The following is a 136,085-nucleotide window of genomic DNA, read 5'->3' as shown; positions in this document are numbered from 1 at the left end:
CAAATATGTGGGATCACCCTACATTCATTAAAAAGAAATCTGCAGATTTCTAGAGTTGCACATTTGGATCATCCTAGTATTACAATTTGTTGTGATTCATCCCTATCCACACCCAGATAAATCAGAATCTTAAAAACTGTCATTTGCTGTATGTTTATACAGTGCCTGGCACAATGGGGATCTGACCTGGTTGGTCTTTAGGTGTTGCTGCAACTTAAATATTAATGAATAATAATTAAGAATAAATTTGTAAATTACACCGGATATTCCTATGTTATATAGAGAAATAACAAATTCTGTTCTTACCGAGGGTTGAATGCTAAGAAAAAATAGGAAAGTGAAGTGTTAAACTATCAGAAAACCATTTGTATTTAGCAGCATTTTTGGCAAGGTTTCAAAACACTTTTATTGTTAGGCTCTGAAGAAGTGTTTTGCTTTTGCTAACGTTTGCGCTTAGCACTGGCAGTGTTTTGTGCACTTCAATACTTGAAAAAGTCTAGAAACCAGGTGCTTCATTTGTCCCTTGCCAGTTTTGGATGACAAATAGCAATAATGAAGCAGCTAGATGGAGAGAGGCTTTTTAGGGGTTTCCCTAGGAAGCAAATAGCAGCTTTAACAGCTTGTTCTATTCACAGTAGATGATACACTTAACCTCAACAATTATATGAGGCCTGATCCAAGCCTATTGAAATCAAAGGAGGTTTTACTATTGACATCAAGGGGTTTCGGATCCAAGATATAATATATAGTTTAAGCTCTGTGTGTATCTATCTTTTTGACCCTAAAATACGGAGGATGAACATTTTCCTCGATGACCTGTACTTTATATAATGCCATAAATATGTATAGTACTATATGAAAGGAATGAGTCACAAATAAATAATAGACTCAAAACAACTTACAGTTTAAAGGCATGAACAAGTAAAATCCGCTTATTTATACTTCTCTGGCCAAGTTGAGAATCAGTAGCAAAAGGGTGAGTAGTGTCGGAAGAACATGCAAGAATGCATGCAGAAGTGCAGGGAACGTAGCTGAGACTGAACTTGCTCCTTTTGAGATTTTGGACTCGCCCTGCCTCCAGACTGCTCCTGACATACTGAACTAGATTTCCTAACCTTCCCTTCAAAACTCTGAAGGCAAAGTGTTCAAGTGGTGGTGACCTGGGATCTGGTCATTTGCTTATGAACTAGCCAGCTTAAGGATGTCTAGTGTACTTTCCGTTTAAGGAAACAAGTGTATGTCCAAAGCCTCCCCAATGATTTACATTATAGCAAATGTGGAGTGATTGCTGAAGCTCTAGTAACATTGACATCACTGCATAAACACCATAAAGATAAACAAGAGGCCTCCAAAGCATGTCCATTTCAGAGAAACCAGCGGTTCAGAAGTGAGTATTAGCCTAGGTTCTCTATTTACTCCCAGTTTCCGGAAATTTAGATTGTATCCCTATTTGGGAACCCCTTATGAGTTTATACATGGTCTTGTTCACAGGCTTTTCAGTGCTGTAATTAATTTCTCCTTACCACACTTCTATGAGATGGGGAAATATATTTATCCCCATTCTGCAGACGAGGATCTGAGGTACAGAGAGACTGCGACTAGCTTGAAGTCAGTGGAGCTATACCAGTTTACACCAGGAGAGGATCTGACCCATTGATTTCAACAGTGGTGAGGACTTCTTCTGCTGACTGGGAAACTATGCCTTCCCTTCTCTGCTGAGCATCTAGACACTCTGTCTCACCCTCACCATCCCCAGCTTAGATTGTGGGAACTTCATTTACTTTATGCCACAGGGAAGCTACAATTACAGCAGGAAGCAGATTGCTCTTTGAGCAGCAAAGGCAGATGTAAACATAGCTGCAGGTCAGAGGCTTCTTGTTCATTTTCTGACTGGAATCAAAGTTATTGATTTAATCCAGAAGGGCCTAAACAGGCTTGAAGCTGGTTATCTTAAATATCCATAATCCGCTGAGAGAGCTGAGCTTCACAGGGACAATGCCTCAGAGACTCTCAAAGGTATATAGGTGTCTAACTCCTATTGGTTTCAGTGGAAGTTAGGAGCCAAAATACGTCTGAGGATCTGTGCCAAGGTAACTAGGAAATCCCAGGATAAAACTGTCAAGTGTTGGGGCAGAATGCCCTTAATTGTGTGAACCCACTGCTGAGACTGAGCCCTCAACTGACAATATCCAGATCAGAATGCCAGGACTGCCTTTTTGTTGATGCTTCTGCCCAGTAATGACATCCCATGACCAGCCTCTGCAGAAACATTGAGATAAAAGGATATAGAAGAGAAAGAGCGTGATGCATTTACTAGAACTGTGATATATGATCACTATGTTCAGTGATAAATAAGCTCAGCATGTAAAGTAGGTGTGAGGAAAAGAGTAGTGTATAAAAAAGGTTGATACAATTTAGCTGGACTGTCTGCAAGTATATATCTTCTGGCTTTGGTCTCCCAGTTTAGCTAGTGTAATTCTGTGCATGTTCCTGTTCTGAATTCTTTTCCCTCGGTGTTGCTATTTTATTTAAACAGTGATCTCATATTCAGTGTGTGCTTTTATTGCACAAGGTAAATCATGATGAACGATTAGGTATTTCAAACACTAAAACTTGGGTAGATTAGGCATTCAAATATTAAAAGTGAAAAAAAACCCACAACCCAGCACAGGGTACAAGAGTGCAATAATAATTACTTAATTTAAAAACTTCTAAATGTGTTCACCTGTGATTGACTGATTATTCAGAGACACAAAAAGTTTCATTCAAAAACCTCACTTTGCTTGTTGATATGCCTTTTACTCATGTGGTGAATATATTTCTAGTCTCTCTTTACTTCACTTTATGTCTACACTACAATTAGATATCCATGGCTAGCCCATGCCAGCTGATTCAGGCTCGCAGGGCTTAGGTTAAGGAGCTGTTTAATTACAGTGTAGCCATTAGGGCCTGTGCTGAAGCCCAAACTCTGGGACCCTCCCTCTTCACAGGGTCCCAGAGCCTGGGCTCCAGCCTAATCCCAGCTGTCTACACCGCAATTAAACAGCCCTTAGCCCAAGCCCTGTGAGCCTGAGTCAGCTGGCACAGGTCAGCCGCAGGTTTTTAATGGCAGCAGTGTAGAAGTTAGAAGAGAATTAGAGTAAGAGCAGAATCGTGCCATCCATAGGACGGACCGGGGCAACCACCCCGGGCCCTGCACTTTGGGGGTCCCTGCGCTTTGGGACATGGGCTCCAGAGCAGTCTGAGGGGGTTAGTGGTAGGTCTGGTGCCGGCAATAGAGAGTGACCCCACCCCAGCCTGTCCTGCCGGCTCCCAGCGTTGCTTGGGGGAGAGGACGGAAGCAGGAAAGGGGCGGGGGCTTGGGGAAAGGGGTGGAATGGGGGCAGAGATGGGGCAGAGCAGGGGCGGGAAGAGGCAGGGCGGGGCAGAGGCTGGAAGGGGCAGGGGCTTGGGGGAAGTTGTGGAGTGGTGGTGGGGCCTGGGAAAGAGTGGGGGGTGTCCGAAGCCCCGCACTCTCCCAGGGACGGCACTGAGTAAGAGACTCACACATTGAAGGTAAAATTCATCTCAGGGAGAGGGCCCACACAACACCCACTTTTCTGTGTTAAGGTGAAGGGAGGGCTGCACATTCCCACAGCACTCGACTGAGTTTTGTGCACACAGCATATGTGCGAAGAGCTCGGACAGGTCCAGAGAGTACAACACAGGAAAAGTGAGCACACGCTCAAGGTGCCCTGCTGACATCTTGGTAACCCTAAGAGCAAAGCTCTAGCAAACCCTAAGAGCAAAGCTGATGCCACCAGCATATCAGAATGAAAGGTGGCAGCGCTGAGGTCAAGGAGCACCCCATGATACATCTTTAAAGGTGGAAGGAGATTTGTGGACTCCTGGACAAATGGAATCTCTGTCAGCCTGGCTGTGGAGGTGAGGGGGTGGTAGGTTATGCCGGCTATGGGAGTGTTATGCCGACCTGAGTGAGGAGGAAGGCTATAGCGTATCACATCTTAGTCTAAAGGAGTAAAAGAGCTGCCTGTGGGAGAGGGAAAAGGGATTTCTTTAGGTAGGGAAGGTTGGTTAAGGTTTGAATAAGGAAACTTGTGGGTGTGTATCTGGATTGAACTGAAATTCCAAGCCATACAAGAGAACCTCAGCACAAATCTTTACACCTAGAACTAAAAGTCTGGTGTAATATTAGAACAGCGGTAATGGAAATGTTTGAATTTTCAAGGCTTAGTATGTTTACAAGAACTGCAACTGATTTTCAGTGCAAAAATAACCCTATGTACCCAAAAGAGCCCATTGACTCCTTCCTCAAACAACCAACGCTACTGTATGCAGACCCCATTGTAATCTGCTGCGGAAAGATCAGTAAGTGCAGGCACAGTGGACCCTTGGGGCCTGCTTCTCAATTACACTAAGGAACCTTTACACCACTTTGGCAGTGTAAAGGGGCCATAAAGTGAGTGTTCGTTACATTTATGGCCAGTTTAAGACCCCTTCATGCTGCTAGAGTGATGTACATAAGAATGGCCATACTGGGTCAGATCACTGATCCACCTAGCCCAGTATCCTGTCTTCTGACAGTGGCCCATGTCTGGTACTTCAGAGGGAATGAACAGAACAAGGCAGTTTATCGAGTAAGCTGTCTCCTGTTGTCCAGTTTCAACTTCTGACTGCCAAGGGGCCTTAGTGTAAATGAGACTAAGGCCCTTAATGTACTGGTGCCTTTATATTATTTTTATAAACTTGGGAATAGATCCTTGAGAATTACCTTCTCAGAAGGAAGCCCCTGTATACTGGCTATTCTGTTCAGCTAGATTCAATAGGACCAGACTGCAACGAACTATCCCATTGATCCCCTTCCTCCAGGCAGACAGACCTGTTCTATCAGCAAAGTGAGTATTCTTTGACCAAGGGCCAGATCACCCCCCCTCATAGAAAAGCATGTGGAAGGGAAAAAGTTTTCTAGGGAGCTCAGCAAGTTTCCATGGCATCCTCTCACTGGGTAAGAGGGTATTTTTGAGACCAAAGATGGGACAGAGAGCATTATCCTGTGACTATGCATATGTCCCAAGAGCTGGGACATCTTCCCTGCATTCCAGTTCCAAAAGACATGCTGCATGCTCTGTGCATGCTTTAGTATCCTGTCCACCCCCTTGCAGGAGAGGAATGGGGTCTCTGTGAGTTCATGTTTTCAGATATTTTTATTTCTGGTGTATTGAGATGCATGTGAGAGACATCACTTTTGATTCAAAATAAGATGTTTCCTTTTCAAGCCTCCCCCCTTCACCCACCTTGGTAATATTTGTAAAGGGCACTCCCATTAGTTTGCCTGTACACATTTTTGGCTGTTTGAATTTCTTTAACAGGAGCTTCCCCTAATGCCTTAGGCTCCATACCTCATAATGCACCCAGCTTGGGAGAATTTCTTGCTGCATGCATTATTCTTCATTAATACAATTAGCATAATACTGATTAGGATTCATTTATTCTTTGCAAGGGAGTAAAGCCAGTAATACATATCTCAGGATCAAATACCTCAGCTCCTTGTTTTGGGATAGCTTTGTTTTGGAGCTGTTTATCTCTTTGCATCCTTCCACCTTCTGGGGAAAAAAAGTCACTTAATTGTAAATCTGCTTGGATCAAGGGAATGCCTTGTGATTGTCTTTCAAGCATATTAAATAGGTGAATTGATCTATGGAAGACATAGAGCTCAGACATGCTGCTCAACAGTCTAAACTGCCAACTTCATCTTCTTCAAGCACAAAAGCTACTTAGTTTCCCCACATCAAAGCCTTTTTTTATAATAGCAATAAGACAACTCTAGAGAGAACCATCTAATATTAACTCCAGGGAGTAATCATCTAATCACAATCTGGGGGTGATTTGAGGCACTCAGCTGGACCAAATGCCTCACAACACCCCAGGAGTGGTTTTATTGCATGATAGCAGTACCCCATTGAGCCTTATTGCTTAATTAAAAACAAATTCCCAAGTAATTCATTTTTTTTGCCTTCCATAAAAACACAGTAGTACATAGCATGTATAAAACGTCCATTAAATGATGGTAGATGCAAATTTATGTTGTGAGATACAATCCATTTCTTCACCACTTGGGGTTGAAGTTAAATATAAAACCATTTCCTATAATCTGTGTGCTGCTGTGTTTAGAGAGAAATAAATATGGGAAAGTGAGGTTCATTGTAGGATGTCTTGTTTTTATTAAATGATATGTTTGGTCTCCTAACCCAGCGATTTAGGTTACAGACATTAGAGATACACAAAGTCTATGTGCTTCCCTCATTGTCCTGAGAGTTTCCTGAGTTTCCCATCTGTTTTCGCCCATGTCCCTCAAGACACCCCACTGTAATTACCATCCTTTTATTCAGTGCTTTACCATCCCCCCAGTGATTTACAAACCTTAGCTAACTCTCACAACACCCCTGTGAGAATGGCAATTATTATCCCTGTTTTACAGAAGGAGAAAATGAGTCAGAGATTTTAAGTGACTTCCCTTAAACCTCTGAAGGGATTTGTGTGAGAGCTGGGATTACAATCCAGGATTCTCAACTACCAAATCTATAATGAGATGACTAGAAATACCACTCTATTAAAGGAAAAGAAGGACAAGATGAGACTGCCTTGAAAATTTGTCAGTGCTGCTCCTAAACTAGTTGATAGAGATGCTGCCGAAAATGATGAAGCACTACTCTTTAACTGCTCCCTGACAGTTTATTGGTATGAGAATCCAGAATCAGCAACTTTTAACCTGTGTTTTCCACCTACCAAAATCTAGAACTTCCAGGGCATCAATGATTTCTGGATAAAGAAAGACATTGTGACAAAAGCTAACTGGTCAGGGCAATGTTGCACACACATTGACATTTTCATGGATTAAATGCTTGTTCCTCAAGAAGATATTGTCCACAAGAAGTCCATTGGGAAGAAGCTAGGGATGTGGTTATATGACAACATGAAGGCAAGTGTTGCTGAGGAAAAGAGAAAGTCAAAATGGGTAATGATGTTCAGTCTAAAGGGTCAGACAGTTTCAGTCACAAATTTAGATTTCTTCAAAAAAATCTTTCTAAGTTTTATAAGACACTAGACTAGGCCAGAGACTGATAATTCTGTTTCATGGCAACTTTGAAGGTTTGAAATTTGTTTTCTTTCCTCACTGGAACAAAGCCAAAACCTTTCCAATGTTTTCATGAAACAGAATTGTGTCAAAACATCCTTTTTCAAGTAAAAAAGTTAGATTTTTTGTTTCTCTCTCTCTCTCCTTCTCTCTCATTCTCTCTCATCAGATCAGTGACCAGAGTGCCTGAACCTAAGAAAACTTGCCATACAAATATCCCTGAAATTGGTAAGTCTTCATGAAATGTTTCAGCTTCTAACAAACAGCATATTTTGATGAAAACACATTTGGTCATAAATGTTCTGACCAGTTGTACACATCATAATGATAGAATGTTTCCTGACTTAATTTTTAAAAATCTAATTAAAATTAAAATGTTGGACAGATTTAAATATTGCTCTGGAGTATCTGACACCTAAAAAGTCCCCTCATTGGGCTAATGAATGGGAACCAGAAAGTGGGAGTGAGTAGTAAGGAAATGTAAAACTGACCAGTCTATTTTAATTGTCCAAACTGAATGAAATATAAACAAAAAGAATTACTAAAAATGATTTTTAAAAATTCTTTATATGTAATTATCGAGGGTGTTATTTAGGTGAGAACATGTATTCATAGAAAAATGACTTTAGAGAGTGTCCTTTTCAAATAAGCGTTTGTGACTGACAAATATGTACTCAGCTTTATCAGAACTCATATTAATCTAGCTTTCATCTAACTCATTGGGACAGGCTACACATAAAATTCAAAGTTGAGTATCCAATAAATGAAAGTTTTAGTAGGCAGATTTTAAAGAAGATGTTTTAATAAATCAGCTAAATGATTTTCTTTCCCTTCTCTCACAATATTTCAGGCATGTTATGACATTTTACAAGATCCTGTATTAATTTCTCTTGATATACTACAATGATGACCACATGAGGTAAAAAGAGGGCTGAGAAGATACTCTATCAGGTAGTGGGGGGGGATTAAATACACACCATTAGAGGGATTAAATATGCACCATTTCACAACTAAACTTGTCTCGGCCTGTCACGCGTCAGGGAGAAGTTTTTATGAGGGGACACAGGTCAGCTCACCATAAATGCTCCCTGACAGCTTCAGCACAGTAACATGCCTTCATCTCAAAAATCACACAAGGGTGAGTTAGGAGCCTGAGCCGAAGCTCATAGAGGTCAGGGGAAGTCTTTCAGCTGACTGCAGTGAGCTTTAAGTCAGGCCCCCAGGGTGCGGGAGTCATGATTGTGTAGGATTCAGGAGAGAGACTTTGTTTGGCTCCAGTTTGATGGTGCTCTTTGCCTGCCCTTTCTATGTAAGAACTGCCATTGGAAACTTGAAAACTAAATGTATTTGATGGATGTTTAATAGCATTTGTTAAATGACTTGATGGCTCTCGGGCCTATTCCTAGTAGATAAATGTAAAACCCATCATCTCAGCTGATACTAATCGGGCCCTTTGTTTGTAGTCTCAGAGAAGGCCAAGGACTGGATGGGCTGGAAGATTGTATTTCTCTCTCCCCACTAGAAGCAGTCCTGCATCATCAGAGTTGGAGCATAATGGAGAGGTAGCAGGAGGAAGGGGACTGAGGCTGCCCTAGTAGAAAACTTTCTCTTGGTCCAGCTGGGGACCAGGTTTTGAAACAGAGCAGTGGGTCTATTGGCCTACAGTACAGTCAAATGATAGGATCCTACTCTAGGAACAACAAGCCCTGCTGAGATGGGCAATAGTGCACTGTTGGTGCACATCCTGGGTGGTTAAAGGCTCTTGTATCCATTCCATGTATCAATGTCATACCAAAGCACGCCTCATTATGAATGAAATTATTGCTCTAATGCCAATAGTTGTTCAGAACATAAACCTCCCAAGCACTGACAAGAGAATAAATTCCTTGGTTTCTGAGTTTTCTGGTTTTGTTTGTATTTTTAAGCCTGAGAATAAAGAGTAAGCACAATATTATTGTGATACTTCACCCCATATTCTTCATAGTGATATTATTATTATATGATTATAACATAATTATGATATATTTTATGCAAGATGGGTCATGTAAGGAGTCATTGGAAAAGTTATGATTTGCTGAATATGATTATCCTATTTGTATGCATGTATCATTTTTGTATCTGAAGTTAAAAATATTGGCAATGTATCTGTACTTCAATTGTAGTTATACCTGGGTAACAGCACTAGACAAGATGCTTTCAGTATAGATAGCTAGTTGGGAAGGGCCTATTCAGGGCAATGAGCATTAGGGGAAAAAATAGGCCTTAGAAGAAGTTTATCTCCCACCTGGTGAGCCTTCCTGAGAACACTCCAGACAGCCTGTAAGTAATGGCTGCTATGACTCTACAAGGACATGTGACCAGGCCACAGGATTCTGGACTCCATCTTGGGATGTCAGTATTTTTCCACAAACTGGTCTGGGAACCAAGTTTTGAAACAAAGGGTACCCACCATATGCTAAAGCTATATAAGGCAAAGCGTGACATCAGTTAACTGTTGTTCTCACTCCCCACACAAGAAGACTCCTGGAAACACCCAAGGAACAAAGACTGAACTGGGGGAAGTGCTGGATTCAGGCTAAAGGGATTTCTAGTCTGTGTATGAAAGACCTGGGGATTCCAAGCTGTAAAGCCAGTGCAGCTTGTCCCTTAAGAATCTGCAGCCTGCTTCTATCATCAGCCAGGTTGAGAATTTGCTAATTCATATCCTATCTTTCTAGTATCTTAGACTTAGTTTGCTTTTTTGTTTATTTATTAGGTAATCTGCTTTGATCTGTTTGCTATCACTTATAATCACTTTAAATCTATCTTTTGTAATGAATAAACTTGTTTTTGCTTCATCTAAACCAGTGAGTTGGTGTGAAGTGCTTGGGAATATTAGCTCAGAGAGGCTGTTGCATATTCCTCTCCATTGTATGAGGAGACAAACTGTATGAGCTTGTGCTGTACAATTCCCTGTGCAGTGCAAGATGGTACAATTTTGGGTTTATGCTTAGGGGGTGGGAGGGTACATATTTGGGGAGCTGAGAGTTACCTTGGCTTTAGCCTTTCTAATGTTGGTTCATGCCGTGGCTAGGCAAAGAGCCTGCATGTAACTGAAAATGCTTGACTTGGTTTGGCTCTGTATCCAATTTTCATCTTGATGAGGACAGTGATGTAGAATGGGGTTCTCAACCTTTTTCTTTCTGAGGCCCCCCCAACATGCTATAAAAACTCTGTGGCCCACCTGGGCCACAATAACTGGTTTTCTGCATATAAAAGCCAGGAGCAGAGTTAGGGACTAGAAAGCAGGACAGTTGCCGGAGGCTTCATGCCACAGGAGCCCCCACAAAGCTACATTGCTCAGACTTCAACTTCAGCCCCAGGTGGCAGGGCTCGGGCTTCAACCCCATGCAGCAGGGCTTTGGGTTTCTTTCCTGTGACCCAGCGAGTCTAATGCTGGTCCTGCTTGGTGATCCCCCTGAAACCTGCTCGCAGCCCTCTAGAGGGCCTTGGACCCCTGGATGAGAACCATTGATTTAGAAAACGTATTTGCAATAAGAAAAACTCAATTGTGATAGAAACAGTAAAGAAAAGCAACTGGCAGTAGGATATAACATTCACCAGACTGGCCATACATGTAAGTGCAGTAAAGTAGCTAAGTCCATGTAAGATGATGGAACATTTTTCATACACTGCAGCAGTGTCTCTCTTCCTCTGTTAGTCTACCAGCTGGGACCCATTTGGGACACTAAAGGGAAACCCATCAACTGGAAAAATTTCATTGCTACCATATGTTAGACACATAAATGGTAGTCATCCCCAAGGTGGATGTAGATGCTAAAAGTGGTGTAGGGTTTTTTTTTTTAAATATCATGTAATGTTTGACTAAGCTGAAAAAAATCATAAAATCACAGAAAGGGCCATAATTTACAGAAATGTGGTTTAATTTTGACCAAAGTTAGCACAAATCTTCTAAATACAATTGATAATGCAACTGTATACTCAAAATAGGATAATAGGAAAGTTTGGGAAATATATAGCCCTGGGTGATATATGTTATACATGTTCCCACATTTTTGCCTTCAGTTAAAACAAAAGATGCAATCAGATGACACTATGAGCCTGTAACACATTGAAATATTTGCTATTATTTGTAGAATGGAATGATTTGAGAGAAGTTTTTCTGTCTGCTATTTTTATGAAATTGTCCAGCTAATAAGACCCCAACCCCTCATTATAAAACATATAGTTTGATGTTATCTGCTCCACCGGATACATAGGTCAAAAGCACATACAGCACAACTGTAATTATCTTCTTACTATCACTGAATACAATGACAATACCTGTAACCGACTTATATAACAGTAATGACTTTTAGCACAAGGGCTGTAGAATGTCTTGTATGAATATATAGTGTGACTAACAAAGTAGAGCTATGTATTCTTATGTAACCCTACATATAACTATGAGCTACCGAATATCTAATGCAACACACCTTTGAGCTATATGTACTCATAAAAACAGACTGTGTAATTTGCAGCTATTTGAAACATTTCTTCTCCCCCTCAGAATCTGTGTCTAATGTGCTCAACACCCTGTTGCTACACATGCCACTGTCACAGTTGCAAGTATGGGAGCACACCCCCCTCCTCCCTGCACTATTTGCATCTCCTTGTTGCACAGGTTCTCTCACAGCTACAGCGCACCAAGGGGCGAATGGCTTCTGGAGCATGTGACAGCAACATCATTTTAGGAACAAGACATCCTGTGCTATTTGTCACTCATCTGTTATTGATAGATGACACTTGAAGCTACTGATTGGTTGCATAATTGCATATGTATAGCTGATAATGGGCATGTTTCAGGTGGTGCCTGAAGGACGCCATTGTTGGTGGCAGTTTCTCATTTGTTTTGCTCTTCTTAGCAAACAACTCGTAACGCACATTAGCCAGAGATGTTTGCTTTTCACTGTAGGCCTCGTTTGACATGAGTAATTGGACATGGATGAGGCCTCATTTCTAGGGAGACAGGATTAGGGAAGTAAATGGATCAGCAAGCTGGAAACAGAATGTCTCTACTAGCTAAAATAATGGGGAACCCTCAGGGAACCATTTACAATGGACAAGACACAATGGCTAAGAGAAGTCAGGAATGCAAAGATGGCATAAAAAGTAAGTTGTACATGAACAGTGTGTGGACAGAGTATGCTGTACAGTGATTTATTCCTACAAAGTAACCAAACTAATCCCCAAACATGTGGGGCAATGTACAGTAAACGCAATGCAATGTGTATTGCCTTACCAAATTCACAGTCCAGTTTGGTAAATGTCATGGTCATAGGATTTTTAAAATAGTAAATTTAATGATTTCAGCTATTTAAATCTGAAATTTCATGGTGGTGTAATTGTAGGGGTCCTGGCCCAAAAAGGAGTCGTGGAGGGGGTCGCAAGGTTATTGTAGGGGGTTTGCAGTACAGCTACCCTTACTTCTGCACTGTTGCTGGTGGCGGTGCCGCCTTCAGAGCTGAGCAACTGGAGAGAGGCGGCTGCTGGCCAGGAGCCCAGCTCTGAAGGCAGAGCTACTACCAGCAGCAGCGCAGAAGTCAGGATGGCATGGTATGGTATTGCCACCTTTTCTTCTGTGCTGCTTTCTGTAAAGCTGGGCCCTCAGTCAACAGCTGCCACTCTCTGTCTGCCCAGCTCTGAAGGTAGCAGCGCAGAAATGAAGGTGGCATGGTACGGTTTTGCCACCCTTACTGCTACGCTGCTGCTGCTGGCGGGGTGCTGTACCTAGAGCTGGGTGCCCAGCCAACAGCTGCCCCTCTCCTGGCCACCCAGCTCTGAAGCCAGTGCAGAAGTAAGTGTGGCAATACCATAACCCCCCTAAAATAACCTTGCGACCCCCCGCAACTCCCATTTTGGATCAGGACCCCCAATTTGAGAAACGCTGGTTCCCCCCCCCCCCTAAAAATCTGTGTAGTATAGTGTGAAAGCACACAAAAGACCAGATTTCACAGTCCGTGATGCATTTCTGCAACTTTCTGCAATTTCAGGTGGGCCCACAGTAGATGTTGCAATGTTCACAAGTGGCTGTTGTCTGGACTTCTTCCAGGTTCAATGTTAAAAGGCTTTAGCATTCTTTCAGTCACAACTTTTATACTAGCTGGACAGCAATTTCAGCTGCAGCCAGGCACTTTGTTGTTGCTGACACAGCTGCCTTAAAATGTACAGTCAGATAATACTTGGTCAGAGCCTTATCTTTTGTCTTCTCACAGTCTTTGTTGAGAGCTTGCTCGAGATGGCCATATCATGCCATATACCACTGACGTGTCTGGCAGTTCGGTATACTGCTCCCTGACTATCAAGCTTATCCTGTCATGTGACTACAGACTTTTGCTTTAACCAAAGTCGAAAAAAGCACTGGGAAAATACATAAACCATATCACCTGGGCCTAAATATTTCCCAAGCGTTCCCAAACCCTGCCATTTTGAATACATAGTAGCATTATCAATTGTATTTAGACGCTTTATGGTCAAAATTAGACTATGGTTCTTTGAGTTATGGCCTTTTTGGTGATTTTTTTTTAATGACCTTTTTCAGATTGGATGCCCAATAATGTTTAAATATTATGTGATATAGAAACCCTGCACCACATCCAGCAGCTAATTCATGCTGGGCTTGACCATCAGATGTGTGTGTCTACTGTAGTAAAAAGGAACTGTTTTCTACCTAGGGGTTACCCTAACTCATTAATAAGACCCCTTTTTAAATCTGGCCTGAAGATTATGTGTGGTTATTGCTACAGCAAATCACTTTGTGAGGATCTTGCGCCACCTTCTGGTACTAATGCAAGAATGTACCACACTTGTTAAAATATAGATCAGAATAAGCAGAGGTAATAGTTATAATGTATTTTTCTGTTAGCAAAAAGTTAAAAATGGGACTCCACTGAGAAACCCATACAATAGAAAACATGGTTATAAAACTGTTAGTGTGAGACGATTATACACAGATATTCACAGCCTTGCAGCTTGTGTCATCATTTACACAACTGCAAGGTGAGTGCAAATCAAAATGGTAGTGTTATTTGCACATGTACAAATGGCAACACAAGATGAACCAGTGCAGGATGAGGGGCTTATTGCTGACTGAGTCTGTTCTAATACCTTGGTTTAAAAGAGTAGGGTTGAAACTTTCAAATTTGGGTACTAAAGTTGGGCACCTAACATTAGTCACTCGAGTTTGAAAATGTTGGCCCAGGAAGCTGATTGATTCCGATGTCATGTATATCATTATTACACGGCTCCACTAGCTTCTGATTTCCACTATGCAAAACCAAGACCCAAGTTTTGGTTGGTATTTGGGTTTCTTGATGCTGCAACCCAGACTGCTGCATGTAGGGAAAACCGGCTTTGGGAAGATGAGCATAAAGCACTGGACCCACTAGATAACTGAAAAAAAAAAACCAATAGTCTACAAAATCATGTTCTTTGGCCACCTTCAATAGAGTACTACCTGTAAAACCTAATCCCAGTTCAGGGGCTCATAATGTGTCTGTAATGTAGCCACAAACTTCTCAACTACCTTGGCTCTCCCCGCCCCTCATGTCCTTTTCTAGGTGTCTACAGTTCATTATATCAGGTTTCAGAGTAGCAGCCGTGTTAGTCTGTATCCGCAAAAAAACCAGGAGTACTTGTAGCACCTTAGAGACTAACAAATTTATGTCATCACAAGAACATCAGTGGGAAATTGTAGTAGTGGAAGATGTGGATGACTCTGTGAGGCAGACTGGCAGCAATGCAGCTGCCAGACTCCAAAGAAAAAATATATAGCGGTATTCCCTTAAAAAATATTTTAGGACTGTTTCCCTTCACCAGATAATAAATGTCAATCCAGTGTGTATCACTCCTGTTAGTAGCAATTAATCAATATGCTTGATAATTTTGTTCACCTTAGTAATTTATTTTACATTAAGAGTAAGGCAATTCTATCACACAAGCATGAAGAGCTTAAATCTGTCTCTGATGCAGTAGCCTCCTCATTTCATTAAGTGGAGCATTACGTTTATCATCTCTAATAAAAGCTCCAGGTTTTCAATAGGATCCTAAGATCATAAACAATTGGCCTTTAGTACAATTACAACAGTGGAAACAAAACTAGCTGTATTTGATACACAATATTGTAATCCTATTTGCAAGTGATTACCAACAAGAAAAGTCACACTGCAAACTATGTGATGAAAAATGTAGAGCGTCTGCTTTACTTACTGGGGTTTTTTTTTGAAAGACATCTTGTCTGAGTTTTCGCTGGAGATTAGTTTTAGGATATATGGGATCTATTAATTCTAGGATATATGGGATATATACAGAAAAGTAAAAGAACTATGCGAAAGGAGGTGAAGGAACATAAATTTTATGGCTCCAATACTGCTGTCCTTACTTGGGCAAACCACCCTTTGACCAAGATAATGAGTTATTAAAATGCAGAGCTTTTCTATTAGGGTGGCTGTTTGGAGGCCAATGTGAAAAAAGTATGTTTAGTTCAGCTCAGTTGCCAGGGGGACAGGCGTCCATATCACAAAAATCACCTTCATAGAGGGCTCCAAGTGGTACCTTTGTTCACAGTCTCAGCAGAAAGAAAAGGAGTACTTGTGGCACCTTAGAGACTAACAAATTTATTAGATCATAAGCTTTCGTGAGCTACAGCTCACTTCATCGGATGCATTTGGTGGAAAAAATGCACTCAGCAGAGTGGCCATAGACTGAATGAGAATGGAGAGTGAATGACCTTCTTACCCTTTAGTGTAGCCCTACTAAATCAAGGCTGAGGCTCATTAGTGGGGCAGAAGCTTGGTTTTCCTGTGCTGTTATTGTTCTGTGGGGATAAACAGAGGACGAAAGTCTCTAGGTCTTTCATTCTGGCACCTTTCGCTCCCTGCTCTGTTTAATACATTCAGGCAGAGTTCTTCTGGGTGGTGTCCAATGTCTCCTTGACCTCCTTCGCAGAGTGGTGGGCATTCTCTGCTCAATGGCCCCTTCCGGGTCCCTCATTTTCAACCTCCAACCTTTCCCCCAGGTCTATTTAGCCATTTGTTGTGGGAAGCAATTACTTGATTTCTGGGCCTATGGAGGTCTTTAGTGCTTGTGGGCTTCACCAACCCTAGCCCAGAATTCAAATAAGCTGGCACCTTTCACCAACCCTAAAAAATCATTTGGGTTGGAGGAACTCTACTCACATGAGTGTGTTTGATAAAATCAAAAATCACCTGGAGATTTTAATTGAGGAGGTTTTGCAAACCTCCTACCATATTATCTCATGGACATTGCTCCAGCAGATCAGGTTGATGTTCGTAGCGCCAGAACTGTTCTGGCATGTTCCGGCTCCACTGCGCAGCTATGTATGAGCACAAAGTGTCTTTGCTAATGGTGTGCGTGTGGTGCTCTGTGGCCCTCAAATTGGCTGGTCATGCACAGTGGCGCTTTTAAAAATAAACCCTCATTGAACATTTGCTGTTTTGAGATGCAAATATGAAAGAAATTTTCGTACCTGAGATAGCCCTAGTGGTCTAAAAATACCATCCTTAAAAATAAAGTGCTCCAGTATTGCAGTAGTGGGTGCTGCATGAGACACTAAACAGAGAGAGAGTTATTTAGTAACAGAGATCAAAAAAGCATCTAAAATAAGTAAACTTGTATATTTTCAAGCAGGGATTTGTTTTAAGAATGTTAGCTCATGGGCTGAGCACTCATATGCCATGTTTTAATCTCATCTGAATTTTATAGCTGCTATAACCTGTGATATATAACCCTGAAAACAGGGTTTTAGAACAGAAATGCCGAGTCCCTTGACTATAGCCTTGCAAAAAATGTTAAAATAATGAGATGCAATACCAAGACAAAATAGAATGAGGTAAAGATTGCAAGGCCGACTTAACTCTCAATTTCATCACTTTATTTGGGTTAGGCCAGAACTTGAGAAAGAGTGTGTGAGGAAAGAAAGAAACAAGTGATTTTTTTTTGCAGCTGAATATAATGGGTGAGATCCAACACTTCTTACTCATTCAGTTCAATGGGAGTTTTTCCCCAGCAAGGCAGGATGGGGCCCAATATTGTGCACGATAAAGAACAATTTAATCTGGTTTTCTATTTTTCCTCTTCTTCTTCATTTCCATACAGAATAAATGAAAATCTGTTCCTGAGCTCCCCAGCCTACAGAAGGATTCCATGTGCCAATGCCGCTTTCCCCGCTCATTATCATAGAGTTGCAATCAAACTCTAATTTTTGAAATAAAAAACTGTAGAATCCTTTATTGGCACTATTAAACCTTCCATCTTCATTATTTAGGATGGCTACTTACCTTTTACTCAATGAAGCCATAATGCAACTGCTTCTATAAAACCTATTGAAATGGCGACTGTGGCAGTGAGTAGATTTTCCTCTGTGTAAAATAATCCTCTGTGAATGAGGCATAACTATCAATTACATTAATTAAGCAGCCATATAATGGGGTGTTCAATAGCTATTACATCATTTAAATTCTTCAATGGACACCTCAACCACCCGAGAACTATCCAGCTGAACATTTGCAAGCCCATAATTTTAAAATAATCCGTTTGACACAGAACTCACTTAGCAGAGAATGTTGCAGACAATCTTACTGAAAGAAACTCACCATTCATACAGAGTTATGTGGCAGTTTTGACACCCAAGACACGGTAATCCCCTCTCCCCCACCCACGAACAATGCTATTTAATGAACACTGTCAATGGTCTTGGCATTTTACACACCTTAAAAGAAAGTATTATGCCTACCCCAAGAAGCTCACAGGCTAAGGTCCTGAACCTGCAGTTGGATCCATCCAAACATAAGGGCGTCTGCCCATATGCATCCTGTTGCAGGATGTAAGGCCTGGGGCTGGATCTGGAGACACAATTCAAAGGTGTATTCTTTACTCACAAAGTGTTGCTTATAGCATTTCCTGGTGCTTGCCGACTGTCTTACAGTCCCAGCTGCTGCAATGAACAGAACTTGTGAAAATCTCCACTTTCATGTTTTAAAAAAAGTGTGATGTTTTTAGACCGCACGGTTGGGGAAATAATCTCAAAAACATGACCTAAGTCTATTTGAGAGGCTCCACCCAGCAGGCAAATAAAACAAACCCACATTTTATTAGTTTTTTAAAAACTCTCATGTTTTTTTAAGCCAATTATTTGGGGTTGGGGGGGGCTGACTTTAAATGCTTGGGATTGGCAATACTGTCATTTGACTAATAATTTCACTGAGGTCAATGGGATTGACCTGACATGATAAGAATTGTAGGCGCCAGGCAGAGACGGTCCAAAATGTCAAGTGATGTAGCATAGGTAAGATAGACACTAGTTAGAGGAGTAAATCTAGTGTAACAGACCAGGGCGTAGGCAATCTGGCCTAATGGTCATGGCTGGGCTGGGGGTCCACAAGTCGAGGGTGGTCATGAGGCAGTAGTCCGCGAGCTGGGATCAGCGAAATCACTAGCACTAGGCTCAGTAGGCAAGAGGGCCAGAGCCCAGACATAAGAGACAGTTACCAGGCAGGAATCAGAGGGAAGAGGCAGGGTCAGAGCCAGGGTTGGGTCAGAGGTCAGCGATCATTACCAGGCTTGAGTCACACTAGGGTCAGAGCATGGCGATCAGAAGATCAAGGCGTGGGATGGCAGCAAGCACTAAGGGTATAATTTTCAAAGCTGTTAAAGTGGCTTAGGCACATAAGCCTGGCTCCTCAGAGGGTTTTAGGTCCCTAGCTCACATTGAAATCAATGAGAGCGAAGTGTCTAAATACCTTTGAAGATCTAGACCTTAGGTTTTGCAAGGCTGAGCAGATCAATGCCTAAATAGCTGTAAAAATCTGGGCCATAGGCACTTTAGAAAATGTTACCTATGGGCTGCTAAGTCAATCAAGTGCTTTAGAAAATGTTACTCTAAAAGCCGACATTAATGCCTATGGTTAGCCCCTCCACCATATCTATAGACCCCCAACCAAAATACAGAGTAAATATGACTTAAAGCTGGCTATCCAAGCAGTGCTGAGTGATTGTCAGTGGGATTGAATATTTTTTTTTCACTGTAGATAATACTAGGCCAGGAAGGCACATCAGAGGGTGAAGAAAGGAGAAAGGAAAGCAGCTAGCCTTTCTGACTCTCAAGGAGGCAAATCAAGAGGTGAAATTCCTTTGTATTCCTGTGTTGATTGATTTCTGCCTGACTGCATGAATAAAAATCATATTCCTGCTTCTGCGACTGTTCTTCAAGTCACTCTTTAGTTGGCATACATTGGTGCTGGGGGCATATTTTGAGAGTTTAGGGGAACAAGGCTGAGTGCATTACATCACTAAAGACATCCGATGAAGTGAGCTGTAGCTCACGAAAGCTTTAGGTGCCACAAGTACTCCTTTTCTTTTTGCGAATACAGACTAACACGGCTGCTACTCTGAAACCTAAAGACATGAAGAGAGTTATATTAATTGGTAAGGCTGTGAGTCGGTCAGAGAAGTCATGGATTCTGTGACTTTTCAGGACCTCCATGACGTCTGTAGAGGTGGATGTGGCTGGCCCGGGCCAGGGGCGGGGGCGGGGCAGCCTGAGCAGCTTGGGTATTCCCCAGGCCAGCCACAGCGGCCACTGCTGGGGCAGTCACAGACTGCCGTGCTCCCCAGCTCCGCAGCAGCGGTGGGGGTGGGGTCCCTCAGGCTGCCATGCCCATCCCCCTCCACAGCAGCAGAGGGACTCAGGCCGCCACGGCCCCCCCCAGACCCTCCAGCAGCAGCGGGGGTCTTGGGCCAGCCCCCCCACCCCCTCCCAGCTGCATCTGGGGTCCCGGGCCACCCCCTGCCCCATGGCACGCAAGATTTAGTCAGGGATATATAGTACAAGTTATGGACAGGTCACAGGGCTGTGAATTTTTGTTTACTGCCCATGACCTGTCCATAACATTACTAAAACATAGCCTTAATCATCATCAAGATGCACTCTATATAATTTTATGAAAATATGCTAATGAGTGTGTATACTATGTAACTGGAATATGCTTCATGCAAAAGGTCTCTTGTAAGGAATCATTACAAAGCTTATAATCTACTGAGTGTGTAGCTTTGTATGTATGTATCATTCTTGTATCGGAAACTAGAAATATAACTCTGAGGGCCTATTGTAATTATGTGAAGTGTGGACCATTAATGGTGGTTTGGAATCTTGATGGCTCCCATCAGCCAGGACACTTGACTGTGGATAGCTCTGTTCGCTTGCAGCCCTGCCTGTGAGTCAGGCTGGGAGGAATGATGGCTTGGGGCGGGGGGGGGGGTCTCACAGGACATGTGACCATGTTACCTGGCACTGAAATCCATCTTAAATATGGTGCTTTTAGAAATGAGGGGGGGGCAGGAACCCAGAGAGACAAAAGATTCCTGCCTTGTGCCAAAGCTATATAAGGGGGTGGAACAGAACAAAGAGGGCTGTAGTCATGAGAAATCACCTAGCTACCACCTGAGCTGGAACAAGGGCTGGACCCGGGGAAAGGGTTGTGCCCAGACTAGGCAGGCATCCAGTCTGTGAAAGAAACTTATTGAAACATCTCACAGGGTGAGATTTGATCTGTATTCAGTTTTCCTACTGTACTAGGCTTAGACTAGCGTGTTTTATTTTATTTTGCTTGGTAATTCACTTTGTTCTGTCTGTTATTACTTGGAACCACTTAAATCCTACCTTCTGTATTTAATAAAATTACTTTTTACTTATTATTTAGCCCAGAGTATGTATTAATACCTGGAGGTGTGGGGGGGGGGCAAACAGCTTGCATATCTCTCGATCAGTGTTATGGAGGGCAAACAATTTATGAGTTTACCCTGTGTAAGCTTTATACAGGGTAAAAGGGATGGATTTGGACTCCATAGGGAGTTGGGCATCTGAGTGTCAAAGACAGGAACACTTCTTACACTGCTTTCAGTTAAGCCTGCAGTTTGTGGGACGTGGATCAGACCTAGGTCTGTGTTTGTAGCCAGCAAGCTTGTCTGGCACAGTCAGGCAGGGCTCTGGAGTCCCAAGCTGGCAGGGAAAGCAGGGACAGAAGTAGTCTTGGCATATCAGCTGGCAGCCACAAGGGGGGTCTCTGTGATCCAACCCATCACACCCTCTACTGAATATGTTCAGATGAGTCTACTGCTGTTTTTAAAGTAGGTGGAACAAGAGCACAGGCATTGCCCAAGTTGTCTCTCTTGCCCCACAGCAGTAGGGGGCAAACTCTGGGGGAGGGAGGCCCGGGGGCACCAGGGGTGCTCGAGAGCAGGCAGGGGCAATGTGCTGCCTGGAACCCCGGCGGCTGCTGGGGTGGGGTAGGCGGCGGCACCCTGCCTGCGACCCCCCACTGCTGCTGGGGCGGCAGGGTCTGGGCAGTGATGTGTGGCCCGGGATCCCTGCTGATGCTGAGGGGTGGAGAGGGGGTGCAATGGCCTGAGACTGCCCCAGCAGTGGCCGGTGCAGTTGGCCCAGAGGCTGCCCAAGCTGCTCGGTTAGCCCCCGGGCCAGCCGCATGCACTGCGGCAGAAGTCCCTGAGGTCCCAGAAAGTCAAGGAATCTATGACTTCTGTGACCAACTTAATGATGATGTCCTATGTACTCTTGAGTTGATGCACAGCTGAGACAACACTAGAAAGGCCCAGTTGGCCAATCAGAACAGCTCTCTGATCAATCAAGGACCTGCTCCTACAACCATTACGTAAGTGAAATACCATTGAGCTCCAGAGCCAGACACTAATATAATGACAGCTCATGAAAGGGCTTTTCAGGGGAAAGCACTTACCCCCAATACTAATTTTTTCTTTGATTCAGGGGCCTTGGGTCTCCCTCGTTTTCTGTAATCCACGCCCAGCATGTAGACACTTCAGTGCTAGGTGATTTAGAAACAGCTATAGACCTCAGCTACTGTTTGCTTGTTCAGCAGCCAGTGTGGAGTGGGGTGGGGGGGGAGGGAATTGCATTTGCCAGATGTAGTTGCTACACTCAGCAACAGTGACATGGTTGAGCCTACATTTTCCACTTCTGCTAATTAATTTAATTAAATGAGCATACAGAGTAAGATTTTTATCATAACAAAGCAATGCACATTTATCAACTAAGGACCACATAGCTCAGCATAGGGAGTTAGTTAGTGGAGAAGTGATAGGATTTAAATGCATGTGTGTGTGTGTGTGTGTGCTGGGTGACAGACAGCAAGTGTGAAAAACCAGGCCAAACGGTGGAGGGTAATAAGCACCTATATAAGACAAAGCCCAGTATGACAGTTTGGATCACAGAAACCCACTTGGGGTTGCCAACTGATGTGCAAGACTACTTCTGCCCCTGCTTTCCCTGCCAGCTTGGGACTCCAGCACCCTGTCTTGCTGAGCCAGACACGCCCATCCTCTCCAACACAGACCTGAACCACATGCCCCAAAGCCGCAGACTTAACTAAGAGCAACTTAAGAAGTGTTCCCATCTTTAACACTCAGATGCCCAACTCCCAATGGGATCCAAACCCCATAAATAAATAAATCTGTTTTACTCTGTACAAAGCTTATGCAGGGTAAATTCATAAATTGTTTGCCCTCTATAACACTGATAGACAGATATGCACAGCTGTTTGACCACCCCAGGTATTAATACATATTCTGGGTTAATAAGTAAAAAGTGATTTTATTAAATACAAAAGGTAGGATTTAAGTGCTTCCAAGTAGTAACAGACAGAACAAGTGAGTTATCAAGCAAAATAAAATAGAACACGCAAGTCTATGTCTAAGAAAACCGAATACAGATTAAAAACCTCACCCAATAAGCTTCCTTTTACAGACTAGTCTCCTTCTAGTCTGGGTCCAGCAATCACTCATACCCCTTGTAGTTACTGTCCTTTGTTTCAGTTTCTTTCAGGTATCCTTGGGGGTGGAGAGGCTTTCTCTTTAGCCAGCTGAAGACAAAATGGAGGGGTCTCCCACAGGCTTAAACAGATTTTCTTTTGTGGGTGGAGACCCCCTCCTCTCTCCTATGCAAAGTCTAGCTCCAAGATGGAGTTTTGGAGTCACATGGGCAAGTCACATGTCCATGCATGACTCAGTTTTTACACGCCATTGCTCACCTGCTACCTTGAATGTCCTCATGTAGACCTCTTATGTGGAATGGAGGCTTCCAAGAGCCATTGTCCCTTAAGTGCTTCTTAATTGGGCACTTAATTTGCACATTCTTTTCTCAAGAAGCTGACCCAATGCTTTACAAAGGCTACTTAAAAATCAAGCCAGTACACAGCCAATATTCATAACTTTGAATACAAAAATGATACATGCATACAAATAGGATTAATAGATTCAGTAGATCATAACCTTTACAGAGACATGTTATATGGCATATATAGCATAAAACATTCTAGTTATGTCATATATACACTCATAAGCATATTTCCATAAAGCCTTATTGGGGGCACCGTCACACCCCGCATATTGGGATTGTCGCTATACAATTGGCACATCTGGTCACCCTTTGTGTGTGGTGGTGGGGCAGTGTAGCTCACCTCACACATCATATGAGGTATTGCCTTTACTGGGATTATAATAAGAGTTATATATTAGTCTCAGCAGCAGTCAGCGATTGCACTCGGAGACCATATTTTCTGTGGGAAGCGAACACTTCTATTCATTTTATTCACATCCCCAGGACTATGTTATAGTATTTTGTAGTGATTCCTACAACTATTAAAGTGTAGCTTTATGTTTTTATATAAACAAACAAAAGAGAAGTAAAAATGCAAATAAAAACATGTGATGCAATTCTCTACCCAAATCAGGGTTTTTGGCACAGGTAGATATGACTTTTCTTGTGGGGTTTTCCGCATGAGAGACCTAGCAATGACACTAATGGCAGAACAAAAGCTAAGCTAGGCCACTTTTTCAGCTACCAAACCACATTAATATGCCAAGGATGCTTTTCCATCATGCTCCCAGCACCTTTGCTGTGATAAGCGGGCAGTGACTTTTTCTACATACCAGGGCTGGGTGAACTCAGGTAAAACTTTTTGTTAGGTTTGCAAAACTTCTTTGTGTCCACAAATCTCTTCTCCTGTACTTTAAACCAACATGGGGATTTGACAATATCGTTCTAGTAAAGAGAAGCTTGTGGCTCACAGCTAGATGAACTCCCAAAATCTAGGCTAACACAAATGGATGTCCTATACTCTCTATTTAGTTCTTCTGCTGTTTTTTCCCTCTCTTGCCCTCGCTATGCCTTCTTCTCCACCACCTCACTCTTTATTTATCACTCTATTCCATTTTTTTCTTTGCCCCATTACACCCTTTTTTTCAGTCTTGCTGAATCAGCTGAGCCCAGTAGTGTGCACAAGTCAAACTTTTCAGCCTACAGCGGTCAGCTGGGCTTGACATTAGGCAAAAACTGGTCTGCCCAGCTCATGTGTATACACTCCTTTTTAATGTGCCACCACATTCCTAACTCTTTGTTGCTCCAACCCGGGATGTACAGTAGCCTTTGCCTTTGTAACACAAGAGAAGCCTAAAACAGCCTAAAAACAGTCTGCTTCCTTTTATACAGAGGATCTCCTGTAACAATATGAAGCAAATGGTAGGCTTCCTACTTTGTCCAGCAACCTGCAATAACAGACTACATATAGGGCTATATAGTACCTAGTCAACTTGCAATTATAACATGTGTAATGTTTTCTTAGCCAGTGTAATTGAAGAGCTTGCTTAGAGGCTGTGACACAAATATTCTCTGACAGCCGGAACTCCTGAGAATAAAATGTTCCCAGTGACAGGCATGTACATTGGATGAGCTTTTCCAATGCTGCAGCCTTCTTCTTAAAGACAAGTCTGATCAAGATACGTGTCCATATGTTTGGGGCTGGAGGGAGGATTGGCTTATGCTTTTGTCAAGCTTTCTGTGAGGTTGGTTGACTTAGACCCATAAACACATCATCATAACTTCCTTCTCTATGTAACCCTGTACTTTATAGCAAGATGAAAGTGTGAATGGGCAATGCAGAAGAATTATGGGTAGGAGTCATATGAGCTGTACATCTCCGGGGACAACAGGTGAAAACAAGGAGTGGCATATTTTAGAAAACAGCATAGATCTCATCTGCTATTCACCTGCAGGTTTGTATAAAATATTTGCAGCAAAATCCAAACTTCTTATTTTGACTTTGCAAGAATGGGCCGGTTCAACAAACCTCCCATTTTCATCCTTATGATGCCAGCTTTGCGCATAAGCACATTTCAAATCTGAAATTTTGTTTCAACAAAGACATCTTCCTCAACAATACATGCAAAAAATACACTACATGTTTCAGTGTGAAATCAGCTGGCTCTTCTGACTTTCTGAGCACCAAAATGTCTCAGATTGACATTGGGGTGAAATTTAATTTTAAAAAATCCGTTGTATATACCCTTATATGTAACCAGACTGAGTTCCCCAAGTCAAGAGAAGTTAGCCCCATTGTCCCACAATTTTAAGACCTCCAATGTCACTGAAGCTGGCCTAGTGCCATCATTTTCTGTCTTATGACTACAACAAACACTGTTCAAGCCCCAGCAGAACACCCACAGTGGGTCTCTTACTAAAAGAGTTGCTGAAGAATGTAGCATTGATGATTCAGTGTATGTGACTCTGCCTGCCAAATCAATGACTCAATAGTCTAGCAGGACAAGCACAGTGCTGCTGGAGGTGTCTCCTTTTGGATGAAATGTAAAGCCACTTTAGTCATCAACTATCTTGTGCCAGCAAGTAAAACTCTTGTGTCCCACCTGGTTCATTTGGGGGTATGGCCTACCTCAAATTACACTGGCATTTCAAATGGAGATAGCTCTCTTCTTCCCCTACTGTCTTTAACTGTTGTTCACAGGTCAATAGCTACCAAGTTCTGCTGCAGAGGTAGTTATGTTACAGCCGTAGCTGAAGGGATTCCAGAGTATATAATTAAGAAGCTGGTTTGAAATGTATATATATTATTATTAATGGGAACGTGGAAATTTATAAGCAATCTGGAAAAAAAACCATGGGTTGCTGCTAAGCAAGCCCATTCATTGGCTGACAGATAACAGTCCTCAAGAGAGACTGGGTGTAAAAACCTTTAAGAAAAATGTGTTCCTGCCCCATGCAAGTTTGTTTTCCACATGTGACAGGGTAGCTGTCTCCGGGGCAGCTGTGATTAATTTTCCTATATTATAGTATTAAATCCATTAAGCATTAAATATCTCAACTAATGAAGGGAAAGAAAATAGTCATGAATCAGCAGAGGAGCATTAGTGGGTGATCACGTCTTTCAACAGTACGTAGCATCTCCTCTTTCACAAATAGTAGGGGGAAGTTTACTGTGCTTTTGCTCTAGAAGCCCAGATAGGAGTTCAGTTCAAGGAGCTTATTGGTAGACAAGGATGGCTGCTACTGTACAATAGTTTGTTGTTGCTTAAGTGATTTATGAAAGCTGTTTGGAACGCCTCAAAGAGTCATTAAAAAAGGACTCTCTCTAGGTGATTTACCAACTGCAGTAAAGGCTTCGAGTGCTTTAGCTGCTCAGATCCCTTATTATGCTTCATTTGTCATCTGTCTTTATGTGCTACTAGCATGTGATTACCTTGAAGAGTCCTTTGAACATCTCTTCAGCACACACCATTGTAAATAATGAAACACCTCGCTATTATTTATCGAAAGGAGCCTGCTATGTGTTTTTCATTTTTGAGTGCTGAAATATAGCTTGAAAAAGAATGGAGCTTGTGTTACAGATAGTAAATGGTATTTTGTTCCTGTGGTGTGTGCACATACAATAGAGGATGTGTCCTTCACAGCACAATGAAACATGATTGGGCCAAATTCTAATTTGTACAGCATTCTCATTAATGATGTCTATTTAAGACATCCATTAAAGACCCTTAATATTAATGAACTGGACTGTGCCAATAAAGTTCTATTAACTTCCCCTCATTAAATTATTATAGACAATTAACAGATGTCTTAATTAGATACTACATCAAGGAATATGAGCTACATTAAAATCAGGCCGTTGAAAGTTTGTGTGAGATTTATGTTTTCATATAATTTTGTTTACTGTTCTACCATCTTAAAGGGAACAAAATGATTTACATTTCCAGAGACCCTTGAGAGAAGTACAGGATTTTTCCTGCTTTTTTATCATGTTGGCTTTTAACAGCAAGTCACGCACCCTGCGGCACAGCTCTATATGAAATCAAAGACCTTCCAGTATTTTATTTTCTGAAACGTTTTCTGGTTTTAATATCTTTCCAATTATTTACACCTCACTAATAGTGACATTATTTTAAAGTGATTCTTGTTTTTTTCCTGTACCTTTCTTCCCATAAACCACACTTTAAATTCCCCCTCTTGCTGGTGAGGCATCCCCATGGTGGTGCTTTAACTTACTGAGATGAAAGCTAATACCACATGGCCTCACCTTAAAAGAAACAAAACAACTAGTTAATTCTCTTGAGAAATGATTGAGCCACTGGTGGTGTGCTTGTTAATAACTGAGTCCAGGGGGGCATCTGGGGGATAATTGAGGCTGAAGCTGGTTTGGTCAGGAGGAGCCTGCTCAATAGAAGTAAGGGCTGCTGTTGCATTCAGTGAGTCCATGAGCTGCTGTGGCCACGTGATGGGTCTGGAGAGGTGGCTGGATGATGCCCAGCACAGCTCTAGCCTTGACCTTAGAGGATTTTCTGCTCATTGTGGTGCCCTCAGTGCAGGTGGCTTGTGTATGGGGGCTATGTACTCCGGTTCTCTCTCCCACCTTGACCCCTCCACTAGATCTGCTGCAGCCACTCCCAGCTGTTCCCAGTACAGCGTGCGCTGCTGTGGCAATGGTGCAGGCATGGCTCTTGGGAATATTTGTGTATAGTTATGATTGACATGCTGCCACCATTTTCCTGAGGAACAAAGGTGAAAGAAGGGAAATGGCAATTTTCAACAGTTTGTAACTCAGCTAAGTGTGAATGGAATTGCAAGTGAAAGACATCTAAGGTCCAGCCCTCGACTTTCAAAGGCCTGGTGCCAACAAGCTTCTTAAAAAGAAAAAGAAAAGAAAGAAAAATGGTAGGGATGGGACAATCTTTTTAAAGGACAATGCTAGGCAACCTATCTATGGGGTCACTACCAGCTCTCTCTAGAATAAAATCCAACTTACACCACAGAAGGATGTTCTGAAGAGAGAGATATGAAGAGGCAGAGACTGGAGTCTAGGTGATCAAGTAGCGAGTGGAAGAAGAAAGGAGTCGTCGCAGGAAGAGGTGACAATGGGGCCTAAGCATTGTACAGCAAGCGGAGGACAACAATTATAAGTGAACTCACTGAAAATTCAATTACATTCAAATGGGAAATTATTGTAGACTTAGGCTTTTCCATTACAAATGTTGCTGTGGACTGCTCTCAAAAACAAATATTTATAAAAGATTTGAATGGTAGAAGCCTTTTAAAAAGCAGTACAGGTATAAAAGGCCAGTAATCTGAGGGTTATTTACAAAAGGACGCTACCTAACATTTTGCAAGCTTTAATGACATAGGGCCATGAAAGACAGCACTTAGGCAGTGCAAACTGCAAATAATGTAGGATAAAAGATTTTTATTCTACGTTTATGAAAGAGTATATTAGTTATTAAAATCTTATTTATTTTAGGACATACTGGATATTCAGATAAAGGCAGGGCAACGCAAAGAAGGGTTATACATTGTTAGCCATATTATATACAAATGCAGGAGAGAAGATACAAACATGATACTGAGACAGACAATCTAAAAGCTTTTATTGACATGAATGTAAGAAAAACACCAAAACCACAAGCAAGTTTTGCAGGTCCTCCCAAACTGAAGGCTAGTAAAGCTTCAAATGATGCCACTTCTTATGTCAACGAACTTTGACCAAAACTTTTAGAAACATTGCTTACAAATAGATATTTTTTCATACCTTTTACCTCCAAAGCCAGAGGCTCTTAATAACATAACTCCAATTGTACAGGCCTCAGAAGTGGAAAAAGTATCTCTCTAATTATTGTTGTAGTATCAGACTACCTGCCCAAAAAGAAGCACACAGGGCCATGAAATAGAAATCAAGTCATCTCATTAGGCCCCATCTTATGCTAGTTCTTTACAGACAGGACTAAGAGACAATGCTGATGGGCATCAGATAAACTAAATGATACACCAATGTTTGACGGCTGTTCCTTATTGGAAAACTGGGATTATTCCCTTCTGATGAAACATCTACATTAGATGCTAAATTGGTACTGCCAGAAGTTGAGGACTATGAGTGTTTTATTTTTTGGGGGGAGGAGGGGAGGGAGACAAGCAGTGGAAAGGGGAAGAATTCATCATTTGGGGTATAAAGAAAATATTTTTTCTGATAGGCGCCATTTAAAAAATTAAAAGAAAAAAAAAACAAACAAACCCACGTCTCTGAAACTAGTCAATTATACCCAAGACAGAGAAAGAGGAAATAAAGTAAGGTCAAGGTGGCTAACAGTCCATGAAAGTACAATTTATTACAATATTACTGCAAACTATGAATAAATATATTAAATCAACATTCTTAAAGTGAATTTTGTGCTCATTAAAAAGTACCAGATAGCACTGTAGTCCAAACTTCTTGATAACAGTTCTATTAGAATTTACAGGGCCTGGTAGGTATTCATGCTCCACTCCCATGCATTAAATACTGAACTAAAATTGCCATTGATACTCAAATCAAAGTGCAGTAGTTTTATATATACAGTAGCTTAAGCTTTGCATATTTCAGACCAGCTTTCAAACGCAGTCTGGTTTTCTAGTAACAAAACCAGCTTTAATAATGAAAATAAGTAAATAGTGTTTGTCTTAACTAATTTTATAAATAAATTTATACTGTGGGATACTTTTAAATCATGATATTACTAGTTTAAACTTCAAGTGGTTTATTAGTAAAAACCCAAGGTAGTCTTGCTTCATGAAAACACAGTTCACAGGTTACAGCGTGTATGCAAATCAAACTTAGAACAACACAGACAGAGGAGGAGTAACAATTACTTTGTGTATATTTTTTTAAGAAGCCTATGGTATGCATTAGTTGTGAATGTTAAAAAGCTCCTTGTGAAGACTGTGGGAGCTATTAATATAATTTTATGAATGCTGTGCATCTCTCTACTTGTTTGAGTATTGTGATGGGGCTGGCTCTATGGAACCCTCGGCTTAAATTGTGGCTGGACTCTGATCTGATCTTCAGGAACCCAGCAATTACTCTAATTCAATTGCCTAGCACTCATATGGACAATACAGTGAATCTACTATTAGGAGACTACTTTTGACCCTCCTCAAGAAACATTTAAATCAGTTTTCACCAACGCAGCAGCCCTGCTGGAAACGCCAATTTACTGCTAAAAATCAATAGTATAGCACAGGAAGGAGTTACTATGTTACTGATCCTTCCAGGAAGCTGTTTCTAGCAGTAAGTCAGTTTGCCACACATAAGTGCGCTTCCCAAAATACACCCCCAAACCCACTTCTATAGCACAGTTGCTTACAAGTTAGAAAGCACTTTATAAGATCCAACCTACCATTCCCTTAACTTGTTGTTCTGTACCTTTTCTTATCTGTTTTGGATACATTTTAAATAAGTTGCCTGTGAAGGAACCTGTACTGAGACACAGAGCAAACGTATCTTGTCTTTAGACAGAATTTATATTTGCTAATGTCAAAAGCTACGTTTTGCTGTGCAAGAGGGTTGTGAGATATATAATCTCTCGACATAAGTGAGCAATGTGGACAGAACTGTGGAAAAGACATAATATAAATTTGGTTAACATAACTGCCCACATGCTGGGTATAATACGATATTCATATGGTATGCCCTATGCCTAATCTGTATGTACTGGCTAACAAGATCTGCAAGCAGGAATTCTGAAACAAAGAAATTTTGAAATAAGTAAGCATATGACCTGAGGGATAGACTCACAGTGGTGGGTGGGGGCAGATTGTCCAAGAGGCAGAAGTTGTAGGATGCAGCCTGTCTCATAGGCCCAGTGATAGGGGATGGGGAACCAAAGCCCAGTCAGACTGGAACAGGTTCAAAGGGTTACTATGATTATCAGGGGAATGGAGACCCTATTTATGAGAGAAGACTAGGAGCTTTGCTAGGCTAAACAAGCCAGGAAGGCTGAGTGTGGATATGACTGCTCTCTATAAATACATGAGGGGTTAAGCACTAGGGAAGCAGAGAGCTATTTAAGCTAAAGGACAATGTAGCACAAGAAGAAATGAGTAAAAACTGGCTCTGAATAAATTCAGACTAGAAATTAGGCTTCTAATGACCAGAGAACTGAGGTTGTGGAAGAGTCTTCCAGTAGGAGCAATGGGGGACAAAGCACCTAACTCGTTTTAAAGTAGAGCATGATAAAGTTTATGAATGGGATTATCTGACAGGGTTTCCTGCACCCAGGAAGCCCTTGCCAGTGATATGTCCTATGTTCCAGACCGACAAAACTGGCAAGGAAGGGCTAAATTTAGCTTAGCCAATATGTTTTTACGCTTTTGTTATTTTAAACCCTTTTCTCTGTTATGTTCCCATGGCCAAATAACACTTATTCTGAAAGGAAAGATTTTATGCATTGAGAATTCTACCTACAAGGATATTTTCTGTTTTCAGACATGCTACCTTTATAATCCTGACCAAATTAATGCCTTCTTCCTTTTTACTACAACATAAGCCTGCATTTGAAATTTTTTTTATTTCAGCACAGTAATCTTTGAAACACATTTTGCCCAAGAATTGCAGTTTCTATAAAAGATATTCCCTTAATTTCCTCAACATAGTCAGGGTGCAATGATAAAGAACCTTTGCATTACACAGCTTAATATGAGACTTCTTTTCAGGAATGTTAAAAGCATTTCCCGCCCTCTGTTTAATATTCTTTGAACAACCTTAAAAGGCACTCAGGAGCAACCACGGACTAGGCCTTCTTGTTTGCCACACTAGAATACTAGTATTTAAATGCTCTTCCCTCTCAGCCTGCCTTGATCTAATAATTGTCAGAGTTTCAAAACAGAGGGATCTCCATATAATATGCAAATAATTAAAAAAAAAAAGTCAGAAAGATTGGAGGAAAGTGGAAAGGATTGAGCAAACCTCTCCCCTGTGAAGATACTATTTTCTGTTCCACAGTGAAATCTACAAGTGTCCTATTATTTTAAAGGGATCATTGCAGAGTTAGCCCTTCCAATGCAAGACAGCCAGAATGGGTGATCTGGCAGAGTAGACAAGAAATTTAATGAAGTGACAAGTCACACCACAGTGAGAAGTCACAAGCTATAGTGATATCCTTGGCAGCTAGAAAGACTGTGCTAAACTTATCTATGCATTTATACTTCCCTCATTTGTATATTGTTTGTAAGCACTGGTATGTGTCACAGATAGGTCAAAATAAAACTGATCAGATGAAACAGTCGCTCCTGCTTCTAGGAGAAAATAGTTTACACAAAGCAAGTGTATAAATTTTAAGTCATAAAAAATTATATTGCATTTACACCACCAAATGGTGATTATACTGTAAAAGCCTTACGTCTTTTACAGTCTTCTTACAAGCTCTATAATATGTATGGAAACCAAAACACAGAATTTAAAAACAAGTTGTAAAGAAGATTTAATTCATTTTCAGTATGGTAAATTCCTCCATATAACCCTGTCTGTCCATGAAACACATCATAGAGAGACAACTTTTAACATCACGAATTGGAATTCATACATGTTCCACAGTGTGATTTACTTGAAAAATACGTACAATGAGACATCTATTATATACACTAACCCAACACAATTAAAGTCAAAAAATAATTGGGAAAAGGATTTTATTTTTAAAAACAAAGTGATGTGAATCACAAATATTAGTTTACTATTAAAAAAGACCAAAATGTTATACACTATATTTTCAGGAAATGAAATATTGACATATTACTGCAATCTGAGGATTCTGGGAGACCACCTAGTACATAAAAACAGATGCAACTTAAAATGTGTCTTGTAACTCATACTTCTGTATAAAGAGACACTTTAGAAGATGTAGAATTCCATATGTTCTTGTTTTTTAACTTGATTTTCAGTTTATGAACGAAGCCCCAATATCTTTGAATTTCCTTAAAATCATAGGTCAATAGTTCCTTTTGCTTTGAACTTCTTTGCAGAACGCTCACTTGCTCTAAGCTGGAACTTGCTACCATAGATGTGGGAAATAAAGCCATCAACCTCCAGGCTAAATACATTGTTAAGCTTGGGAATAACTGAAAGAGAAGTTGAAGAAGAGGAAAAAACCTCAAAACTATCAGTAATGTACTAGTGTAAATCTCTGTCCTTCAAGGTTCTGGTACTTTGGCATTGACTAAGTCATAAAAGGCCTTTCTTCTTCAAGAATTCTAATGTTTAAAAGCATCCGATGTTTTGAAACATCCTATTAGTATGTCACAAAGAGCATCAAAAATGACAATTAGATCAACACAAACAATCTGATTCTGGCATATCTTTTGCTGTTTTCCATGAAGCCAATCTGTCCATGGATGTTCTGCTCTGGTGAGAATTCTGTTCAACAAGAACATGGCTGCATGATTTTTATTAATAAAGTACTATGCAGCCTGCATTGCCACTTGGGCTTACAAAGAATGCATCAGATGAATAATGTGCAAAAGTAATATTTTGACTACTCAAAACGTGAAAGAAACAGAAAACTTGTAGTACATACCTTTTAATTTATCTTCTTTAGTGATAATTTTGAAAATATGCTTCATTTCCTGCAGAATAATTCCCGTGATCCCAACATAAGAGGGACATTTTGATTTAGTTACTAAAAAAACCCAAAAAACAACAAACAAACAAAACAGATGCATCAGTGGAAGAATTTGCAAATGATCTATATTGTAGCTTCATAATTTTAAAAGGTATCTTGTTGTAATTCAGAATAAATATACCTAATTCTACTATGAACTCATACTAATACTAGTAGCAATCACATAGCTATTGGTGGCTGTGCATATTAACAAAGAATTCTAATAAAGGAGGGTTTCCACAAGTACTTAAATGAAGTACCAGGGTGAGTCTGGACATGGGAGTAGGTCAAATAATAATTTGGTCTCAATATGTGACCCCAAAGTAAGTAACATTTGGAGAGTTCACACAAGTACTAAGACTACAGAAATAACAGTTAAATGTGTTTGTGGCAGTAGTTAAGGGAAAGGAACATGTGGGTTTAGAAACAGAAAGTGTAGGGTGACTGTCACCCCTTTGGGTGGACTTTGAAAGAAGCCCTCAAAAAAAACAAACCCAACCAAACAAAAAACAACAACAACAACAACAACAACCAGAAAAAGTAATACCTGTAACAATAGCTCCATGGAGATCAGCTTTTAGCAATCTGGCCTGAATCATCTGTGGTTGTCTTAAAAAACAAAAACAAAAAAAAAAAACCATTAAAAAAATCTATATTTACAATAAATGTTGTCTGTGGTGTTAAAGTCAGTACACTTTTGTATTTACAAAAATATAGAAATACATGCTTGTTTAAAAACATTATGCAAAATGTTTATACTTATGGTAATATGATGATAGTCTTTGAAAGATCAATCTAAACCCTACATATTTTTAAATAAACTGAACTTACGCATCTGGTCTGAGTCCATTACACAGATCCCTGATGTATTGTTTCCAGAGTTCATGTAATGGTAGAAACAACTCATATCTTCAATAGTCAGCAAGAGACAAAAAAGATTATACAGTGTCTTTTCAGAAGGCTGTATGATACAAAATAACCTATAATTTACATAGAAAGTTACATACAAACTTGTTTCTTTGAGTATCTCATGAAGTCATTAGCTATAAAATACAACATTCCAAGCTGTAAGATTACTTACTCTAAAAAGAGGTTTCTAATGTATATCACATAAGATGTTGCATTTTATGTGCTTAGAAACTCCTACTCTTGTATTTGCTCTGTCTACTTCATTTTCCAGCTATGGTTGCAAAGAGGATGCATTTTAATAAAATCATTTAATGCACTGTGAGATATTAAGTCTGGTCACTATCATTCTAACCTTTTAAACTAGGGACCTGTGGCTTCATATAGTAATTTGATATGGACTTCTCACCATATTTAGATTTACAAGCACAAAAAGAAGGCAATGTAAGTGATGTTCACAATATACACCTATAAAATAAAAAAAATAAAGAACTGTCCTTACATGGCCAAATGTTATGAGCAGCACAGAACTGACCTAACTCAACAAAAGATTAAGAGTACTAATTAATAACTGTTAGCACCAATAAATACATGCTGCTGCATGTACACTGCTTTCAACAAGCTTTCAACTTTTACTAGATAAGTCACAAAAAGAAAGCCTTTTAAGTTCTTACTTTTGCTGTTCTGGTTTAATTTCAAAGAGACGCATTTCTCTCCTCTGCTTGGCAGAAAACCCTTTTGTTTTCTTCCTTTTTTCCTTTTTCCTTCTTTTAGGACAATGCTCAAGAACTACAGCTTTTCGGGTTAGCTTATCCTGGATGGCTTCATCTTTCAGTCGTGGCATACTACGCTTCAGAAAGGCATTTACAAAAGCTTCAGCCCCTTTTGATCCTTGAGGCTCCAAAATAAAAGTTGTTAAAGTTAAGAATATCCACTGATTAGTAGTCTCATCAGTGGTTGGTACCACTGATATTAAATACATGCTAATGTACCATGAAAAACTGATAATATTTTAGATACTTAAGTTACTTATATTTCCATGAACCATTTCCACACTGACCCATCAAAGTGCCTCGAAATCCTTAACTGAGGGGACTAACTTTAGAGATATGATGGTAGTTTAGGTTCCATGGCCATTCCATCATCCTTTTATCTGTGAAGGCTGAACGGGTGCCAACTTTGACTCTCTTTTTTTGTGATGTGGAAGTCTATTAATTAGACATTAGCTATGAGAAGAAAATGATTGCAGAGAGGCTTGTTTACAACAGATAACTTAAAGAAGTGAAGCCAGACTCAGTTCAAATAAGTAGGGACCTTCCAAATTCACGGTCATGAAAAACGCGTCATGGACCGTGAAACCTGGTCTTTTGTGTGCTTTTTTACCCTACACTATACAGATTTCATAGGGGAGACCAGCGTTTCTCAAATTGGGGGTCCTGACCCAGAAGGGAGTTATGAGGGGGAGGGGGTCAAAAGGTTATTTTGAGAGGTTGGGTAATGATATTGCCACCCTTACTGCTGAGCTGCCTTCAGAGCTGGGTGGCCCAGCTCTGAAGGCAGCGCCCCGCCAGCAACAGCGCAGAAATAAGGGTGGCAAAACCACACCATGCCACCCTTACTTCTGCACTGCTGCTTTCAGAGCTGGGTAGCCAAAGAGTGGCCCAGCTCTGCAGGCAGCAGTGCAAAATTAAGGGTGGCAATACCATACCGTGCCATCGTTACTTCTGTGCTGCTGCTGGCGGCGGCTCTGCCTTCAGACCTGGGCTCCCGGCCAGCAGCCACCTCTCTCCAGCTGCCCAGCTCTAAAGGCAGCACTGCCACCAGCAGCAGGGCAGAAGTAATAGTAGCAATACTGCAATTCCCCCTACAATAACCTTGTGAACCCCTCCCTCCCCCAACCAACAACTCCTTTTTGGGTCTGGGCCCCTTCAATGGAAGCACTGTGAAATTTCAGATTTAAATAGCTGAAATCATGAAATTTACAGTTTTTAAAATCCTATAATCATGATATTGACCAAAATGGACTGTGAATTTGGTAGGGACCTACAAATAAGCCATCTATCAGTTATCAGACAAATCTGACTTTGTTACTGACTTTAAACAGGTGACAAAGCAAAAGAGTTCATATTCCATTAAAAATTCAGGGCTATCTAGTTCCAAACTCACTCTTAAGAGCCAACATTTCCATTTTCATGCAAACATCCTAATAATTGTAAAAAGAAAAATACAGATAAGACAGCAATTTGTGCAGGAAGAGTGTTGTCTAAGTTTCTCCCCTGAAGTCACCACAGATTTTTAAGAATCTGTTTCGAACAGAAACCGTTATTTTCAGGGTTATGTAAAACAGCTGTTTCAAGCTATATCCCAGGGGTTCTCAAACAAAGGGTTGGGACCCCTCAGAGGGTTGCAAGTTTATTTACATGGAGGGGTCATGAGCTACCAGCCTCCACCCCAAATCCTCCTTTCCTCCAGCATTTATAATGGTGTAAAATATATTAAAATATGTTTTTAATTTATATGGGGGGCTCGCACTCAGAGGCTTGCTGTGTGACAGGTGTCAGTCACCACTACAAAAGTTTGAGAACCACTGCTATATCCACTTGAAAGTTTCCATGTAAAACATAAAACACCAGCTATTGTTATGAAAAAAGATAAACCAGTTTAGCCAACATTGCTATGATACATTATTTGCTAAGACTTTATGAAGTTTAAGAGGCTCCAAATTTGAGTCTTAGGAAACAGATAGGGGAAAAACAGTGACAGTCAAAACATTCAAGCAAAATTATTCAGGACCCTACTACACACACAGAGTATATGTATAGAAAAGAAAAAAAATTAGGCCCTGCACCTGTGTTGAGAACCATTGTCTCTGATCAGGCTCCACATAGGTGCAGGGTCCTGTCTGCACAGATCAAGTTGGAGCACTGAGTCCTTGAGAACGAACAAGTTGTTGGAAAAACTTTATGGAAAAATAGTTTAAAAAATTCTAAATACCATCTTGAGTCACATGTAGTCAGGTTTCTGAACCCGTGTTTTTAAAAAGAAAAAGGAATACTTGTGGCACCTTAGAGACTAACGAATTTATTAGAGCATAAGCTTTCGTGAGCTACAGCTCACTTCCTCGGATGCATTTGGTGGAAAATGCATAAATGCGTAAAGCTTATGCTCTAATAAATGAGTTAGTCTCTAAGGTGCCACAAGTACTCCTTTTCTTTTTGCAAATACAGACCAACACGGCTGCTACTCTGAAACCTGTGTTTTTAAACTGGCTCATAACTCTAAAATGATCAAAATGACCTCTGCTAAGCTAAAGTGGAAACAATATTTAGTGCTTGCTGAATGACTCTGACCAAAATGCCAAGATTAGAATTCAATTCTAACATTATCTTGATTAACCTCCCTGTACCAGATGAAAATGATCATGACCCAGGTTTTAGATAAAAAAGACAATTTGAATAAGAAGCAAACAGCATTAACTCACATTACCAGCTACAAAAGAGGAGAGGATTGTATATGCACAGTCCAGCTCACACAATTTTCTTTATCAGAACAGCAACTAAAGTAGCGGATACCTGGAGATCCAATAGCTTTGCAGCCTGCGGCGGTAGCGTGCTATAAATCACACCTGGAACACACATTAACACAATTCCCTGTTATCAGGGGCATCGCCTTTCCCCACACGACTTTAGCTAGCCTGCTTCCCGCCTGGGGGCCAGCAGCTGACACTTCCGAGGAAGGCGCAGGCCGCCGCCGCCTCCTGCCCCGCACGCTGTAACTCACCAGCCCCCTGTACAAGCCCCGGGCACCTCGGCGGGGCCGGAACGGCGGGGTCTGACCGGGCTGCGCCCCGCCCCGGCGCCAGGGCGGCAGAGAGCGCGCTCCGGGGAGCAGGGACACCCACCGCGAGCAGGGCCGGGGCCACGCGCCGAGGAGCGCGGGAGAGCACGACGAGACATGCCGCTCGCCCCTCAGCGGTCCGGGCTGCCGGCAAGCGCGGGGGGTGACCCCACCCCAGCAGGGGGAGGCGCTGCCTGTGACCCGTAGGAGCCGGGAGGAGGGGGGGGACACCGACCCACGTAATTGGGGGGGAAGGGCGAGAACGGGGCTATAGAAACCTCTCAACGGACCAGCCCCACCCCCGCAGCCACTTACTCTCCATCTTGGTAACTAGGCAGCGCTTCCGGCTCCCACCAATGAGGTCAAGACGCTGCGACTTGGCACGAGGCGCCTCAAAGCCAGTCTCCGAAAGGAACGCGCATGCGTAGCAGCGGGGGGACGGGCCGCACAGCCATCCGCGAGGAGTTCGCCCCCTGCAGCGCAACAGCCTCCGGGGGCTTTGTCCCCTCAGTCAACAAAAGCCAAGCGCATGCGCCCGCGTAACTCGACCCATCTCCACCCCCATGGAACGCACGCGCTGCAACCTAGGAGCGCTTGTCCGCCAACCAGTACAGAAGGAGGACGCATGCGCATTGATCTGCGCTGAACGGGCTTTCGGAGAAGGGCGCATGCGCAACAGCCCCGCCCCGAAAGGGCCGAAGCAAAAGGAGGTGGTGAGGGGGGGCCCTACCGCCTCGGCCGCCGTCACTCTGCGCCCAGCCATCCCCGCTGCCGCCCACCCAGGAGCCGGGGTAGCGCCGGACTGGCGGGCAGAACCCGCGAGATGTCAGTTACCAGGGAGGTTGCCCTGCCGGCGCCGCAGGAGGGCTGGATTAATGCAGGGGCTTTAGGGGCTGCAGCCCAGAGGCTCGGGCTGAAGGGCGCCTGCAAAAATAAATCCATAATTATATACAATTCAGTTTTCAGACTAGCAGCCGTGTTAGTCTGTATTCGCAAAAAGAAAAGGAGGACTTGTGGCACCTTAGAGACTAACAAATTTATTAGAGCATAAGCTTTGGTGAGCTACAGCTCACTTCATTGGATGCATCCGATGAAGTGAGCTGTAGCTCACCAAAGCTTATGCTCTAATAAATTTGTTAGTCTCTAAGGTGCCACAAGTCCTCCTTTTCTTTATACAATTCAGTGGTCACCAACCCATCAGTCGCCATTGACTGGTCGCTCCTGGAGCCTCTGCCAGTCGACTGCGACCTCCGGGCTGCTCAGAGTCCAGCCGCGCAGCAAGGCTCAGGCAGGCTGCCTACCATGGCCCGACGCCGCTCCCGCTGCCGGCAGGTCTCTGTGGCCCCTGGTGGGGAGAGGAGGTGGCTCCACACGCTGCCCCAGCACCGTCCCCGCAGCTCCCATTGGCCTTCCCGGCACTTGCAGGTGTGGGCAGCGCACAGAGACACGCTGTCCCCCTCCGCCTCGGGGCGTGCCGGCAGCTGGCCACTTCCGGGAGCGGTGGGGGGGGCGATGCTTGAACCCTGCTTCACCGCTGGCCCCGAGCCACCTGTGGTAAGCGCTTCCTGGCCGGAGCCTACCCTGCACCCCCTCCTGCACCTCAACCCCACCCCCCCAGGTCAGAACCCCCTCCTGCACCAAACTCCCTCCCTCCCAGAGCCTGCACCCCTCACCCGCTCCTGCACCAAACTCCCTCCCTCCCAGAGCCTGCACCCCTCACCCCCTCCTGCACCAAACTCCCTCCCTCCCAGAGCCTGCACCCCTCACCCGCTCCTGCACCAAACTCCCTCCCTCCCAGAGCCTGCACCCCTCACCCCCTCCTGCACCAAACTCCCTCCCTCCCAGAGCCTGCACCCCTCACCCCCTCCTGCACCCAAATTCCCTCCCAGAAAGAAACTAATTTAATAGCTGTTCTAAGGTAAGAAGTAGGCTATTTTGAATTAACATAACTATATTCTACATGTTTTAAGTCTAAAATGTAACCACAAGAACGGCTTTATGTTAATTAAAAGGCAAGTTTAGTATAGCGTTAATAGCCTATAATTGTGACAATTTTGTTTTAAATTAGGAAAAGACTTGTATACAGGAGCCTCACAAAATCTAATAGTCCTGGGCCCACAGGAGAACTAATCTGGTCCTCCTGCAGGGGCTTTGAGAACAACGTCCAACAGCAACAGCGTGGCAATACAGTCAGGACAGAAGGCAACCCCCAATCTCCGCCAAGACACCCAGTCTCATCCCCACCCCACCAACGCACCACTAGCACCACCTTTATGTCCACTGGCACCCAGGCCCTCACCAATACACCCAGTGTCACCCAGCCCTCTGCCAACATGCCCAGTTAGTCAGCCCCTCACCAATACACCCAGTGTCACCAAACCTCACATCCGCTCTCACTAACCCCCACCAATATATCCACTGTCACCCATAAACACACTCAGTGTCAGACCCACCACTCACCCATACATCCCGTGCCAGCCTAGCTTCTCACCAATACACCTACTGCCAGCCCCTGCACTCACCAATACAGACACTGTTCACCAACCCACTCACTAGTATAGCAACTGTCAGCCCACTTACCAGGTTTCAGAGTAGCAGCCGTGTTAGTCTGTATTCGCAAAAAAGAAAAGGAGTACTTGTGGCACCTTAGAGACTAACAAATTTATTTGAGCATAAGCTTTCGTGAGCTACAGCTCACGAAATGCATCCGATGAAGTGAGCTGTAGCTCACGAAAGCTTATGCTCAAATAAATTAGTCTTTAAGGTGCCACAAGTACTCCTTTTCTTTTTTAGCCCACTTGCCAGTTCAGCTACTGATAGCCCCCCCAATACCTCCCTCCTATCCCTACTCCAGACCTTAACCTCCCAGTGTTACCCTGTCCCAATAAGTTAACCTTTCTCATACCAACCCTCCCTGATACCACCTTTTCCCAGTACTACTCACTCCATGATACTACCCCCTTGCCATATCACCAGTACCCTTCCTGCCTGATACTTCTCTGATATCAGCCTTTTGTAATACCCCACACTTATCATTGCCTCCTTGATGCTTCCCAGTTCCAATCTCCCTCATTTCACTCACTCCTGATATTACTCCCTGCTTGATACTATCCCCTTCCCAATACCACCCTGAAAGCACTCCGCTCCGGTACTATCCCTTTGTCGCTACCACATGCTTTTCAATACCTCCCTGATAAGTCCCAATCCTGACCCTTTCCTGATTTCACTCACTCCCTGATTCTAACTCCTCCCAATACTTTCATCACTTTGTCCCTACAGTACCATGATGTCCCTAATACTGTCTTGCTGCTGCTATCGTCTCCCCGATATCTTCCCAATACCAACTGCTCACCAAATACTTCCTTGATTTCAGCCATTTGCCCATATGACCCTGATACCATCCTCTCCTCAGTACTTCACCAATACCATCCCTTCATTCATACCACTCACTCCCTAATACCATTCCCTTACTGATACCTCCGTCATACCACCCTCTGATAAACTTTTGATATCAGCCACCTACCAGTGCCACTGCAATACCATCCATTCTCTATAGTACCCGCTCTATGTTATGTTTTTAACGCAGTTCTCTCCACACTAGCAACCCATTACCACTTCAAAAGTTATTTTTCCTCCCTTGGTATCCTGCTGTCAAATGAATTGTCTCGTTAGACTAACCTCACACTTGGTAAGGCAATTCACATCTTTTCATGTATTTATACCCACTCCTGTATTTTCCACTCCATGCATCTGATGAAGTGGGTTCTAGCCCACAAAAGCTTATGCCCAAATAATTTTTTTAGTCTTTAAGGTGCCACAAGGACTCCTCGTTGTTTTTTCTGTGTCTTGATACCACAGGAGATACTATTCCTATCCTGATATCTCCCTGATACTATCCAGTCCCCAGTACTATTCCTTGGTATCACCACCCTGATACCATCCAAATCAGCCAGATACTAATAACTCCCCAGTATCCTCCCGATACTCCATACACCCTGATGCCACAGCTACCATCCTGGTACATATTCCCTAAACCCTAAAATTCTAAATCTACAAAGATTTACAAAAAGAAAAGGAGTACTTGTGGCACCTTAGAGACTAACAAATTTATTTTAGCATAAGCTTTCGTGAGCTACAGCTCACTTCATCGGATGCATGCAGTGGAAAATACAGTAGGGAGATTTATATACACAGACAACATGAAACAATGGGTGTTACCATATGCACTGTAACGAGACTGATCAGGTAAGGTGAGCTATTACCAGCAGGAGAGCGGGGGGGCGGGGGAAAACCTTTTGTAGTGATAATCAAGGTGGGCCATTTCCAGCAGTTGACAAGAACATGTGTGGAACAGTAGGGGGGAAAAATAAACATGGGGAAATAGTTTTACTTTGTGTAATGACCCATCTGCTCCTAGTCTTTATTTAAGCCTAAATTAATTGTATCCAGTTTGCAAATTAATTCCAAATCAGCTGTCTTTCATTGGAGTCTGTTTTTGAAGTTTTTTTGTTGAAGAATTGCCACTTTTAGGTCTGTAATCGAGTGACCAAAGAGACTGAAGTGTTCTCCGACTGGGTTTTGAATGTTAATTCTTGACGATTTAGGTTCACTAAAAGAAGAGGATTTAGGTTCACTAAAGGAAGAAGAATGCTAAAGTCATGTCACAGGGATAGATATGGAGTTGGTGCATAATGAATTGCTCTTTGGTAGAGGAACAGATAGTTAGAGAGAGTTACTTAGTGAGGCAGTGTATAAAAAAGATGACTACTCTGTTGAGTGCTATTGTGGAGTTGTAAAGCACTGGCTCGGTACCTGATAGCAGTGAATGCAACTGTAAGTTTATGAGTGAAAGCAAGAAATGGGCTGGTGGCAAATTCAAATCTCTGTGGATGTAAATATGGGTATCCACTGAATCATCCTAAATATCTTCCCAGGATTCAGCACCAACACAACAGCAAGCAGATCTCTCTATTTTAAAAAGATTTAACTCTTTGAATTGTCACCGCTATTAAGAAAAACTCAGTTTTCCTGAATGGGAATATCAGGATAAGCCCTATAGGTCTTTAGAGCCATATGAGTGCTCCTTCACTAGATTTATGCTGCAGTTCCTGAGGCACTTAAGGGATTAATAGTCAAATCAGAGTTGGCTGTGCTGGTGTTGTAAATCCAATGATCCAGGCTAAACTAGTGCCTGGGGAAGCCAGTCTCTTCCAGCAGTTCCATGTCTTCTTCATCCTCCAGTTTACCTTTAAGTCTAATGTAGTAGTGAGGGAGGAATGCATATATGAGTGTGCATGTCCCAGCAAAAAAAATTTTGAGAAGCAGGAGTTGAAATTTTAGTCCAATAAATATGAGGAAGAATAAGAAAAGAAACAAAGTATACAAAGAAAGTGCAAGTGAGATTATGGAAATGAAAACATAAGTGAAATGTAGACAGAAAAAAATCGAAGTGAAACAATGTGGACATAATTACAATACATTTCCATCAATATCTAGAACCATCAAATGGGTTTCACAATGCATTTGAAGGGATGAAGTAATTTAGGGGTTGAGAAACAGATATAGTGATACAACCCCCACCGTTATATGGTATAAAGGTGCTTATATTGGTTTAATTTATTCCCCTAAATGTAAGTATATATTTATTATCCTCCCTAAATTTAGGGGAGTAAACTATACCGATAAAAGCACCTTTATACCAGTATAACTTTATACAGTAGGTGGTTGTATTACTTTAATAGTATCTGTTTCTAAACCAATATACTTAAAGTAGTACAAAAACTATGTGTAGTACAAGTTTAGGGGGTCTTCTGGGGAAATTGCATATAGATGTGGAAGCAATGAAAGGATGACCTAACTGTGGAGAGTCATAAAAAGGGGAGAGAGTGGCTTCTTCTCTTTTCCATTTCAAAGGGCTAAAATTAGAGGAGCAAAGTGAACAAGTACAATAGTAGGTTATGAGGTCAGAGTAGCAGGGAACAACATTTTGAAAAATAGGAGGGAAATTATCAATTGAATTTGGAGGTGGATGGGGTGCAAATTAAGTTGATGGCTATGTGTAAAACTAGCCTAGGTTATATCAAAGTGTCCCCTACACTTGTGCTAATAGAAGCTATTACCAGCAATAAATATAAATAATACATAGAGGGAACATATCCAGCTATTTTAATCTCTCATGACTGATACCTTTCTGTTCCTCTAGGCCAAATTATATTAGGGGTATTGTGTTTAGGGTACTTTGGTCTGGTGAAAACAATTTTTTCTGAAATTCTCGTGATCTGATTTCCTCCATCTAAATGCCAGTCCTTCTGGCAAATACTCCACCCAACCTTGTTCACTACCATACCATCAGCATCAGTAACACTTCTTGGATAAATCAATGGCGTTCTTCTTACCTAGAAGAAATCATTTGGGGATGGATGCATGGCCCAATCCCCTTCTTCATATCCCTTCCACTTCTCAACTTTCTCAAGTATTTTCCTCCTAGGACCTTCTATCCCTTATTCCTTCTCCTGACATTTTCCCTCAGACTCTCCTCCCTGGAACAGGAAGTCATCTCTGCGTTTAGTGCACATGTTGGTTTTGTGCCTGTATTTCTGGAGCACTTAGGCTGATGATATTATGAACTCTGACTCTCAGCCTAGCACATGCATGGAGTACATTAATAGGAAGCCTGCAGATGTTCACCTGTTTTGTGCAGAAGTCCACCACAATTGCTGTAATGTTATTTTTTGTATAATTCACCTGTAGCGTGCCAGGCTCTGCCTTTGACCCTAATATCCTATTAATATTTCTTACCAATTTGGTTTCAGATTGTCTCATTTTGCCTTTAAAGCACAGAATATTAAACAGGAATACATATGGTTAAAAAAACAATGTTGCTATCTCTCCCCATTTTATTGTGACACTTACAGTTTGATTGGTTTCTTAAAACCCCAAGTCCTGAAATCCTCTGAATACATCAGAATCTAAACTTTCATTCAAAAGAAAAAGTAAGTTACTGGCCCTCATGGTTTTGAAGAAAAGTTTGAACACATGACTCAAGTCAACCTAAAGAAAAAAAAGATAAGGCAAATATCCAAAGTGCATTTTTTAAAAAATTGCTAGATTTTAAAGCCAATATGATTATTTGCAGGGTCTGACTCATGATTTTTGAAAGCTTGTGTTTAGAAATACTGAAAAAATAAAAACTTAGCATGAGCCAAATGCACAGTGTAACGAGTAACTTATTCACTAGATGGCAGCCTAAGATAAGAATTAAAGTGAAAAAGTCTCAGATACCAATTACTGTGGTTCTACTGAAGAGAGTCTTTTTATCATGTCTTGCAGGCACCTTTGTTCAAGTCTGGCAGCAATACCTACCTGCTATTGAAACATATAGTGCACCTCATAAAAGGATTTTGCGTATTGCACATTTGCAGCTTCTCTCAACACATAGGGGCCAGATTCTCATTTACACTCAGGTCCCTTTGCACCACTCCAGCTCTGTAAAAGGACAGTAATAAATAACTTACCCAGAGCAGTGTAAAGAAGCCTTAGTATAAATGGGAATTGGGCACATAAAAAGCATTTAATTAGTAACAGCTAAGAACCAATAAAATTCCCATCAAATACCTTAGAGTAGGTTTTAATAAAATATAGGCAGAAAAAAAATCTGAAAAAAAAATAAAATATCGGCAGAAAAAAAATCTGTTAACCACATTTACAGTATTGAAAATTGTTTGTGTGGAGAAGTGTGCTGGACAGTCCTATTTGAGGAAAAGGGTTTTGGAGGGAGATAAATTTGCCTATTTTTCAAGGAAACCAGTCATAAGAGCAGTGTTGCAATTGTGAACCCCGATATCCTGTCCCAATTCAAGTGTGAATAATTGGATTTTGTTATTTGAATTCTTCCTGCAGTTTCATTCAGAAAAGGTCATCTTTATTTTCTGTGCCAAATTGTTGTGTAGCATTTCTGTTTGCTGTTAAATAGTCATTCCTATAGAACGGATTAAGTTTTGAGATCCTCTTTACTATATACAGGAACATCGCTACCACTCTAGTTTGGTTTTTCGCTCAGCTTTTGATGCTGTCAGATGACAACTTCTCAGCTGTCTCCTTTGCTATCAGTGGTGATTTGTTCTCTACATGGCCAATTCCCATCCTATTTGAATTTCCATTCGTTCTCTTGATGAATAACCTGATATGCTGTGACTGCTATAGACTGGTAGACTAGGAACCAATAATTATGGTGGTTGTTACCTGCAGGTGCATGAAGAATCAGAGTTGTGGTCACATCTGTGTCTTTTGGGGTATTCTCTGTTGATATTACAGGTATACAGAGATGGTGTACAATCAGTGCTTCTCTGTAGAATTCTACACAGCCCATTTCCAACCAGGAGTTAATGTTATTTGGCCACCTTTTGTTCTAGCATTACAGGTTTCCTATAGATCTTGATAGTGATAATTAACCTAACAGCAGTACAGTACCTTCCACATGAATAGCAGAAATTGGAACAAGAAAAGGAGAATTAAAAGCAGTACTGTGTTACTAGGATGACCATAATTCCCAAAGTGAGAAATAGGGCCATGTGTTGTAGATGATGGTGGTAGGGGTGGAGTTCATGGAATAGTTTTGGTCAGGGTTGGGATGTGTGCACAGAAGGGCCCGGATAGGTGAGGAAGGAAGGAAAAAGCACGTCCAGGTCTCCCTTTCCCACTCTTCAGTTAAGATAACACCCTTCCCCTTCTCCCCTTTTGGAATAAAACCCTAGACATGCCATAGTAAAGGGCAGAATAGGGGAAAATAGTATTGACACTTGTGTTCCCTTTCCTCTGAGGTCCAGCTCCTTTACTCTATTTTTACGTTATGTCTGCAGGCACAATCCTTCCCCCTTCCCAAATTTCTCCTTCTTTTATTGACTCTATATTCTGCTCCTCCTGGCTTTTTTCCCCTCTGCTCATTCCTTTTTTCTTCCTCCCTCCCTGTTTTAATCTACTCCTTTATTCTTTCCTCCCTATCTCGCTGCTGCACTCCTGTTTCCCTCTCTCTTTTTCTACCAGATTTGTTTTGTCAGTTTTTTGTCTTTTCTATTACTCCCTAGAAACAGATACCTTTTTCACTTCATACCCTACATACCCATACAATCCAGGGCAGGGCTAATGAATAGGAGGGCAGATATCTACCAGGCTGTATCAGTAGCCACTTTTTGGTGGTTGCATGGCTGAGCTCCCTGGAGCCTTGTTACTTCCAAGGTTACCCAGTCACAGTGAGTCTGACTCTCAAGGACTCATGAAGAGTGAAGACTTACCAAGAGGTCTGTTTTGGGCGATGTCAGGGCAGCAACAAAAAACAAGCCTGGTGGTACTGTTTGTCCTTGAGCACACATGCTGTCAACGAGCATGCTGTCAGTTTAATCGGCTTAGCTGGCCCCTTGCTTCTCAGGTGGAACCAGGTGCCAGTTTTATAAAACTCATAGATACTAGAAGAATCCCTGAAAATAGGGACAGTCCCATTTGCCAGGCACACATGATCAGCTGTGTGTCAGCGCATTTAGATAAGTGAGCATAAATAGTCCCTTTGTAGGAAATGTGTATCTCCTCTGTAGGCACCTCTGCACAGTCATTGTAACAAGATTGAGTTGTTTCCATACAGAAAGGTTACAGTGGGATTTTATGTTTGGGGTGGATGCATCTTTTTCCTGCTAGACAATGTAAACTACTTTCAGAGACCAAGGGCCAGAATTTTAAAGAACTTGAGGCATATAAATACCTTTCAAAATCTGGCCCCTACTCTCTAAGCACTGTGCCTCTAACCAACATAAACCTACTTGTAGCCTTCCAAGGTAGCAAGACATGGCAGTTTGGCACAGATCCTCAAAAGGTCTTCAGGTTCCTAACTTCCATCGATTTCAATGAAAGGTAGGGACCTAAATACCTTTGAGGATTTGGGCCTGGGTGCTTGGGTTAAGGCACATCCATGTACCTTCGGCTGAGTTTCCCTGAAACTGCCTGAAACACTTAGCAGAATCCAATGAGAAAAACCTCCAGCCTAGAGCTGATCACCACGGGCTCCAACACCTTCCTCTTGAGACCAAGTGCAGTGTACGTGGATAAAGGTAGCCTCAGTCATTCTCATACCTCATAGGTCTTCTGGAAAGGGAAATGGGAGAGGTGAGAAGCTGTCTGGCTTTTGGAGATGAGATGAATGGCAGATTTGTGGGGGTTTTTTTTGTTTACATGGATGCTCATTACCTACCAAAAAGTCTGCACTGGCTCCATCCATAATGTTCAGAATGACTACGAAATAGATTTTTATTTTAATGGATCCATGTGTGTTACCAACATCATTTAAAAGGAATTCATGAGTTTACATATAATGTTGCTACACAGATTTCATCACAGTTATTATTGTTCAGTGATCAAATGATAGTGACAAGGCACATTTTGTACAAAGATTATTACAATAGTGTGTAGTGTGTGAATACAGGGGTGTATTCAGTCACAAACATCTTTACAGTTTTGTTCAACAATAGTATGTACAACATCCCTTGTATTCTCACAGCATTTTTCCAGGGCCCAAAAGAAGAAGAGGTTTCCCATCCCGGAGACCTTTCTGACTCTGGGCTCAGCTAGCCCTGCTCCTCAATCTTGCATGTCCTCTTCCTGTGCCTTTCTTATAATTCTGGAGCGGATGGGCTAATTTGCTCTTTAGCTCACCTAGCCCACCCTCCCCCTACACCTAACTCATTACCTCAATCAGCCTTGGCTGGGGAACCAATTGGTGTGAGAGTGATCAGAGTGCAGGCTCATCTGTTAACTTCCTGCACTCTGTCACCGTCACACTTAATTAATTGTTATAGATCTCTAAAGAGTTCAATAGATTGCTTATAACCATCTGCAATACTTTCTACTGATGTGAGTATAATTATGTTACACTTATACTCATGTCTGCAACGTTTGTAGCAGCAATTAATCATGTATTAACCCATTATAAATGGACCCTTAATAATATGAAGTGCGACATAAAACTTCAAGAGAAGTCCAGGTAGACTCCAGTAATAGAAAAAAAAAATGAGCCAACTTGCCCATGGACAGAAGGACTCTATTGCATTGAGATTTTACCATGAGACTGTCATACACAAGGAAATGAAAACAATTGAGAAGGTCTAAGTTTTGATTCCTGCAAGAAGCTGGGCTCTCAATTCCCACTGTAGTCAATGGGAGTTGAGAGTGCTCAGCATTTTATCAGAGATGATCACATAAAGATATGTAACTAATTAAAGGCATTTGATCAGACTATACACAATATAGTTTATCATGAGCTGCAGAATTCTGGCTGGGGTCAGTGCTATTGTATTGCATTTTAAATAAAAACTCTGGGGTCAACACCATTGTAATACATTAAAAAACCCTGCCCTGTTCATGACAAGATATTCCTTCAATCTCTGCAACAAAAAGGTGATAAAATATAAAGAGATTAATGTCTAAAGAGATCAAAAGTAATAAGTAGAGCTGCAGCTCTGGAGTGAGCTAGCTTGTCAGGTTGTTAATTAAATGAACCCTAATCTCAAGAAATGCTGGAAGCTGATAGCATTGCCACATTCATCTAGTTCATTTGCCTCATCACTATGTTAATTTTATCATGAGATTAATTTATACATTTTGTAATGGAACAAAGAAAGAAAACCTTTTAGCCTGCCACAGATTACTCCAGGAGAGAGTGACATTTCAGTTCTTTACACTTCTTAAAATAAAAGAGTAGCAGATTTTGGGCTCCTGTAATTGTGTACATCTTAAAATATTTAATTTGAACAATCTTGCGAACAGAGTTAACCATTCACTGACTTGTGGCTGAAGCCGAACTGTGTTTGCAGACAGCTGTGTAGGGACCATGGTGCTCTTTTGAAGGGGAGTGAGCATAGAGCTCTATTCAACAAACATCTTGGGTCGGATTTGTTGCCTGATTTAGGAGGTTAATATAATTAATTTGGATAGTATGGGTTATAGGCTTGCCAGTTAATCTGATCAGAAGATAAGGTTCTTGGCCCAGAATCAGGCTACACAGAATGTGCACAGAACCCTGGGGGGTATGACAGGACTCTCACACTGAGATCAAAATAGTCTTAAAGACTTTTATTGAAATAAAAAGGAATTATAATCAAATGGTAAAATCAAAGTTACAAATACAATACTATTATTTTAGATACATATTATATTATGTACTATAAAGCTTTTGATTAATATACTGTACTCACACCCTTCCTTGATGACCTGGTTATAAGAGATCAAGGACCAGCCTTGCCTCATGTTCCTCAATTCTTGAGTGAGAGGTGCAGAGCTTAGAAGAAGCTAGAGCTAAGAGCTATTGAAGCTGACTTAGAATTTCATGTAACTAACTGACTTAAAACTTAAAATTAAACTAACAGTAACAAACTAAGAAAGACGCTTGGAGCTTATGATTAGATTAGATTTCTTGGCAGGGTGGGTCACTCCTCTTATAGGGAATAGGTGCTTGAGCCCTCCTATGTCCAAACCTAGTTTCCTTACTCACCAAAGCGTTGGGGTTCACTTATTCCATAGGCTGGTATGTTTGTACGTATTGATGACATATACATACATATTACTGACCTTAGATCATTCACACATTTATTATTTTTGTTCTTCCGGATACTCTGGTTCTTTTCTTGTGGCATACCTGTTTACAGAGGGCATGAACTTCGGAAAGCTTCTATGCCCTCCTGCTTCAATGCATCCTTTATCTATCTAAGTTAAAGGTCACTGCCATATGTGGTCCTTATGCTTTTAACTTATCACTAACTATCTAGGTAAAAGGTCCCAGACATATGTATGCTAACTTTGCCTTAGCTTAACATACAGAGTATGGCCTGTAGGTCTCTTGTGTTACACCAAAACTATTTTAATATAAAATTGTAAACCTTTTACAATAAAATAAACAATCAAAACCATAAAAAAAATAAACCTATAAGAAAAAATATATAGGCAAGCTAGCCTTATAGGCTACAGATTCACCACTGTTACACTCCAGTGTTATGAGGTTTTATGAGCATCAGCATACAGTTGGGAACACCCCACTGGGAAATCAGGGCCACCATTATTAGACAGCTATTATGACATAATATTTGTGAGATTGATGATCCTCTGATCAGTCTCTATCTGAACCATCTGTTCATAGGAGCTATCACAAAGAATTTACTTGTGGTTCAAATGACACTTAAGAAATAATCAGGTAAATATAATTTCATGTGCGATACATTCCCTCATGAGGACTACTTGATGTTCATATTTTTGGAGCATGTCTCTTTTAGCAATTTGCCATTTATTTTATTGAGCTGGCCTGCTTTTGGTTTGGGAGTGTTCCATTTTGGAAAATAATTTATTGAAAATTTTCAAAGTCAAACTGGGGCCAAGATTTTTTTTAAATGGGTGCCTATTGCTAGGGTTCTAAGTCCATAGTTCATCCCCTAAATAGGGAGTCCAGTTTTCAACAGTGCAGAGAACCAAGCAGTTGCAGGGATGCTGCTAGCTGCTCACCTCTATTGAAAATTAGGCCTCTTATTTAGTGTCTGAATATGAATATGCAAACCTAATTATAGGTATTTAAAATAAAAACACTGACAATTACACTTCAGTATGGCAGGCTCTTTCTAAAAAAAACACCACTGGTCTGTGAAAGTAGTGGTGGTCAGGGAGCAGAAGAAAAAGCAGTTGTTTTATCTTTTTTCCCCCCCACCTTTGAGGTAGAATATTCACTTGTCCTTCAGCTTGATTACATCCATTTGCTAATACTTTTTTGAATTTCTGACCTAGATTTGCTACAGCTGTGGCAAGAAGTGTTTTTTCTTAGTGCCTGGAGCAATCAGTTCAAAAATAAACTTTATTTAATAAAACAATTAGTTCCAGCTGAATTCACTTTGTAGAATAATGATCCATTTGAAGCAAAATGGAAATGGTGGCAGGTTAAGGTCAAGAAAGAACATAATGATGTCTGTTTCAAAGTGCATCCAACAAAACATCTTAAAAATTTAATGTTTCCACAAGGGCATTTTCCTCTTCTTAGTATAATTTCCTCCCCACCATGTTACACACATGAATAAAGCCAAAACAATGTACAATAATAAAGCTAAGCTTGTGGCTTACTTTAGGCATAGTACATACGTATATTCAAAGTAAATATACTACAGTATATATCCTAAAATGTAATTGGTTTCACAATTATTGCTGAATTTAGCTACCCACCGAGCTGAGGTCAAGGCCATGGGCCCCCATCCTTCTTTCAGAATTATTGTGGAATCTATTCTGTCTATGGTATGAGGAGGTTTACTTTTGTAACTCCCATTAGTGGTTCTGGCTGTTACCAGCATGAATCCTCATTGCATTGCTGTCCGAAGAGTCCCTCCCCCATATGGTCCATCCTTTGCCCTCCACAATATACTGCACGATCAGGACTTTAGCCAGTAGAAATTATTTTAAACACATTTTCTGTCAACCTGTAAATTAGCATAAGATGTAGGCCTTACAGTAAACAATGCTGCTCTTGGTTTCTCATCAATGCACCTTGAATACAATTTGCTATCTCAAATCTGGCTGAAGAGGCTTCTCTCCCCCCACCCCCAAATTCTGTCCCCACCACCTCAGTGATTTTATTATCCATGCTACTAGAAGAAGCAAATCCAACTAATGTTCATGCTCATTGTTGCTGCTGCATAGTGTAATCCCAGCTAACAGGAGCTGGTGTATGGCGTAAGTACAGCCATAAGGGGGAAGTTTTCTAAGAACTCCTGAAAACTTTTCTTGGTTTTAACCAGTATCATTACACCAGTACAGCCATGAGTACTAAACAACGATAGTCAACCTTTTACTAAAAATGCCTTTCCCACAAACTAGAGAGCAAACTCTACTCCCATTTATACCAGTGTCCATCTGGCATAACTCCACTGATGCAAGGTTATATCAGTGCAAATCAGGACTAATTCCATTGATGCCAAGGGCAAGTGATTCCAGAAGGGCACTGGTGCAAGGAGAACAGAATCTGACCTTATATTTTCATGGAGGCCCTACACATGAGTAAGCATTTTGACTATGGGTGCACTGACTTCCATAAACTTTTTTCCCCTCAAAAAAAGGAAATACAGCTCTAGTCCTAGCCCTTGTAGGTGCCAATATGTGAGCATTTAAAAATATCTGAGCCTTTCACAGTGCAATATGATTTACTGAGACACTGGGCCAACCTTATAAATCATTTTAATTATTTCATTTAAATAGACTGTGGTAATAGATCAATAGAAATCACAGCATTTAGTCTCACAATACTGTGCATTCACTATGGGAAAGAAATTACATTAACTGATTTAATAAACTTATTTAGTAAATTTATTAACTGCTAGTAAATGAAAAACAAGCAATTTAACGGAATCTTTCCAATTTTGAAGTTTGCTTTTCTAGAAAAGAAAGGATACAGGTATACAAAGCCAATTTTTGACCCTAAAAGAAAACAAACATCTAGGTAAGATACCTACGACTTAAAACTTTCAGCATGCCATACATTACATTTTAAAAAACTCCAACAACCCATCCTTAAATAAATTAAGGGTAAGGTCATCATCAGGGCTCCATTGTAAATCAGCTGATATTACTGAATTGAGCTACTCTTATACAAATTTTAATTTTAGTAAGAAAACACGTAATAGCACTGTATATAATAAATTCAGGTAAGAATAACATCTTCAAAACAGCCTCTTAATTTGTGACTGCAGTTTTGCAAATTTAAATGTACCTGTGTGACAACTCTGTGTGAAAATGGGGCCACTATCTAATGGCCTACTTTGCACGAGCAATTTCCATGAGAAAATTCTGGGGTTTATGCTGGCAAATTTGGAGGCTGTTCAGAACCCCATCAAAAATTGGCCTTCTGGTCTCAAATACATTGATTCTTTTTTTAAAAACATGAAAGTTAAACAGAGAAAATGAAAATCTGATCTCATTTAAACTGAGAGTGTAAACTGAGGGAGAGACCACTGAATGCATGAATTCAAAATAGGTGGCCTGTGTTTTTTGCATGTGTGATGTTAATCCATATTATTAAAAGTATTTTCCCCTGATCTGAGCTGTTATGTTTTAAATACTTAAGGTATTGATAAAATAATACTGTACATTTGACTACTGTGGGTTTCACAGGTGTAACTGGGCAGGAATTGGCCCACAATAGCAAACCATCATGTATTACACCAATGCTGTACCTATGCAACGTGCTCTTTTACGAGCCTGAAATTCTATTGATAGCTAGTATGACAACTGCCTGCTATCTCAGTTAAACCTCTCTTTAGGCCCTCAAGCTCCATGGCATTTGAATTATGCACTTCATTACACCCCAATTAGGTAGAGCTGCACAGTGAAAATGATCATCAGTGGGATTCATTTATGAAAACACCACATTATTATATATGGTTCAGTGCATATGAAAATATAAATATTTGTAACATTATTATTGAAGAGTCTGTTTCAGAACAGCTGAGATGTTCAGACTCCTCAAACCTGCCAAATTTCAGTCCCAATTTTTCAGATATCTCCTTGACCTTTCAGATACTGTACTTTGGAATTATTGTTCAAATTAAGATAAAGGGATTGAACTTAATCACATAACTAATTTCAAGTGCAGAATTATATACATTATTGGTCTCTTCCAGTTTATAAATATAGCAGCTAGCACATTTTGCACTGTATTTCGGTAAACGCCATCCTGAAGCTTTCAAACTCCCCTTTCCATAAATTTATTGGACTTTCAGATATAGGCAACAAATCAGACTAATGTTTTCCTCCAATCCTTTATATGCCAGCAGCAATAGAGGAACACTGAATCAAGTGAAATACACAGTGTGAAACACATGGTGTTTTCATGGCAATGAGCACAAGTAGTGTTTTTTCTGGCACTGTTCTCCTAGAAAAGACTGCAGTGGCAAGGTTTAAATTACCACTGGGTAATGATCCTAACCTTGGTTGACTTTTTCCATGTACGTTTATGACCATGTTGACAGATACTTTCCTGTGACTAGAAAAACTAGATATTCTCTTCACAGATGCTTTGCTTTAGTGAAATAGAGTAATCTGGCTATAACACAAGTTGTCCTACCAAAATAGGTCTCATAATAAAATCGTTAATTTCTTGCATGCATGAAATCACTGATAAATTTTAGTTCCCCACTCTTGTATTTTGTACTTGGAATTTTTTTCTATTTATGCAGTCATACATTTTGTTTGTTATTATAATGTGGTAATAAATGCCGACTTTGACACATACTCATCATGCATTTTTATATTACTGTTTGTCTGGGCCTGATTTTGACAGGTGCTGAGCACCCAAAATTCCAGAAGCAAAAAAGACAGCACATTGTTCTCTGATTCCATATATTTCTGAGAAATATGACCAGGAAAAAAAACAGTGAAACTGAAAAACTCAGTTTTGGTTTATGCCTTACACACCAAGGTATACCAGATTTTATTTTTCTGTCTTGTGTACCCCTACCCATTACCCCGTAGTTTGCAGTACTGCATATTATTAATTATTGCTATAAGCCATTTAAGAGATTCTACTATACAAGGAGTTTTGGCATTGACTTCAATGGCACTGGAATCTGGCTCTGAATGAAATTGTTTGTTCAACCAGCAACTTAACTGAGAGTCACAGAGGTTTCAGCGTATAACCAGAGTTGCAGTTAGCACCTTGTAGTCCATTTAACCAACTGAAGACTTTCATTCCACTACTATAAGTTTAAATTGTATCCAAGGCACTATAAATGGATTACACTGTATGCAGCATTATTTGTAATCCCAAATTATTAATTTTTTACTATTATATTGAACAAATGCATTGCAGATGTGAAATTTGGTAAAGGTTGTAGAGTATTTGATGTTTCCTCAATCAAATAATAAGTTTTCATTGTCTTATTTGATTTTGTTGTCTTTAACTTGCATTGCACATATTCTTGAGAGCTGCAGTTCCAAGCTAGTGATCAATATCAGCGACAGACATAGCTCAGTCTGGATCATCACTCAGTACAGTTATTCCTCTGCCTGACTCAGATTTAGACATGCACACTATGTCACAATCCTTATCCAATGATTTATCAGCATTCCCAAGTGAACACAACTCCCACGCGCACACACACTGTTTGGCTCATTCACAGCATGACACACTAACTATATATTTCTAGCTTTCCAAACCTTGGAGCAACATATGTTGATATGCAATAAATGACAATTTGGAATGTTTCAGTTACAGCCTATGATGGATTAAGTCCTAGTACTTGTCAGAGATACAAGATTAGTTACAACGTAACAGGAAAGCAGTATTTTAAGTTGTGAACAATTTATGGAACTCTTCAAAGATGCAGCTTTTCTTGGAGTTCCCTAGATCCAGTCCGACTGGGCTTGCTCAGTCAAAGCTCTTATTAAAGTCATTGATAGTTTTACCTGAATAAAGGTTGCAAGATTGGATTCTGTATAGGGTATGCTGTAGAATACTACTGATTTTCTGATCAATTTCATAAACTCATCTCTGTGGTGATTTCACAGTCTCACCACTGAGTCTAATTTACTCTACAGGTATGCACACACAATTAAGGAAGGTTCCAACTTGTCTCCTTCCGGCCTGTCACCATCAGTGCAACTGTATATATTTGTGTGTTTAAGTCCCTTTCATAAGACTGATCTATAAGGTTGAGGCTATGAATCCCTTGCAGTGGTGAGCAATTACTTACAGAACTAACCTATGAGTAACCGATCACCATTGTGACTAAAGAGTTCATTATCTGGCCCTTCATGTGGCTCTAATTTTAGTGCCAAGGTATCAGAGAAAGCAGAGAAGAAGAAAATAAACCCCTACTAGTCCATTCCCTAGAGGCTATAATAGGATTGCTCCTCAGTTTTTTCCTAATGCTTTATCCAATCTATTGTAGCCTTAAATATCTTGGGTGATAGGGCTTCCACCAGTTGCTTTGGAAGGCTATTCCACACTCTAATGTGGTATCCACATGAGGACCTGTTCCCTGATAGCCTAAATTTTACTTTTTTCATAATTGTATCCACTTCCTCTTTATTCTACACCCTGAATAAAAAATGATCACTTTGGGGCATGGTTTGGACTTTCAGCACAGCCCTGAAAAAAGGGTAGTGCAAAAGCTACATCACCCCAAAAGCCAGCCCAGGAGTCTCCATGACACACCTGAGTCACAAAGCTCACACTTGCTCCCTCTTTGCTTAGGGCAATGGTAATTTGCTCTAGGTTTACAAAAGGTATAAATTACAAGCCCAGTGCTGACAAGTGACTAAAGGGTTAAGCTAGTTCCCCACTGCTCTCCACCCAGGGAAAGAGTAAATATGCACATAGCTCCGCTTACACCTATATACCTGGAGAGGGGAGAAAGGGATTCATATTCCCCCTTTTACTTCGTTGTGTGGGCACACAATCCAAGTAATAATCTAGCCCATGGAATTTCCATCATGTTAAGTGCCTCCCCTTACTCTTTAGCCAAGATATTCATGCTTGGTGCATCGTTTACCTGAGGGGGTTGGTCACAGGGAGTAAATTTCAGAGTAACAAAACAATTACCTTCCAGCGAGTACAACCAAGTGGAAGTATAAATTACCTTTCTGTACAGCAGATGATGCATATTTAAAAAATGCAAAAGCTGCTTGGTTAATGACACACTGATAGATATCCATCACTCGGAGCAATTCTGACAACCCAGGAAGTACTGAAATGGAACTATCCAGTGCAAACTAAAAGTGAATGAATACATTACATAAATTAAGAAATTCAAAATGCAATACTACATCCAACACTTTATACACACTGTGTAAATATATATTTTCTGTGGCTTATAATATGCTCTTTGAATAAGAGCAACATTTACAAAAAGATATTGAGTGTATGGAACTCAGAAGTATAGTACTAGGATTTTGCCAAAGCAGTTGTGGATTATTTGAGACATCCAGCATCAGCATGCTGACAGGTCGGTATGGGGAAGCTGGTGTGACTGCAGTAGTATGGTTAAACTGAGAAGACTTTTTGGATTGGAGGGCTGTCATTTCACAAATAAATCATTTAAAAAATAAGTTATCAAAAGGTTTTGACCAGAAGTGTTTGAATATTACTTTGCTCTAGATACAAGTACAATTCTGCTTTTATGATTATTCACAAAGACAATGGTCAACTCTATCTAGGGTGATCAGATAGCAAGTGTGAAAAATCTGGAAGGGGGTGGGGGGTATTAGGAGCTCATATAAAAAAAATCCCCAAATATTGTTACTGTCCCTGTAAAAATCGAGACATCTGGTCACCCTAACTCTATCTAAATAACAATTTTTGAGGGATTGGTTTCTTTTTGCTAGTGATTACATGCACCTTTTTTTTTGTTCTAGTAGTAGTTTGAACTTCTACTTCTTCAGATAAAAAAGAATACTAATTGAAAAAGGATGCTCTTATACTGTCCCGTACATCAAGTTTTGAAAACACTACAATCTGTCTTTGCTAAAAGCATTAAGACTAACATTTTTGATCCCATCAATTTTCTGTCCTTTTTTTATTAAATAGAAGTACTGAGGGAGTTTGAATAATAACTGCCCAAAGATTCGGGATGATGAATAATGAACTTAGCCAGCCTCTGGCTAAGCACAAAATTTATTGTTTAGTAAAAGATGCTATGGAAGCAGCACTTTTGTTTTTGACATACAAGTTCTCCACAATGAAGTAGTTTATTTATTTACTAAATTTCAACTTAAATAAATCTCACAACCTGATTTCATGTTAGAAGTGAAAATGTTCTCAAATGTCTTTTTACATTCTGAACGGAAGGCCTAAACTTGCTATCCTTCCTTATTGAGTGGAATCCTGGGTCTACTGAAGTCCATGAGGTTTTTGCCATTGACTTCAATAGAGGGAGGATTTCATCCACTGCCTTCTTTGATAGTTTTGCCTGATGTAGGCTTGGAAGACATTAAAAAAATGTAAGTGCATCAGGTAGATACTCTAACACTATACTAACAGCTTGTAGGCTATATTTCTTTGATCTTTAAAGATTACATATGTAGGGGTCTACCAAATTCATGGCTACAAAAATTGCATCATGGACTGTGAAATCTGGTCTCCCCATAAAATATGGTCTCTCTGTGAAATCTGGTCTCCAGCTTCCCAGATCTGAAGGCAAAGTGGACAGCAGTGGCTGCTGGCTGGATGCCCAGTCCTGAAGGCAACACCACCACCAGCAGAAGCGGAGAAGTAAGGGTGTAACTACCACGATCCCTTAATAGGCTTGTGACCCCCTTTTGGGTTGGGGCTCCCAGTTTGAAAAATGCTGCAGAGAAGCCTCACATTTTTCGTGTGTTGGTCATGGCAAAAATAGCAAATTTTGCAGATGTGTAACATGATTTAAAAAGATCCCTACACATATGTATTGCAAAAGCTAATTTGTCCTGTGCATTTTGAGTACACACAGGGCCAGATCTGATCTGTAACACTGGTGTAAGTCTGGAGTTAACTCCATTTATGTCAGTGGATTGACACTAGTGTAAGTGCAACCAGACGGACGATGCAGCCTGGAGCCATTAGGATGAAAAGTGCAAAGTTCCATTAATTTTTCAGTGAAACTCTGTACTGGGTTATTAGCTTTGGTACATAAAAATCATTGCTTACTCTTAACTCGCATTAGCACTGCAGTAGCCCAAGAGTTATGTGTACTGTCCCATGATATTAGAAGTAATGTACAAAAAACCCCCACAGCACTTGGATTTGATGTATCATGTCAAAGATTCAATTAACCTAGTGTTGGGTTCTGAAGGTCTTCTGACTTATTATGGTAGGCAATTGGAAGAAACGAAACTCCCTGAAAGCTGTATAGTACATAGTACCTATCCCTAATGGACACTGAATCTTTTGAAAAAGCAAAAGTTGCTGCAAGGCTTTGGCCATTAAAACTAAAGCAGAAACTGTAGAGGTATGTTGCCCTTTGTGAATATGATCAGGAGAAGCGAAGCCATTTCTCTTTTCAGGAAAGTAGCGCTCTCAAAGGAAAGATGTTTTAGTAAAAATCCCCAACACACTCAGAAGCAATAAAGCTGTAAAACCTCCTCCCAACATACATTCATTTTAAGTTTGTCAGGTATTAGGGCCATTTTCCTTCTGAATATTTCTTATGGTTACATTTAGTTTTAAGCCTACAAATGTATTATGAGCAGTGCTGCCTCCATGTTTTTCAGCCAACGCTCCCCTGTACTACTCTCAAAATATTGGGCCAACTCCACATTGCTTCTTCTATGTATGTGTATTTGGGAAAAGAGTTGGCCAAGTGAAATAGAACTGCTGCACTTTTCTCTAGGAGTAGCATGACCATATGTCCTGTTTTGGCCAGGGTAGTTCCTTTTTTAAGCCCTGTCCCAACTTTTTTTTGCCAAAACTGTGCATTTGTCCCATTTGCTCTTACCAACTGAGGAATGTGCAGGGAGGGGGCTGGGTGAGCGGCAATGCCAGCCCTCCATGGGAGGGAGGGCTCGAGCTAGTCATGTTAGAATACAAATACTGAAGATGCTGTGGTAGAATACAGTCATGTCTCATAGAATGGAAAAAGTCCTGAATTTGGCCCAATAGATTTAACTGTATTTAAAATTCATACTTTTCTAATAAAACTTTTTCACCAAATCATCTGGTGACGGTTTCACTTTTCAAATTGAGGTCTGAAACGCTTCTTAATTTTCTAAAAAAAATTTGTTAGTCTCCAAGGTGCCACAAGTCCTCCTTTTCTTTTTGCGAATACAGACTAACACGGCTGCTACTCTGAAACTTATTTTCTACATTAGTCTAATTTAATTCTCATCTCAGTAATGATAAAGAAGTTATTAAAGTCTGAAACATTAAAAATCTTGGTAATTTCATTTTTTCCCAGTAGACTAATAGATACCAATGGTCAGAAGGGACCATTATGATCATCTAGTCTGACCTCCTGCACAATGCAGGCCACAGAATCTCACCCATCCACTCCTGCGATAAACCTCTCACCTATGTCTGAGCTATTGAAGTCCTCAAATCATGGTTTAAAGACTTCAGGAACACAAAGCTTTTAATTGATGTCAAAAGTCCTCTGCAGGTACACGTTCTGTGACCAAAATATAAATTGGGCAATTGTTATGAGATGTATTGCATTCCTAGCTCCTGAAAATCATGTTATATGATCAGTTACTATGCTGATGAGTGTAGTCTAAGAACTGGACTAGAACATTCCACCACTTTATGCTTCAACTATTTACCCTTTTCTTGCCCCCTTCTACTTCTTCCTCCTCTGAGAAGTTTTTTGCCATCCTCACCAGCATATTGTTGAACTCATTTAAGGAACTCAGTTATAATCCATTCAGGTTTCACTTACATGACCAAAACTTAATCCAGAGGTGGGCAAACTATGGCCTGCAGGACCGTCCTACCCGGCCCTTGAGCTCCTGGCGGGAGGCTAGTCCCCGGCTCCTTCCCTGCAGCCTCAGCTCACCGTGCCGCCAGCGCTCTGGGCAGCGTGGCTGCAAAAGCTGCCAGGTGTAGTGTATTAAATTGCTCCCTGTAGGAATATGCTACTTATGGAGCACCAGGACTGGCAGCCATAAGTAGTACACCGTAAGTAGCACATTCCTGTGGGGAGCAATTTAATACACTACACCAGCCCTCCATATAGTTTTGGAACCCCGATGTGGCCCTCAGGCCAAAAAGTTTGCCCACCCCTGAATTAATCAGTAGATTACCAAAGCTCTTGTTAACATTAGCAAACCCACAAAGTATTTCAGCTGCAATAACTGTCCGTGAACTATTTTCTGATTGTGAATTAAATACTAGTATTAATTTAGGCAGCATCTAGCATTCACCTCTTTTCTTTTCACCCCTCCTTTTCTTCCCCACTGTAAAGGAGAATCCCACTCACCTTCACTTTCTGAAAGCAGGAATATCCCTTTTCCACCATCTTAGAACAGTGATGACGTATAGGATGTTCCAGGCTCCAGAACCTCAGAGTGACAGTTTCCACCACACGCTCTTCCAAAGTTCTGCTTTTTGTATAGATGTATCTACTGCATACCCACGAAAGACTGAATGGATTTAAAGGAATTAGTACTGTGATATGGACTCACCAGCCTGAGTTTAGCACAATGTGGTAGTGACTCAGAGTTACCACCACATGGTGGTATATATGAAATGAGCTGCTGTTTCAATCCAATGGCTAGTTGAGACGTTTACATCACAAATCCATCACTATGATTGGCAGTCTTGTCAGAGAAGCCACATTCCTCATATGTAGGGAGACTGAACAACCCTCTCATTCTCTGGTAGTCCCTCCAGAAGAGGATTCAGGTAGATAGTCTGAGGAAGCTTGCAAAAATTACTGCCTTTGCTGTACCTGTTCTGTTGACAGAAGCTTCTTGTCTCCATCGTGGTAAATATAGCACCTATCATGAGCACTAAATTAATTTATTTTTAAATATGTAAACAAAAGCAAGAAATAAAACCATAGCCAGTCCCCATGAACTCTCAGAAGCACTCTGCCAGATAAGAGAGTGTGTTTATTTACCAGTTTAACACATTAGGAAGAGTCCATTAAAATTTGCATCTTAGAATACAACAAATATTTGAATTAGTATATTTGCTGTTGACCAGAGTGGAGCACAGAATTGTTTCAAAGGAACAGAGTCTGGAAGAAGATTCACATCTAAGTGTTTAGGTATAGTAAATACTCTAATTTCCACTATAATGTTAAAACACTAAAGCTGAATGAGCTAGAGTTATACAGAATCCTTCATTGTTTGAGTCAAACATCAAGAGCTGCATCTCCATGTACATGGTTGGCAGAGGACTGCACAGAGGCTAAAGAACTTTAAAAGCCTCATTGGTTTCCTGCTAATCAAAACACCTAAAAAGTCAATCGCAAGGAACTGAACATCCTCAACACCTGCTGAAGTCATTGAACCTACCACCATTTTTGCCCGCTGCCATCTGGTTATTTCTTTTTTTAGGATTCAGTCTTGTAGATACAGCCGTCTTCTCTTTGTTAGAGATATTCGGAAATAGTGCAGCAGCAACCTTAACTGGACCTTAATGAATTACTTTAAGTGAATATTGTACATCTGCTTCCTCAGGCAAATCTTTCTGGAAATAAAACACATCTGTAGGAAATGTAGCTCTTGAAATATCAACTCGGGGTGTTTCTTTTGCAAGCAATATCCCTTTCTCAGAAAAATGAAACAGACACAGATTTTGCTGTTTCACTGTCCAGCCCTTCTGGTCCCCTAGATAACAATAATAGCTAACTCTTTAAACTGACATTAGCACAGTGCAGTATTGAATGAACTATTTAAAAAATCATATATCCTTCTGGTCAGATTCCCTTTATCTCCAAAAAACAAGATTACATTTACAATTAGATTACTGATCAATATGAATGAAATCTGAAACAGCTTAATGTATTGACAAAATATGAGCCATGTGTATCTGGCATTTAGCAGGCAACTCCTTATTTATGTTGTGAGTTGGTTTTCTTCATATCGGTAAGAATATTTTCCTCTTTTTAAAAATCAAACTCAATTTGATCATTAGTGAAGCCTTTGACATTCATCACACTAGGGGTTTAAGATAAATGAACACATTGTTCAAATGTAAAAAGATTAACCTATTTTGTTTCTAAATATTTGCCCCCAAAATTCCATAACTGTAAGCATATTAAATATAAATTCCCTACTCTTTTCAGAAATTCAAACATATAAATGGAAATATTACATAATGATGTAAACATAAACTGAATCAGTTACAGACACCAGACAATTAAGCAGTAACAGTTTAAAAAAAATGGGAGGCCCTACAATACATATTTAGGGGTGTTGTCGAAACCCCCAGTATAGATGCAGTGCACCAATGTAAAGGAAGGCTTGCATAGGCAAACTTTATCCCAGTTTCAAACCAATCTCAGTGTTTGAAGTTGACCTCTCCCCCACATAACCATTTTTCAGTAAAGATGAAGTTTCAATAACCATTCTATTTTTAAGAGATGACATTTTTGTTAATGAAAATGTACTCAAACCATTTTTTTGTGAAAAAAAATTGTTGCAAAAAGTCCATCTTTGGGCGGGGCGGGGGGGAGGAGAGAAACTCTTTTCATTCAAAAAAAAGTCAGTCAACCAGCTCTATTTGGTATTTGTCAACAGAAATCTAAGAGCCTGATCCAGAACCCATTGCAGTCAATGGATGTTGGTTCAGGCCCTACTTATATCACAGAATCATAGGATTGGAAGGGACCTCGAGAGGTCATCTAGTCCAGTCCCCTGCACTCCTGGCAGGACTAAGTATTATCTATGTCACACAATACATTATTAGTTTTTAGTTTATTAATATCGCACATTTGAGAATGTAATTAATTTTTTTCATTCCACTGTTTTTGCAAGGATATTGTAAAAATGGATACACCCAAAATTTAACCTACCTTCAAAATTCCATATTGTTTAATGGTCCTTCTGACTTTGCATAATATAGCAGCTTCCCCAGACTGAGGTTATCAGCATAGTGAAATAAATCTCTGCTTTGTGACCAGATATTAACACACCTGGCGCTAGATTCCTTTTTGATATAGATTTAATATACAGTTACATGTTGCATCATCATTCCTTTGCCCTGCTTGTTGTGAACAGGCAGGAGATAGCAAGATTCTTGGATGTTCTGAGTGCTTCAGAAAGCAGGCAAACAGCCATGAATTGTGACTGAAGGAGGAACACACAATACATGTCGCAGTTCAGTGCTGTCTATGTATAAAGGCATTAAAACTCATACACAGTTGCAGAAACATTATTTCAAAATCTTTTTATTCAACTGTTATTCAGCAATATACAATACAGTTTATAAACAAATGTCTTACCTTGCTTCCAATCTTTATTTAAAAATAAATATTATTGGACAGTGAATATTAATTATGGTAAGATGTGCCTTTTTTAATCAAAATGTCTCAAAAAGAAATAATTTACTTTAATTAAAAAACAGAAAAAGGAAATCCAAGAAAACCTAAACACAATAATCTACTAAAAATATTTCCCTTCTTTAGAAGGGCTTTGACTCAACATCTTTACATATTATCATAAAGATAACTGCTCAACAGTTCGTGCAAAATGAATAGTCAGAGGGAAGGTTTAGAAAAGAAAAAAAATATTACATTAAAATAGAGAAATCATAGGTGCCATGCACAGAGCATGGCTTTACACCATATAATCTGGAAACTAGATTCATTATTTTAGGTGGTTTATTTTGTGTAACGTCCCCAAAAATATGTTCCCCCCTCCCCATGTACAATTTGTCATGCTTCTTTCAGTCTCTGTCCATCTTTAAAACTACAGTTCTTATCAAGGGTTTGTTTTGTTTTTAAATAGGTTCCTTTTTGTTTGGTTTAGGAATATTGGATAAAATAGTCCATCAGTGGTTTACTAATAAGTGTACAAGCTTATGCAGTATTAACAGGAACATATATAGAAGTGGGTCTGTAGCATAAATAGGTCCTGTACCTAGAAAAGAAAAAGACAAGGGGAGAGAGGGAGCAATTAATATCCTGTCTTTAAAAAAGTGTTACAACATAGCTTCTTAATATAGAAGAATATAGGAGGATTTATTTTCATCATTTCAGTCAGAGGCCAGAAGCTTAATTTTAATAGTAAGATCACATACTAGAGCTATGCAGCTCAAATGCCTTTATTCCCCAAAGCCTGCCTCTCACTTAGGTCATTTCATTATGCATTACTAATGGTATGGCCTAAACTTGGCATCTGGTATAGCAGCTATCGAGACTTCTATAAATATACCTTAATCCGTTATACCATTTCCTGACAGATGACAGGTATCAACCACCCATCACTTTAAAAGAAAATGACAAATGCTGTGGCTGTACTCTGCAATATTCCTTGATCAACAAGACATGTACCAGTTTTGTTTGGAATTGAGGCAGCAAGACCGTAGCATTTTGTTTACTTTCTACATATAAAGAGCAATATCTAGAAAAGTCAGATGTAGAAGAGATCTATTAAAGTCATCTAGTCCAAATCCCAGGAAGGGCAAGATTGTTTTATTCAGTATTGTCTCAAAGGCTTTATCCAGATTAGTTTTAAATGACGGAACAAGTGATGGAACTTTCATCCTACTCTTGGGACTTCTTCACAGTGTAGTAGATCTCATAGTTAAGAAGAATTTTCTCATATACCGATAAAATGTCTTATATCTATTACCTTGTGCTACCTTAAATAATTCTTCTCCCTGTGATGTTTACAAATATTCAAAAGGTGTAAACAGTTATGTTCCCAGGTAATTGTCCCTTAGCCAAGTATATTTAATTCTTTTAAATCATTCCTTGCAAGTCAGATTTTAACCCCTGACTCTTTTTTATTGCTCTTCTCTAAATTCCCCCCCATTTGTCTAAATCATTCCAGTAACAAAGTGCCCAGAGCTCAAAATGGCTGGGATTCTCAAACTGGAGCCTGTGAACCACTTGCTGGTGACCTGTGGAAAGCTGGCTGGTTGCATGGTGCTGGCTCCCCTCCTGGTTTCCATCTGCTCAATCACATTAAGATAGTGATAAAAATGCATTACCTACTTTCCTATATGACTTTTTCATGTAAGAAATTGCTTTAGATGCCACAAGGATGTTATACAGACTGCAAGTGATCTGTGATAGTGAATGGGAGGGGAGGTGTTTCTGCAATTAGCACCAAGATTCTTACACTAGAGAGAACCCATACAGAGGCATATTCTGCTGCCCTTATGTGAAGTAGTGCCTCTTTCCACCAGTGTTCTCATTGATGTGAGCAAGACTGATCCAGGGGCTATCACTGTAGGGATCACTGTATTAGAATCTGGTCCACAGAGAGGATAAAACCCTGGAATTAGTGCACAAGGTATTTTCTCACCAGAGTCAGAGAGAGAGTACTGGAGTACTGCTGTCAGCTGGGTTGCCAACTTTCTGCTTGCAGAAAACAGAACACCCTTGCCCCGCCCCCACTCACTCCATCCCCCCTCCCTCCGTCGCTCACTCGCTCATTTTCACTGGGCTGGGACAGGGGGTTGGGGTGTAGGAGGGGGTGAAGGCTCTGGCTGGGGGTGCGGGCTCTGGGTTGGGGCCAAGGATGAGGGATGGAGGAGGGGGCTTTGGGCTGGGGCAGGAGTGTGGGAGGGGGTTTGGGATCTGGGGGTGCGGGCTCCGGGGTGGGGCCAGAAATGAGGGGTTCAGGGTGCTGGAGGGGGCTCTGGGCTGAGGCCAAGGAGTTTGGAGTGCAGGAGGGAGCTCAGGGATGGGGCAGGGGGTTGGGATGTGGGAGGGGGTGCAGTTTCTGGGAGGGAGCTTGGATACAGGAGAGGGCTCAGTGCTGGAGTAGGGAGTTGGCATGCGGGAAGAGGTTCGGGGTGCAGGCTTCGCTTACCTCAGGCAGCTCCCAGAAGTGGACGGCATGTCCCTCTAGCTCCTAGGCACAGAGGCCGCCAGGGGGCTCCATGTGCTGCCCCCATCTGCAGGCGCTGCCCCTGCAGCTCCCATTGGCCATAGGTCCCAGTCAATGAGAGCTGCAGAGCCAGTGCTCAGGGTTGCACCGGTGCTGCAGACAGGGTAGTGCGTGGAATCCCCCGGCCATCTATGTGCCTAGGAGCCGAAGGGACATGCTGGCCGCTTCTGGGAGCTGCGTGGAGCCAGCTGCTGCGGCCAACTGGACTTTCAGTGGTCCTGTCAGCTGTGCTGACTGGAGCCGCCAGGGTCCCTTTTCGACCAGGCATTCTAGTCAAAAACCGGACACCTGGCAACTCTATTGTCAGCAGAGGCACCAAGGAGTATAACTGCCCAGCTACAGGTTGTTATGTTGTAGATCAAAACTGGGTTCTCCCTACTATTTTATCATATTTCCAACTCATATCTAGTTTGCTGTCCACTATCAGCTTTAGGCATTACTGCTTCTTAAGTGTGTTCCTCTGCCTTAATAGCTGCTGGATGCACTATTAAGTGCTGGAGCTTCTAATATAGGGAGTCTACAAGTTAAATGTTTAACTTTATAACAATGTAGAGAGGTTGCAAATGATTCTTCCCATAGCCAACTCCTTTCCATGCATCATAACAAAGAGTTTGCGCAGAAATATTTCTAAAAATGTGATAAAATACAAGTTTATTTTCTATTCATTAGCTACCGGCATTAAAAAGAAAGAAGTTTACACTGTGCCACAAGACCCAATCCCCTATTAAGGGTAGCGTAGAGGTGCCCTGCTCTAGAAGAAGCTTCTAGACACACTGTGACTGGGGACCAATACCTCCTAGAGCTGTGCGGGGACCATGGTTGTTTCCACACCCTTTACAGCTCAGTTCTTCTCTGAGAAGTGAATGTGAAAAATGGTACCTTCTTCCTCAGCAGATCTGCTTCTTTTGTTTATTCAGAATCCTATCTGCTTCAGAGCCAACATAACTGAGACTATGTGAGCTGGATTTGTCTGCATCATCAATTGCCTGTGTACTAACTGCCAATCAGTTACAGATATGCAAGCCTACTGAAGGCAATGGGCTTGCACAGGTGTCACGGAGGCCATAACTGGAAGGCAATGGGGGTTGCACAAGTGTAGCTGAAGTCCTAGTTTACTCTGTGGAAGCTTTATTACTGGAGATAATGCAAGAGATAGAAAGAGCCCAGCTTGACCCTCAGATCCCAGGTTGAGTTTGCAGGGCTGGCGGAAGAAACAACTTTACACTTGTAAACCACCAAGCGTATTAGTTATGGAGTCATTGAGAGACAAACAGGGAACTATCCAGCGCTGTATTTACAGTCACTTTGCAGAGAGGAAACCTTCAAATGGGACCTGTAGGCACTCAGTATCTCTGAAAAAAATCAGTCCACTTAATTTAGGAGCCAAGCTTCATATAACCTATTATGAAAATGTTAGTCTGGGTTTATTCCACAGGTTTGCATGCACTGTGAGTCTCTCCATGTGCGTTCTGTGGCTCAATTAAAGGGAATACTTGGAAATGTTCTTCTGTAAACAAGGCACCACTGCTCAAATTATATTTGCCTATATTTGCCTCACCAGCAGAGATATATTACTATTCAATAGCAAAATAGTCAATCACAAATCTGCCAGCATGTTATTAAGAATTAATTTTCATACCATCTAGGTTCCAGACTCCAATGAGTTTATGAGAAGCCACCTTGCATGAATGCTGCTTGCCTTCAGTTACTGGCATTTTAATTTAAGTCTTCCATGTACATTTGTATATGGGACCATCAACTAAGTAATAGCTGAGCATTAAAAGGAATTTTTTACAGAAAATTATTAACAAATGCAATTAACTAAGGCAGAAAAAGAAGCAATTAATAAAGTTGTTTTTAAAGGGCATTAGAGATGTGTGTGAAAGGAGGGAAGACAGCAAGCATGGCATAGCTGTATAAACTCAAGATCTAAAAGGTATTTCCTGGTCAACTTCTGTCCTATAATTGTGTGTTGCTGCGAGGGAGGCGGAAGGTACAAGTGGGAAAAAACAGCTCACAAAAAGAGAAAAGGGTCACACTGTGTATCTAAACCAACTAAACTTCATGAGACAGAGAATGAGCCTAATATAGGAAACATGTAACTCAGTTCTCCAAGGGTCAGCATATGACAGTCCTGTGGAAACGCAAAGGGCTATGTGACGGTCAGGTGCAAGGAATCTGTGCCTTTCTGTCCCTTTGGAGGGGCTGGGTACATTCCCAGTCCTTGCACTCAGAAAGCACAAGGACTCTTAAGTGTTGTCTATGCAAATCTTTCCAGACTCCCCTAAAATGGGCAAGGAGGAGGTGGGATGATACCCACCCCCAAATTCTTGCACGCGCCAATGGCGCTACCTCCATGCAGGGGAGAGTGCATAGTTAACACTTTTGAAGGCTGTATCAGCAGACACTCTCTTTGTACTGCCTCAAGGAGCTTCTGTTAAGGCAGTGGGCCTCTTCATCACCCCCTCCCTCCCAGTCATAATCCTGCTCCAACTGTCTGGTCAATGAAGGCCTGTGACAAGCCAGCCAGAGTAACAGTACCTGGGACAAATGGAACCGGTATACAGGAATGGCTTTGGACACCCGATATGTCCCTATAACAGACTCCAAAGGCTGCTCTGACAGTTGGGACTGGGATTACCTGGTGTAAGAGCCTCTCTTCTTCCCTCCCCCTTTAGAGCGACCTTTCTCATGCTTGTTCTTTGCCCTAAGAAAAATAATTTTGGGGAAGGTGGAAAAGTTATTTAAAATTCTATTTGGCCTTTTGGTCATTCAAGAAGAGGGGCAAACGTAAGGAAGTTTTTATATCAATATGTTTTCCAGATTTGTGTCTATGCTTATATAAAACTCACAAATGTTCTGTTTAGAGAAGCCCGGGGCAGGTCTAGGGACAAGGGTCTTTGGCATGTAGAAAGGAATATAGTTCAGAAATAACTACGGGGAAGAGTTCCCACTCCAGACATTCTTTTCATGTCGGTATGTCTGGAGCTCTGTGCATTTCACATAAACAGGGCTCAGTTTACGTCTACGTATGAGCCTGTAGACATACAGGAACACTGAAGTCAACAGAGGGACCAAGTACAGTTAAAACTCAGTCAAATAAATGCAGACTATCATATTGCAGTTGCTGGCACTAATATATTGTGCACATTGAAATAAAGGCACAGTGACCCCAATCCTCTGAGGTGCTGAAGGGCTCCTATAACTTCCAAGTGTCTTTGAAACGCACTGATCCAAATGGGAACTGAGTGTGTTCAGTACTTGGCAGGTCTGGATCCTAAGGGCCCAAGCCTGCATATTACACACATTCTAAATTCTCATTTATAGCAACAGGAGATTTGAATGCCAGTGGTTATAGGATCAGCCCCATGTATAATGTGTTTACTGATGTATATGATCAATAGCCGTTCTCCTAATTTTTCCTTAAAAAAAGAGTCCGTGCACAAATATGTATATGCTAATACATAGTGATGTCTGAAGACATAAATGCATCAAGGTCAGAAAACGCAAAGTTAAAATTGACCAGAGAAGCTGTTAAGTCGACCACATCCTTTACTGCCACTCTATTTGCTATTTTTTTTGTTCTTATTGCTATCATACCAACAGATGTAACTAGTTAAATGTTTGATGTTTTAAAAAAATCTGTTTAATTTTTTGTGGTTTAGAGAGCAAGTATAATATAGCCAATATATATGTAAAAACATGACCACTTCAACATCTCTACACTTATTATATGCATCTAAATCACTGGTACCATGAATTCCAGCTGACAGCACCATTTCCAAACTGTCAGCCTCATCTCGTGCCTGGACCACTCTAACAGCTTTGGAGGGGCCAGCCCTTGAACTAGGGCATATAGGATTCATCATCTCTCACAGAAGAGCCACAGTTACTGTATATGACCATCTGCAATGAAGCCTAAGACTCTGCCTCTGAAGCAGGTGGCTGCTCTTGATGGCTATGCAAAGCTTGCCAGGGCACAGGTGCTCAGCCAGCTCCACACCTGCATAGCACTAAGGTGAGGATTTGGCCCTGGTACATTTTGTATGTTATTAAAATCTAAGATTGGGTAAAGGAGCACTGCTGCTGCTGGCATCAAACCTGTTCAGTGAATAAACAGGACTTTGATTTCTAGGGTAGCTACAGTTCATTTAAGGAAAAAGAAAAAGGAGAATTTTAATAAATGAAAAAATCCCCTTGAAACAGCAGCTAAGAATTGATCGTCTATAAATTTGGTCTTTTAACAGGTATTCTGAAGTGGGGCCAATAGCATCTGGTTAGGATTTCTCTTATTATGCCATGCAACCATCATCTGTAACTATATATAATAAACTTTAAATTTACAAGATCCGCTATAGCAAATTGTTCAGCTTGGCCAACACTCCTTACTGCTTTTAACAATTATTACAGGCTACTTGAATTCAGTGAGCCAAACTTTGCTTTCAGTTGCATCAGTGTAAGTCTAAGTATCTCCCTTGAAGTCAGTGGGATGACCCTTAATTTACTTCCACAAGTTACTTGACAAGCCTAGGTGTAACTGAGCAGTACCTGGACCCAGATTTTCAGGATTTAGTCATGAGAAAGAACTGTGGGATTGAATCCAGATTTGAAAGTAGCAAACTACTGTACCGATGATCCTGACCGGGGTATCTGTCTCTATGCAGTTACTTCTGTAGTGCAGACACTTGGAAGATGAAATTTAATTTTATTTTTAGATATATATTTGCTATTTTTATGTTATTGCTATCATACAAACATATGTAACTAAATATTTAAAAGTTTGATGTTTTAAAAATCTATTTAATTACTTGTGGTTTAAAGAGAAAGCATAATATAGCAAATGTACATGTAAGAACATGACATACTCTATACTACAACTATTGTTGCGTCATGAAATAATGTAAAAATAAAAAATATCAAATATTTTATTTAAATGAAATAGTTTAAAAAATTCAATTTTGTTTTGAAACAAGCTTTCAAAACATTTCTTCTTCTTCTTCTGAATTTCTGTTTTGCTGGAAATTTTCAAAATATTCCAATTTGGAATGAAAACAAATTTCAAAATGTCAAAGTTTCCTGCAAAACAGAAATGTGAAATTTCAAAAGACCAGTACTAAGCAATAATCCTAGCAAAATTAAGAGCTGATGTTGTGAGACGAAGAAACACTTCACACTTGGGTACGGAGGTGTACCTGAGATGAGCCAAGCAGAGTTTCTACTGGCCAGACATGAATGCCCATTTGAGAGAGCACATTGAAGCAAAGCAAGATGTGCAAAGAAAGCACAGCGACTGACAACTGGAGGAGACTCTACAATTTAATGAAATCTCAGCCTGATGCTGGGAAAAGGTCAGAACACACCTGTCCACTTTTAAATGAAAGGAACTACAAGGTCACAGTAGGTCACTCCAATTTTTGTGTGTTGGACAATCTGGAGAACTGTGATCAGGCAACGGAACATGCATTTTGCAACATCTGGCATACCTGACATGCTATGCTCAGACAAATAGGCCACAGTACACTGCAACAGGATTCAAATGATTCAGCACAAAATGTCTTCCCCTGGGTACACACAAAGCAATGGGAAGGCAGAGTGGGTAGTAAAGGCAGCAAAGAGACCAATGGTAAAAGCAAAACAGATCAGAAAGGGTCGTTACCTGGCAATATTGGGCCATCAGTTGCCAAGCACAGGGACCGAAGACCAAGACCAAGATAGGGCTTCCTGTGAGGGGCAGCCCAGCAGAGGAACAACTGCCAGGACAAGAAGCTCTTAAGAGAATGCCAAGCTAAGCAGCAGCCTGCTACAACAACAGAACCAAGGATCTGAGCCATTACACACAGACAATCAGGGCTGGGTCCAACCATCAAAGAGCTACACAAGGCAATGGCAAAAGATAATAGTGGGATATGCATCATATGAGGTAGCTACAGATTCAGTTCAGCAGTGGAGATGAAACCCAAGACAACTACAGAGTAGCAGCAGACAGCTGGCACACCCAGACAGGGCCAAGACGAAGACCAGGTGGATTTATAACGAGCCTCAGACATGTGCTGGCATGACAGAAATACAGCGGACCAACAGAATAAAAGCAGCAACAGGGTAGAAACAAGTCCCCCACCAACAAAAACAAAAACAAAAAAGAAGATGACTGGTTCAAAGACCACTATACTGGAAGAACTATGAGGCCTAACAGGCCTCATAGTGGGCTGCCAGTAAAGGCTATTTCCCATGGGTGGGCTACATACTGGAAACCGCTGGTCCCAGCAAGTCAGCAAATGCTTGCACAGAAGAGGCAACAAACATTACTGAATGGAAAGATGCAGCAAACTGCATGTAATTTGTAGGGAGGAGCACGGATTGCAGGAGGCACCAGGAAGTTAGTCTGTGTGCACATATTGAATGCTAGCTGCAGTTGCAGCATCTCTGTAAAAAGTTCTCTCTAATTTCACAAGCATGGAGTCCTCTCGTGTTATTACACTGCACACAGTACATGTAAACAGCACTCACTGTTGAAGAGGTCAAGGACTGAATGGATTGTGGAGACGGAATTATTCTTTCACCCCAGAAGCAGCCACTGTAGGCCACACTTGACACACATTAGTACGGAACTTGCATCTCAGTCACTTATGTACCTATGCTGTAGACTCAGAAATAGAGGCCTTTATTTTCCAGGATGTCAGTCCAACACCACTACAAGCACTCTCACAAACAAAACAAAGTCAAAAAATTCAGAACCAAATAGCCTTCCTCTCATCCTTCCTCTTTTCTTTTTTGGGCTGGGTCTGTCTTATTTAAGGATTGTCATTACCAGAACAGTGAGGTTCTGACCCTGTAGGTGCTATTGTAATTAATACAGATAAATTATTATAAGTTATTAACTATCAGTGTTAATTATTTTTAAACGGCAGCATGGAGGGTTTTATTTAGGAGTCTGAATATTCCATTGAAATGCTGGAAACAGATATAGCATTAGAATCAAAAAATTAAATTGTTCAGTCTAGTTTCAGTGTCCAAGTTGAGTGAAATGCAGAAGTTAGATGAACAGAATCAATGAGGAAAGTGAACTAGTTATGAACAATTTTTTCACTTTGATGATTTAAAATGTTATTAGTAACAAAACCAAATACAATGGGTCTGATTTTATTTTCTTACTCTAATATAAATCTGGAGTAAGTCTACTGAAATGACTGGAATTACTCCAGTTTCACACCAGTGTAAATGAAAAGAAAAATGAAGCCCATACATTTTAACTTGACATGATCCCTTTAATTAAATTATTACACCACACAGTAATGGGCTACACTACATTTGAATGACTTTGCAGTTTGAGAAGTAATTCTGTAAGCTGAATACACTCTAATTCCATCTTTATATATGTACATTGACATCAGCACAATATTGCTTTACTATCACTGAGTCTTTGAAAGTTCCAACCCCACAGCTGGTATCCCAGCTTCACTATTGCTTGGGAAGCACTACATTTTCAGTGTGGTGCCAAGGGATTTATCTGTATCACTCATTAACTTAATGCAATCTTCCAGCAAAATCCTCGTACACCACTAGTTAAAAGCAGATGCTCCATTGTCACAAAATTATTCCCAGCCTTTGGTAACATGAAGCTTCATGCAAGGCTACTAAACTCTCTGCACTCCACTGGTTTAAAGTCCTGACTTCCAACTGGCTCTGCACAGTTGGACCCTGCACATCCTAGATAAGAGCCACTGTACAGCCAGAAGCAGAATCAGGGCCTAGATTTGGCTGATAGAATGCTGTTCTCCCACATGTTCTTAAACCACTGAATGGTATGAATTCACATTGAGCCACCTGGGATGAAGCATGAAGTAGTGATGGTAATGAGTCTCTCACCCGTTGCACACTTCTGCTTATGACTTAGAATTTTTAAATCTCCTTCCATGACTATGGTGTCTTGAGAAAGCTACTTCACATCAGACTGGATTTACAATACTATGCAGCTGTGAAAGAGGATGCGAGTGGTGGTCCTTCTCTCTCCCGTCTTCTGCCTATTGCTGTGGTTTCCCAGGTCACTGACAGACCCTCAGATATGTTTGAGTGAAGGATATTCTTATTTTCTGTTTTTGTGGGTTACTGAAAGAGTAAAAAGTCCATCCCCCACCCATGCCCCTCCCAGCTGCCCACACATTTATGCCTCAAACTCCTTGAAGAAATGGAAGTTAGTTTTATTTGCCAACAGTCCTGGGAGATCTTGCAAAATTCCATCATCCTCTTAAGTCTCTTCAATCACACCCAGATCCCCTCTCAACTTACTCCAAATCCATTTGAGAATGTCAGCATAGCCTTACTGTACTTATCAATCATGTCAATACTCTAGTTATAATGGAAAAATACAAGAAGTACAAAAATGGCCTAAGAAAAATTATTCTAATGATATTTCCAGCCAATTGCACAGACCCAAAGATTCTGGCAGGTCAGATAAGGTTTGAAATAGCATCTGGACTATTCAGTATTTATCTAAAAAAAACATTTTGAGATTCATCCGTCACAGTACTATGGTGCTGGCTTAGGGAAAAACATGGGGGGGTGAGGTTGATTAGAGAGGATACAGAGTGTTTTGCAGAGATTGTGTATAGGGATGAACAAGGTATATGTTCAACACTGGTGAGAAATCCTATTTTTGTAAAAAAAAAAAAAAAAAAAAAAAAAAAAAAAGTTAGATCTGTGAAGCAGTTACCTTTTTATTTTGTTTGCTCCTTCAGAGGTGGAAGATGTTGGTGTCTTGATGAATGCTCTGCTTTTATATGAAATATGGATACGGCTACATTTTAGTCACAGCTATTTTTAGTAGGTCTATTGATTAATTACAGTTAACTCATGGATTAATTCAAAAAAATTAATCGTGATTAAAAAAATTAATCGCGATTAATCACACTGTTAAACAATAGAATACCAACTGAAATTTATTAAATATTTTGGATGTTTTTCTATATTTTCAAATATATTTCAATTACAACACACAATACAAAGTTTAAAGTGCTCACTTTATATTATTTTTATTACAAATATTTGCACTGTAAAATGATAAAAGAAATAATATTTTTCAATTCACCTCATACAAGTACTATAGTGCAATTTCTTTATCATGAAAGTGCAAGTTACAAATGCAGGGGTTTTTGTTACTGCACTCAAAAACAAAACGATGTAAAACTTTAGAGCCTACAAGTCCACTCAGTCCTACTTCTTGTTCAACCAATCGCTAAGAGAAATATGTTTGTTTACATTTATGGGAGATAAGGCTGCCCACTTCTTAATTACAATGTCACCTGAAAGTGAGAAGAGGCATTCACATGACACTGTTGTCGTTGGCATCACAAGATATTTATGTGCCAGATGCACTAAAGATTCATATGCCTCACATGCTTCGGCCATTGTTCCAGAGAACATGCTTCCATGCTGATGATGCTTGTTAAAAAAAATGCATTGATTAAATTTGTGCCTGAACTCCTTGGGGAAGAATTGTATGTCTCCTGCTCTGTTTTACCCACATTCTGCCATATATTTCATGTTATAGCAGTCTCGGATAATGACCCAGCAAATGTTCATTTTAAGAACATTTTCACTGCAAATCTGACAAAATGAAAAGAAGATACCAATGTGAAATTTCTAAATATAGCTCCAGCACTCGACCCAAGATTTAAGAATCTGAAGTGCCTTCCAAAATCTGAGAGGGACGAGGTATGGAGCATGCTTTCAGAAGTCTTAAGAGAGCAACACTCTGATGTGGAAACTACAAAACCCAAACCATCAAAAAAGAAAATCAACCTTCTGCTGGTGGCATCTGACTCAGGATGATGAAAAGGAACAAGTGTCGGTCTACACTGCTTTGGATGGTTATCAAGCAAAATCCGTCATCAGCATGGATGTGTGTCCCCTGGAAGGGTGGCTGAAGTATTAAGGGACAATATGAATCTTTAGTACATCTGGAATGTAAATATCTTGCGACACTAGCTACAAGAGTGCCAGGCAAACACCTGTTCTCACTTTCAAGTGGCATTGTAAACAAGAAGCCGGCAGCATTATCTTCTGTAAATGTAAACAAACTTGTTTGTTTGAGCAATCGGCTGAACAAGAAGTAGGACTGAGTGGATTTGTAGGCTCTAAAGTTTTACATTGTTTTATTTTTGAATGCAGGTTTTTTTTGTACATAGTTCTACATTTGTAAGTTCATCTTTCATGATAAAAGACTAGTGCTGCGGGAGGGAGGGTTGGCGAGATCCCTATCCGGCTTTGCATTTCTGCAGCTTCTAGGTGGAGAAGGCAGGGGTCCTACGCTGCTCCCGCCACAAGCGCTGGCTGTTATAGCTCCTTCCATTGGCCTGGAACCGCAGCCAATGGGAGCTGCGGGGGGCGGAGCCTGCAGGTGCCAGCAGCACACGGCACAGAGACCCTCTCCCCCACCTAGGAGCTGCAGGGAGGCCTCCAACCCCCGGTAAGCGCCCCCTCCCCCAATCCCCTGCCCCTAGCCCTGAGTCCCTTCCCACACACCTAAACACCAGCTGCTGCAGAAGTCAGGGAAAATCATGGAATCCATGACCTCTGTGACAGACTCACAGCCTTAAATATGGGGCATCACTATGAGCTAAATACTACCGTTATGGATGCATTAGAAGTATATAAACAGATTAGGCAGGGAGGAGAGGAGAGAGGCAATGGGGGAAATCTGTGAGCTTGTGCCATGAAGCAATGTTAGGCTGCTCCTTCAATGTTTATTTTCTAAAGCATTACAATGTTTTGCTGGCAGAGAATTTGTTTGCACGCCTGTGGGGCTACATAGGACAGATTGAGGAACTGATGGAGAAATAAAGTATAATATATCTTCTGTAAGCCACCACAATTATCAAAAGTGGATGGATCTCTGATTACAGTTGAGCTCATTACAACCAAAATTTATTAGGACCAAATACAATATTTTCAAAAGCTTAGGACTGACAATCCCTTCCAAACATATATATGGTACAGAGGCCCATCAAGCATCCTTTTAGGAGATTTTTACAGTTTCTGCTGGATCATCTGGTTTTGGACACTTTTTAAGAGGTTATAGGAGTAAATAGCTCAGTAGCATGATCCAGTAGGACAACTGCTATGTTCCTATGTAGCACATTGTTTCTATTGTTTAATTACTGTTAATGGTTATATTTAATAGAGGGAAGTTACACTAATGCGTTTGGTAAATTTGCTGGAATGCACATAAGGAAGAGAGCAGAAAATCAAGACAGCATTTCTGTTCTTCCATGGCAGGATGGATACCTACAAATCATAAACTTGGGAGAGCCGAGCTCCTAGGGAAAGTCTCAAGAAGGATCAGAAGAGCATGTTTAAAGGAATCAGTGTGCTCTTATTCCCAAAAACCACTTGCACCACTTAGGACAGGAATTGTCACACAGAGCAGTCTTAAGGAAAGTCTAATTCTGCCTCTCATAAATACCAACATTTGATTATGGAAACTGTTGAATCAGGTCTGAGCTCTGCACCCACAAAGCCCAGCAGAGAAATGTCTGTCTACACATAAACTATGGTAATTTGTTCTTTCTAGCTTATACAGCCAGAATACTATTATACCAGTCTGAATTTAAATAAACTAATACAGTTCCGCTTCCGGGGTCTGCAGTCAGGATCTTCGTCATGGTAAATTAATATAATAGATTGCTGCTCTGGTCCGTGAGCAAGTCTCCATGATGTGGAACCAAGACACCAAAAATCAGATAAGAATATATTGCTGTGGATGTGCGCCAGTTATAGAATTTCCTATAGCAGTATGCCTAAGATGCTAACAGAACAATAATGTCCCCCTGGAGCTTTGATAATGTGGGATAAACTATGCTATCTTTTTAAAAGGAAAGACTAGTGAGATTAGTGAAAGATTGATCTTCAACTAATAAGCTTTAAAAGATATAAAAGAGAATAAATTACCACATTAGCAGTTGTTAAAATGTTAAGAAATTAGGACCCAGTCTTTACTACTAGGCTTAGTGCTTCCTTCTGTGAATAGTCACATTGCTATAGCGCCAACTCCAAACATCCAAAAATAATGAGTCAGCATCCCAAAATTAAGAGATTGACTTAAAAATGAGATTTTGTATCAACAGTACATTTGGGGGGTTTTACTTGCCTTCTGGTTTTTAAGAGTGCACTCGGGCCACATTTTCAAACTTTTCTCTGCAACCATGACAGCTAGAAACTATTTTAAAGTGAAAGTTGGGATATTTATGTATTCAGATGACTCCAGGAGCTGGACTTCAAGAGAAACACCAACTATTGTAAGGCTTACAACAAAACTGCAAAAGATGACAATTTAACTTCACTGTAGTAAGCTAGTAGTAAACGCTATGCCCTGTATTAAGTGTTCAGTGGAGTGGGGCCTTAGGTAGCAAACAAGGTTTTACCATTCATGGGTCCAACACTTGTCAGTGAAGTAGCTTTGACTTCACAGGAGAAATCCCTATATGTTGTTAATTAGCATTTAAATCTGGAAGTTTCTGAATTACTGAAGTCAATGTACTTTTACTTTGGGATTTTCCAGAGAATAAATCTCTCCCTTTCATAGGTCAAAGAATAAGTATTAGGTGTGTTAGCCGAGTACTTTACATGAATAAGACAGAGCGAAGTTCAGGAGCAGTCTTGAAATCTCAGGCCCCAGTCTAAATGGGAAAAGTAAATATTTTAAGAGCTGCAACCTCAGTCTCTATGCAGAAGAGATCACTCTCCCTCTGTCTATACATATATATTCATAAATGTTTGTGTGTGCACGTGTGCAAGCACACACACTTTCCATTGGTGAATCTGACAAAAAGGACAGCCACCATCCTCTTCTGGATTAAAAGAAAGTTGCTGTAACACTTTCCATTGAGAACTATGAAATATAATTTTTATAGAAACAGCCAACAAGACACTTGCTAGGGAAAAAGTGTGGGCAGAGGGATAACAGTGAATGCCATCTTTTTATGTGAAATGGAAAAAAGTAAAAACAAAAAACAAAAAAAAACACATTAGAATTCAGATTAGAAGCACTTGGAAGCATAAGATATGGATAGACATAAAATAGCATCAAATTAATTGTTAATCCTATCCTAATCATGATTAGTCTTGAGGTTAACACCTGTCATTAGCACATTCAAAAAGAACATTCTGCTTCATACCACTAATCTATGCAAATATATGGGCAGGCCTCGGCAAGTTATTGTAACCACTTGACATCATAACTAAATTTCTTCTCTCTGACTGGGTCACAATAAGCTCTGTATTGCAAACACACCAGCTTTTCCACAGAACACAGTTGCTGTTCTGCCAAACTGCTCTACTTTCCTGTTAATACAATTGCCTCCCAACTGATGACAGCCTACCAACACAAAATACTTGGTTGTTAACTGCTGTTGTGACAAATAATACTATTTTGCTGACACCCCCATTTTATTATTGGCACATAGAATTGCTTTGCCATTATCTAATTTTAACAACACATAGTAAATAGCAATTGTGAACCTGTCACAATACTCACTGCTTTAACAGAGCTAAATTAAAACCTATAATGAAGCCATCTTATTACTAACACAGTCCTGCCAGACTGGTAAGTAAAGACAAACTACTGTCTTTATAGGAGTATTATCAGACTCATTTTCTAGCAGATGCTGTCATACTTTCGCTTTTCAACTACAAACCCCACTATAATAATCTTCTTTATAACTAGGTTTGCTTATTACATTCTTGGCTCCCAATGCTGGTGTTATAAAGTATTTTAAGTGTACGACTTTAAAGATTAGGAGAATACAATATTAAATATTACAATACAATCCACCCCCCAAAAATGAATACATTAACGCTATACCAATATACTGGAGTCCTCAACTATCTATTACCAGCTTCTCTTGCAAGAAGTACTGACTGTGAACAAGTTCTACACATTAGAGACTGATTTTGCAAAACAACCACCGGACATGTACCTTCAAAATTTGCAAAGTGTACTTGTTTGCATGCACAGAAGCCATGCAACTTATATGCTTGGGTACACAGATGGACATTTAGGCACATAGTTTTCGACTTCCAAATGACCATTTTTCACTCATAAATGGATACATGGGCAATTATTGTTGATGCAAATGGAATTTAGAAAGCTCTTTGAAAATGTAGTCCACAATAGATAAGGCTCTCCAAACATTTAAAAAGAAAATGGAGCCCAGTTTCCATTACTTTTTTAATACTTTAAAATAGATAAATAAACATCTAGCTTTCTTTGTTCTAGTCTGGCATAGGCTAGTATACTTTTGCATTGCTTGTGAGAGCTAATCAAATAAATAATATTTTTCACAATAATTAGCCTGGCCTAACTCATTTGTGCTGAAGACATTGCAACAGAGTTCTTACTTTTGTCCAGTCTATGAACTAATCAATATCACATTACAAAAAAGCACTTGACCTCACTTGTCCTAACTGGAAACCAAGAGAATCCTTAGTATGCCTAGCTTTTAAAACATTAGCGATGTGTATTTAATGAGAAATTCCTTTTGCACTTTTATCTCTCAGTGACATTTAGGAGCTTATTCTGATTTAATTTATGACCAATGTATCTTGGTATCGTACTTCATGTATATGAAAAAGGCGATATGACCAAGATTTCATTTACATTGTGCAATGGCAATAGTCAGCCTCTTGGAATGCGGTGTGTGATCTCACTGAAAGCACCAGGTGCAGATATTGGAGAGCTGGGAAACTAAGCCATATAAAAAGTTACAAGGTTTTGCCTTTCCAAGTTACTGTATGAAAAACTGATGCATAAAGGTAAATTAGCTCCACTGGAAACTCTTTGGACTGACATGCATCAGACCAGCCCGAGCCTGACTAGACTCAGCAGAGCTTTAGACCCAAGCTGTAGTTTGTGTCCCCAATTCCAGTCTCAAACTGAGCCCAAATCCAATCAGAACAAAGGGCTTCCAACAAACCACAACAAAGGGCTACCACAATAAATCTAAGTGCTTATAGCACTCTAACTTCCCTGTTCTGACAACACGCCTTCTGCTTCCCAGTCCCCATAGCAGGCCCTAATATCCTCTCACATCATCTTCCTCACCTCAGTGGATTCTCTGATCCAAACTTTGTGGCTCCACGGCCCAACCCAGCTCAAGGCCTGTCTACATATATGCACTCCCCTCCAATGGAGCTGGTAGTTCTGCATGCACAACGACTACAGAATTAGGTGCTTTCATTGGCTATATTATCTCAGAACATATGCTCCAACAGAGAAGGCACAAACGGGGATTACTTTAGCATCAGCCAGAAAAGGCTTTTTTTTTTTTTGCACTCATTTGCTTCCCTACTATGATCAATCCATCTCTGCATTCAGGCTTGAGTTTTGCACTATACTTCCGAGCATTTCAAGCATAATGGAGAATAGCTTTTTGTTCCACATTCTTATCTTTGTTTATTTTATTTAAAAGCTTCTTCTTCAGAACTTTGTGACTAGAGATCAAGCAAATAAAAGGGAATTCTGAAGCTCCTATTTGTAATCTACGTTCAAAGCACAGGTTCGTCTAAAATCGGCCCCAAAGCCAGTACATAGGCACGTATTTGGGGCAATCCATAAATTATGGGACACATTTTTGGTGATTACCCCCTTGTAACACTGAAACATGCAAAACGAAGGACCCACCTACCCCATAATGTGTTACATAGCTTACGGGCAGCCCCTTTTAGACATTCTTTACAAGACTGTTGTGCAAACAATGCAGCCGACTTGTCTTTCAGGAGATAAATACGTAGATTATATGCATCTGTCACTTAATCAGAGAGTAAGGTTTGTCTTGTTAAGGCAGTGGACTGAAATTCAGGAGGCATTTCTAGCTATGCCACAGCTTGGGCAAATCACTTGATCTTTTCTCCCTTCAACCCTTTGTCTGCCTTGTCTATTTAGACTGTACACTCTTTGGGGCATGGACTTTCTTGTACTGTACAGTTTTATAGACAAATGTAGAATCCCTAGATAATGGGGCCCTGATACACATAGGGCCACTAAATGCTACTTCAGTGCAATAAAGTCAAACATAGATGCACTTCTGAAAATATTAATGCTCTGTATGTTGTTATACTTGTTTAGCCTGATTTTATTTTACAGTTCTAATTTAACTTTTATTTTTTAAATTGAGTTGATTTTTGGTCTTCTTTGTATTTTGGGGCTCATACAGATGACCCCAAGTATTACAACACGACTATTATCAAAGATTATCTTAGTAGTATGGCTTGCCTTACTTGCAGCCTAAGTAACAATTTCCATATTGATTTAAATACTTTAGATAATCCACCTTTATGGCCGGAAAGCAATAATCTCTCTAAATCTCATTAGATCACAGCTCTGTTGTTTTATATATTAGTTTAAATATTGCAGATAATCTTCTATTTGACATGCTAATATTTGATATATTATGCAACAATTTTACAACAACGTTGGATTTGTTCTCTTCTATCTTTACAAAGCTGATCAGAAGTTTGCACTACATGCTATTTTTAACTACAGGCCAGTGATGCTGGAACTAGGGAAACTTGGGGTGCTACCACACCCCTCTTGCTTGAAGTAGTAATACCAAATACATGGTTTCCATCATCAGCACCCCCACTCTAAACATTGTTCCAGCACCCCTGCTACAGCCTACAGGCCCCATATTATGGATTTCCCATTTAGATCTGAGTCTGTCAAATGGAACTACTTATCCTTTAGAAAATGTCTATAAACAGCCACATTTAATCCACTTTAAAATCAATTAGAAGATAAAAAGGACCACATTTTTGTCCTTGAATGCATGAGTGGGACTCCCACTGAAGAGCTCTGCAAGCACATTTGAAGGCAGCAATTGACTCTATAATTAAAACTGTTGAAGTATAGTACACAGGAAGCCCTATACCACTACACTGAAACTATTGGGAAAACTCCTTTTGCACTGGGAACAGGGGTCGTCCCAAATTATCCAGCATACAGTAGCCCATATCATGTCATTAACTTTTACACTGAACAGCCCATTGAAATAAATAGGAGCTCATCTTAAAAACTGATAGCAACTATATACCCTGTGTTTGGGACCATTTCTGCTTTTATTCAATGACAAAACCCCACATCATATATGAGAAGTAGGATTAGGTCTTTTATAACTAAAAATGTTTTGGGGCGTATGGCATTACAAACATTCTACTAATGATGTTGTGCACATTTTTAAAGTGCAAATAACTGGACATACATTATTTATATAGTGCCATTAATGTGTTTTACAAAACCCAGAACATCATAAGAAGATGTGTGTAATTTTGCTAAACGGAATAGGTATGTGGGACAGATAGTTAATGCTACAGTGGAAAGACTGACTTCTGCCACTCATCTGTCACACTTTGCATTTCCTTTAATAAAGGGCAATATTCCCACAGAGCCAACCATGAACACGCATGTTTTTCTTGTTTTAAAATATTTTCTACAATAGATACTGTATTATTTATGGTAAATGGACTACTTTCCATCAAAATCCACTCAGTATGTTTGGTCAATAATATTTTAAGAAACATATATTGATAATTAATTACTGCTTTACAGGTTATTAATATGGGCCCAGTAATGGGAACCCTTATTTAGATGAGTAGTTGCATTAAAGCCCCTGGATCCACTCAGGCAATAGGGTTTGCAAGGCAGTGACCTATATTAACACTTTTAACAGATGTCTTATTGAGTTCATATTTAGTGGGATTTGCTCCCTTTCCTGTGCAGTTTCCTTTTATTCAGTTCACACCTTTCTTGATGGTCTGTAAACTTCCTCTACTGCCTGTTGATGCTTCTACCATGTTATGCCATATCCTCACATGCTGTTTTACCCATTACGGGTCCCAATCTTGCATTTTCCAATAAATTGGGATTAGTACTATGCTAACAAGATATCCCACAGCACAGTGAATGCTGAACAGACTGAAGAGCCAGAAAGGCAAGTGTGTAGTTGGACAAGAAGGTAGTAGGGGCACAGTGAGAAGGCTTCCCAAACAAAAAGATATGCACACCCCTTCTGGGTGCATTGCCTATTGCATCACTCACCAGCTTCAGATCTAGAGCTGTGTAGCAATGAGGTGGCATGGTCATAGTGTAAAACTTTACATACCCTCTCACTAACTTTGGGTTTAGCTATTCATTTTGGAATTTAGCTCAGACAGGAATGCAGGCAAATAGATCTCCAGTTACTGCTGCTCAGCTACTACATCAGCAACCAATGGTACCTGGAGCATTTGTACTTCTGCATATGGAACAGCCCTTCTTAGTGGGACACATACTCACTTTCCTCTTCTAGTTTTCCTTGTGAAAAGCTACTACATACCCTCGGACAAATCTGCAATGTGCATGGGGAGTTAGAGCCTAGCAACGTGGGTTGTCAGATGCTTTTCCCACTGGTGCTACAGATACCCTGTATTTCCACAGCTGTTGACTTATAGTGAGCCTCTGTAAGCCAGCACAGGATTTCGTGTCTTATGGGCTCATTCACCTCTGATTGTAGAGGTTTGACTTGGACTGTCAGCCCTATTCAGTGAAGAGCTAAACCAGAAGCTGCCATGAGTGGGTCAACTCAAAATAAGGCTTCTTTTCTGAGAGCAAGACAAAGAAAGAGAAGCCATTATTTATGAAAAAAGCCTAATTACCTCAGTCAAAATATCTCCTAAACACCAGCCATTAAAATATTAATTATTAGACACCTTGCAGGGTGATGCTGATTGTTTCTTTAAACACATTTAAAGAGATGTCAGTGTTTGTGCAAGCACATGTCCAAGTAAGAGCCCTAGAGTGAAGACTTTTCTATTTTTCCACAAAAATGGGCAAAACACTAGTAGTGGTAATGCCACCTTCCCCTAAAGCACCTTGCCCCTGTGCCTTAGTTCTGAGAAGGAGGGACCGCTCCATTCAAATCTGTGTCTCTCTACAGCAAAAATGGCATCAACTGCAACTGTGGTTTTTAGGATGCGGACACCAGTTCACTAGAGTCTGGACAGCAACCACCAATTTGTTTCAAAAAGGCCACCAAATAGCCATCTGATGGCAATACCTTTCAGTCACTATCAATCTGGAATGCATTAGAAAGAGCAACTTGGTGGTCCAAGACTTCACGTTACTAATCCCTTGAGCAGTATAGTGGATCTCCTTCCCATACCGACATTTTATTATCAGAATAATTCTACGCTGATCCTACCTGTGCAAAACTATGGAAACGATAACAGACCAAAGTAAAATGTTGTTGTTTGGTGACTCTTGAGTCAAGTGGAGGAAAAGCACATTATCGTCACAAGACACAAGCACAGAATATAAAACACAATGTGTTATCTGCAGGTAGACAAGTAATGGCTCCTGCACACCTTATTAAATAAGCACTATGACAACTAGCAACTACCCAAGCTCTGCAGAACCACCTCAACTTTCTTCCTGAAAGGTAACCAACTTGTATGCCATTGTGCGGCAGTGTTCATTGACGCTAGCCTGTGCAAAGAGGATGTCACAACAGCAAATCTTGGTTTAGCCTATTTTGTAAGGGTGTCCAAATGGAGACTCTCCCTGACAGGACTACAAGATGCTTTTCTGCATTCCACCATCTTTCACTTGATTTAAATGAGCCCAGTATCTCCATGTCTGGCTGCAACAGTTGTGTTTTATTTTTGGAAATTAATCCAGTCTAGGAATGATGTAACAGTGACACATCCCCTAACAACAGGCATGTAAAAATCAGGCTAGATAGCAATTTAGATAATCTAGGCAGCAGATCTTGCCCTAACAGACACTGCTAACGTGCTCTCTTGGCTGCACACACTCATACACATCTGTTAAGGTGGCACTGTGCCAATTACAATTTGAGCAGACTCTTATCAGGGCATATGCACTATGCAAGTGTTGAGTTAGATGGGCAGGTTGCATAACAGTACATATCCTAAATGAGACCTCTTTTATATAGCAAGACCCTTCCTTGTGTCAGTAATGAAATACTGGCATCACAAGACTTTTTAATCCTCCACATATCCGTTAAATTTAGATCAACAGGGGGAAGGGGAAGACATGAAAATAACATGAAAGCCAATTCTGGCTGCTAAAATGACAATCTACATGTTTAATGGAAAATAATGGCTCACAGATATTCTATTGTTCTAGTTTAATTCCCTGGTGTCACTGTCAGCCATGGGAGTATCTACAACCAATAGTGCACACAGAAAGGTTTAAGACAGAACTTTTTCATTTGTCTTGAAAAGTCACTATTAGACAGATGGCATGCCATCCTCACTAGCCCAAGTGACTAATCAACAAAAAAGTACACAATAATCTTTCATATGGTACAAAACAAAACCCAAATTTCACAGGATGATGTTTGACTGTGCAAAGAACAGAGACAGGTAAAAATCACAGAAGACAGTTCACCTGTGAGCTACATACAATTCCTGGATAGTAATAGCCGACATGCTTGGTTTCAATTATCTGATCCAAAGCCTGTAAATATTTGATGCAAGAGTGTAAATGGGAATAAAGAAAGTTGTATATTTCCATTTAAAGATGAGTCTCGCTCCAAGAGCCCTCTCCTGTGAGGTAACCTCAATTCTTTTTTTGAGCATGCTCAACTATCCATATGTCATCTTCCATATATACCGGCATGATTATTTGCTCTACATTATGTAAAAGATAGTGGCCAACACATGAACCAAACACAGCCAGAATAATGCTGAATGTCTTGACAGTCTTCACTATGCAGAAAAAAAGGGCCAGATCCTGCCACCACTAAAGTAAATGGAATTTTACAACTGACCTCAATGGGAGCAGGATTGAGCCATAATACAGTAATAATTACTCTGATGAAAGAAATTAACTTATCTTAGAAAGGCTTCTCAGTGTTTGCATTTGCAAGTTTTGTTACAAGAAATGGTAATATAATCACTTTGAATGCTAAAAGCTAAAATATAGAATCATTGTACAGCAGTTGACATTTAGCTTTATTCTGTCCTAATTCTGCATACTGTTCTATGTGGGATCAAGGGCCTGCCCATACAGGTCAACATGTAGCATTGAGGCTTTAAGATCTCTATAGAAAAATTGTAACATTTTACTTTATGAATGTTGTTACCATTCAAAACCAAATCAAAACAAAAAGCACAGATGTAGAAAATGACTTTGAAAACGTAGCACTGTATAGTTTATACCTCCATAAAAAGCTCTGGTTTCTATCCTACTCCCAGTGGAGTTCCCCACAAAACTCTCCCTGACTTTAAAATAGTGCAGGATTGAGTCTTAAAACTTGCTCCTTTCAACACTTAAATATATAAATAAATTTACTCACATACTTAACTATTTGCAGAATTGGAACCTTAGTTTTTACTACCTTAATTACATTTCTTTCTACTGCTGGTCTGCACTAATATATTTTAATAAAGGCAACAATTTTAAACTATTTATAATGTTGCCATGACAGAGAATCTGAAGTGCTTTATTGCCACTTGGTCCATTCTACCGCTCCCCCATGTAAAGCTTGTATTAGGATTTTAAATGGTCTGTCCTTCAATTCAGACACCATTGCCACGCCCATTTCAATCCATTACTTTCAATACAATTTATGTCTACTTTTATCTATGGAAAGATAAATCCATGATAAGCCTTTAAAGACAACTGAAACATCCATTGAAGTAAAAGGTAAATGTTTATTACATGTGCAATCGGAAAACAAAAACAAAAACCATCCATAGTGGAGGCCAGGAAACTCTCTGGTAGCTACAATGACTAGGCTGAAATAATTGGCAATACTGGGGCCAGTAATGGACTTTTTTCTCTTTACTAGCAGACATAATTTCCCGATACCAGTTGGAAAGGAAACCTATGGAGTCCACAAACAAACAAACAAACCCCAATCCTCAAAAGCCCGCATTTGCAACCCATTCCTCTAGGGCTCCCCACTAGAGGCCTGTTCTCTTAGCTCCCGAATCCCTTTTGCTTAGACGATTTTGGCTCGGAAGGGGCTGAGCCCTAAGAGCCTCCCAATACTACTGACACCTTCGGGCTCACTGTATGGCAGGCCAGTTTTACGGCCCGTGGCTCCTCTCTGCAGAATAGGGAGCGTCCCTCGGCTCCGTGCGCTTCCCCCCGCGCCCCGCTAGGGGTCGCTGCGCTCCCACCGCGCCCCCCGAGCCCGCAGGGCACCTACCCGATCCGTGCTGCTGGCGGAGGATGGCGGCCTTGCCGGGAGGGGGCGAGGCCGAGGAGGACGCCGCGGGGGTGGAAGCGGCGGGCGAGGCGGCGGCCCCGGCCCCGGCCCCGGCCCCCTGGGGCGGCAGCAGGCGCTTCTCCAGGCCGGGCTCGGCGGTGGCCCTGCTGGCCGGGCTGTAGCGGCGCGGCCCGCTGCTCTGCATGTGCGACACCGCCTCGGCCGCCTGCATGTCGGGCGGGGCGAAGCGCGACAGGACCCGCAGCAGCGCCTGGGCTTTGTGCTCCTGGGTCTCGTCGTCGCTGTAGTCCGACACCCGGCACTCGTACACGCCCCCGTCCTGCCGCCGCACGCCGGACAGCCGCAGCCGGTGCGAGATGTCGTTGCCCTGGACCCGCACCGTCTGCAAGAGACCACAGCCCGCGGCCCGTCACTGCCCCGCGCAGCCCCTCCCGAGCCGGCCCCGGCCCCCGGGCGCCTCCCCCGCGAGCCCCTCCCGAGCCGGCCCCGGCCCCCTCCCCTCCGATCTCCTCCCCGAGCCTGCCCCAATGCACGCCCCACCCCCCAGCCTACCTCAATCCATCTCCCCCAATCTCCTCCTGGAGCCTGCCCCAATGCACTTCCCCCCTTATCGCCTCCCTGAGTCTGCCCCAGTGCACCTCCCTCTGCCCCCAAACCTGCCCCAATGCACCTCCTCCCAGTCTCCTCCCCGAGCCTGCCCAATGCACCTGCCCCCGAGCACCTCCCCCAATCCCTTTCCCGAGCCTTCCCCAATCCACCTCCCATCTCATCTCCTCTCCTCCTGGAGTCTGCCCCAGTGTACCTCCCTCTGCCCCTGAGTCTACCCCAATGCACCTTCCTGATCTCCTCCCCCAGCCTGCTCCAATGCACCTTCCAGTCCCCCGAAGCCTGCCCCAATGCACCTTTCCCTCTTGTCCCAGCCCCAAGCCTGCTCCTCCCAGAAATTAATGCACCTCCCCTCCAGCCTGCTTCACCACCTCTAAGAATTTAGAGGATCTCCCCTCCAATAAGCAAACAGGTAGCATCTGAGACCACCCCAGCTGCTCGCCAAAATCAAATCTCTCTCATTCTGTAATCCAACCTTCCAGCTCCTCCTCGAAATAAATGACCCCTCCCCCAAATTACCAAATCACTGAACCTATCCCAGCCCTTCCAAAATTAAATGCAGTAAGTGATGCATACTCTAGTCAAGCACCAAGCTACCAAATCCACCACTTTGGAACAAGGTACTCAACAGTGCACCCACCCATGGCACTCATACAACCTCGGCTCCAAAAGTAAATGCATCTCTTTCCTTCCCTCCCAGAAATCAAACACAGAAACACACAACCACTGCTGCTACCCCATTATCTTCCATAAATACTGTAAGCACTGCATCTCCCCATCAAAGTCCAAAACCCAGCCACCAATTCCAGTTCTTCCTTTCCAAACTGAATGCACCTTTTCACAGCACTCAAATAACCAGCCACTAATCCTGTCCCTCCCTCTTCCCAAAGTTAATACATTAAACATGCCATCTTCTTTCTACATTTATTTTTTAAAAGCCACTAATCCTGCCCTCATCCCCTTCCAAAACTAAACCAACTTCCCATCTAAAACCAACAGTCAGCCACTAATTCTCCAATTGCCTTTCTAAAAATAAATCTGAGTAGTTATCTTCCCCCAAAATGAAACACAGCCACTTAATCCTCACAACTCCAACACCTCGCCTGCTAAAAATAATGCATTTCCTCTCTCTTACCCCCTACAAAGTGGAACATAAACCACCCAGACATTAACCTTCCCCTCCCTTCTAAAAATACATGCCTTAACTGATGCGTCTCTCCCTACCCCCAATACAACACAAAATACCCAAATACCTTCATATGTAATGGCCAGACTGCACACACCATCCCCAAGTCTGACACCCTAGCCATTACCTAGTGCTGTGTACCCTCAGATATCCCCATTATAAACAAAGGATGAAGGATCAAATTCTGCTGGTTTTACTGATTGCCTTTAATTTCCGTGGGACAATTAGCCTGAGTGAATTAAAGATCTCATCCTGTCTCTACTCCCAACTGCAGTGTTTAATCTCTGCAAGGTTCTCCCTACCTTCCCTAGCCTGCACAAATGGAAATAGAAAAGTGAAAGTGATGGGATTAAAACCAGCCAAATAAATGGGCCTGCCCATGCTCCCAGTGAAATCAGTGACTGGATCCAGCCCAAAATCAACAACATTTGGATCTAATGTGCTATAAAGAAATTTGACATTGCTGGGGGGAGTGGGTTTTCAGTAATGGAGACAGCCAAATGAAAAGCAGAATTATCACTTGACCTGACCTCCAGTACTTTCCAGGTGAGATCAAAGAAGAGGAGAAAAAACAAATACCTCTTGCCTGGATTTGTAAAAAGTAACAAACTCCACAGTTAAAATAGCAACAGATAGTAACATTTTGATGGAAATATGGCACACCAAGGAGAGGAAAATATGCACATGCCCGCTATGCTCCACCATTTCTGTTGCTCTAGAGAGTTAAACTGGCTGAAATCGTGTGGGGTGTTACAAAACCAGCATGTACATACAGAAATTGTGCATCACTCTGTTTGATCTGCACTTACGCTGATTTTAGTTGCATCCTTATTTGTTACCTAAAAAAGCAGAGAAGGAAACATGTTAGACTAGACTCCTAAAGCATATTAACATTATTATAAGCACCCAAGTCCCCAGCTAAACAGAGGTTAGGCAGACAGATCTTCAGTGCAACTTTCATAACTTGAACTGATTGTGTGTGACTATTGGGAGAATTTGGATTTGATTTAATCAATTGGCGCTTAAGGAACAGGATTGCTTTGGAAAAATGTAACTGGGCTTATTGGATGCCTGCAGTAAAAGTTTTGCCGTTGCTAAGGGATATATGTCTGCAGAAGAATATTTGTTCCTTGTATAAACAGAGCAATGGTAATTGTAAAAAGACCAATTACATTTGAAATAGCTATTTTAGACAGGGGTGGTTGTTTTCTATGGTAGTGCAGAGCTGTGCCTGGAAATGACTCGGGGAAGCCAGATTCTGAATTGCTTTAGTGCAGGGATGAGGTCCCTAAGCAACACAAGATCAGAGGCAGATCATCAGTTTTGGGGTCTGATTATTTCCTTCTTACAATCAACTTTACTGCAAAAGGAAATGATGCCTCTGATCTCTCTAATGCGCCTCCCAAGGAGATAGTCATTTTCTGGGCATTCCCTGTCACCATTTATTGTAAAAGCAGCTCGCAGTTTTATAGAAGGTTAAAGACGACTTTTAAATCCAAGCGATTTATTTCCCTCTCTGACAACAAACTTTACATTACAGCTAGACGGCATCACATTAGTTCGGAGTCTTTATGCTTTGCATCTATATTTGAGCCTTGCAGGAAAACAAGCCTGCCATATAGATAGGACCTGGTGTAGGCATGAGGAGGCTCCTCAGGGAGTATCATCAGGCTTAATGGCTCTGTGGTAGGAAAAGGGCAGATGCTGTATACTTTAGAAAGACACATCTTGGAAGCCTGCTCAAGACTTCTTCTCTGATGTTTAACCTTGTTTATATACTTGGCAGCATTATGCTGCCAAGACAGGGTGTTGCGCCAAGATCTGGGCTGCAGAATAAACTGGGTGTCAGGGAAATGTAGCCTAGACATTAAGACTAGAGCCTATATTGAAACCAAGAGGCCTTCTGTGGGTTGAGAAAGAATACACAAGATTTACCCTGCTTTCCTTAACGCACGTTAATCACTTCATTTGAGTATGTAAATAGATTACCCAACTGGAGAATTGTCCTGCAGGATCTCCAGCTAGGAGCATATCCCTCTCTCCTCCATCTGCTCTTGTTAATTATCTACAGAGAGGAGCTCATCTTGTTTCATCAACCTCTCCCACGATTTACAGCTCGGTTCAGACTAGCACAGTTTCGCAGTTGCCTCCTGTTTATCCCCGCTTTGTAATGTAATACCATAAACCGGTTTAAAGCTTAACGATGGGGCTTGCAGTGAGACAGATATTTATCATTCTTGAACAACATGTTTACAATCCCCAACGTGCTGTCGGATTTTTGGGGGCGCATGACCACCAATTTCTAGTCTCTCCTCCACTCCCCCATTCCACGGGAGAGTTTAGGATACCAGGGGGTTCCTACCTACTTCACGGGATGTAACAGGGGACGCTCCTGTCACCGGCAGCGTCCGTTAGCTTTATTTTAACCACTCTCTGAGCATGTTGCACTTAATGAACATGTATGTTTCCGTGGCACTTTGTTACCTTGCTTCTGCTGCCAGGGGCACTGATGGCTAATTCATGGGCAAGTTCTCTGGCTGGTTCTTTAAGGTACCACCACTGGATTTCCAAGGAGTAAGAGGTGGATCCGCTGGCCCGAAAAGCACAAGGCATCTCAATATCATCTCCCTCCCTAACAGTCACATCTTTGGGAACTTCAGTAAATGTAGCTGGGAGGAGAAGATAGAATTACAAGGGCTGGTTAACAGGAGAGATTAAGAGACAAAATCAGTCCGGTCCGTCGTAATCTGATCTGCTTCCACTCGAGGGCTAAACGCTGTCGGGTAAAAGAGCGTGTCGCGTTTCAGGGCTGAAGCCCGAGCTCCGCCGCCCAGTGAGAACACAGGCGAGCTCGGTTCTCCTGCCCCCGCAGCCTGGGCACCTACTGGTGCATCCACGCCCGTGCCAGCGGAGCCAAGTCTGGGGAGCGTTTGCAGAAAAGCGCCTCTCCGAAAAGGAGGAAACGGATGTTCAGATTCCCTGGGCCGAAAATCTGTCACACAAATCGACCGCCAACACCCCTGCGCGTTTCAGATCGCTCTCCTCCAAAGAGCCCGCCCGCGCTTGCAGCCGAGCGCAGGCCGGCTGCAGTCCCGCAGACCCTGCCGGGTGCCCTGTGCCTCCTGGCCTCAGAGAACTACCCCCCCCCGGTGACCGCCTGAAATTGCCCTAGCGACACCTTGTTTTCCTCTTCGGTATAACTCCCCCCGCCCCCCACGTACGCTGCACAAACAGTAAAGTTCTTACAACACAAAGGTGCAAGCCAGTTACGTCTATTGCGCTCAATAGTGATCGGTGACAGGAACAAGGATTTGATTGATCGGATCTGATAATATAACACAGGTTGTTATCTGCTGGGAACGGATTTTCGAAGTAGAACAAGGTTTTACCGAGTCAAACACACGGTCCCCCTAGCTCTTCCCAACCACCTTAGACTTCGCCCCGCACTGTGCTACCGGCTTCCTTTCCAACAAGCTGTGTTGGGGGGGGGGGGGCGATTTGCTCTAGGAAGATTGCGAAAGTTTGCGACTTACCGTTTACTACGAGCAGCAGGGGTGCATTGAACATCAGGTAACAAAGGGCGCCGAACAGCCCTCGATTTTCCATTTCATATATGGAAACTTCAGGGTGGAGGGCAAGTCGAGAATTTAGCGTGACCGCAACACAGCTAAGAAATCTGCAATCCCATTGCAAAGGGAAGCCGCGACTCCGACCCTAGTCCAGGGGTACGACTCTTTCCAAAAAAAGCAAGCAAGCAGCCACCAAGCTAACTTTAAAAAAAAAACCAAGTAAATCTGGAAGCAAGTATAAAATCCACAGCCGGCTGATCAAAGGTGCTGCCGGGAGGAAGTGTAGTCCCTGAGGATGAAATGATCAGTCCGGTCTCGGGTATCTGCCCCCGCTGGATTCTACCCAACTCTAAGCGCGATTCAACTTCCTTGCGTTGAATAGGATTTTTTGCCGCCCAGAAGCAGGGGAAGGATCCCGAGCTCCGCTCCAAGACCCATCACAATGGCAAGTCTGCTCTCGGACTCTCAAGCAAGGTCTAAGGAGGCGGCAGGGGATTATTCGCTTCCCTGGAAATCTGGGGAGCAATCGATACTTTCCTGTTTGTGGCCCGGGGTGTCTCTGCCGGCGATGGTGATGGCTGCAGCCAGGAGGCGCCTTGGCAGGTCCAGATCCGCCGTTTGCTTGTGGTGCGACGTGCGGTCCGGCCCGGGGACCAAACCACAGACTTCCCCCCCGCCACACTCCCACCAACACGCGCTTCGACCTATGAGAGGGAACTTCGGGAGCTGACGTCCCCGCGTAATGCAGCCCCGAAACCACAAAGAGAATCAGACCGCTTGGGTTGGGCTCCCATCCCTGCAATCAAGCAGCGCAGCAAAAAGCGCCCTCAGCTTGTGTCGACCATTTCCCCAGCAAGGCAGGACAAAGCCCGGATCCCTTTGCCCGGCCCCCCACCCCTCCTCCCCCGAGTCTTCGGATCGGCTCCCGCGGTTGGGGCGCTCGGGCTGGGGGCTGCAGGATTCCGTCCGCCTCCCCCCTTGACTCCCACAGCGGCGCGCTCCCGATCGGCGGCGGCGACGGGAGCCCCCCCCCAGGGCGGAGCGACCCGAGCCGAGCAGCTCGCCCGTGACTCGGCGCGGCTGGGCCCCCAGAACAGCTGGACTGGAAGTTAGCAGCATCTGGATGGCTGTTCCCCAGGCCGGCCAAGCTCCCTGCCCGGCCAGGACGCCGATTAAGACCCAGCCCGCCGGGAACTGTCGTTGGCAGGAATCGCCCTCCGCCCCGGCGCGCAGCCGGTCTCTCTCCCCGGGCACTGCTGCTGGGCAGCCCGCAGCCTCCGCAACCCCCCGTCTCCCCCGCCTTACCTGGGGCTCCCGCCGCCTCGCCCACGGCCGGCGCGGCGCGGCGCGGCTGCTGCCCCATGGCGGGGAAGGCTCGGCGGGGCGAACGAGCAGCCGAAGCGCCCGGCGGAGCCAGCCACGCCCGGGGAGCAGGTGCCGCGCTCGGGGCCGGGGGCCGGGGAGACACAGCCTCGTTGATTCCGAGCAAGGCAGGTTTCCGGTTGGGCCCCCGGGCGGGAGGGGGCGTTTCCCGCCCGCATCTAGGGCGACAGACCCTCCCCGCGTCCTCCCCCTCCGGCGGCTGGCCGGGGCAGAGCTGCCGCCGGGGGTCCCGGGCGCCCCTCGCCCCCTGCAGCCGCTGGGCCACGATGCCAACAGCGAGCCGAGCCTCCTCGGCCAGCCGCCCGGGACGGGGCAGAGAAACGCCCCTGCCGCAAACCCCGCTGGGGGGTTACCCCCCGGGAAGTGAAATAACGATGGAGGGGCAAGGGACTGACCCGGAGACCCAGATCGGTGCGGGCGCCTCATTAACTCCGGGGCTGGCCGGGCAGCTCGCAGGGAACTAGTCCCAGCTGCTCTTCCCACGGCGCCGACACACCGGCGTGTCCCAAGTGTGCAAGTCTGCAGAGCCCAGCCCGTGGTCTAGCCGCTGCAGAGTCAGAGTCTCGGGCTCTCGGCAACGCCTGATACTCATAATAAAGTGCAGGGCCAGAGTTTCTCTGGATTTAGTCGTTAGTGAATTAGTGGTTCATGCCATTCCCCGAGGAACTAGGAGGAGCGGGGGATGTGTTTGGAAGAGGGGTGAGTGATGGAAGACAAGGAATTCCACCCTCTACCTCTTCCCAGGCAGAGACTATATTTGTCCCCTCCTCCTCTTCTTTGTAGTGCTTGTATAATTATTTTGCTAAAGCAGTTACAACACACACCACTTACCTCAATCTGCAGCATTTTCCAGTGCTAGTCAATGTTATATGGTCATCCCTACAAGTGCTATCATGCACAATCTTCATTGGAAAGCGCACTTCCAGGGAGCTTTTCAATTGGCACTGAAAATTTGCTACAAACTGAAATAGAAGGGGTTGGTAAAGCTATCACAGGAAAGATTATTTCTTAGAGACATTAAACTTAAATGATGTAATCCTTCATTTTTTATGAACTGAATAGATGACTATCCATCTATTGAGTTAATAAAAGTTACCTTAAATATTTTTATTTTGTATTTGCAGCATCACATTTTCTGCATTGGTTCTAATCAATAAACTTCCATTTCCATGAAATGTTGGGAGACTGTGGCAAATAGCCTCCCAGTGCTCTCTCAACTCAGCCACAACCATATCTTTGGATAATAAACACCTGGGGCCTGGAGTTTTTTACTTGAGGAGCCAGTTATAATTACCGAGTTAATGGGACCATCCCCATGTTAATATTATACTGATATTTCTGATTAAATATTTGTCAGCCAGAAGTTTTCCCTCTGCTACGTGGATGATAAGAGAAGGTGAGGTGGCTACAGTTGCTTTATGTGTGTGAGTGGAGAGTTGTGAGGACAGTAGTCAACCAGTGCAAGGAACGATATATAGGACACACTACTTACTCATAACTAACCAGTAGGGTTTTTTTTAAGGATGAAGCATCTTTGTACCTCTGTGATTGGCAGAGACCATAATGGTTTGAATACAGTTTAGTACCGCTCACTCTCTAATCTTTCATGGTGGGTTTGATCAGAATGGGAAACTCCCAAGGAATATCTAGTTTCAAAGTAGCAGCCGTGTTAGTCTGTATCCATAAAAAGAAAAGGAGTACTTGTGGCACCTTAGAGACTAACAAATTTATTAGAGCATAAGCTTTCGTGAGCTACAGCTCACTTCATCGGATGCATAATATCTAGATGCTGCAGAAAGCTGCTTTGGGAATTCAGCAGGTGGCACCCTTCCTTTTGTGATAGTGATTAATCAATACTCAATAGTGGTTTGGTGCACTGTGCTGCTGAAGGTGTTGTCTTTCATATGAGAGGTGAAACTGATTATCTGGGCACCTGTACTCATTACAGTTGCCATGACTTTTTTTTGAAAGAGCAAGGATCCACTCAAACTGTACCTCAGAAATTGCATTCTGTGTACTCAAATTTGCCTTGCATTTCCAGCTGGAAAGAATAATTTAAAAGCTGTGTGAAGTGACCACAAAAGGAACTGAAAAAACCCTGGTCATCACTTTTAATAAAGGTGGAACAAGTTCTTTCAATATATAAAAACAACAAGGAGTCCTTGTGGCACCACTAAATAACAAATTTATTTGGTCTCTAAGGTGCCACAAGGACTTTGTTGTTTTTGCTGATACAGACTAACACGGCTACCACTCTGAAATCTTTCAATATATAGGCTCTTTTAAGACAGAAGTTTGTCTGAAAAAGGTGATGCACACAAGGCTTTTTTTTTTTTTTTTTTTTTTTTTTTTTGCCAAAATTCCCACTGGTGCTACAGCTAGTTAATCTTCAACCTTGATAGCATGAGTGGGAGAGCTGCTTAGACAGGACTCCATGGCTGGGACGGTTTCAATCATGGTGTCATCTAACCCTGCTCAGAGCAGATCTTGAAGATACAAAAAGAAAAGGAGTAATTGTGGCACCTTAGAGACTAACAAATTTATCTGAGCATAAGCTTTCGTGAGCTACAGCTCACTTCATCGGAAGCTTATGCTCAAATAAATTTGTTAGTCTCTAAGGTGCCACAAGTACTCCTTTTCTTTTTGCGAATACAGACTAACACGGCTGCTACTCTGAAGCTTGAAGATACAGTAGCTGACACCAGCAGTGGCAGCCACCAGAGCTTTGTGTACACTAGCTTCTACATTGTTGGTATCACTGATTCAATCATAGCAACTCTGAGAAAGTTGTTAGTACAAAAGCTTAGTGTATAGGAAGCTTTCTGCAGGCTTCACTGTATTCAGTTTCACTTCCTATTTTGTATCCTGTGTTCCACCTCAGCAGTGACTGCATTTCCATGAGAGGGAATGTGACCTTTCAATAGCCTTTGGTCACCTCAGAGTGGATAGTGAGAAACTTATTAGACATTAAGTGTTGTGATGCTTGTAAGTTAACATAAAGCATCCTGAGATCCTTTGATATCAGATAATATATTATTTTTATTTTATTATGCTTCATATATGCATATTGGCATGAGAGAAACACCAAATCATTAGTTTAACTGATCCTTCCCAGTGAATTCGAAGTGTGACTCTATAGCTTCATACATTTACAGCCCTGCAAATTGAATTTGTTTGGCTGGAGAATATCGATTTTACAGGTAACATCAACATTTTTCATGCAATGTAGTTTCCTTGGCACTCTAACTATTACCACAGCTTTTTAAAGATTTTAGTCACTGACTAAAAGTAACTTTAAAATTACTTCATTGGAACAGCAATAAATTAATTTTGCACTGTTAGCACATTGTTCAACGTCCAAGCATTTTCTTGGAGTGCTTGCTCCATGAGCAGAGTTGATTTCCCAGTTATCACCAGCTTTTCCATATTCAACAGATTTGTCCCTTCTTTAATAACACTGTTTTTAGTCATAGAATCATAGAATCTTAGGGTTGGAAGGGACCTCAGGAGGTCATCTAATCCAACCCCCTGCTCAAAGCAGGACCAATCCCCAACTAAATCATCCCAGCCTGGGCTTTGTCAAGCCTCACCTTAAAAACCTCTAAGGAAGGTAGTGGTAGGTCCTTTCAGTGCTTCACCACCCTCCTAGTGAAAAAGTTTTTCCTAATATCCAACCTAAACCTCCCCCACTGCAACTTGAGACCACTACTCCTTGTTCTGTCATCTGGTACCACTGAGAACAGTCTAGATCCATCAAGTCAATGCATTTTCATTTAAAATACAGATCATTTGTATCATAGAGAGAAAAAGGTTCACAGGATTGGAACCTCTTTCTGGCAGACTTCAAAATGAAAACAAAAAGTTTCCATGAGTAAAGGCTGCAGGGTTAGGTGTACACTGTGTGTTATAATCACATGGTAGTTTGGTATTTGTCTAAGCTATGTGGAGAGAGACATGTTTAAATAAGTGTGAGATGCACTTCCAAAATCTAATCTAATCTTGTTCTGAATTTCATTCAGTGACATCACTGTCCATCCATGTCTTCATTTAATCACTAGAGCAGTGCAGAAACTGGAATGTCTGTCCTGTGGGCTATTTCAGATTTCTGAAACTTCTTCCTTTCTGAATTGGTACAAAAAGTCAGATATACAAAATTTTCTGTGGAATGGACAATTTTTAAAAAATTCATTTTGGAAAAACTGAAATGAAATTTTTGGAAAATTTCTGAGCTGGCAAGTCAGCTTCCTGGCTGGTGTCAGCAAATTGGCTGGGTGGCTGGTGAACAGGTAGCCTGCCTGGCCACTGGATGGACAGTCCTGGGAACTGGACTGCCCATCAGTCTGCCTTTCCTTCAGCTGGCTGGCTGGTGGGCAGGATGGCAGGAAATCAAATCTGCCTGTCTGGTTTGTGCTGGAAGATTTGATGGACTCAACATGATCGCACAGACTGTTTAGATTCATTGGACATTTTTTAACCTACTCAGTTAATCACATACCAGTGTAAATCTTAGCTATTTACAAAGTTTGTAGAACACCTCTAACAGCAGGCAGCATCTAAGATCCTGTATATTATTACAATAGTAATACAGGGCCACCCTTTGTAGTCATCCTGTTCATCAGGTGCTTGAACCATTCCTGTAGGTACAACTGAATCATACTAGCAGGTGGAGTCAGTTAGCTCCAACCATGATATAAGAGCCCATCTAATAAATAATGCAATAATCTTGCACAACACTTTTCTTCCATTGATCTCAAAGATCATTGTGAAGGAGGTAAGCATTATTCCCCATTTTAAAGATAGATGAGGGATGTGAAATGACTTGTTCAAAGTCACCCAGCAATCCAGTGGCACTGCTGGGAATAGACCCCCCCCTCCTCCCCCGGCTCTTGGGAGTCCTAGTTTGGTCCGAGGAGCCACTAAGCCATATTGCTTCTCTTAGGAAAAAAGATAACTACGGTTTAGGACAGATAGATCCTGCAAGGAAAATCTAGGACCAAGTAAATTTGGAGAGAAAGTTTATGTTGTTGTTACTTAGGTTACTAATAAAACCAAATCCTAGGAAGGGGGTAGGTTGGACTTTATAGTATATGCATCAAATCCTTAGCAGTAATAGATTGGTGTAACTCCATGACTTGCTTTATCACTTATCAACAAGCGTGGTGATTAGAAAACACCTAGCAAGATAACACAGTGTCAGGTCAGATTATAATTCAGATTCAAAATAAATATCTTCCAGAACTTGGAAGAAGTTACTTACTTGAATTCCTTGCAGAACTGAGAAAGATGCAACATTTTGTAGCTGATGACCTTGACTTTACAATCAACTTCTTCTGCTTTCTTATCCTCAGTACTTAGCCAAGGAAGCTCCAGTGGCTTGCAGATCCAGATGTCTTCAGATTTTATTTGTATTTTTACATATCAAGCTGCCAAAAGCATTAATGAAAAAATGGCAAACATTTCATATTTATAATGGACATTTATAAAGTAGTTTTACCCAAAATTTAGATTTTTATTAAAATATATATTTAAAGTATTCCTCAAAATATTTACAATTCAAACACTGCAGCATTGAATTAACTCTAAACAGGCTATATTAATTTAGTTTCACTCCTTAGACAGACAAAAAATAAGAATATGAAAAGTGAAAAAGCAATGTAAATTTTAAAAGAATCTTTTATTTGCAATAAATCTAACTTTATTAATAGCAGACACAATTTGCAATGTCTTTTTGTATTGGTAGTGTCCCTTAGACTAAAAACAGTCCTCCAGGGATATCCTGTTTGTATCCCACCTGGCCAATCTGATTTTATATGTAACAACTGAGTGCTCTAGTTATGTTATCAATCCATACAATTAGAACAGAAAACGTGGACTCAAGTATCATTTTTCACAATTATTAATCTAGGGTAGGATAAATCTCTTTATGCTTTGGTCTAATACTAAACAATAACAATACTCAGGTTTCAGAGTAGCAGCCGTGTTAGTCTGTATTCGCAAAAAGAAAAGGAGTACTTGTGGCACCTTAGAGACTAACAAATTTATTAGAGCATAAGCTTTCGTGAGCTACAGCTCACTTTGAAGTGAGCTGTAGCTCACGAAAGCTTATGCTCTAATAAATTTGTTAATCTCTAAGGTGCCACAAGTACTCCTTTTCTTTTTAATAACAATACTATTATATACTTATCTGAGGAGCAAACATTTTATTGCACATCACTGTGCTTCTATGGTGTCAACAAGTTTTGGCATTAGCTATTAATTGGGCCCTGCCACAAAATGGATTACAGGTCCTGCCAAACCTATCATTTACCTGCTTATGTCTACAACACGCAGGCAATGAAAGCCTAGAATGCCATTCCTTGAAACAAGAAGCCACAAACATATACTGCACATTTAGTCACAGATTCTTCAGTGGGATCCACTCGAACAAATCCCAGTGAAAGCCTCTTACATGCTTAAAGTGAAGCATGTGTTTAGATATTTTGCTAGATCAGGGCCCCATAGTAGGCCCCATGCAAGGAATCACTTCACAATTATTAGTTGAACCTCACAGTGCTCTTGAGTGGTAGGTGAATATTAATATAAAGGTGACTATAATATAACTATTTTACCGCTAGGTAAATGGAAATGACTTGCTTTTATAGAAACGTCCTATAGCATTTCCATAAGATTTTATTTTTTCTGAATCAACCATTAGATTTTAATAGAAAATTACATCACTGCTGTATAATTCTACAAGTGGTTCAAAAACATATAGAAAACAATTTTTAGAATAATTTCTATAGGACCATATTAGACTTCAATTGAACCCCAGCGCTTTCATCCTTATTCTATGCTGATTAACACAAGCTGAGTATCTGGCCCTTTAAAAAGACAGTCAGAATTATGAAGATGATTAATGTGAATTATTCGCCTTTGCTGATGCTGGACCATGTTTTATAGAAACCTAAGAAATCCAATAAAAGACAGCAGTAATCTGTAGCTGATGACATTTAAGGTCATTTCTCCTCCCCCCACCCCAATTTTTAATAGCCAGCAACTCCATTATCTAAATATTCAAAATACTTTCAAATGACTGGCTCAGGAGGCTTGTGGTTTAACAGATCATTCTGCTGTTTGAGGTTAACTCACTAAAGAAAAAAAAACATTGTAGGCCACCCTTTAAAAAAGGATAAAACTGTAAAGTTTTCCCCAGTTATTGCCCATGCCCAGAGCATATATGGTGAGTCACTTTTTTTGTCTTAATGTGAAATCGCAGATCCGTCTGTCTCTGGGTTTGCCCATCCCTGTAATATCTCATCTAATCTAATCCATCCTCACCCATCACTCTCCCAAAAGTCAGAAATAGGTCATGTTCCTTGGAGTCCCTTTCCTTTCTTAGATTTGTATTACGGGCTTTTTCTCATTAGAGACTCAAGTCTCTCCCTCCCCCAATCAAGGGACCTATTTTGCTGTTACTAGAGAGATTAGTTTTCCACCCCCTGATGTGAGAAAGACACTTGCAGACTACTCAGTCTAGCACCACTGTAGCTTAGACGCAGGTTTCATAGGACACGTTAGTGCTTGATGTTTGTCCTCAGGAATATGAATACTCTGATAGTGTATTTTAACAAGTTTCTGCAGGCTGTTATCTTTAGAAAATAGGTGAGGAGCAAAAAATAAGTATTGGATACAAACATCACCACCAAAAAAAGTGATGCTAAAATGTTCACATCTTTGCTTCCAGCACTGTGACCTTCACTGTGGAGTTTCTGCTTCACTGTAGCTCATAACAATAGACTGGCAACTGCCAGCATGGTTCTTTTTAAAATGTCAGTGGTTTAACATCAATTCAGGAGACTTTATTGCATTTTTCCTTCCCCCTCCCCACCAATGAGATTTCAATTCCAATCAAGCCAAAACCAAAGTGACAGAATATTTGTATTCCCATAAGAAGTTTGTAAAAGGTCATAAATGCAGCAAGTTCAAAGGGTCCACATGGTTTTCAATATACATGATAATTTTCTTATTTCCCATTAGCAAACAGTGGGCCGCATTGTCTTGAAGCATTTTCAGTATTTAGAAAATAGGTGGAAATCTAACAAATTCTCCTAGCTACAATTGATTAGTCCTGTTTTGGCACAATGGGGTTAAAACAATGAGAAAACCATGCATTTCTTAGTGGGTTTATTTATGAAGCATCTTCTCACTTTAGACAAATAAAATGTTCAGTGATAGGTTTTGTTTTACTTTACAAGGTGCTTAAGATAGAGCTTTCCTGCAGTTTGATGAGATACATTTTTGCTTTATACAGTAAATGTATTTTTTTATTGGCTTTCATTTCCATCTCATTCAGCTTTCTTATCTGCTTTTTGCTAATAAATATAAGATCTAAAGCTATAAGAGAAGATGTACACTTTAAGAGCTTGTGGAAGAAGGAGGCAACATATGCTTATCATGAGGTAATAGTAATGTGTCTTATAGTGCACCATGCTTTGCAAAAATATGCTAAATGCATAGAGATAGCCAGATTTTAATGCTACTGTGGGACACATTGCCTGCATGAGGTACTGTAACCTATATAACTAATAGGGAGATATCTCTGTAAGAGATCTATTGGTAGGGGAGTGATAGGAATGAGTTGTGGCTGGGTCAGTGTTGCTAGGCAGATGCACAATTAGCACTCATAGCCAGACGTTTCTGCAATTGGATGTGGTAGTTTTGGGTATACTGAACAAGTTCCGTGATGCTGGACTCAGAAACCATGAGGGCAAGTAGTCAGTGCAGCTGCTTTACTAATGGCCATGTGCCCTGTGTGGGTTGGGAGCAGATGAGAAAAAGCAGGCTGTTTCTCCTAACTCTGAAGCATTTTGCAGCAGTTTTTTAAATCTATTTACACTTAAACTGAGTGGTTGGTTAATTAGGTAGCTGACTAGCTAACTGAGCGATTTCAGCAGAAGAGGAAGAGTCTGCATGGATTCCAGATGAAGGTTTCTGCGAGCAAGAGGAGAGAAGTATAGTTGCAGAGCTCTTGACTCAACAGACTGTATAGATTTTGGGGATCAAAGACTGTAACGGAGACTCAGATGAACTCAACCTAAGCTTTTAGGAACTCTGACTTACTTCTCACTCTGTTTCTATGGGGACTGACCTGTTTAGATTTAATTTGTCTTCTTTGTTTATGTATGTTTAACTGTGAATATAATGTATGTGGATTATAAAGTAGCCATGTTATGCTGTAGAAAGTAAGTTATTGATATTTATTATGTTTCTTTATCATTAGAAGATCTTATAAAGTTGGTACTTAAGGATTAAGTTCATTCCTTTTGTTCTTTTGGACTTGACTGTGAGGAGGTTGACCATGGGCAACCCTTGCTGAAAATCCTTAATGACTGAGTATTAGTTCAGTAATAGTCCCACTAAACACTAAGCGAGAGAAAAATACCGCTAAAATTGCAGAGCTTGAGGAGAACATCTCTACAGGAGTTTAAAAGTCACCTGCAACTGAAAACAAATTTATTTTCTGCCCCTTTTGTTTGTTTTCTCTGATGCGTGAAGATGCACAAAAGTACGTTTTGTTTGGTTTTTAAAAAACAAATGTTTGGCTTGTTTTATTACTATTGTTGGGACCCCTTTGTGCTAGGTGCTGTACCAAGAGAACAGAAAGATGGTTCCTGCTCCAAATGCAATAGAAATTCACGTCCTGCCTTCTCTTTTTGCCAGGAAGATGCTATGGATGATGGGAGAACTAGTGTAATTACCGGAACATCGCACATACCATGCAAATGTACCCTCCCCTCCCCTTGGAGTTTGCCAGCTCCGGTATTCTGGACTGAGCCTCTAGGGCAGAGGTGGGGAAACTACGGCCTGCAGGCCACATCTGGCCCGTGGGACCCTCCTGCCCTGCCCCGCCCTGAGCTCCTGGCCAGGGAGGCTAATCCCGGCCTCTCCCCCGCTGCCCCTCCCCCGCAGCCTCAGCGTGCTGCTGTTGCAGAGCCGCAGCCTGACCCGCTGCTCTGGGCGGCGCAGCTGTAGCGCCGCCAGCCATCGGTGCTCCAGGCAGCATGGTAAGGGGACAGGGGGATGGATAGAAGGCAGGGGAGTTTGGGGGTGTGGTCAGGGGGTCGGGAGTATGGATAGGGGTCGGGGCGATCGGCAGGGGAAGGGGGATTGGATGGGGCAGGGGTCCCGGGGGGGATGGGATGGCAGGGGGCAGTCAGGGGTGGGAGATCCGGGGGTGGTCAGGAGACAGGGAGCAGGGGGTGGTGGATGGGGCAGGAGTCCTGGGGGAGCCATCAGGGGCAAGAAGTGGGGGGGTCGGATAGGAGGTGGTGGCCGGGCTACCCCTGGCTGTTTGGGGAGACACAGCCCCTCCTAACTGGCCCTCCATACAATTTTGGAAACCTGATGTGAGCAGGTGAACTCTACAAGAAGAAATCAAAATAGAACATTGATCAGAGATTTCTGACTAAAATGAATGTTTGTGTTACAGCTGCAGATGCATTCAAGTTCTGTACTCAGCGCATTGACCTTCTACCATTTTCTGTGGCAGCTCAGTATATTATGCCTTAGAATATTTCTATTCATGAAAGATTATGTGCAAGACTGAGAGTCTGTCATGGAGGTCACGTAAGTCACGAATTCCGTGACTCTTCATGACCTCTGTGACTTCTGTAGCCCGTCGGGGTGCCTGTCTCCAGGGCTGCCTGGCAGCTTGGGTGGCCCTGGGGCCAGCTGCACTGGTCCCCCCAGCAGCAGTGGTGGTCCCAGGCTGCCCCTCACCAGCAGCAACGGCGGCAGCGGACCCATGCGGTTCTGGGCCCCCCCTCCCCGAGCACCAGCAGGCGCCCTGGAGTGGTGCCCCTCTCCCCAGAGTACCAATGGGTGCCCCGGAGTGGTGCCCCTGCAGAACACCCAAGATTTAGCCAGGATATACAGTACAAGTCATGGACAGGTCACAGGGCTGTGAATTTTTGTTTATTGCCCATGACCTGTCCATGAATTTTACTAAAAATACCCATGACTAAAGCTAAGCCTTAACAATGGCACTTCTCTGATTAACTATCTGTATTGCATAGTAGTGACAAGGCCACTTTTAACTGGGCTTTAGGCCTTTGTCTAGCCAGATGTGGCTATTGCAAATGGGGTGAGGCATCACAAGGGTCTTTGCTTGCCTGAACAGGGAGCAGCAACAGTATCATTCCTTGTACTTTAAAGGATGGGCACAGTTGGGGCCATCAATAGCTCACAGGGCCAGGGTGTTGCATGGTCTTTTCTCTTTCAGCACTGGATCGTGGACTGTTAAATAAGGGTGCTACATCGCCAGCAAGAAGGTGGAATAACTGGACAGCACTTCATCCTGCCCCACGTGAGGCAGTCTGCTAGGCTGTGCCTCTAGGAACCGCCCTCTAAATTCCCCTTCCACCCCAATCTGTGCTCTGGACAAAGCATGATAGGACCTGTCACAGGGTAGTCCCCGAGAGTCCTTGCAGGTCTTAACCACAGACCACCACCAGGCTTTATTATATACGACAGTCAATGGCCAGCTACTCCCCTTACTGTTAGGGAAGGGTACAATCACAACAGCTAGTCCAGCTTACTTTTGCCTTGCTTCAGGCTCCCAGCTCTCCTCCCAGCACTTTCTTCCTGGCTATAGTGCAGGAAGTTGGAGTACCAGGGGTGCTGCTGTTCCCCCTGGCTTGAAGTAATAACAACAAACCCCAAATACATGATTTCCATCATCAGCACCCTTACTATAACATTGTTCCAGCACCACTGCTTCCTGTTTGCTTATATAGCCCTAGCTGCTGGCAACACTTCCACCCGATTAGCCCCTTAGCTGTATCTCCACTCAGTTAATTGGTCTCCTCTGCCAACTGCCTGTCTTTCAGTCAGTGCCCAATTGATATAAATTGGTGGGGATTTGAGTGACAGGGCACTGAGTTAGCTCCTGAGTCCGTACACCCTGTTACCGGGACCTAGAATATTTTCTTGCTGAATTGCACACTGTGCTACTGATGTCAACTCTGTGGTAGAGATTTTCAAATCAACTAGGGGATTTAGCCACACAACTCCCATTCATTTCAGAGTGATTAAATCCCCTAGTTGGCTTTGAAATCTCAGCCATGCATAACCCTCCCTATCTTACCTAGAGTGATTTTTGTTTGCTTGTTTAAGTCTAATAAAGGGAGAGCAGCAGTGGGGAGAAAAAGGGACATGTTGGAGTCATCTGTGTTTTTGTATATGCGCAAAGAATAGAGCTGGGAACACAACTATAAGCACTCAGAGCTACCCCGAAGAGAGAATGGTGGTAAAGCATGTTGTTAATAAAAGTAATAATAGTAATAAAACCATAATTTTGAACTTGTTTTCATTTTGCAGGATTTTGTGGGGTTTTTTTTGGTGGTGGTGGGGAGGCAAATGTTGCCCCATTCTTTTCCAGATTGAACCTGTTAGCCTTTTTTTTTGTTTACCACAATGTGGGTTTCTTGTGGTACCACAATGTGGTAGCAAACAAAAAATGGTGATTAAAAACTTTTCAGTACAAAATTAGTATAATTTTGATTTAAAAACACTGCAAGAAACAATGAAAAATGATGAGAAAAGTCAACAGTTTTATGTGAAATGTTTTCATTTTAGAAAAAAGGCAATTTCTCAAGAAGAAAAATTGTCTGGAAAATTTAAACCAGCTGTAGTTATTGCTAATTACCAAGCAGGCTCAGCAACTGCCTGGAACCAGTGTAGTCCTAGCTGCCCCACTGGTGTTCATGGGGAAAGAACAATATCCCATTAAGTGGGAGCCCAACAGCAGTTCACTTTTGGGAAAATTCTGGCACTGCTAGGGGTAGTTTAAAACGTCCTGGGCAACAATCAGAAGACAGCAATCCAAAGAAGGCAGTGCATGTAATGGTGCAGTATGAAAGACCCAAAGTAGTAGCCTGTGGTTTACTTCAGCTAGTTTTCCTCTTGTGAGTATTGTGGAATTGTACCGCTACCATTGTGACTCTAGTTCTGAGTAGTATCACTGGAGGGGCTGATCCACCTCTTAATTTTAATGAGAGCAGAATGCAGTCCATAGAGTATTACCAAAGTGGATAGATTTTCCCCCACACCTCCAAATATCTCTACCTTAAAAAAAATCATTCTTATTTCTTTTTTTCCCCAAAGCTTTTTTTGTTTTTGGCTGCACTTGGATTGACCTTCACATTCAGCAACAATGAATTCAGGCTTTTTGGCGCTTTTATTCTTGACCTTTTCTTATGTAACAGCTGATGATTTTCCAAACTGTTGTCTCATGGCTGAAGTTAAGATGAGACCAAAATGTTCACTTGACTGTACTTAGCTGGTGGTTTCAGTTGGTAAAAAGAGCTGCACTTTTTACACTGATCCACTTACAAACACATTGAACAAGTGCTGGGATTATAATTTCATATGTTATTAAATTGTACTGTGAACAAAGTTTTTCTTCAGTGCTCCACCCAGACAGAAAATTGCCTTTGGTATTAGATTTCATCAATCACATATCATGAATTTATGTAAATGCATAATTAGAAATGATAGCCTGGGAAAATTCACTCATTTATAAAATTAGACTTGTTAAATTAAAATTGCAGCTAATGACTTGTATTTTACTCTTTAAACATGTCAGATCTCTGTGTTTTTACAAATACGGCAATGTAATTGATGGGTTTTAGTATATTACTGATAATATGCAAAAGCACATTACATGAGTGAATGTTTTTGGATGTAATGAGTCCAACTGTTAATTATAGAAAGGCCTTCTTACAAATCTAGGATACAATCTGTCCTAAAGCTATCTTTTAGATAGCATTATGCTTGCTTTCTGTGCATCTGTACTTTGCCATTATGCTAAAAAATAAGTAAAGAGAATGTTACAGTATAAGTTAATGAATAAATGACAAATTACTAAAACTGTCTAACCAGATTATTCACAATTGATTCACTGTGAGTTAGAAATTCAACTTATTTTTCTTCATTATCTGTGTTTGTGCATGCTCACTCAAACCATGCATTTTTGTTATTGTTATTACACATTTTAATGATTAGTTAGATTCATCAGACTTCTGTAAATTCATTTAAATACCAGACAGTGAAAATAAACCAAAAGCAGGGCTGGTTGTAGTCATGAATTATCATCATTTCAGTATCTGACTTGTGCCAGTGTTGAGAAATGGGGAAAGAATTTTTTTGCCCTGTGACTGCAGTACATTACGATAGGGAACACTTGACAGTTGAATGGAGGTATGTATGATTTTTTTCCTGAAATAAGAGAGCCATTTTGAAGGAGCTTGTGTTTTTCAAAACAACAGTATGTGATGTGTCTCACTCTCCTACTAGGTGACAATATTGTTATTAATATTAACCAACTGATTACTACAATATTTATTGATACAACACTTTTGATATAAATAGATGGAGCTGTTTAGATAAATTCCCAGTTAAATCAAAACCACAAATTCTAGCTGATAACTGAATTGTACAATATTTTCATAAATTCAGACCCACATTTTATCATCCCAACTATAGAAAGTATAATCCAAACAGCACCTGGTGACTCCATGTGTATCTATGATTATGGGTTTTTTATAATTCCATTATTGCATAACACACACCCTCTTCCTATTACTGCTAAAATTTGATGGGGATTGAATTTGGTAGTGTGATGATACCTGATTGTTTCTATGTATATTATTAAATTTTACACAGATTTTTGTTCTGAAGCCTATCCGACATTTGCTTATATTGGCCGTGAAACAGCCTCCCAGCCAACACCGTGTAAAATGGTGTGCAGCATAATACAATAGGACAGTGGTTCTCAAACTTGAGCAACCCGAGGAACCCCACTTTGATTTAAAAATTTTCATGGACCCCCCAAGGCCCCCTGCTTAGCTCTTGCTCCGCCCTCTTCCCTGAGGGGATGCCCCTGGCCCTTCTCCAAAGCCCCGGCTCCCCTCTCCCACTTTCACCAGGCTTGGGCAGGGAGTTGGGGTGCTTGAGGGAGTTCATGCTCTGGGAGAGGGTTTGGGTGCAGGAAGGGGTGCAGGGTGCATGCTCTGGGAGAGAGATTGGGTGTGGGAGGGGGTGTGGGCTCTGCGGGGGAGTTTGGGTGCAGGAGGGGTTGAGGGGTGCAGGCTCTGGGAGGGAGTTTGGGTGCAGGAGGGGGTGCAGGGTCCACACTCTGGGAAGGAGATTGGGTGTGGGGTGCGGGCTTTGGGCTGGGGCAGGAGTTTAGGGTGCAGAAAGGGGTCAGAGAGGTGACACTTCCCTCTGGCAGCGGCTCCTAGGCGGGGGGGGGGGGGGGCGGGGAACGACAGGATGTCTCTGCATGGTGCCCCTGTCTGCAGACACCACCCCTGCAGTTCCCATTGGGTGCAGTTCCTGGACCAATGGGAGCTGCGAAGTCAGCACTCAGGGCAGAGGCAGCGTGTGGAGACCCCCCTGCCCCCACCCTCTGGGGCTGTAGGGACTTGCCGGCTGTTTCTGGGAGTGACGCAGAGCCAGGGCAGGTAGGAAGCCTGTTCCCCGGTGTGCTGGGAGGGAGGGGGAGGAGTTTCTCAGCGGGGTCTGCAGACCTCCTGGAGTATGCTTGGGGACCTCCAGGGGTCCGCAGACCCCCATTTGAGAAATACTGCAACAGGATGTATCAGAAATATTCAGGCTTGTGGCATCAGAAGAACTGGGAACAACCAACTCTAGGAGTTCTTCCAATGATCAGTCTACACTAGCTCTCTGGTGCTCATCACCTTACAAAGTTGCATACAGTGCACTGGTGATCTATGTACAGACCCAGAAATGCTTCCTCTTTCCCAGGAACAGGAAGATGCTTTTCTCCCCTCCTCTATCTTGTAGATCTAGCTGCCTCTTTTGGGTGTCTTGCTGTCATAATAAACTCATTACCTCTGAAACTGAACTCCTTGTCTTTCCTCCTAAATCCTCTCCTCTAGTTTCTTCTCTATCCCCATTGACAACTCCACTTCTCTTAATAAACCTGAGTGCATCTTTCTCTTTAAACCCCAAACCCACCCTTCCTAACTATCTCCTCAGCTAAAGCCCCTGTACATGCTATGGCCATTTCTTGTTTTGACTATTGTAACCTTTTCCTCTATGTCCTTCTTGCTTCTTCCTTTCTCCATTATATGAAAAAGCTCTACTGCTAAAACCTTTCAGGCATTCCAACCACACAACCTCTCCTCGGATCCCCTCTACTACTCTGCTACTGTGTAAAATTCAAGATCCTTGTCCCCACTTTTATGGCTATACAAAATCTCATCTCCTCCTAGTCCATTTCATGTTCTCTACCCATCCCCTCTCATTACTGTTCCCTTCACCTCCCTTCTTGGCTTCATACCTTCATTCATGCCACCCCCTGTGGATGAAACAGTCTCCCACTTTCTCTCCATATCCATCTCCTCTGAACGCAACCTTAAGATCCACTTCTTCCATATCACTTTATACTCAGCAACAATTTCTCTGTTCCTTCCTTTGAACTGATGTCTCATTTCTGATCTTTGTTTGTCCTTAGATGTAAATTCTTTGGAGCAAGCACAGTTGTCTTAGTGTACATGGGCAAAGTACCATGTAAATCTCTGGCACTGTACAAACTATTAAACATAATGGTTGGAAATTTAAACCAAGTCAGACTGGGTACTTAAGACTTTACAGAGAGGAAAGAAAATCATAACTGTGAAAGCAGCATGAAGAGTAATGAGTCTGTTGTTTACCCAGATGGACATCACTGTGATTCATCCCTTATGCACCAGTTGGTTATGGTTTGGCACATCTTAAAGGGATGCTAGCATGTCAGCTTAAAAATTATTGGGTCTTGCTTTTTATTCTTTGATAAGACTCTCTAGAACATAGAGAACAATTTTTCGCAAAGTCTATTTCCTCCTTATCCCTGTAGCTAACACTGATTTTTTAAACCCATTTTTAATGATTAGGTCAATGATTAAGGCCCCAAGTCCTGCGAAGGAAGCTGCACTTCATTCCCTTTGCAGGAAGAGGCCTTTAGAGCTGAAGCCTGCTCCTGTTCCAGTCCACAGGAATTTTGTTATTGATTTTCAGTGGAATCAAGAGGGGGCCTTGAATCACAGAGATATTTAGGAATTCTGAAGCCACGGGCTGCAGCAAGGCTGTGAGGCGAACCAATGTGGCATGTCCAACTGGAACTCCTGATGTCTGGATGCTGGAGCAGAGGAGGTTGGGTTGCTCAGGTCACGTAGCTGAAAAGGTTGGGTGATTATTTCTAAATTTTCCTATAGAAGAAGAATGGATTATTTATTTATTTTAAATGTACATTTAGACTCTTATCAGATGATCTACAATACTAACATTATAGGCAGGTCAAGTTTTGGGCCCAAACTACTCAGCGGTGTCTTTAATGAATTGACATCTATCTTTGGTACTTATGTAGTCCTCATTGTTGTAGTTTCTGAGTATGTCACAATTTTAATGTATTTAATCTCACAGCCTGTTGGACAGTGCTCATCCCCGAAGAGCTGGGGAAAAAAGGACCCGAGAGACTAGCTGACTTGCCCAAGGTCACACATGAAGTCTGTGGCAGAACAGGGAACTGAACCCAGATCGTCAGCATCCCAAGCTCAACTGTCTCACTTCCTTTCACCTCATATCCAACCTGAAGAACTCGTATCACTGCATATGTGGATCAAGGGCTCTATGTGCCTCTTGATTGTAGCTCTCCTGTCACTAAGCCTGCGCTCAGGATCATCATATTCTATATTCTTTGACCCTTTGTAGATCAATAAGGCAGCGACAATTAGCTGGAGGACGACTGAAATGCACTGGAATGTTATAGTAATATTGTTACAAACACGCAGCAAACATTCATTGTACTATAATCATATGCTTGTTTTTGATTTCTATGGCCATCAGCTGAGTGCATTTTTAGTCTTGATTGAAATGCATAAAAATATACTGTCTAATTTCACAGAATTTCTAAGTAATTATAAAGAACTTTTTTCAATTTCCCACGTAATATCCTTTCAAAGTTATCCTGTTTTCTTTCCCTCTGAATGCATATTCAGAGCATGCAGATTTGTAGGCACACAATAAGGAGCTGATTTTGAAAAGAGGTAAATAAATTGCACTGGCTGGAAAAGGGCTTCTTGCTGCCCTTTTATTATGATGTGCACATAACTCACTACAAATCTGTGACTTTGCATTTCTATCACGAAGACAAATGATATGGGCAATCCTGTTCACATTTCCTTTTGGTGGTTATATAAAAGGAATAGTCAGGGTGCCCCAAAAGCAGCTTTAATTAATTCTTCTATTTATTAAGGTGAAAGGACGACTTTTTTTGTGTGTGCAAACAAAAAGGGATAAATAGACTGAGGAAAATGTGTGCTCTTGTCCATAAGAACGTATCTTATGCTGCTTTCTGACTTTAGGGTGCCTACCAACAAGCTCCTCAGAGAGATGTGTAAATGTACAGGATCTTATTATTAGACCTCTCAAAAACTGAAGAGGACAAGTGAGGCCAGCGTGCAGTAATGCTGGAGCACAAACTATGGAGTCTGCGTGACTCAAAAGGTGAGAGAGAAAAAACACATGATGTATGATGGACTCAATGGTGATGTGTGGCACATAAACCTGTCAACTTTGCTTATGTGTATCGGAGTAGATACGGGAGTCATTTCCCTGGCACTACAAAGCTGACTGGGGTAGAGAAGCTCTTTCTGCAAATAGCCCATATCTGGGAGTAGTTTGGAGCTGGACAGGCCCTGGGCATAGTCAAGTGCCGAACACAGAATCCGTTGAGGCCTGTTCTTCCTCAGTTCTCCATGGCACCAAAATGAAATGAGTTCCAGCTGAGCAAAGGACATAGCACATCTCATGCTGCTAGTAAGACTGGGGAGGAGAATGGTAGGCAGGTGTCTGCCATCATAACTACTGCTATGCGGGAAAGGTGAAGAGATTATTCTGGACAGAGAAACATACCTGCCCTAGAGCACAGTAATGGGTAGAGGAGTACCAAGGAATTTCACAATTCTCTGAATTTGTGTTCTTTATCCATGCTGAGGATTGTGGTGCACTCACTGCATTATTTAGCAATACTCCTGCTTTAGGCTTTTCATAGGGGAGGTAGCTACCAGCAGTAGCTTCAACTCAGCTCTCCTCAGGAGGAAGGAGTGTGAACCCCATACTGAGGAGGAAAAGGATGAGAACAAAGAGGATGGGTCAAAGGGAAAGAGGCAAAGGATGGAGAAACCCTACAATGAGAGAGCAAGGAAGACCCATCAAAAGTAGTAGAAGGGGAAGTGGGTGAAGACATCACAGGGAGGAAGTGGAAGGGGGGAAGCTTAGAACTAGAGTAGAGAAGAGGGGCAAAGTGCAACATGAAGGAATGAGCAGGTCACAGTCTGTAGTGGATGGAGTAGCAAGCCACTAAGCTTATCCCCTAGATAGGAGGAGAGTCAGGGCCCTTAAGGGATAGGTAGTTTTAAGCAGGAGGAGTCAGAGTGTAGCTTTATGTGGGAGAGTTCTGGAGCCTCTCCAGGTCTGAATAAGGACTGACATTTTAGGATGTTTATCCAGATGTCATACCTTTTGGGTTTTCCCCCTCACCGGGTTTTACATGTTGTTTTACTGCATTGATAGAAGGCTTTATTGCCCTTGTATACTTTACAGCGTTGTATCATTGTGATGAAACATCAGCTAGGGATACAAAGGTGAAGGCAATACATGAGGCAGAGGATAAAGATTTAGTGGATTTGGGGCCTGACAGGAAAGCAGACCTGAGATGAGTGTCAGTTTGGGGACTCTGATAATTGAGATAGAAATATTTTTAAATCCCCTAAAATTCACTAGAATGGCAGGTGATTGTGGTGGTCCCCAGGCTCCTGGCTCATTTGGAAAATTGTCTCTGCCAGCAATTCTCAAATGTTGGTAATTATGTGCATGGTGAAAAAGCCTAACCTTTTGAAGGAGAGGTGGGTGTACCCCAGACCATTGTTGGTGTGATCCTGTACCCAGAGAAATGAGTGGACAATTTGCCATTGAACTCTATGAGTGCGGGATTGAGTTTAAGGTACCAGATTGAGATCCTCCTAATTTGTTATCCACCAGGGATGCAGGAACTCTTAGAACAGATAGTTCTGTGCCTATCATGGCTTCACTGTGGAGTTTAAAACCCTTAGACTTTCATCCAATCTGCTTAGTTGTGCGCTCATTGTTCAGATGGCAATTAAAAATGAGAGGCAGTGCTCTGTGTTTGGCAGAATAATAATACAGTACTTTATTTTATTTTCCTAGCTAGGTCGGGCCAACACTGCTCTGCTTTTCCTTTCTTCTTGCATTTGTACCTAAAAATACCTCCTCCTTTTTCATATCTTCAGAGTCATTTTTTACAATAGCTCTTATTAGCATGGAATAAATAAGACATTCTCAAAAGGTCTGAGCTTTCAGAGTACAAATTTTCTTTGTCATTTTAGATTTGGTTCACACTCATTTAAACATGTCCACAAGGCATTCGTATTTAGCCCCACGTTGGTCCACAAGTCAGATTGCTGCATCTACCAGTGTGTGGTGTATTATTCACAGCCAAAGTCCCCAAATATTTTTCTACTCTACTCTACTCTACTCTACTCTACTCTACTCTACTCTAAGGGAATAATTCTCTTTATCAGTGAAGAATGCCACCCATTTGTCTGCAACAACTGCTGGAAAAATCTCCCATCAACTGCAATACAAACATCAGTGATGGGAGACAAATAATGCAGTGTCTGCTGATGCAATTAATTAATAGTCCATTTTAAAATCTCTGGATGTGAGCATAATTTGGTAGAAAAATAAAAGCTTAGATCTAAAATCCATGAAAAACACCCATCCACTACAGGTAAAAAACGCATACCCTTCTCAACCAGCAAAGGATTTAGCAATTATGAGTGAGAGATGTTTTTAAAACAATTTTTAGTCTATCTATAAATTATTTCTGATTCTGTATGAAATCCAGATCCAGACAAAGACTTTGAGGAAAGCACACCGGGAAGAAAAGCTTGAGTTTTTGTTTGAAAAGTAAAGACATTTTAAAGTGTCAATTTCCTTAATAATGCCACACTTCAAATACCAACTTTATCTGGAGCAGAGAAATGCAAGTAAAAAAAAAACCCCAAACAAAAAACCCCCACCCAACCCCAAACTCCCCTCCCCCTCACAAAACCCTGCTGGGCATTGTGTGTCAGAGAAGCTGTCTGTAAGGTTAAAGTTACTCTCTCTGGTACTTTTGCACTGTGGGTCTGATGCAGACACTAGGCCAAATTAGTGCTCTGTGGAAATCGAGATTCCCGGAGTCCCCACTAGTGACAATCAACAGAGTTATCAGATGTGAAAAAATACATTGGCCAGCAGCGAGTTACTTAAACTGTAAACTCTCTGAGCAGAGACCATCTTCTACGGGATTGTTTATTCCTTAAAGCAATAAGAATGTCACCCTGACAGGGGTCTTTAGGAGTTAGCACAATACAAATAAAGAATAGATAGATAGAAAAGGACAAGTTCTTCTGCCCTGCAAGACTAGCCACCATACTGTGGAAGACTCACTGCTACTGAGCCATCCATGCAACAGGACTGATGGGCCTGTGGATGCCTCTGCCATGCCTACAATAGGAGCCCACCACCAGAAGACCACTACATGATGCCTTAATGTGCCTGCATTTTGGCAAAAGGTTCCCCTGGTGAAAATGCCTGCAAGTGAGAAATCAGCCTTTGAAGCATGCAAAATTAGCTTCTCCCCCTACCCCCTGCCTTTTCTGGCAATTTCAGATGCTTCCTCTTGTCCCCAAGTTGTTTAAAAAAGGGGCAGCACATAAAAAATGATTCATACAGCTAGACCAGATTCTCCCCACCTTTTTGTAATATTATGAAACAACTGAGATGTCTGCATTTAAAAACTGTTACAGATGATGCTCACCAGCTACTTTCTGAATGCTCTTTGCTGTGCAAAGTCTGTGTAATATTTTTAGTAGTTCAATATAATGTCAGCTTTCAGGCTGTGATAAGGTATCTCAGCTATTTCATATTGCAAGTGGAAATCCAGCATACAAATTACTGGCTTAGATAGGAATATTTTACACAGAATTATTTAAATTGGTTAAGCTGTTTCCAATGTTACAGGGGAAGGTGGAGTGGGTTCTTTTGGTTTCACAGACATTTTGGAGGAAGATTTTATTTTTCTGGTGAAAGGAGGCCACCACATTCTGGGGTGTAATCCAGACCAGTGAGGGGCTGAGTCATCTCTTTAAACAAGGAAATTTTACATTTAAGAGAGTTTTTACCTTTGTTGAAAACTACATTCCTTCCCCAAGAGGAGATTAGGTTACATACCTGCCAATATACACTAGATACGTTCAGTACTATGGCACTATCCAGATTATATAATTGTCATCATGCCACAAAAACTGTCCTTTGTCCATAGAGTGGTCCCATATCATATATGCAATCGTTACACTAATTAATGGACATTAAGGAATGGCTCTATCTATATAGTAGTTTCTTGTCTATAAATACAATGAGTATCTTTGCAAACTGCGTGAGTGCATAGAAAGTCAGTTAAAAGCATAACTGGTAATTTGCAGATCTAAATACCTCTATTGCATATATGAATTAGCATACAGTTGTGCACGTGCATTTACACAAGTCAAACTCTAGAGGTCCAACACACACACACACACACAAAAGGAAATTCAGAGTTACTGATGACCAACTGTAGTAAAAGGATATTAGAACAGCGAGAGGATGATCATATCAGAATATCGCATGAGCTGCAGTATGTTGGCACAAAGGATAAATTAAGGATGGAGTAAGATTTGCCACAAACATTTTGTGACCACTCCCCACAAAAGTAATGCTAATCCTGTCAGACCTCCCAGACTTCACTAGGAATTTTGCCTAAATATTCAGGATCAAGCTCATTTGGTAACTGTATGTTTATTGCATTTGTGGGCTTTGGTTATACGCTATTAAAGGGACTTGCTCAAGGTGCTAACTTTAGCTATTGCTAGAGGATAAGCTAAGGTGTTATGACATAGTGAAGCAACGTACGCATCGTTAAAATCAGCCTTGTTCATATCATGCCATTTCAAAAAGGGAAGAAGGCAGGGGCTCTGCTGATACATGGCACTATAGGACACCCCCCCATCCAGAATAGGGCACCTTCGGGTGCTACCATAATATAAATGATTAGTAACAGCGCAATAACAAAACATTGTTTACCAGGTGAAAAAATAAAGTTGTTTGCCAAAGGTGGTGAAGGTACACTACTACCATTCCTGCCAATTTCTGCTGTCCATACTCAAGCAAACATTCAGGCTTTATCTAATCTGGGGAACTGCCCTGTTTACAGCAGGGGTAAGCAGCACTGGTGCCCATGGTTGTTTATAGCAGCTCGTCCTGTCTGCTTTAGGGGGTTGCACTGATGTAGCAAACAAACAACTGTAGTAACCATTTTTAAATTGTTCACTAATGGCTGAAATCCTCAGTGTAGACAAGGCCTACGCATAAGAAGAGCAGGATTTGACTCTCAGGACATCAGCTCCAACCCTGTACATTTTACTCATCAATAGCATTTTCATGTTATTTAGTTTATATTTAATAATATTTATTTTCACATTAAAACACTTGGCTGATGCATTTTTGCCTAAGAGGACAGGAATACAGCTAATTGCTTCTTAGTCAGCTAGTAGTTGCCACAAGTTCTCCTTTTCTTTTTGCGAATACAGACTAACACGGCTGCTACTTTGAAACCTGTCATTATGCAAGGCACTGAATTTAGGTGTATAGAGTGAAAATATGTCAACTTCATGAAAAAACTCATACAGATACAGACAGACATCATCTTCCTCTCCAAATGCAAACAGATGGACATCATACCAAAAGGACTGAAGGTAAAAAATCCATTACAATCTACATATCACACAGACTATGCTGACAGCTTGTGCCATACACTCTCAAAGAAACTGTGGAATCACCTGATCAACATCCTCTACAGCAAACAGGGAAAGATGAAGAATGAGCTCTCAAAACTGGATACTCTCATAAAGAACCAACCTTCCACACAAACTTCCTCGTGGCTGGACTTTACAAAAACTAGACAAGCCATTTACAACACACACTTTGCTTCTCTACAAAAGAAAAAGGACACTAAGCTATCTAAACTACTACATGCCACAAGGGGCCACAACAGTGGTTCCCGTAACCCACCCAGCAATATTGTTAATCTCTCCACTATACTCTTAAACCAGCAGAAGAATCTGTCCTATCTCGGGGCCTCTCCTTTTGCCCCTCCACCCCCACAAACATGATACAGTTCTGTGGTGACCTAGAATCCTATTTTCGACGTCTCTGTCTCAAGGAATATTTCCAACACACCTCTGACCAAAATATTAACCCACAGAGACCTTCCTACCAACACTACAAAAAGAAGGATTCTGGGGGGACTCCTACTGAAGGTCGAAACAGCAGACTGGACTTCTACATAGAGTGCTTCCGCCAACATGCACGGGCTGAAATTGTGGAAAAGCAGCATTACTTGCCCCATAACCTCAGCCGTGCAGAACACAATTACCATCCACAGCCTCAGAAACAAGTCTGACATCATAATCAAAAAGGCTGACAAAGGAGCTGCTGTCGTCATCATGAATAGGTCGGAATATGAACAAAAGGCTACTAGGCAGCTCTCCAACACCACTTTCTACAAGCCATTACCCTCTGATCCCACTGAGAGTTACCAAAAGAAACTACAGCATTTGCTTAAGAAACTCCCTGAAAAAGCACAAGAACAAATCCGCACAGACACACCCCTAGAACCCCGACCTGGGGTATTCTATCTGCTACCCAAGATCCATAAACCTGGAAATCCTGGACGCCCCATCATCTCAGGCATTGGCACCCTGACAGCAGGATTGTCTGGCTATGTAGACTCCCTCCTCAGGCCCTTCATTACCAGCACTCCCAGCTATCTTCGAGACACCACTGACTTCCTGAGGAAACTACAATCCATTGGTGATCTTCCTAAAAACACCATCCTAGCCACTATGGATGTAGAAGCCCTCAACACCAACATTCCACACAAAGATGGACTACAAGCCGTCAGGAACAGTATCCCCGATAATGTCACGGCTAATCTGGTGGCTGAACTTTGTGACTTTGTCCTCACCCATAACTATTTCACATTTGGGGACAATGTATACCTTCAAATCAGTGGCACTGCGATGGGTACCCGCATGGCCCCACAGTATGCCAACATTTTTATGGCGGACTTAGAACAACGCTTCCTCAGCTCTCGTCTCCTAATGCCCCTACTCTACTTGCGCTACATTGATGACATCTTCATCATCTGGACCCATGGAAAAGAAGCCCTTGAAGAATTCCACCATGATTTCAATAATTTCCATCCCACCATCAACCTCAGCCTGGACCAGTCCACACAAGAGATCCACTTCCTGGACACTACGGTGCTAATACGCGATGGTCACATAAACACCACCCTATATCAGAAACCTACTGACCGCTATTCCTACCTACATGCCTCTAGCTTTCATCCAGATCATACCACACGATCCATTGTCTACAGCCAAGCTCTACGATATAATCACATTTGCTCCATCCCCTCAGACAGAGACAAACACCTACAAGATCTCTATCATGCATTCTTACAACTACAGTACCCACCTGCTGAAGTGAAGAGACAGATTGACAGAGCCAGAAGAGTATCCAGAAGTCACCTACTACAGGACAGGCCCAACAAAGAAAACAACATAACGCCACTAGCCATCACCTTCAGCCCCCAACTCAAACCTCTCCAACACATCATCAAGGATCTACAACCTATCCTGAAGGACGAGCCATCACTCTCACAGATCTTGGGAGACAGACCAGTCCTTGCTTACAGACAGCCCCCCAACCTGAAGCAAATACTCACCAGCAACCACACATCACACAACAGAACTACTAACCCAGGAACCTATCCTTGCAACAAAGCCCGTTGCCAACTCTGTCCACATATCTATTCAGGGGACACCATCATAGGGCCTAATCACATCAGCCACACTATCAGAGGCTCATTCACCTGTGCATCTACCAATGTGATATATGCCATCATGTGCCACCAATGCCCCTCTGCCATGTACATTGGTCAAACTGGACAGTCTCTACGTAAAAGAATAAATGGACACAAATCAGACGTCAAGAATTATAACATTCAAAAACCAGTTGGAGAACACTTCAATCTCTCCGGTCACTCGATTACAGACCTGAGGGTGGCTATCCTTCAACAAAAAAAACTTCAAAAACAGACTCCAACGAGAGACTGCTGAATTGGAATTAATTTGCAAACTGGATACAATTAACTTAGGCTTGAATAGAGACTGGGAATGGATGAGTCATTACACAAAGTAAAACTATTTCCCTATGTTATTTCTCCCCCCGCAGCCCACCCCACCCCCCACTGTTCCTCAGATATTCTTGTTAACTGCTGAAAATAGCCTACCTTGCTTGTCATCATGAAAGGTTTTCCTCCTTTCCCCCCACTGCTGCTGGTGATGGCTCATCTTAAGTGATCACTCTCCTTACAGTGTGTATGATAAAACCCATTGTTTCATGTTCTCTGTGTGTGTATATACATCTTCCCACTGTATTTTCCACCAAATGCATCCGATGAAGTGAGCTGTAGCTCACGAAAGCTTATGCTCAAATAAATTTGTTAGTCTCTAAGGTGCCACAAGTTCTCCTTTTCTTTTTGCGAATACAGACTAACACGGCTGCTACTCTGAAACCTAGTTTTCTTTGTAACTAATAACTGTGTGTAAGATCTTCTAGCAGATTCACAGGGATATTACTGATTAAAGGTCATTGTCTTCAGGTGTTTCATCTCCCATTGGGTCAATTTCTGCACTTGGCGAGTTCAGTAGGGATGCACTTGGGTGGATCAGCAGAGAACTTAGCCTATTGATAAGAATTCTGCATGCAAATCCAGGGAGAGAGCATCAGCTAGAGAGATCGGCCCCTAAAACTCAGGTTGATTTATCTCCTTTTGCAGGTCTGACAGTGTGAGAGAAAGGAATTTTTAAATTGTTCACATAAATTTTCTTTATTTTTATGGTTTGATTAAAACATCTTCTTTTGTCTGCTTTTAGGCCGGTTATTACTAATGGCCGTGGAGGCTTATTAAAGAGCATTAATAACAGTAGATATGGTCTTAAAATTAAAATTGGTCATTTCTGTACTCTTGCCTATTAATTGGAATTTTAAATCCAACACCATTCAGCTCATTAAATATAATAGTGGGAAGGGAAAGCTCTGTTATTTTTTAAACTATTCTTTTTCTTAATATGTTCCTTTTAAGAAGCTAAGATAATTGTTATTATACAGACAAGAGGATTATTTGACTTAATTTAATATGATGGATTAAGTTCTTAAGGAAAAAAGGCACCAGAGTATACACAACTGGAAAGAAAAGTTCTACTTTCTTGGTATAACATCAGAGCAAGCTCCATCTGCCTTTGGCACAGAGCCCTTCTCTCGGGTGATTTGAAGTGGAGCTTGTTTGGGGCATTATTCTCAAAGTATGTGGGCAGGAGGCTCTTCCTCCATCTTGTTATTGGAAGAATATGCCAGGGAGGATGGCTTCTGGCAGCTGCTGGGTGACACACAATGTTTCATCAATTGATCACCCTGGGACTGGCTGTCCGTATCCCACACAACCATTAAAGGAAGAATTGGGGTAGGGAGAGATTGTACATGGGAGGAGAGCAATGGCATAAACTGCAAACAGCAGAGGTCTCTTTGGTTGATATTAAGAGAGAAGAGGCAATTGTTCTTCCCAGCTTGCTGCAGGCTTATGATGTTGGGGAAGCAGAGTTTGGTCATAACTTTTGTCCTGTGACATCTAGAGGATTAAGAGGCATCTGAGTTATGAAAGGTGTTTGAATGCCATAGCAGAAGATGATAATATATAGCAATGCCAGGGAAGAAAGTGGTGAAATAACTTACCTGCAGATTACTGGGTGCATCTAGTCTGTTCTGATGATGGACTTTTGACTTGTCAAGCCCTTGCGGCCACACAGGAATGGACCAAATGGCAAACAATTGTTAGGGCCGACGGTTCAGCTAAGCGCTGAAGAAGAGGAGAAGACTACTGTTTGGGAGACATCTCATTGCTTGTTTGGGCATGAAGACACTGCTAGAGGTGGCACAAAAAAACCTGATGGCCTGGTTTAACACATTTTAGACAACTTTTTTTCCTGCGTGTAGGGAGGGAAGCAAATAGATTTCAGGGATAGAATAAATTGGGGATCCCAAGACTGGTAGTATCACCTTTCAGAGGCACTTCTTTGCTTACACTGGGAGTGGGGCCAATACATTTATGGGCCCTGGCCCTCACTTTCAGCCAGGAAGTGCACAGCCTTAAGGTGGATCCTTGATTTGTTGCTTATCCTACTGGTGCACAACTATCCTTGGATTTTCTCTATTTCCCTTCACCTGAAAATCACAACACACTTTAAAAATGTTGAGTCTCAAAGCACCCTTATGAGGTATATCAATATTAATGCACATTTTACAGACAGGTATATTTAGACACAAACTGCTCCAAAGTAGCTAGTAAAGAGTAGCAAAAACCGGAGTCCTGACTCTCAGTCCCATGGTAGAACCACTGGTCCACAGCCCCTACAAAACAAATTAGGGTATTTCTTTCATTCTAGTAAAAGGACGGACCTCTGAATTTTGAGTGGGTGGGGTTTTGCCCCTGATCAGTGATGGACCTGTTTTATAAATATATTCCAAATGGGATGTATAGTCCAAACTTGACGCATTTACAGGGATTTCATCAATTAAAAAAAACAACAAACAACAAAGCTTACCCTGACTTTCTTCCCAGGCTGGTTGCTCCTAAAATTCTTCCCTCAGGAATGCTCAGCCCACGTCTTATGCCTTCAGAAACACATTCCACTTCCTTTATATCTAGCTTGGACAATAAGTCACATCACCTTCCTCAGTGAATCATCAGAATCCAATTATCCCTTTCCAGGCAGCATCAAGAAGTGCTAAGGTGGTGGTGTGTTTCAGTAATGCATGGATGTATAACAGACAGAAAGCACACACTGGCTTCATAAACAATCAGGAGCAGGGCTAAGTCCATTGACACCCCAAGTGTACAAAAATACACACTGCATATGTATGTAATTGAGCTCAAAGACTGACAAATTTCAGTACTGGAATTTAAAAAAAATTCCCAGGTCACTTAGGTCAATATTACACTGAGCAATAAACTAAACAAACAGTTTTCCAATTTAGAACAGTAAATTTTACTTCTTTAAAAATTCAACTAGAATTCAATAGAGAGATATGGGCCATGCTACATTGTTGGCCTTAGGAATCCATCCCTAAATCTGAAAGTCATTCTGACCCTATACATGGGAGTAGCTGTCATGCATTGCTATTGTAAATATTTATCATTTTCTGATTCTTGAGAACAGCAGTGTGTTGTTATACCTTCAAAATTCCCAGAGAGATCACTGGTTTATCAGGAGAAAGGAGTCTACCCTATTTTGGGTTCATGTTGATGAGAGAAGGATACTTATTGGATGCATATCTCACGTAAATCCAAATATTACTTTGGTGAATATTCTGCACTAATATTAATACCAAATAATGTTCAAGCAAGCAGGCAGGGATTTTTGACTATGATTACAACATTTACTGCTCTTCAGGAACTGCTGGAGCTGTCTACATAAATAATACCATCCTATTATCATTAAAGCAGTAGATTTGTTTTATAACGAACTCTTGCAGAGAGAAATTCCATTTAGATACTACTACAGTTTTCTATATGCCTTAATCATCAATCACAGACTTTAAGAAAAGATCTGATAGAATTTAGCTTTTATTTTTTCTTCCAACCCCTTTTCATAAAGTTATAATGGTTATCAGGTGCATTGGAATTAGAAAAGAATGAGCACCCCTTTAGTCTATCAACCTGATCCCCTATTTAGTAGTACAAAGCTCCAAACTTTTAACTTGCTCCGCATTTGAAATACATACAAGTACAGCATGCTGCAGGCCATTGTGAAATGTCTCAGATTCAGAAAGACGTTCCTAATTCAGTTTTTTTTTTATCTTTCACTGCTCTATTTCTACGCAGCAGCCTTCTCTTAATTAAGTGCAACCTTTCTCTGAGGGTATTGGCACTTCTGTAGTGATGTGCTGAATGCAGAGGGCAGCACGAGTAGTGCAGTTTGTTCCCAGTACTCTATGATTTTTAACAGGCAATATGGAAGCGGTTAAATCCAGGAAGTACTGCCCTGGGTCCATGACAAATAAAAATACAGTATTATTGTTTTCAATTAATTCTAAGTCAGTGGCTTGTTTTCTGCTATAGCTAACTGGATAAACCCTGGAGAGGAACAGCTAACTGAATAAGACCTGGAGAGGAACAGCAACACCCTGGGAGGAAGGGGCCTAACCAGTGAAGCGACCATAGTCTTAGAATTATTGAGCTGTTCATACCAGAGCTTGGCAGTACAAAGCCAAAACTAAAGAAGTAGGGGTGTCATAAATATAAAGGGAAGGGTAAACACCTTTAAAATCCCTCCTGGCCGGAGGAAAAACCCTTTCACCTGTAAAGGGTTAAGAAGCTAGGATAACCTCGCTGGCACCTGACCAAAGTGCCAATGAGGAGACAAGATACTTTCAAAGCTGGGGTGGGGGAGAAACAAAGGCTCTCTCTGTCTGTGTGATGTTTTTGCCGGGAACAGAAAAAGAATGAAGTCTTAGAACTTAGTAAGTAATCTAGCTAGATATGCGTTAGATTATGATTTCTTTAAATGACTGAGGAAATAGGCTGTGCTGAATGGAATGGATATTCCTGTTTTTGTCTTTTTTTGTAACTTAAGGTTTTGCCCAGAGGGATTCTCTATGTTTTGAATCTAATTACCCTGTAAGGTATTTACCATCCTGATTTTACAGAGGTGATTCTTTTACTTTTTTTCTTCAATTAAAATTCTTCTTTTAAGAACCTGATTGCCTTTTCATTGTTCTTAAGATCCAAGGGTTTGGGTCTGTGTTCACCTACGCAAATTGGTGAGGATTTTTATCAAGCCTGCCCCAAGAAAGGGGAGGTGTAGGGTTTGGGAGGATTTTTGAGGGAAAGACGTTTCCAAGCGGGCTCTTTCCCAGTTATATATTTGTTAGACACTTGGTGGTGGCAGCAATAAAGTCCAAGGGCAAAAGGTAAAATAGTTTGTACCTTGGGGAAGTTTTAACCTAAGGTGGTAAAAATAAGCTTAGGGGGTTTTCATGCAGGTCCCCACATCTGTACCCTAGAGTTCAGAGAGGGGAAGGAACCTTGACATGGTGGCAGAGCAGTGGGATTAACTTGAAATCATTTTGAGATCAATTTGAGATTTTTTGAACCAGAAGCACAGATTTTAAAAGGAAATTTTTTTTCCCTTTGGGCTGCTGGAAAGCAGGTTTTAAGCTGAAAGCAGTTAGAGGGTTTTGTTTGTTTGTTTGTTTGTTTCTGCTTGGAGGCCAGAGCAGAGACAAAAGGGAATTTGTCTTTTGTGAGCTGGAGTTTTCTCTACCTAAAGGCAGGGTAGTTAATCTTCTGCAGGGAAATTCACCAGTCTTCAGAGACCTGAAGTTATTTTTTACCTAAGAGCAACTAGAGGGGTTTTCTGTCTGTTTGCCTGGAGACAAAGGTGTTAGGTGTTGTGGGGTTTTTTTTTTTTTTTTTTAGGATTTTTCTGTAGGCTGACAATCACCATCAGAGAATATAGGTATCATATTACAGCACAGCAAAATTTTACAAGCCAAGTTTTTTTTTGGTTTGGTTTATTTCTAACTCTCAGATGTAAAGTTAGCTAAAAGCAGAGAGGCAAACATGACAGAGCCCAAGGCAGAAACAGCCAAAGAGGCTGCCCACAGGAGAGAACTGGAGGCAGTGAGGGAGACAGAAAAAAACCAATAGGCTACCCACAGGAGAGCTATGGAGGCAGCGAAAGAGGCAGAAAAGAACCAAGAGGCTGCTCACAGGAGAGCTATGGAGGCAAGGGACAAAGAACTGGAGGAGAAGAAAAAAGAGAGGAAGCATACACTAGAGATGGAGAAGGCAAATGCTCAGCAGAATATACCAACAAACCCTAGCAATCCTTCTCCAGGTACCACTTCCCATCCCAGAAAGTTCCCCACCTACAAGGCAGGCGATGATACTAAGGCTTTCTTAGAAAACTTCAAAAGGGCCTGCCTTGGGTACAGCATCTCTACAGACCAATATATGGTAGAGCTGAGGCCGCAGCTCAGTGGACCCTTAGCTGAGGTGGCAGCTGAAATGCCTAAGGAACACATGAACCAGTATGAACGGTTTAAAACCAAGGTGAGAGTCAGAATGGGGGTAACACCCAAGCATTCCCGTTGGTGGTTCAGAGCCCTAAGGTGGAAACCAGAGGTGTCATTTACCCGACATGCCTACCACATTGTGAAACACTGGGATGCCTGGACATCAGGAGCAAGTGTTAAATCTCCAGAAGATTTGCCCTTCCTAATGCAAATGGAGCAGTTCTTAGAGGGTGTTCCTGAGGAAACAGAAAGATACATCCTAGATGGGAAGCCCAAAACTGTAATCGAGGCAAGGGAGATTGGAGCCAAATGGGTGGAGGTGGCAGAAAAGAAAAAAACTGGTCGCAGTTGGAGCGGATACCAGAAGGGACAACCTCAGACCACACCTTACTACCGGGGGCAGCCCAAGCCCTCAACTACCCCCCAAGGAACCCTCCAGCCACCTTATTGTTCCGCCACACCGTATTGCATCAACCCACCTCGCCCCAGTGACCCGTCAGCTGGATGATGTTTTAAATGTAACGAGCTGGGGCATGTAAAGGCCAACTGCCCCTAGAACCCCAACAGATTACAGTTCATTGCACCGGAATCACACCAGAGGTCCTCCGGCCCAGATACCTCCCAGATACCCTTGAAGCGGAGGGAAACTGTGAGTGTGGGCAGGAAGAAGGTCAGCGCATGGAGGGACACCGAAGCACAAGTGTCGGCTATCCATGCTTCTTTAGTGAATCCCAATTTAATCAACCCAGAGATCCAAGTGACTTTCAACCCTTCAAGTCGAACTCTTTCAATTTGCCTATGGCCAAGTTGCCTGTCCAGTACAAGGGCTGGTCAGGAACGTGGACTTTTGCAGTCTATGATGATTATCCCATCCCCATGCTGTTGGGGGAAGACTTGGCCAATCATGTGAAGCTAGCCAAGAGGGTGGGAATCGTCACCGGCAGCCACGCTAAACAAGTCGTCACGCCTAGCTCTGTTCCGGAAACTTCTACCAGGACCCGGTCACAGGTGATAGACCTGGACCCCAGGCCAATGTCTGCAACAGCAGTAGTGGATCCAGTCCCAGAGACCCAGACAGAGCCAGTCCCAGAACCGGAAGTGGCGGAACAACCAGCACCAGACCCATTGCCAGCACTGAATCCAGTACTTGCAACCCCAAACACCAGAGGGCCCCAGCAAACCTGAACTGGCAGCAGCCGATAACCCTACACCAGAGACTCAACTGGAGCCTGAACCCCAACATAGTGCACCAGCGGAGAGCGGTTCATAGTCTACAGAAACAGCCCCATCCCCTACATCGCTTCCAGAGGGACCAAGCCTAGGTCCACAATCCAATGAGGAACTGATGTCTCCAGCATCAAGGGAACAGTTCCAGACCAAACAGGAAGCAGATGAAAGCCTCCAGAGAGCTTGGACAGTGGCACGGAGCAACCCACCGCCTCTCAGTTCTTCTAGTTGATCCAGGTTTGTTGTAGAAAGAGGACTTTTAAACAAGGAAACTCTTTCTGGTGGACACCAGGAAGACTGGCATCCTCAGAGACAGTTGGTAGTTCCAACTAAGTACCAGGTAAAGCTCTTGAGCTTAGCCCATGATCATCCTAGTGGCCATGCTGGGGTGAACAGGAACGAAGACCATTTGGGGAGGTCATTCCACTGGGAGGAAGTGGGCAAGGATGTCTCTACCTATGTCCGGTCTTGTGAGGTATGTCAAAGAGTGGGAAAACCCCAAGACCAGGTCAAAGCCCCTCTCCAGTCACTCCCCATCATAGGGATTCCATTTCAGCGAGTAGCTGTGGATATTCTGGGTCCCTTTCCGAAAAAGACACCCAGAGGGAAGCAGAACATACTGACTTTCATGGATTTTGCTACCTGATGGCCGGAAGCAGTAGCTCTAAGCAACATCAGGGCTAAAAATGTGTGCCAGGCACTAGCAGACATTTTTGCCAGGGTAGGCTGTCCCTCCGACATCCTCACAGATGCAGGAACTAGTTTCCTGGCAGGAACTATGGAAAGCCTTTGGGAAGCTCATGGGGTAAATCACTTGGTCACCACTTCTTACCACCATCAAACAAATGGCATGGTGGAGAAGTTTAATGGAACTCTGGGGGCCATGATATGTACATTCATAAATGAGCACTCCGATGATAGTGTTGCAGCTGTTGCTCTTTGCCTAAGGAGCTGTACCACATCCCAGTGTAGGGTTTTCACCATTTGAACTTGTATATAGCCGTGAGGTTAAGGAGATGGAGAAGGCAATGGTGAAACAGCAATGGGAGGGATTTACACCTTCCCCAGGAACTAACATTCTGGACTTTGTAATCAACCTACAAAACACCCTCTGAACCTCTTTAGCTCTTGCTAAAGAAAACCTACAGGATGCTCAAAAAGAGCAAAAAGCCTGGTATATAAACATGCCGGAGAGCGTTCCTTCAAAGTAGGGGACCAGGTCATGGTCTTAAAGGTGCTCCAGGCCCATAAAATGGAAGCATCATGGGAAGGGCCATTCATGGTCCAGGAGCGCCTGGGAGCTGTTACTTATCTCATAGCATTCCCCACTTCAAACCAAAAGCCTAAGGTGTACCATATTAATTCTCTAAAGCCCTTTTATTCCAGAGAATTAAAAGTTTGTCAGTTTACAGCCCAGGGAGGAGATGACGCTGAGTGGCCTGAAGGTGTCTACTACAAAGGGAAAAGTGCTGGTGGCGTGGAAGAGATGAACCTCTCCATGACCCTTGGGCGTATGCAGCGACAGCAGATCAAGGAGCTGTGCACTAGCTATGCACCGACGTTCTCAGCCACCCCAGGAGTGACTGAACGGGCATACCACTCCATTGACATAGGTAATGCTCACCCAATTAAAGTCCAACCTTACCAGGTGTCTCCTCAAAACTGCTATAGAATGGGAGATCCAGGATATGCTACAGATGGGGCTAATCCGCCCTTCTGGCAGTTCATCGGCATCTCCAGTTGTTCTAGTTCCCAAACCAGATGGGGAGATACGTTTTTGCATGAACTACCGTAAACTAAATGCTGTAACTCGCCCAGACAACTATCCAATGCCACGCACAGATGAACTACTAGAGCAACTGGGACGGGCCCAGTTCATCTCTACCTTGGACTTAACCAAGGGGTACCGGCAGGTACTGCTAGATGAATCTGCCAAGAAAAGGTCAGCCTTCACCACACATGTCGGGCTGTATGAATTTAATGTACTCCCTTTTGGGATGCGGAATGCACCCACCACCTTCCAAAGATTTGTAGATTGTTTCCTAGCGGGATTAGGAGAATATGCAGTCACCTACCTTGATGATGTGGCCATAATTTTCAGATTCCTGGGCAGAACACCTGGAACATCTACAAAAAGTCTTCAAGCACATAAGGGAGGCAGTACTAACTGTTAAGGCTAAGAAGTGTGAAATAGGCCTAAACCGAGTGACTTACCTTGGACACCAGGTGGGTCAAGTAACTATCAACCCCCTACAGGCCAAAGTGGATGCTATCCAAAAGTGGCCTGTCCCAAAGTCAAAGAAACAGGTTCAATCCTTCTTAGGCTTGGCTGGTTATTACAGGCAATTTGTACTGCAATACAGCCAAATCACCCCCCCACTGACAGGCCTAACCAAAAAGAAACAGTCAAATGCCGTTCAGTGGACTGAAGAGTGTCAGAAAGCCTTTAACCAGCTTAAAACGACACTCACATCTGACCCTGTACTAAGGGCCCCAGACTTTGACAAACCATTCCTAGTAACCACAGATGCGTCCGAGCGTGGTGTGGGAGCAGTTTTAATGCAGGAAGGACCGGATCAAGAATTCCACCCTGTAGTGTTTCTCAGCAAGAAGCTGTCTGAGAGGGAACGCAACTGGTCAGTCAGTGAAAAAGAACGTTACGCCATTATCTATGCTCTGGAAAAGCTACGCCCATATGTTTGGGGACAGCATTTCCACCTGCAAACTGACCATGCTGTGCTACAGTGGCTTCATACCGCCACAGGAAATAACAAAAAATGTATTTGGTGGAGTTTAGCTCTCCAAGATTTTGATTTCAACATCCAACACATCTCAGGAGCTTCTAACAAAGTGGCTGATGCACTCTCCCGTGAAAGTTTCCCAGAATCAACTAGTTAAAATCGTCCTTGAGATGTGGAAAATATTGTTAGTCTTTATATACTTGGTAGTATATTTAGAGGTGCATGTGTCTTATTAACTCTGTTTTCTCCTAGAGCTCCAGGAAGAAATCACAGCTAGCATTTCACCCTATCTGTGATTTGACGGGGGGCGTGTCAAATATAAAGAAGGGTAAACACCTTTAAAATCCCTCCTGGCCAGAGGAAAAACTCTTTTACCTGTAAAGGGTTAAGAAGCTAGGATAATCTCACTGGCACCTGACCAAAATGACCAATGAGGAGACGAGATACTTTCAAAGCTGGGATGGGTGGGGAAGAAACAAAGGCTCTCTCTGTCTGTGTGATGCTTTTGCCAGGAACAGAAAAGGAATGGAGTCTTAGAACTTAGTAAGTAATCTAGCTAGATGTGCGTTAGATTCTGTTTTGTTTAAATGGCTGATAAAATAAGCTGTGCTGAATGGAATGTATATTCCTGTTTTTGTGTCTTTTTGTAACTTAAGGTTTTGCCTAGAGGGATTCTCTATGTTTTGAATCTGATTTAAAATCTGTGCTTCTGGTTCAAAAAAATCTCAAATTGCTCTCAAAATGGATTTCAAATTAATCCCACCGCTCTGCCACCATGTCAAGGTTCCTTCCCCATTCTGAACTCTAGGGTACAGAGGTGGCGACCCACATGAAAACCCCCTAAGCTTATTTTTACCAGCTTAGGTTAAAACTTTCCCAAAGTACAAACTATTTTACCTTTTGCCCTTGGACTTTATTGCTATCACCACCAAGCGTCTAACAAATATATAACCGGGAAAGAGCCTGCTTGGAAACATCTTTCCGTCAAAAATCCTCCCAAACCCTACATCCCCTTTCCTGGGGAAGGCTTGATAAAAATCCTCACCAATTTGCATAGGTGAACACAGACCCAAACCCTTGGATCTTTAAGAACAGCGAAAAAGCAATCAGGTTCTTAAAAGAAGAATTTTAATTGAAGAAAAAAAGTAAAAGAATCACCTCTGTAAAATCAGGATGGTAAATACCTTACAGGGTAATCAGATTCAAAACATAGAGAATCCCTCTAGGCAAAACCTTAATTATAATTTAGTAATTATAATTATACTGTTAACAAGAATCTTTAAAAAGAAATAAAGGTAACAATTCAGGGGCCTTTTACTGTCAATTGAAATTACACTAGACCTTTTCTTATTCACTTAACGGCAGTGCTGCTAAAATGAGCTCTCATGGAATGGAATCACAAGTGCTGCCCTCCATTACAGTCTAACTACAACACTTCCAGCCATACCTGGATGCACAGTTCACACCAAGCAAAAGGCCAGGTGATAAATTATGAAACAAGGACTCCAGGAACCAGGCTACATACTGAATGGAATTATGTCTCTTGGCCCTTTCTCCCAGGCACAGTTAAGTCAACATTTTCAGACAGTCAGTCTGTCTTACTTATTCTGTTTTCACTACTATACCTTTGTTGGAAGAGAGGCTCCTCATTTGCTGACGTATTGCTATCTTCATCTGGTATGTTACTGGGCATATTTCTTTCAAACCCTGAGCCAATTTCTGACTGGCAAAGGAAAACTAAGATTCAGAAAGGAGGAGATCTGCAAGTTTGTCAAAAGAAGATTTTAGAAAATCAAACCCACCATTGACATGAAGACAATTACATTGTCTAGGCAGAGTAATTTGGTTAGGACTAAACAAAAATATAGAATAGTTTCCAATTTCTCCCATATGAGCTCAAGCTCCACACCTGTAACAGTCACTGGAAGTGACTTGGCATGTCATTGCTTCCAGTGGATTGCTTTGACTCTCTGGATATTTAGCTTCTAGCATTATCTATCTATATTTTAAAGGGCATTCTATTCATAGCACTATGGGCTGGAGTGGTGACTTATAATAGCCCTTGCAGTTTTTTCAGCTGTGTGGGACTATTTTTGTTTTCATAGCTTTACCATGAAGTTTCTCTCAATGACTACAGCAGGCCCATAACGGAGACCCCCTCAACCTGCATGATTGAGAGAGTTTTTGAAACTAACCATAAAACCAAACCAAACCAACCCAACCCATCTAGTCAAGCTTTTCATTTAATTGACTTGACCCGACCTCCTTGATCTAGTCTCCAACCTTTGTGGCTGCTCCTTGGCACTCTTGGAGGCTAAATGAACCCAGCACACATGAACATCTCTGAACTGTAAGAAAGTTCAGATTTGGATCAGAACTTAATGGCCTGGGTGCATTTTTAAAATATATCTCCTGTCCCCTGAATGGTCAGTATCCACTTAGTCTATAATCTCATTAATTCCACATCTTCCAGATATATAGTCAGTTAAAGTACAAGGGTATCACTGGTGACCATGATCAACAGGGAACATTCTGTTCCCATTT

General features: G+C 41.8%; 2 protein-coding genes across 10 annotated transcripts; both read right to left on the bottom strand.

The window, feature by feature from the left end:
- Window positions 1-28,903: 28,903 nt before the first annotated feature.
- POP4 (POP4 homolog, ribonuclease P/MRP subunit) lies at window positions 28,904-39,430 on the bottom strand. Of its 8 annotated transcripts, none has more exons than XM_038368352.2 (7): window positions 39,026-39,412; window positions 38,446-38,498; window positions 35,548-35,771; window positions 34,799-34,876; window positions 34,515-34,576; window positions 33,884-33,985; window positions 28,904-33,428 (listed from the first exon to the last, which is right to left on the bottom strand). In XM_038368352.2, exons 1-7 carry the CDS (start codon window positions 39,030-39,032, stop codon window positions 33,292-33,294), a joined length of 663 nt encoding a protein of 220 aa, XP_038224280.1. In that variant the 5' UTR covers window positions 39,033-39,412; the 3' UTR covers window positions 28,904-33,291. The 8 variants fall into 8 exon arrangements, with proteins under 8 accessions (XP_038224280.1, XP_038224286.1, XP_043350782.1 ...); XM_038368358.2 differs by having other exon boundaries at window positions 35,548-35,764; window positions 39,026-39,403; XM_043494847.1 differs by having other exon boundaries at window positions 38,360-38,498; window positions 39,026-39,402.
- A 26,140-nt stretch (window positions 39,431-65,570) lies between these two features.
- Window positions 65,571-97,750, bottom strand: VSTM2B (V-set and transmembrane domain containing 2B). 2 transcript variants are annotated; one of them, XM_043494989.1, is made up of 6 exons: window positions 97,620-97,750; window positions 95,806-96,545; window positions 94,757-94,941; window positions 93,082-93,111; window positions 90,460-90,862; window positions 65,571-66,271 (listed from the first exon to the last, which is right to left on the bottom strand). In XM_043494989.1, exons 2-6 carry the CDS (start codon window positions 95,876-95,878, stop codon window positions 66,183-66,185), a joined length of 780 nt encoding a protein of 259 aa, XP_043350924.1. In that variant the 5' UTR covers window positions 95,879-96,545; window positions 97,620-97,750; the 3' UTR covers window positions 65,571-66,182. The 2 variants fall into 2 exon arrangements, with proteins under 2 accessions (XP_043350924.1, XP_038224304.1); XM_038368376.2 differs by lacking the exon at window positions 97,620-97,750 and adding an exon at window positions 97,147-97,355 and having other exon boundaries at window positions 65,597-66,271.
- Between the last annotated feature and the right edge of the window lie 38,335 nt (window positions 97,751-136,085).

The sequence above is a fragment of the Dermochelys coriacea genome, chromosome 12, assembly GCF_009764565.3.
Source record: "Dermochelys coriacea isolate rDerCor1 chromosome 12, rDerCor1.pri.v4, whole genome shotgun sequence".
Lineage (NCBI taxonomy): Eukaryota > Metazoa > Chordata > Testudines > Dermochelyidae > Dermochelys > Dermochelys coriacea.
This window is presented reverse-complemented; position numbering and strand designations above follow the sequence as displayed.

Coding starts and splice junctions, on each gene's coding strand:
- POP4 (XM_038368359.2), bottom strand. CDS start 35,855: ATGTATTTAATATCAGTGGTACCAACCACTGATGAGACTACTAATCAG. Junction 34,877..35,547: donor ATTAAACCAGAACAGCAAAA/GTAAGAACTTAA, acceptor TGACTATTGAAG/ATATGAGTTGTTTCTACCAT. Junction 34,577..34,798: donor AATGGACTCAGACCAGATGC/GTAAGTTCAGTT, acceptor TTGTTTTTTAAG/ACAACCACAGATGATTCAGG.
- VSTM2B (XM_043494989.1), bottom strand. CDS start 95,878: ATGGAAAATCGAGGGCTGTTCGGCGCCCTTTGTTACCTGATGTTCAAT. Junction 90,863..93,081: donor AGGATGCAACTAAAATCAGC/GTAAGTGCAGAT, acceptor GGTCTCTTGCAG/ACGGTGCGGGTCCAGGGCAA. Junction 66,272..90,459: donor CCGCCAGCAGCACGGATCGG/GTAGGTGCCCTG, acceptor TTTCTTTTCTAG/GTACAGGACCTATTTATGCT.